General features: G+C 38.1%; 1 protein-coding gene and 2 pseudogenes across 1 annotated transcript; all 3 read left to right on the top strand.

Moving 5' to 3' along the window:
- The first annotated feature begins 37,663 nt into the window (after positions 1–37,663).
- LOC104658303 lies at positions 37,664–38,644 on the top strand (annotated as a pseudogene).
- A 25,112-nt stretch (positions 38,645–63,756) lies between these two features.
- On the top strand, positions 63,757–141,792 carry IBTK (inhibitor of Bruton tyrosine kinase). Its single transcript, XM_010358281.2, has 29 exons — positions 63,757–63,953; positions 70,842–71,519; positions 76,965–77,061; positions 79,312–79,436; positions 83,850–83,960; positions 85,515–85,685; positions 86,983–87,100; positions 87,543–87,723; positions 90,523–90,643; positions 93,086–93,263; positions 94,973–95,147; positions 96,367–96,969; positions 98,212–98,298; positions 99,431–99,513; positions 99,601–99,638; positions 100,101–100,197; positions 105,993–106,094; positions 108,295–108,412; positions 109,448–109,508; positions 110,213–110,334; positions 110,672–110,784; positions 114,491–114,639; positions 116,297–116,460; positions 119,068–119,160; positions 119,734–119,877; positions 130,263–130,412; positions 138,632–138,703; positions 139,554–139,686; positions 140,486–141,792. Exons 2-29 carry the CDS (start codon positions 71,199–71,201, stop codon positions 140,615–140,617), a joined length of 4,059 nt encoding a protein of 1,352 aa, XP_010356583.1. The 5' UTR covers positions 63,757–63,953; positions 70,842–71,198; the 3' UTR covers positions 140,618–141,792.
- LOC115897134 lies at positions 100,578–100,676 on the top strand (annotated as a pseudogene).
- Positions 141,793–144,179: the final 2,387 nt, after the last annotated feature.

Raw genomic sequence — 144,179 nt, 5'->3', positions numbered from 1 at the left:
GTTTCAGTTGGATTGTCTAATTAACACTGATACCCACTGTGATGAACTTTCACAGTTAACTTAGAATGTAAAATAGGGTCATGCGAACCTTACATGAATCAGTCAGAACAAACAAGAACAATAACATTAAGATTATATTCATGAAAATGTGTCTATTAGTCCATTTCACACTGTTATAAAGATACTACCTGAGACTAGATAATTTATAAAGAAAAGAGGTTTAATTGACTCACAGTTCTGCATGGCTGGGGAGACCTCAGGAAACTCACAATCATGGCAGAAGGCAAAGGAGAAGCAAATACCTTCTTTACAAGGCAGCAGGAGAGAGAGAAGGGGGAAGCACCATAAACTTACCAAACCACTAGATCTCGTGGGAACTCATGCACTATCATGAGAACAGCAAGGGGGAAACCTGCCTCCATGATCGAATAACCTCTCACCAGGTCTCTCCTTCCACACGTGGGGATTATTACAATTCAAGGTAAGATTTGTGTGGGGACACAGAACCAAACCATATCGGAGTTGAATACTAATTTGAGAGGATGTCTTTATTTTTTGGTTTGTTTTTTTTTTTTTTTTTTTTTTGCACAAAACGGGTGCTGCAATATAAACCCTTCAGTATTTCCAGCCAGTTTGGTTGCTGCTTGGGGCTCCTTCCCCTTGTTGGGTCTGCAGTTGCCAAGGGAATGATGGAAGAATTTCTCGAAGAAGTTTCTATTTAACTTAACTCCCCAGATGAGTCAGTGACTACCTTAACTCCTGGGAGCAGTTGGAGCATAGGATATGGCTCTGACCTGCATGTTCTTGATTGAGGTATACTGAGATGTCAAAGACAGAATGTCATGAAGTTTCTAAAGGGAGAATCCTGTCCTCTGTAAAGTTAACTCTGATATAATTTGAGGAATTAAATATAAAATTATCCTTGGACATACATGTTGGCCAAGTCCTTCTTTTACATTCTTTGTGCCCAGGATAGCCTGTAGAAGAGGTGGTAAAATTACTAACATTCAATTAGATCCTAAAATCCATTAGGGATTGAGCTGAACACTTTACACAAATCACTTAAAAATATAGAAGATGCACAGTATAGCGCCTGGCACAGTGACTCACACCTGTAATCCCAGCATGTTGGGTGGCCTGGATGGGCAGATCACCTGAGGCCAGGAATTCGAGACCAACCTGGCCAACATGGCAAAACCCCATCTCTACTAAAAATAAAAAAATTAGCCGGGCGTAGTGGCAGGTGCCTGTAATCCCAGCTACTCAGGAGGCTGAGGCTGGAGAATTGCTTGAACCCAGAAGGTGGAGGTTGCAGTGAGCCAAGATCGCTCTATTGCACTCCAGCCTGGGCAACAAGAGTGAAACTCTGTCCCAGAAAAAAGCAAAACAAAACAAAAAAACAGGCTTCAAGAAGTCATGGGTTTGCTCAAAATCATACAACTTGCACATGGCTGAGCTGATAGTAGAACCCAGTTCAGTCTGACTTTCAAGCCTTTGCTCCTAGCAACCATACCACATTGAATGAATATGTCAGGGAGTTTGGAAGGAGCGTAGTGAGGTGATATATGGATGGTGAAAGTTGTTTCTAAAATGATAAATTCATATACAACAATTAATTTAGTTAGCCAGGACTCTTGGTTGGAAGTGACAGAATCCTAATTTAAACTAGCTTAGGCCAGAAAGAAGAAAGAAAGTATAAATGTATTGGCTCATTTAAAAAGTCTAAAAGCTGGTAGCATAGAACCAGGTGTTTACATGAAATCATTGCCTACATATATCCATCTGTTAATTATGGTGGGTGTTTGGCATTGGTTTTGTTTTGTAGGCTGGCTGTGTCTACATCATGGAGAAGGTGACTCCTGACAACACTAGGCTTACATAATCTTTGTAGTTCAGGAACTCATATGAGTAGATTACTGTCTCTCCACAATCATCCCTATCAATCCTTGAAAAATTCTGGCACCACCTGGATCACATACCCATCCTTGGACTAATTACTGTTATTTGAAGGGAAATACAATACTCTTATTGGCCAACCTGAATTGTAAGTTCTCCTTTAGCAGAACTGATGAGACCATGTGATTGACAGCCCTAACTGTTCCCAAAAATACAGTTTCCAAAACAAAAGAAGACTGGGCAGAGCAAAACAAAACACAACAAACAAATAAAAAAGTTAAGAAAATAAAAGGGGGTGCAAAATTACCAACTCACTGACTAAATAAACACACAGGGCTGTCTCTTGGGGGGTTGAATGAAGGATGTGAGCAAGGGACAAGCATTGTGAGAAAACATTGCTTGCTACCTAATCAAACAAGAAATACAATATGTTAAAAAATAGTTCCCTTGAGTAGGCCACACTGCTTGAATAAAGATAGATGTATTCTTTATTCTTAAACTGTACACCAATACTGCCGGAATAATGATAACTTCTATCCCTGTAGCATTGCTTTTTTTAGCAAGGAAATCAGGGATCTTTCTAGACATTACCTCACTCATTACTCTGAAAACAGAAATTTGTTTAGTAATAAGAATGATTATATATATATATATATATATATGTATATATATATATATATATGTGTATGTGTGTATATATATATATATGTATATATATATATTGAGATGTAGTCTCACTCTCACACAGGCTGGAGTGCAGTGGTGCAATCTTGGCTCACTGCAACCTCCGCCTCCTGGGTTCAAGTGATTCTCCTGCCTCAGACTCCCGAGTAGGTGGGGTTACAGGCACCCGCCACCATGCCTGGCTAACTTTTGTATTTTTTTTTTTTTTTTTTTAGTAGAGACGGGGTTTCACCATCTTGGCAGGGCTGCTCTTGGACTCCTGACCTCATGATCCACCCACCCCAGCCTCCCAAAGTGCTGGGATTATAGACATGAGCCACCGGTCCCAGCCGATTATCATTATTTTATACGGGGAAAAAGGAGAGAAAATGTCTTTATCTGAAGTCAATGTCTGGTAGATTGAATTTAGGCATTCTTTAACTTAGAAACTCTCCTGGCAGAATAACACCTGAGTGCCTACCTCTGGATTCTCTTAAACCCAAAATTCTACCAGAGCTGTTTTTTCCAGAAGGTCTATCTTAGCTTTTGTCCTTTGGATTCTTCTCTCCACCCTTTTCCTTCTTGATGGTTCTAGACTGAGAAATTGAGGTTAGTACTATAGGGTAACCAGCCCAGGGAGTCTTTTTATTCTCCATTCTCCTCTCCTCCTTCCTGCAGTTACCTGAGAAATTAAACTTTTCTTTCTTTCCTTTTTTTTTTTTTTTTATACTTTAAGTTCTAGGGTACATGTGTATAACGTGCAGGTTTGTTACATATGTATACTTGTGCCATGTTGGTGTGCTGCACCCATCAATTCGTCAGCACCCATCAACTCGTCATTTACATCAGGTATAACTTCCAGTGCAATCCCTACCCCCTTCCCCCTCCCCGTGATAGGCCCCTGTGTGTGATGTTCCCCCTTCCCGAGTCCAAGTGATCTCATTGCTCAGTTCCCACCTATGAGTGAGAACATGCGGTGTTTGGTTTTCTGTTCTTGTGATAGTTTGATGAGAATGATGGTTTCCAGCTGCATCCATGTCCCTACAAAGGACACAAACTCATCCTTTTTTATGGCTGCATAGTATTCCACAGTGTATATGTGCCACATTTTCTTAATCCAGTCTGTCACAGATGGACATTTGGGTTGATTCCAAGTCTTTGCTATTGTGAATAGTGCTGCAATAAACATACGTGTGCATGTGTCTTTATAGCAGCATGATTTATAATACTTTGGGTATATACCGAGTAATGGGATGGCTGGGTCATATGGTACTTCTAGTTCTAGATCCTTGAGGATTCGCCATACTGTTTTCCATAATGGTTGAACTAGTTTACAATCCCACAAACAGTGTAAAAGTGTTCCTATTTCTCCACATCCTCTCCAGCACCTGTTGTTTCCTGACTTTTTAATGATCGCCATTCTAACTGGTGTGAGATGGTATCTCATTGTGGTTTTGATTTGCATTTCTCTGATGGCCAGTGATGATGAGCATTTTTTCATGTGTCTATTGGCTGTATGAATGTCTTCTTTTGAGAAATGTCTGTTCATATCCTTTGCCCACTTTCTGATGGGATTGTTCGTTTTTTTTCTTGTAAATTTGTTTGAGTTCTTTGTAGGTTCTGCATATTAGCCCTTTGTCTGATGAGTAGATTGCAAAAATTTTCTCCCATTCTGTAGGTTGCCTGTTCACTCTGATAGTAGTTTCTTTTGCTGTGCAGAAACTGTTTAGTTTAATTAGATCCCATTTGTCAATTTTGGCTTTTGTTGCCATCGCTTTCAGTGTTTTAGACATGAAGTCTTTGCCCATGCCTATGTCCTGAATGGTATTACCTAGATTTTGTTCTAGGGTTTTTATGGTATTAGGTCTAACATTTAAGTCTCTAATCCATCTTGAATTAATTTTCGTATAAGGAGTAAGGAAAGGATCCAGTTTCAGCTTTCTACTTATGGCTAGCCAATTTTCCCAGCACCATTTATTAAATAGGGAATCCTTTCCCCATTTCTTGTTTCTCTCAGGTTTATCAAAGATCAGACAGCTGTAGATGTCTGGTATTATTTCTGAGGACTCTGTTCTGTTCCATTGGTCTATATCTCTGTTTTGGTACCAGTACCATGCTGTTTTGGTTACTGTAGCCTTGTAGTATAGTTTGAAGTCAGGTAGCATGATGCCTCCAGCTTTGTTCATTTGACTTAGGATTGTCTTGGCAATGAGGGCTCCTTTTTGGTTCCATATGAACTTTAAAGTAGTTTTTTCCAACTCTGTGGAGAAACTCATTGGTAACTTGATGGGGATGGCATTGAATCTATAAATTACCTTGGGCGGTATGGCCATTTTCACGATATTAATTCTTCCTATCCATGAGCATGGTATGTTCTTCCATTTGTTTGTGTCCTCTTTTATTTCACTGAGCAGTGGTTTGTAGTTCTCCTTGAAGAGGTCCTTTACATCCCTTGTAAGTTGGATTTCTAGGTATTTTATTCTCTTTGAAGCAATTGTGAATGGAAGTTCATTCCTGATTTGGCTCTCTGTTTGTCTGTTAGTGGTGTATAAGAATGCTTGTGATTTTTGCACATTAATTTTGTATCCTGAGACTTGGCTGAAGTTGCTTATCACCTTAAGGAGATTTTGGGCTGAGACAATGGGGTTTTCTAAATATACAATCATGTCATGTGCAAACAGGGACAATATGACTTCTTCTTTTCCTAACTGAATACCCTTGATTTCTTTCTCTTGCCTGATTGCCCTAGCCAGAATTTCCAACACTATGTTGAATAGGAGTGGTGAGAGAGGGCATCCCTGTTTTGTACCAGTTTTCAAAGGGAATGCTTCCAGTTTTTGCCCATTCAGTATGATATTGGCTGTGGGTTTGTCATAAATAGCTCTTATTATTTTGAGATACATTCCATCAATACTGAATTTATTGAGCGTTTTTAGCATGAAGGGCTGTTGAATTTTGTCAAAGGCCTTTTCTGCATCTATTGAGATAATATTGTGGTTTTTGTCTTTGGTTCTGTTTATATGCTGGATTACATTTATTGATTTGCGTATGTTGAACCAGCCTTGCATCCTAGGGATGAAGCCCACTTGATCATGATGGATAAACTTTTTGATGTGCTGCTGGATCCGGTTTGCCGGTATTTTATTGAGGATTTTTGCATCAATGTTCATCAGGGATATTGGTCTAAAATTCTCTTTTTTTGTTGTGTCTCTGCCAGGCTTTGGTATCAGGATGATGTTGGCCTCATAAAATGAATTAGGGAGGATTCCCTCTTTTTCTATTGATTGGAATAGTTTCAGAAGGAATGGTACCAGCTCCTCCTTGTACCTCTGGTAGATTTCAGCTGTGAATCCATCTGGTCCTGGACTTTTTTTGGTTGGTAGGTTATTAATTATTGCCTCAATTTCAGAGCCTACAATTGGTCTGTTCAGGGATTCAGCTTCTTCCTGGTTTAGTCTTGGGAAAGTGTAAGTGTCCAGGAAGTTATCCATTTCTTCTACATTTTCTAGTTTATTTGCATAGAGGTGTTTACAGTATTCTCTGATGATAGTTTGTATTTCTGTGGGGTCGGTGGTGATATCCCCTTTATCATTTTTTATTGCGTCTATTTGATTCTTCTCTCTTTTCTTCTTTATTAGTCTTGCTAGCGGTCTATCAATTTTGTTGATCTTTTCAAAAAACCAACTCCTGGATTCATTGATTTTTTGGAGGGTTTTTTGTGTCTCTATCTCCTTCAGTTCTGCTCTGATCTTAGTTATTTCTTGCCTTCTGCTAGCTTTTGAATGTGTTTGTTCTTGCTTCTCTAGTTCTTTTAATTGTGATGTTAGAGTGTCCATTTTAGATCTTTCCAGCTTTCTCTTGTGGGCATTTAGTGCTATAAATTTCCCTCTACACACTGCTTTAAATGTGTCCCAGAGATTCTGGTATGTTGTGTCTTTGTTCTCACTGGTTTCAAAGAACTTCTTTATTTCTGCCTTCATTTCGTTATGTACCCAGTAGTCATTCAGGAGCAGGTTATTCAGTTTCCATGTAGTTGAGCGGTTTTGACTGAATTTCTTAGTCCTGAGTTCTAGTTTGATTGCACTGTGGTCTGAGAGACAGTTTGTTATAATTTCTGTTCTTGTACATTTGCTGAGGAGTGCTTTACTTCCAATTATGTGGTCAGTTTTGGAATAAGTGTGATGTGGTGCTGAGAAGAATGTATATTCTGTTGATTTGGGGTGGAGAGTTCTATAGATGTCTATTAGGTCTGCTTGCTGCAGAGATGAGTTCAATTCCTGGATATCCTTGTTAACTTTCTGTCTGGTTGATCTGTCTAATGTTGACAGTGGGGTGTTGAAGTCTCCCATTATTACTGTATGGGAGTCTAAGTCTCTTTGTAAGTCTCTAAGGACTTGCTTTATGAATCTGGGTGCTCCTGTATTGGGTGCATATATATTTAGGAGAGTTAGCTCTTCCTGTTGAATTGATCCCTTTACCATTATGTAATGGCCTTCTTTGTCTCTTTTGATCTTTGATGGTTTAAAGTCTGTTTTATCAGAGACTAGGATTGCAACCCCTGCTTTTTTTTGTTCTCCATTTGCTTGATAGATCTTCCTCCATCCTTTATTTTTAGCCTATGTCTGTCTCTGCATGTGAGATGGGTCTCCTGAATACAGCAGACTGATGGGTCTTGACTCTTGATCCAGTTTGCCAGTCTGTGTCTTTTAATTGGAGCATTTAGTCCATTTACATTTAAGGTTAATATTGTTATGTGTGAACTTGATCCTGCCATTATGATATTAACTGGTTATTTTGCTCGTTAGTTGATGCAGTTTCTTCCTAGCCTTGATGGTCTTTACATTTTGGCATGTTTTTGCAATGGCTGGTACCGGTTGTTCCTTTCCATGTTTAGGGCTTCCTTCAGGGTCTCTTGTAAGGCAGGCCTGGTGGTGACAAAATCTCTAAGCATTTGCTTATCTGTAAAGGATTTTATTTCTCCTTCACTTATGAAACTTAGTTTGGCTGGATATGAAATTCTGGGTTTAAAATTCTTTTCTTTAAGAACGTTGAATATTGGCCCCCACTCTCTTCTGGCTTGTAGAGTTTCTGCCAAGAGATCTGCTGTTAGTCTGATGGGCTTCCCTTTGTGGGTAACCCGACCTTTCTCTCTGGCTGCCCTTAAGATTTTTTCCTTCATTTCAACTTTGGTGAATCTGGCAATTATGTGTCTTAGAGTTGCTCTTCTGGAGGAGTATCTTTGTGGTGTTCTCTGTATTTCCTGAATTTGAATGTTGGCCGCCCTACTAGGTTGGGGAAGTTCTCCTGGCTGATATCCTGTAGAGTGTTTTCCAACTTGGTTCCATTTTCTCCCTCACTTTCAGGCACCCCAATCAAACATAGATTTGGTCTTTTTACATAATCCCATACTTCTTGCGGGCTTTGTTCATTTCTTTTTCTTCTTTTTTCTTTAGATTTCTCTTCTCGCTTCATTTCATTCATTTGATCCTCAATCACTGATACTCTTTCTTCCAGTTGATCGAGTCGGTTACTGAAGCTTGTCGATTTGTCACGTATTTCTCGTGTCATGGTTTTCATCTCTGTCAGTTCGTTTATGGCCTTCTCTGCATTAATTATTCTGGTTATCAATTCTTCCACTCTTTTTTCAAGATTTTTAGTTTCTTTGCACTAGGTACGTAATTCCTCCTTCAGCTCTGAGAAATTTGATGGTCTGAAGCCTTCTTCTCTCATCTCGTCAAAGTCATTCTCTGTCCAGCTTTGATCCGTTGCTGGCGATGAGCTGCGTTCCTTTGGAGGGGGAGATGCGCTCTTATTTTTTGAATTTCCAGCTTTTCTGCCCTGCTTTTTCCCCATCTTTGTGGTTTTATCTGCCTCTGGTCTTTGATGATGGTGATGTACTGATGAGGTTTTGGTGTGGGTGTCCTTCTTGTTTGTTAATTTTTACTTCTAACAGTCAGGACCCTCAGCTGTAGATCTGTTGGAGATTGCTTGAGGTCCACTTCAGACCCTGTTTGCCTGAGTGTCAGCAGCAGAGGCTGCAGAAGATAGAATACTGCTGAACAGCGAGTGTACCTGTCTGATTCTTGCTTTGGAAGCTTCCTCTAAGGGGTGTACTCCACCGTTTGAGGTGTGGGGTGTCGGTCTGCCCCAGTGGAGGATGTCTCCCAGTTAGGCTACTCAGGGGTCAGGGACCCACTTGAGCAAGCAGTCTGTCTGTTCTCAGATCTCAACCTCCATGTTGGGAGATCCACTACTCTCTTCAAAGCTGTCAGACAGAGTCATTTGCGTCTGCAGAGGTTTCTGCTGCTTTTTTGTTGTTGTTGTTGTTTAGCTGTGCCCTGTCCCCAGAGGTGGAGTCTACAGAGACTGGCAGGCCTCCTTGAGCTGCTGTGAGCTCCACACAGTTCGATCTTCCCAGGGCTTTGTTTACCTACTTAAGCCTCAGCAATGGCAGGCGCCCCTCCCCCAGCCTCGCTGCTGCCTTGCAGTTAGATCGCAGACTGCTGTGCTAGCAATGAGGAAGGCTCCGTGGGCGTGGGACCCTCCTGGCCAGGTGTGGGATATAATCTCCTGGTGCACCCATTTGCTTAAAGCGCAGTATTGGGGTGGGATTTACCCGATTTTCCAGGTGTTGTGTGTCTCAGTTCCCCTGGCTAGGAAAAGGGATTTTTTTTTTTTTTTTTTGAGGCAGAGTTTCACTCTTGTTGCCCAGGCTGGTGTGCAATGGTAAGATCTCAGCTCACTGCAGCCTCTGCCTCACGGGTTCAAACAATTCTGCTGCCTCAGCCTCCGAAGTAGCTGGGATTACAGGTGCCCGCCTCCATGCCTAGCTAATTTTTTGTACTTTTAGTAGATATGGGATTTCGCCATGTTGGTCAGGCTGGTCTCGAACTCCTGGTCTCAGGTGATCTGCCCACCTCAGCCTATCAAAGTGTTGGGATTACAGGCGTAAGCCACTGCGCCCAGCCAAAATTAAACTTTTCAATTTTGCTCAACCATCACCTCTTTGTATTCTCCTTTATTATAGAACTCTTCTTATTTTGTTGTCTCATTTGTTTATATGTGCATCTTTCCCCATTTTTTCTCAGCCTTTTATCATTGACAAGGTGATGAAGCTTATGTTTATTCATACTTGGGTCCATTGTTTTTACACTGCCTAACAGATCATAGATATTCAATGAATGTTAGCTGAATGAATGAGAACTTGACTGTTAATTGTAAAATAGTGATTCCCTAGTTTGTTAATAGGCAAAGAGAATAGAATTCAGGGAAAATTTTATACAACCCAAAGAACTGTGGATATGCTAAACTTAAATAGCAAAGTATATAATTGCATACTAAATTGAGTCTCATACTAGATTTTATTATTTAAAAAGTAATAACAGTATCAGAAGTTTAAAGAAGCAGTAAAATGTGTACCTTAAGATGAACTTTAGAGTCCAAAAGACCCAAGTTCTATTACTGGCTGTTCTGATGATTATTACTGCATAATTAATTGCCCCAATAATTAGTGATATGAAACAGCAAGGGCAGGGCATGGTGGCTCATGCCTGTAATCCAAGCACTTTGGGAGGCTGAGGCGAGAGGACCACTTGAGTCTAGGAGCTCAAGACAAGCCTGGGGAACATAGCAAAACCCCGCCTCTACCGAAAATAAAAATATTAGCCAGGCCTGGTGGTGTGCACCTGTAATTCCAGCTACTTGGGAGGCTGAGGCATGAGAATCCATTGAACCCAGGAGGCAGAGATCACGCCACTGCAATCCAGCCTGGGCAACAGCAAGATACCATCTCAAAAACAGCAACAACAACAAAACAACAAGGTTTTCTCACGTGGAGTGTCTCATGCAGTTTCAGTCAGACATGGAGCTGCAGGCATCTGAAGACTCAATTGTGCTGGACGTTTAAATGACTCACTCACATGGCTCATAGTTGATAGTGGACTGTAAACCAAAGTACCTACATGTGGCCTCTCTAGCATGAAGGTTTCAGGATGGTCAGATTTCTCACATGCCAGTTGGTTTCTACTAGAAAAGCATCACAAAAGAGCCAGTTGAAAGCTTTTTTTTTCTAACCTAGCCTCAGAAGTCATACAGTGTCATTTCCATTGGATTCTATTGGTTATAAGTCAGTCCCTAAGGCCAGCCCACATTTAAGGGAAAGGGACATAGACTGTCAATGGGAGAAATGTGAAAGTGTTTGTGGACATGTTTTTTTTGTTTGTTGTTGTTGTTTTTTTTTTTTTTGAGACAGAGTCTCGCTCTGTCGCCCAGGCTGGAGTGCAGGGGCGAGATCTTCACTCACTGCAAGCTCCGCCTCCCGGGTCCACGCCATTCTCCTGCCTCAGCCTCCTGAGTGTCTGGAACCACAGGCGCCCACCACCACACCTGGCTAATTTTTTTTTTTTTTTTTTTTTTTTTTTTTTTTTTTTTTTTTTTTAGTAGAGACGGGGTTTCACCGTTTTAGCCAGGATGATCTCAATCTCCTGACCTCGTGATCCGCCTGCCTCGGCCTCCCAAAGTGCTGGGATTACAGGTGTGAGCCACCGCGCCAGGCCTGTGGACATGTTTTAAATTTATCACACTGGCTCTACCACATAGCATTTGAGTAGCCAGTGGAAAATTAGATAGAGTTTTTCTATCTATAAAATGTGATCCTTGTGAAGATCAAATGGAATGATGTATGTAAAGCATTTAGCTCACAATAAGCTCTCAAATGTTGATATGGTTTGGCTGTGCCCCCACTCAAATCTCAACTTGAATTGTATCTCCCAGAATTCCCACGTGTTGTGGGAGGGACCCAGAGGGAGGTGATTGAATCATAGGGGTCTGTCTTTCCCATACTATTCTCGTAATAATGAGTAAGTCTCAAGAGATCTAATGGGTTCACCAGGGGTTTCCGCTTTTGCTTCTTCCTCATTTTCTCTTGCTGCCACCAGGTAAGAAGTGCCTTTCACCTCCCTCCATGATTCTGAGGCCTCCCTAGCCGTGTGGAACTGTAGTTCAATTAAACCTCTTTTTCTTTCCTGTCTTAGGTATGTCAATATCAGCAGCTTGGAAACAGACTAACACAAACGGTCTTTTCTTTCTTTCTTTCTTTTTTTTTTAAGATGCGGTTTCCCTCTGTCACCAGGGCTAGAGTGCAGTGGCTCCATCTCTGCTCCCTGCAACCTCTGCCTCTCGGGTTCAAGCAATTCTCCTGCCTCAGCCTCCTGAGTAGCTGGGATTACTACTACGTGGGTGGCGCATGCCACTACGTCTGGCTAATTTTTTTTGTTTTTAGTAGAGATGGGATTTCAGCAAGTTGGTTAGGCTGGTCTCGAACTCCTGACCTCGTGATCTGCCCACCTTGGCCTCCCAAAGTGCTGGGATTACAGGCATGAGCCACCGACAAAAGGTCTTTTATTATTGGAAGAAAATATGTGGGGAAAACTGTTAAAACCAAGAAAATGACATCCATGAATTACATTACCCTGAATATTAGAGAAACAGCATTACTCTCTATTTTTCTATAAGAATTCCCCTTGTGGGACACCAGTGTTCCATGGGAGCATATTTTAAAAACACCATATTCTAACAATATTTGTATACATACAATCATTCTAAGTTCCGATCAGCTGATCGAAATTTGAATTTTTGAAACCCAACTTGTTTGTTTATAACTGCAAAATAGTCTCCATATGTATGCATGTGTATCTATTTATTAGGCTAATAACATACCACATTGCCATTCTGTCAAAGGGATAAAAGAAAAAAAAGTTTACCGGGAAAAAAAAAAATCTGTTAGTCATTGAAAAATATGATTTTGTATTAGGTTAAACATTTCCAGGAGAGAGATTGATAGTTTATCTTCATTTAACACAAAAGCAAGAACTTTGAAGACTGTCAGACCCTATGCTGAAGTATCACATTGATTCAATAGCTAGAATCACAATTAATAAAGAATAGGAAAATCATTAACATGGGTGATGCAATCATCCTGTAATCAGTCTTTTATAAATTCCCTGTGGGTAGGCTGGCCATGGTGGTTCACACCTGTAATCCCAGGACTTTGGGAGGCTGAGGCAGGTGGATCACCCGAGGTCAGGAGGTTGAGACCAGCCTGGCCAACACGGTGAAACACCGTCTCTACTAAAAATACAAAAAATTAGTCAGGTGTGGTGCTGGGCACCTGTAATCCCAGCTACTCAGGAGGCTAAAGCAGGAGAATCGCTTGAACCTGGGAGGTGGAGGTTGCAGTGAGCTGAGATCATGCCATTGCACTTCAGCCTGAGCAACAAGAGCAAAACTTTGTCTCAAAAAAAAAAAAAAAAAAATTCCCTGTGGGTGATTAATTTCATGTAGTATTATTCACTGCCATAATTCCCTCCTTCTCCTTCCTCAGAACCAAGAAATATTTGAATTCAATACAAGGATTCTTGCTACAGACTTATATTAAAAGGTTTAATTAACAGAAAATCCTGCATAGCATATCTATCAAGTACAGAGATTGTTCTCCATAAAGATCTCAGGGATTCCTGAGCAACCTTGGTCTATAGAGTTCATTCACTTTAATCAGAATCACTGACACATTGTCTTCCTGAGAAGCTGTGAGAGACCTTGGTTTGCATTCACTTTTTTTTTTTATTATTTTACTTTGAGTTCTGGGATACAAGTGCAGAACATGTAGGTTTGTTACACACACATATATATGTGTGTGTGTGTGTACCATGGTTGTTTGCTGCACCTATCACCCCATCATCTAGATTTTAAGCCCCTCATGTATTAGTTATTTGTCCTAATGCTCTCCCTCCCCTCAACCCCCCACCCCCTGACTGACCCTGGTGTGTGATGTTCCCCTCCCTGTGTCCATGTGCTCTCATTGTTCAACTCCGACTTATGAGTGAGAACATGTGGTGTTTGATTTTCTGTTTCTGTGTTAGTTTTCTGAAGATGCTGGTTTCCAGCTTCATCCATGTCCCCACAAAGGACATGATCTCATTCCTTTTTATGGCTGCATAATATAGTATTCTATGGTGTGTATGCACCACATTTTCTTTTTCCAGTCTATCACTGATGGGCATTTGGTTGGTTCCATGTCTTTGCTATTGTAAATAGTGGTGCAATAAACATAGGTGTGCATATGTCTTTATAGTAGAATGATTTATATTCCTTTGGGTATATACCCAGTAATGGGATTGCTGGGTCAAATGGTATTTCTAGTTCTAGATCCTTGAGGAATCACCACAGTATCTTCCACAATAGTTGAACTAATTTACATTCTCACCAACAGTGTAAAAGTGTTCCTATTTCTCCACATCCTCTCCAGCACCTATTGTTTCCTGACTTTTTAATGATCGCCATTATGCGAGATGGTATCTCATTGTGGTTTTGATTTGCATTTCTCTAATGATCAGTGATGTTGAGCTTTTTTTGTATATTTGTTGGCCACATAAATATTGCAGTCACTTTTATATTCAACTTTCTAGGACTTTTTGGAACTCTCCTTCATGTTATGAATTTTGAAAGTAAACAAGACTTTTTTTTTAGCCCTTAGCCTATGGAATCATCTTCTCTACTCTCTAGAAGTCCTTGCTTAATTTCTCTGAGTGTTATCTATTATTTATTCACTTATCACCTTCTGAGAAGCCATTGAACAAGAAAAACCTGGAGAGTCATGAGAACTCTCTGCTGTTTCTAAGGGGAAGAGAACTTAAACTCTTTGCTAATGATCACCATCTTATTTCTATTATAATTTTGTTGGGCAGAATAATGTTTCCTCTCTACTGTATCTTTCCAGTGGACTTACTAGTACCACCTTTCTCATTCTTCCAATGCTTTTTTACAATATATCCCTGCATGACAGTCTCATTTTGGGAGATGTGTTAAACCATGCACAAATGGGAAGAAAAAACCTAGCCCCAATAGTAATAACCTGATGTTAGTGAAGAAAGAAAGTTATACAATCCAGTCAATGTTGAATATCAATGGGGCACAAATGAATTGACCAACAACCAATCTCTGTTCTCAGCTTTCCTGGGGAGATTTCTGTCTTTGCTGTTTTCATTGAATCCCCCTTTGTTTTCTTCCCTTTCGAGCAGCCATTTTGCTTCATTGGCCTAATCAGTTCTTAATATCTGTGGGTTCCATATCCCTGGATTCAATCAGCTGGAGACAGAAAACATATAAAAACAATTAAATACATACATAATGAAAATATGGACTGGGCGCGGTGGCTCACACCTATAATTCCAACATTTTGGGAGGCCAAGGTGAGTGGATCACCTGAGGTCAGGAGTTCAAGACCAGCCTGGCCAACATGGTGAAACCCCATCTCTACAAAAATACAAAAATTAGCTGGGTATGGTGGCAGGTGCCTGTAACCCCAGCTACTCTGGAGGTTGAGGCAGGAGAATCACTTGAACCTGGGAGGCAGAGGTTGAGTGAGCCAAGATTGTGCCTTTGCACTCCAGCCTAGGTGACAGAGCGAGACTCCGTCTCAAAAAAATAAAAATAAATAATAAATGAATAAATAAAGTAGGCCAGGTGCAGTGGCTCACCCCTGTAATCCCAGCACTTTGGAAGGCCGAGGCAGGCAGATCACAAAGTCAGGAGTTTGAGACCAGCCTGACCAACATAGTGAAACTCCATCTCTACTAAAAATACAAAAAAATTAGCCGGGCATGGCGGCGGGCACCTGTAATCCCAGCTACTGTGAGGCTGAGGCAAAGGGAATCTCTTGAACCTGGGAGGCGGAGGTTGCAGTTTGCTGAGATTGCACCACTGCACTCCAGTCCAGGTGACAGTGTGAGACTCCATCTCAAAAAAGTAAATAAAAATAAAATAAGAATGACAATATACAATAAAAAATATGAATAACAGCCATTTTCATAGGATTTACATTGTATTAGATATTATAAATAATGAAGAGATAACAAAGCATATGGGAAGATGTACACAGGCAATATGCAAATACTATGCCATTTTCTATAAGAGACTTGAGCATCCTTAGATGTTGGTCTCCAAAAGGGTCCTGGAACCAACTGCCTGTGCATACCAAGGGATAACTGTATTTTTTGTTGAAAGAGAAGCCATTTAATGATTGTAGGGACAAAAAACTCCTTCCTTCCTGTCCCACCTTCTAACAAGGCACTTCTTTCAAGAGTACTTTTTCTCCATCAGATTTAGTTTTATTATTTGCGAATATTCCTACATATATATGTGTGGTGTGTGGATGCACATGTGTGTGTACACATCTGCATATATAGGTATATGTGGATTATAGGTATAATAGGGGTATTAGTTCAGTATATATAAGTCCTACACCATTTACTACTTTTTGATTTTTAACAATTTACCGTGCTGTTCCTCATTTTTTTTAATCTGTAAAACAAGAATAATGATAGTACTTCCTTCAGTATGGGATTGCGAAAATTCAATAAAACTTGTTAGAAAGTGCCTGATACATGGAAATACTCAATGAATCTTAGCTTAGCTATTATCATTGCCTAAAATTTCTTCTTTTACAATGTTACGAGGGCACATACAACACAATCTTAGGTCTCAAAAGATCTCAATTCTAGATGCCAACACTATTTATGCTTACCTGTAATATGCACTCTCCATTCATGTTACAACACCCCGGTGGTTTATTTTTTATTTTATCCCAACCCCATAAGACCATTTATCTTGCTGCCTTCTTTCCATTCCACACCTTCCTTGAGTGTAGGAAATAAAGATCAATATTAGAAAAATATAAAAGAAGGTAAAGGCCTCTATAATTTCTCAAAGTTCGTGTTCAGTATATATTGATCCATAAGCCTAAAATAGATTTGAAAAGGATGAGGGACTTTGCCCCCTTTTCTGTGGTCCTGTTGTAAAGTGACTAAGGTCAGGCAGAGAATGTGAGGAAGTAGAGGAACACTAAAGCTCTTTGATACAGATTAATTTGAAATTGACAGGCAACTACCATAAAAATTCATCTAGTCCTTAGAAAGTTGCACTGCCCATTTCCTTACCTGATTGGTACTCTACTTGAATAAGGATAAAACAAACAAGTTAAATAAAAATGATGTATTAACCATACCAGCAGCAAAATAAATCAGAGCAATCAGGAGAAAATGCATAAGGTTAAGACAATGTTCCAGTTAACATTTGTTCCATTCAATTTGGTTTGGTGTAGCTGGGGTTAGCTCTGTCTTTGTATTTTCAGTTCTTTTCAGATGAATTCTTTCTGTTAGAACTCATGTTCTTTCTATCATCTTTTGATTTTTTTCTTCTCCATATTAAAAGACTTCTGGAAAACCGAAAATATAAATGTCGTTTGTACAAATTGTTCTTGTCTTGGTATTAATGAAAATTAAACAGCTATGCCTGAGATATCAATGTCCAACTAATCTCAATACTAAAAACTCAGTCATTGTGCAGTTTTAATTAAATTGATAGCTATCTTTAGTTAACACAATTTCATTCCAGAAAAGACAAAAATGTCAAAAGTGGATATTAGACATTAAGAGAGCTTTTATTCTTAATATACTTAATACAGTATATATCAGTATGTAATTATCAAATATAGAAGGCTAATAATTTTTAAAAACCTTAGAACATAATGAATTCATTGTCAACGAAAACTCTCATGGAAATTTCTAAAGGCAAAGACTCAAAATATAATTGAATATTCTTTTTGAAATGAACAAAACTTCCATAATTATTCTATAGACTAGCGAGGTAAAATGTTTCCCTTGCCTTTCAAAAGTTTTTCTTACAGAAGTAAAGAACATGTAATCTATGGTTCTGAATCAAAACCTACAGACTTACTTACAGCCTTCCATTGCTTCTCTGGTTAAAACAAAGTCAAAAGTAGGAGCATCGCATGTTATTTAAAGTCAAATTTTGTGTCCCCGATTTCCTAAATCTATTTCTTGGATGTATAGCCAACAAGCTGCATGGCAAGCACATAGAAGAAACCCATTAAATATTTACATAAATGAATTGTTTTGCTTCAGTTCATTTTCTTTTTTTTTCTTTTTCTTTTTTTTTTTTTTTTTGAGACAGAGTCTTGCTCTGTCGCCCAGGCTGGAGTGCAGTGGCCGGATCTCAGCTCACTGCAAGCTCCGCCTCCTGGGTTCCCGCCATTCTCCTGCCTCAGCCTCCCGAGTAGCTGGGACTACAGGTGCCCGCCACCTCGCCCAGCTAGTTTTTTGTATTTTTAGTAGAGACGGGGTTTCACCGTGTTAACCAGGATGGTCTCGATCTCCTGACCTCGTGATCCACCCGTCTCGGCCTCCTAAAGTGCTGGGATTACAGGCTTGAGCCACCGCGCCCGGCCTCATTTTCTGAAAAAAAAAAAAAAAAAAAAAAAAAAAAAAAAAAAGAATGGATTCCTACTCTTTTTTCTTTTAAGATTGAATTTAGTGGGGGTTTGGCCAAGATGGCTGAATGGGAACAGCTCCGGTCTGCAGCTCCCAGTGAGATCATGCAGAAAGCAGGTGATTTCTGTATTTCCAACTGAGGTACCCAGTTCATCTCATTGGGACTGGTTTGACAGTGGGTGCAGCCAGCCCACGGAGGGCGAGCTGAACTAGGGTGGGGTATCACCTCACCCAGGAAGCACAAGGGGTCAGGGGTTTCTTTCCCCTAGCCAAGGGAAGCCATGAGAAACTATACCCAGAGGAATGGTGAACTCTGGCCCAGATACTGCACTTTTCTCAGGGCCTTCACATTCGGCAGACCAGGCAATACCCTCCGGTGCCTGGCTCGGCCGGTCCCACCTCCATGGAGCCCAGCAAGATAGGATCCACTGGCTTGAAATTCTCGCTGACAGCACAGCAGCAGTGTGAGATCCACCTGGGACGCTGGAGCTTGGTGGGGTGAAGGGCATCCGCCATTACTGAGGCTTGAGTCCGTGGTTTTATCCTCACAGTGTAAGCAAAGCCGCTGGGAACTTCAAACTGGGCAGAGCCCAGGGCAGCGCAGCAAGGCTGCTGTGACCAGACTGCCAGATTTCTCCTCTCTGGGCAGGGCATCTCTGAAAAACAGGTAGCAGCCCAATTCAGGAACTTATAGATAGAACCCCCATCTCGCTGGGACAGAGCACCTGGGGAAAGGGGCAGTTGTGGGCAGCTTCAGCAGACTAAACGTCCCTCCCTGACAGCTCTGAAGAGAGCAGCAGACTTCCCAGCACAGTGTTCGAGCTCTGCTAAGGGTCAGACTGCCTCCTCAAGTGGGTCCCTGGCCCCGATGTATCCTGACTGGGAGATACTTCCCAGTAGGGGCCAACAGACACCTCATACAGGAGAGCTCTGGCTGGCATCTGACAGGTGCCCCTCTGGGAGGAAGCTTCCAGAGGAAAGAACAGGCAGCAATCTTTGCTGTTCTGCAGCCTTTGCTGGTGATACCCAGGCAAACGGTCTTGAGTGGACCTCCAGCAAACTCCAGCAGACCTGCGGCAGATGGGCCTATTAGAAGGAAAACTAACAAATAGAAAAAAAAAAGTAGCTTGTCCATTCAGAGATCCCATCCAAAGGTTACCAACATCAAATACTAAAGGTAGATAAAACCATAAAGATGAGGAGAAACCGGCACAAAAAGGCTGAAAATTCCAAAAAGCACTACGCCTCTTCTCCTCCAAAGGATCACAACTCCTGGCAGCAAGGGAACAAAACTGGATGAAGAATGAGTTTGACAAATTGACAGAAGTAGATTTCAGAAGGTGGGTAATAACCAACTCCTCCAAGCTAAAGGAGCATGTTCTAACACAATGCAAGGAAGCTAAGAACCTTGAAAAAAGGTTAAACAAATTGCTAACTAAAATAACCAATTTAAAGAAGAACATAAATGACCTGATGGAGCTGAAAAACACAGCACGTGAACTTCGTGAAGCATACACAAGTAGCAATAGCCGAATCGATCAAGTGGAAGAAAGGATATCAGAGATTGAAGATCAACTTAATGAAATAAAAAGAGAAGAAAACATAAGAGAAAAAAAGAATAAAAAGGAACGAACAAAGTCTCCAAGAAATATGGGACTATGTGAAAGACCAAATCTACGTCTGATTGGTGTACTTGAAAGTGACGGGGAGAATGGAACCAAGTTGGAAAACACTCCTCAGGTGATTGTCCAGGAGAACTCCCCCAACCTAGCAAGACAGGCCAACATTCAAATTCAGGAAATACAGAGAACACCACAAAGATACTCCTCGAGAAGAGCAACCCCAAGACAAATAATGGTCAGATTCACCAAGGTTAAAATTAAGGAAAAAACGTTAAGGGCAGTCAGAGAGAAAGGTCGGGTTACCTACAAAGGGAAGCCCATCAGACTAACAGCAGACCACTCTGCAGAAACCCTACAAGCCAGAAGAGAATGGGGGCCAATGTTCAACATTCTTAAAGAAAAGAAGTTTCAACCGAGACTGAGCTTCATAAGTGAGGGAGAAATAAAATCCTCTACAGACAAGCAAATACTAAGAGATTTTGTCACCACCAGACCTGCCTTACAAGAACTCCTGAAGGGAGCACTAATAATGGAAAGGAACATCTGGTACCAGCCACTGCAAAAACATACCAAATTGTAAAGACCATCGACACTATGAAGAAACTGCATCAAGTAACAGGCAAAATAACCAGCTAGCAACATAATGACAGGATCAAATTCACACATAACAATATTAACCTTAAATGTAAATGAGCTAAATGCCACAATTAAAAAACACAGACTGGCAAATTGGATAAAGAGCCAAGACCCATCAGTGGGCTAAATTCAGGAGACCCATCTCTCACGCAAAGACACACATAGGTTCAAAATAAAGGGATGGAGGAATATTTACCAAGCAATGGAAAGCAAAATAAAGCAGGAGTTGCAATCCTAATCTCTGATAAAATAGACTTTAAATGAGCAAAGATCAAAAGAGACAAAGAAGGGTATTACGTAATGGTAAGGGATCAACGCATCAAGAAGAGCTAACTATCCTAAATATATATGCACCTAATACAGGAGCACCCAGATTTATAAAGCAAGTCCTTAGATACCTACAAAGAGACTTAGACTCCCACACAATAACATTGGGAGACTTTAACACCCCACTGTCAACATTAAAGAGATCAACAAGACAGAAAATTAACAAGGATATTCGGGACTTGAGCTCAGCTCTGGACCAAGCAGACCCAAAAGACATCTACAGAACTCTCCACCCTAAATCAATAGAATATACATTCTTCTCAGCACCTCGTTGCACTTATTCTAAAATTGAAAGTAAAATTGGAGGTAAAATACTCCTCAGCAAATGCGTAAGAACGGAAATCATAACAAACAGTCTGTCAGACCACAGTGCAATCAAATTAGAACTCAAGATTAAGAAACTCCCTCAAAACCGCACAATTACATGAAAACTGGACAACCTGCTCCTGAATGACTACTGCGTACATAATGAAATTAAAGCAGAAATAAAGATATTCTTTGAAACCAATGAGAACAAAGACACAATATACCAGAATCTCTGGGACACATTTAAAGCAGTGTGTAGAGGGAAATTTATAGCACTAAATGCCCACAAGAGAAAGCAGGAAAGATCTAAAATGGACGCCCTAACATCACAATTAAAAGAACTAGAGAAGCAAGAGCAAACAAATCCAAAAGCTAGCAGAAGACAAGAAATAGCTAAGATCAGAGCAGAACTGAAGAAGATAGAGACACAAAAAACCCTCCAAAAAATCAATGAATCCAGGAGTTGGTTTTTGGAAAGATCAACAAAATTGACAGACCGCTAGCAAGACTAGTAAAGAAGAAAAGAGAGAGGAATCAAATAGATGCAATAAAAAATGATAAAGGGGATATCACCACCGACCCCACAGAAATACAAACTACCATCAGAGAATACTATAAACACCTCTACGCAAATCAACTAGAAAATCTAGAAGAAATGGATGAATTCCTGGATGCATATACCCACCCAAGTCTAAAGCAGGAAGAAATTGAACCCCTGAATGGACCAATAACAAGATCTGAAATTGAGGCAGTAATTAATAGCCTACCAACCAAAAAAATTACAGGATTAGACAGATTTACAGCCAAATTCTACCAGAGGTACAAAGAGGAGCTAGTACCATTCCTGCTGAAACTATTCCAAACAATAGAAAAAGACGGAATCCTCCCTAACTCATTTTATGAGGCCAGCATCATCTTAATACCAAAACCTGACAGAGACACAACAAAAAAAGAAAATTTCATGCCAATATCCCTGATGAACATTGATGTAAAAATCCTCAATAAAATACTGGCAAACCAAATCCACAGCACATCAAAAAGCTTATCCACCACGATGAAGTCAGCTTCATCCCTGGGATGCAAGGCTGGTTCAACATACACAATTCAATAAAAATAATCCATCACATAAACAGAACCAATGACAAAAACCACATGATTATCTCAATAGATGTAGAAAAGGTCTTTAACAAAATTCAACACCACTTCATGCTAAAAACGTTCAATAAACTAGGTATTGATGGGATGTATCTCAAAATAATAAGAGCTATTTATGACAAACCCACAGCCAATATTATACTGAATGGGCAAAAACTGGAAGCATTCCCTTTGAAAACTGGCACAACACAGGGATGCCCTCTCTCACCACTCCTATTTAACATGATATTGGAAGTTCTGGTCAGGACAATCAGGCAAGAGAAAGAAATAAAGGGTATTCAAATAGGAAAATAGGAAGTCAAATTGTCTCTGTTTGCAGATGACATGATCGTATATTTAGAAAACCCCATCGTCTCAGCCCTAAATCTCCTTAAGCTGATAAGCAACTTCAGCAAAGTCTTACGATACAAAATCAATGTGCAAAAGTCACAGGCATTCCTATACACCAGTAATGAACAGAGAGCCAAATCATGAGTGAACTCCCATTCACAATTGCTACAAAGAGAATAAAATACCTAGCAATACAATTTACAAGGGATTTGAAGGACCTCTTCAAGGAGAAGTACAAACCACTGCTCAAGGAAATAAGAGAGGACACAAACAAATGGAAAAATACTCCATGTTCTTGATAGGAAGAATCAATATCATGAAAATGGCCATACTGCCCAAAGTAATTTATAGATTCAATGTTATCCCCATCAAGCTACCACTGACTTTCTTTACAGAAATTGAAAAAACTACTTTAAACTTCATTTGCAACCAGAAAAGAGCCTGCATAGCCAAAACAATCCTATGCAAAAAGAATAAAGCTGGAGGCATCACACTACCTGACTTCAAACTATACTGCAAGGCTACAGTAACCAAAACAGCATGGTACTGGTACCAAAACAGATATACAGACCAAGGAACAGAACAGAGCCCTCATAAATAACACCACACATCTACAACCATCTGATCTTTGACAAACCTGACAAAAACAAGCAATGGGAAAAGGATTCCCTATTTAATAAATGGTGTTTGGAAAACTGGCTAGCCGTATGCAGAAAACTGAAATGGGATCTTTTCCTTACAACTTATACAAAAATTAACTCAAGATGGATTAAAGACTTAAATGTAAGACCTAAAACCATAAAAATTCTAGAAGGAAACCTAGGCAATACCATTCAGGACATAGGCATGGGCAAAGACTTCATGTCTAAAACACCAAAAGCAATGGCAACAAAAGTCAAAATAGACAAATGGGATCTGATTATACTAAAGAGCTTCTGCACCATAAAAGAAACTCATCAAAGTGAACAGGCAACCTATAGAATGGGAGAAAATTTTTGCTATCTATCTATCTGACAAATGGCTAATATCCAGAATCTACATGGAACTTAAACAAATTTACAAGAAAAAAAAGAAAACAAAAAGTGGGCAAAGCATATGAACAGACACTTCTCAGAAGAAGACATTTATGCAGCCAACAAACATGAAAAAATGCTCATCATCACTGGTCATTAGAGAAATGCAGATCAAAACCACAATGAGATACTATTTTACACCAGTTAGAATGGTGACCATTAAAAAGTCAGGAAACAACAGATGCTGGAGAGGATGTGGAGAAATAGGAACACTTTTACACTGTTGGTGGGACTGTAAATTAGTTCAACCATTGTGGAAGACAGTGTGGCAATTCCTCAAGTATCTAGAACTAGAAATACCACTTGACCCAGCAATCCCATTACTGGGTATATACCCAAAGGATTAAAAATTATTCTACTATAAAGACACATGTGCACATATGTTTACTGCGGCACTATTAACAATAGCAAAGACTTGGAACCAACCCAAATGTCCATCACTGATAGACTGGATAAAGAAAATGTGGCACATATACACCATGTAATACTATGAAACCATAAAAAAGGATGAATTCATGTCCTTTGCAGGGACATGGATGAAGCTTGAAACCATCATTCTCAGCAAACTAACACAAGAACAGAAAACCAAACACCGCATGTTCTCACTCATAAGTGGGAGTTGAACAATGAGACCACATGGACACAGGGAGGGGAACATTGCACACCGGGGCCTGTTTGGGGGTAGGGGCCACAGGAGAGACAGTAGGTGATGTGTTGATGGGTGCAGCCAACCACTATGGCACGTGTATAACTATGTAACAAAATGGCACATTCTGCACATGTGTCCCAGAACTTAAAGTATAATAATATAAAAACAAAAAGATTGAATTTAGATAAAATCTAGTGAAGATGTTTAACAATCACTGATCTAAGGTTTTTAATTTCAAAGTTTTATTTATACATGTGACAAGAGTAATATTTTGTTTGGTCCACAGTAATTCCTCTTTTTAAGTTATGACAAGGCGCCCTTATCAAGAGCAATACTTGGCAAACGCAAATCAGTTTCTTTCAACATGTGGAGAAGATAACTCATCTACCATTAAGACTGAGCCATTCTGCTTAGTGCTACCAGGAAAAAGAAGGATATGCTATAAAGGAAGTATTTTCCAGAGAGAAAAAAAACAACGTCTCTCCCCTTCCAGAAAAATATAGCCAGAAGTTGGATGTGCCACTCTTAGGGTGGAGCACTGAGGAAGGATGCTGGTAGAAACAGCCAGAGAGGCAAAATGGACTTTCCAGTTACACTTCAGTGGATACTAATCTAGAAACCCCTTCTAACTATCCACTAGGTCACAAAGACCAATAGAAAATCATTTATGGGCCGGGCGCGGTGGCTCAAGCCTGTAATCCCAGCACTTTGGGAGGCCGAGACGGGCGGATCACGAGGTCAGGAGATCGAGACCATCCCGGCTAACACGGTGAAACCCCGTCTCTACTAAAAAATACAAAAAAAACTAGCCGGGCGAGGTGGCGGGCGCCTGTAGTCCCAGCTACTTGGGAGGCTGAGGCAGGAGAATGGCATGAACCCGGGAGGCGGAGCTTGCAGTGAGCTGAGATCCAGCCACTGCACTCCAGGCTGGGCGACAGAGCGAGACTCCGTCTGAAAAAAAAAAAGAAAGAAAGAAAATCATTTATGAATGCTCAGTGCCTGCACTGCTGAGAGAACTTCCCCTACAAATGCTATCTTGAGTAGATAAACAAAGAGGGGACGAACATCCCCAGTACGGAGCTTATATGATTTGGTTCTGTGTCCCCACAGAAATCCCATCTCAAATTGTAATCCCCAAGTGTGGAGGGAGGGACCTGGTGGGAGGCAATTGAATCACGGAGGCAATTTCCCCATTTGGTTCTTCTGATAGTGAAGGAGTTCTCACAAGATCTGATGGTTTAAAAGTGGCAGATTCCACTGCACTCATGCTCTCTCTCTCCTGCCACCTTGTAAAGAAGGTACTTGCTTCTCCTTCGCCTTCTGCCATGATTGTGAGTTTCCTGAGGCCTCACCAGCCATGTGGAACTGTGAGTCAATTAAACCTCTTTTGTTTATAAATTGCCCAGTCTCAGGTAGTATCTTCATAGCAGTGTGAAAATGGACTAATACAAGAGATGACCCTAGAATTGATGAAATATTTATCAGAACACAATTGTTTAATCCAGAAGTTACTTTAATTGGCAAGTTAAAGTCTTTGTTGTTCTGTCATTGAAATGTATACACTTAAAGATGGTTAAGGTGTTACATGTATATTAGCAAAATTTAAAAAAATAAGTGTCTCTTGTTTCTTCACTTTCCTCTAACACCACTGCAGGTATAGGAAGTAAAGAAGGTTTTGAAGGTTTTTTTTTTTTTTGCACATCTAATATATCTAAATCTAATCTTGAACACCTTCCCACCTACACACATACACACACACACACGCACACTTTCTGTGAAAATTTATGACTTTCAGCCCTAGGATCCTTTTCAAACTTTCCTTTCTTTTAAGGATTCTCCTTTTCATAAGTGGAATTCCTCCAGGGTTTTCGGTTTTGGATTTCAGATGTGATCTAAGATTGAATTTTGCTTCCCCTAAAGATCACATAATCATATTCAGTCATATCTCACTCATAAATATAAAATTACAAGCCCTGCACATTAACTTGTCCTCCTCCAAATCTCAAAATCTATAGTACTTGAAGAAGTGAGAGCTTTGAGGAAGTCATGTGTTCTTATCATATTCCAAAGGGAATTTTGGGAGTGAGTCGTTCCACCACTCTTTTAAAATAATATTAGTAATATCCTCCTCAGTATTTCCTGCCCATCCCCTCTCTATCTCTAATTTGGCTTGGAGCTGCTTTCCCAAACTCCTTAAAACAAGTCAAATGAAATGGAATATGAAACTAGCTTGGTCTGTGCCACTTATGAAGTATGTGACCCATGACCGTTATTTAAGCTTTCTGACCTTTAGTGTCCTCCTTTATAAAATAAGGATAACTTAAACGTTCAGAGGTTTGTTGTTAGGATTAAATGAAATAATGAATGCAAACTGCTTACTCAATCTAAGTTGCTGTGATGAAAGTATTCTTAAATTTAGCCCTTTCATTTATTTATTTATTTATTTTTAATTTTTGTTTTTTGTTTTCTTTGTTTTGTTTTGTTTTGTTTTTTGTTGAGACAGGGTTTCACTCCATCCATTCAGGCTGGAGTGCAGTGGCTGATCTTGGCTCACTGCAACTTCCACCTCCCGGGATCAAGAGATTCTCCTATCTCAGCTTCCCCAGTAGCTGGGGCCACAGGTGCATGTGCCACCATGTCTGGCTCATTTTTAGTATTTTTGGTAGAGACAGGATTTCACCATGTTGCCCAAGCTGGTCTCAAATTCCTGAGCTCAAACGATCCACTGGCCTCTGCCTCCCAGAGTGCTGGAATTACAGATGTGAGCCACAGGTGCCTGGCCTCTTGTTTTATTTTTTCCCCAACTCAGTTCAGTGAATCTCCTCTCATTTCTACCTCTGTCTTATGGAACACTTGTGAATAAATTTCCCTGTGCTTTCAACATTTTCTTTTATTCATTTAACAAGCACCTACTATAGACCAGATATAATGCCAGCTTCTGGTGATCCAAAAATGAATAAGGGACAGATGGTTCAAGATGCCCTCAGAGTAGCAGAGAAGACAGATGCTATAGAAGCCCAGAGTGGGAAGCAACTGACTCTGTCCAGAGTGGGAGGAGGGTGAAAGAAGCCTTCTCAAAAGAGAAAACATTTGAGTTGCACAAGAGAGGAAGGAGCAGGCTGCTCGTGGTATGTCTCTTGGGCCTCTTCCTTATGAAGAGGATGCCAAGGTTTTCCATGAACCTTTAGTTTGAAACTCTGCTTTCTTCACATTGCCCTATTTTTCTGAAAACCCTCTACAATAGGATTGAGACACAGAAAGGATACATTTCTTATGGGGAAATAAAGAGGTAAGATTGTTGTTGCTTTTTTTTTTTTTTTTTTTTTTTCTTTGAGATAGGGCCTCATTCTGTCACCCAGTCTGGAGTGTGGAGTGTAGTGGTGCAATCATGGCTCACTGCAACCTTTCTACTTCTTCTTCATGCATGTATTCTTTCATTCTTTATCCACTCCACAACCATTTATAGGGTACCAGTTTAGTACTAGGCACTGTGCTAGATGCTAGAGATACAGAGATAAAAGAAACTTAGTCTAGTGAGAGACACAAACAAGAAAATCAAAGATTACATTTATGAGAACTCTAACAGAAGAATATTAGAATATTCAGGGAGCTGGGGAGCAATGTTAGGGTGACCAACCATCCCAGTTTACCTGGTACTGTCTCCAATTTAGCACTGAAAATCCCACATCCTGGAAAACTCCTTAGTTCTGCACAAATTGGGACAATTGGTCATCACAGCTCTGGGACACAGAGCAGGCTCTCCTAATGCAGCCTGGCATGGGGGCAAGAGGATAATCATGTTAGAAATGATTCCCAGCATAAATTTAATAAAAGACTGATGGATGAAGACATTAGAAACATTCATCAAGGGAATGCATTTAGCACATGTGAACTAGATTGCATTGGTTGATGGGGAAAATCCTAGTAATGTGCCCACAGTTCACGTGGAACGTTACTCCTAGAACTGTATGAAGATTAAGTGATTGAAATATATTTGGGTGTCTGTTACCTGAAAAGATATTTCTGACAAAGTCACTGCCTGCAAGGAGCTTATATTTCAATGAAGAATGAAGCTATATATATAAATTATTATAAAGTAAGTTATAGAACAACCTGAAAGCAATTCAGATAAAGGACAATGGGATTCAGAGGATGTTATTATTCTGGCCTGGGAGCAGGGGTGTCTTAGAGGGTCCAGGGATGACTTCATGGAATAACAGTGTGGGAGAACAAAGGAGAATTACAGGAAGGATGAGAAAGAAGGTGCTCAGGTGGAGAAGGAAGAGCTCCTGCACAGAACCAAAGCCAAAAAAATACCTGGCACCTCGGGCTCTGGACAGAACTGTTGAAGTTGTGGGATGGAGTGACTCATTCCAAGCTTTCTTGACTTTTTCTCCCTGAATTTTTTTTTTTTTTTAGACAGAGTCTTGCACTGTCACCCAGGCCAGAGTGCAGTGGTGCAATCTCGGCTCACTGCAACCTCTACCTCCCAGATTCAAGTGATTCTCCTAATTCAGCCTCCCAAGTAGCTGGGATTACAGGCGCTGGCCTCACACCTGGCTAATTTTTTGTATTTTTAGTAGAGACAGAGTTTCACTATGTTGGCCAGTCTGGTCTTGAATGCCTGACCTCATGATCTGCCTGCCTCAGCCTCCCAAAGTGCTGAGATTACAGGCGTGAGCCACCTCACCAGACCTCTCCCTCAAAACCCTACTTCCACAAAATATTTCCCAGGGACTCTGCAATAATGTGCTCATTTGGAGTTAGTTGGACTGTGGCTATACATTTTTTGTAATTAGAGTCAATATATCAATATTTTGTTTTCCAAAAGCTTTCTTCACAATGCTAACAGTTTAGTTGAGCAGGATGTAGACACTTCGGTGACTACTCCAGTGTGCTTATTCACCACAGAGTTCATTTTTCAAGCTGAAACTGAATGATAATTGATAGTGTTGGGGCTCAGAACACAATACTCCAAAGTATGGTGCTTTGGCATGCTGAGCACATAAAACTAAAGGAGATTGCAAGGCTTCAGAAACAGCCTCAGAAGCAAAGCCTCTCTCTGACTGTCTCCTACCCGACTTTCTCTTGTCCTTTCCTCTCCCCTGAAGCGAGTCATAGAAACCAGAATTATTCTTCTTCAAAGTGAGTCATAAAAACTAGAACCCTTCTCCCTCAAAGCAAGCCATAACACCTAGAAAGGTTACTGTCTCCCTTCTCTGATCTTCCTTGAAGATCCTCATTTCAGAAGGGGTCCTGCCCTGTTGGCAGGGAGGAAATTTTACTACACAGTGAGGCCAAGATGAAGCTGGACAGGCCTTGCCGAGCTTTCCATCTTCGTCTGTTACCATTGGGTTATACCCCTTTGTCCAGTTACCTATATATGTAGCTGTTCATTCTTCATAGAACCTAAGCATAAAAACAGACAGTTTCCCCTATGTCTTTGGGTCTTCATTTCTGAAGGCTCTTGTGTCATGTAAAACTTTGATTTTAAAAATGTGTTATGCTTTTCTCTTGTTAACCTGCCTTTTTGTTAGGAGTATCAAGGGTTGGCTGTGACCTTTATGATGAGCGAGGAAAGTATCACACCTTTCCACTCCTACAATAGCAAAATTCAAATTTCATGATTTTGTTTTTCCATTGCTGGTGCCTCCCAGTCTCTCATTCTGAACTCCCATAAATTCACTCACACTGTTCATCATTGTTTCTCTCTCTGCTCCCCTCCTCCAGCTCTTGGGACCATAACATGCAGTGTTCATGTCTCATTTCTCAGCAAAATTATGAAGTGTGTTGAATGAATTCACATTAATAATCTTTTAGCTAACAACACTTGGAAGAGTCTACAGATCATTTACCAAGGAAACTAAACTATTTCAAATACTTGTGTCAAAATAAATGAACCAAGCCTTCTCTGATGTAGTAGCTTAACATTTTATTGTGGGTGTAAACACAACTCCCTAATCTCCAAAATTCAGCAATCCTTATTGGGTTCTTTCTTCATTAGTGAGAGTAAAAAGTGTTCTGCTATAGATTTCCCCATAACTTGTAGTGGTAGAATAAGGCATTTCTTTTCTAAGTAATTCAAACTAATATGAAACTCTTTTCTAATACAAAAGTGTCTTTAGAACACCTTGGAATTATTGCAAACGATAAGTAGAATTTATTAACATTATGAATCAAAGAGAAATGTTGTGTGTTTTTATTGTCATTAAAATTTAGAGGTGAATCTTTTCTCCTTTTTTTTTTTTTTTTTTTTTTGGCTTAATAATGACTCTGTTTTTTCTCTCTCCTAGTAGGTTATCTTCAGTTCCAAAGTATTCCCAGCTGCTGAGAGTCACCAATTCTGTCTGAAAAGCAGGGTGACCTTTTCAGACAGGAGCCAATGTTTGTAAGCTAAAATACAGAGGAAGGGAGAAAGTTTACTGAATGACTGTGTGCTGGAAGAGGAAAGCTCATTTAACCAGCCCTCTTCCACTTCACTCATCCCCAACCCCACCCCTACCCACATATTCCAACTCCTGCATCTCTCCATTCCTCCCTAACCTTACGGGACAAGCAGGACCGCCAGCTATAGGACTGCCAGCTACAGGGATGTGGTAGTCCACTCGGGCTCTTTGAAGTCTTTAAAATTCTCCCTCAGTGTCTGCTTCTTTCCTGGGGGCAGGAAGCAGCGTATGGCATCTCAGATCCATGGAACACGGCCCACCACTCCTGGGAAGCAGAGTCAAGGAGCAGCTGACCTGAATTGGAAGGCAGGCTAGCTGAGTTACCCCTGTCCACTGCCAGTCACACAGATTAAACATTTTGTCTGGATATGACCAGATGTCCTCAATTCCCCAGGCTTGAACACACTTACCCTTGCTTTTCCAAATTGCTTTGCATGCCTTACCCACCCCCTCATCCCCTCCATTCTTAGCTGAAAAAAAAAAAAAAAAAAAAAATGCTGCAGTTATCATCCATCTTCTGACTTTTTATCATAGCTTTGCATACTCTTTTCAAATATTCTTTCGTTTTCTCCCTCTTCTTTCTAACCTCACAATTTTGCTTTTTGGAGACCAATCAAAGATTTCTATGTGTGACTTCAAAGAAATATTACAAGACAAACCCTCTCTTGGTACAAGAGCTACGGAATTATTTGCATATATAATCTCTTCTTGTGCCTCCTGCTAGCATGGGCCTTTTTGTCTTCAATCCTCATGGTGTAACAAAAGAATAAATTATGGTACTACTGATAGAACATTAAACTGACAGTCTTCTGAGGCGCCGGCAGTTTAATGGAAACCAAAGAAAATTTAAGATGATACATTCTATTGTAAATGTATCTCTTTTTCCTGTCTTCTCTTTCACATATTATCAGTTTTCTTGCCTTCTTGTTATTCAGTTTCCTATCTGTCAAATAGCAAACCCAAAGCTGCCTTTGAGCCAATCTCCTGTCAATGGAACTGTACTTGCTGATAGAGGATTAAGGTATTGGCAAATCTGTTACAAGGTGTTTAGGTTTATAATTAAAGATTTAGTTAAATTAATAAACAGCAGCAATTTCATGAAGACTAAAAGGATTGCCTTACCTGATATTTTGCCTCCTTCCTAACTACTTTGGGAAGATGTGAAAAGTGAAAATGAAGGTGTTTATACAGTGCCATCTAGCGGCAGATACCTAAAAAAGCTCTGCATCATTTAGTGATTGCACTTAACCACAGAAAACAAAATCCTGCTACTGGGGTCTGCTTTGGAATCTCTAGGTTTAATTCTAGTTTTGTTTTTTGGGGGGTTTTTTTGTTTCACCTTCTATGGGGATAATTCAATCCTGGGGTCTCTTTGTTTTTGTTGAAAGTTTTAAGCTTGAATCTGCTTTGTGGAGAGCCAAAAACGATGAAAACTCAGTATCCAGAGGAATTGCTGCATTGGTATTTTAACTTTGAACTTTTTCTTGCTATCCCAGTTCTGTCTGTCACACTAAAATAAAACATTGATTCCGCTAGGTATAGGAAAATGTTAATAATCTAAGAAAATGGAAATGATCGCGTCAGCTAAACCATAATACTGCTCCCATCTTCCAAGTCTTCTCACTTAAATTTATCTTTCTCAAATTTTAAATATATGGACATGAAAAAACGAAGATGTCTTCAATTATGCATATTAAAAATATACATCTATGAGAACAATAACCATAGTTTTAGAAGTTGGCCCACTGTTAGCAAAGTTCAGAATGAATAAACAACCCCTACATATATGGAAATAAACAAAAATTTTAAAAACCATCACTAAATCAGAAACTGCTGTCTAACTTAAATGAGTCATGTTTCCCAGAATCAGCTTGTCCTTTTAAAGGCTGATCTCTAAGTTGAGACTGGCTTTGCTCTGACTGTGAGATACTTCCAAGATCAGGTCTCCATTCTGATCCTACTCACTGGCCGCTCATTTCCAAAGCACTTCTGTCTTCCCTGGGGGCTCTCCTCCTGTACAGGCACTGACAAGCTGATCAAACCTGCATGTGTCAATCATTGCCTGCTTCCCAGCTGGTGACAGAGGTAGATTCCTACCAAATTTACTCAGAGGACTTGACTTTCTCAGGACCTCTTCCTGTTGTGCATTGTCATGATCTTGCAGCTAAACTAATAGATGTGAAAGTGAATTGAAATGTAAAACATTCTGGGTAAGTCTAAAGTGCTTTGAATGATAGGAGGTAATTAAATGAATGACTTTCAAACCTCACCTGATGTCTGCTGAGATATCATATATCTGCTGATTCAAGGGTCAAATCTCTTATTTCCCAATACCACCCATCACTTGGAAGTTTCCCTTCAGCACATTGATCTTCTCATGGTTGCCTGATGCTTAGTTATGCAAGGGTTTCTTTTGTCTTGATCTTTTCACCATTAAGATAGGAAAGGCTGGGCATGGTGGCTCACGCCTGTAATCCCAGCACTTTGGGAGGCCGAGGCAGGTAAATCACTTGAGGTCAGGAGTTTGAGGCCAGCCTGGCCAACATGGTGAAACCCCCGTCTCTACTAAAAGTACAAAAAGTTAGCGGGATGTGGTGGTAGGCACCTGTAGTCCCAGCTACTCCAGAGGCTGAGGCCCAAGAATGGAATTCAGGAGGTGGAGGTTGCAGTGAGCTGAGATTGCGCCACCGCACTCCAGCCTGGGTGACAGAGCAAGATTTGGCCTCAAAAAAAAAAAAAAAAAGAAAAAAGAAAAGAAAAAACAAAAATAAACAGTTTTTCAGGATGGTAGATTTTAGGACACTATACTTTCACCATGTTAATTAGAATAAGAGTAACTGAGTGAGATGTACCTGCCTAAAGCAGTTTTAGTTAAAAAGGACTCAACATCTTTTTTTTTTTTTTTTTGAGATAAAGTCTTGTTCTGTTGCCTAGGCTGGAGTTTAGTGGCACGATCTTGGCTCACTGCAATTGCCACCCCCCGATTTCAAGTGATTCTCCTGCCTCACCCTCCTGAGTAGCTGGGATTACAGGTGCCCACCACTACGCCTGGCTAATTTTTGTATGTTTAGTAGAGATGGAGTTTCACCATGTTGGTCAGGCTGGTCTTGAACTCCTGACCTTGTGATCCACCCTATTCGGCCTCCCAAAGTGTTGAGATTACAGGTGTGAGCCACTGCGCCTGGCCAATACCTCTGATCTTAATTTCAGCTAAATTACTACAGAATTTTTCTTTAAGAAACGAGATAGTGATCTCCTAATCTGTATGTTTCAGTGCTCTCCCCTCATCCCCAATTCAAAGGTTCCTATTTTATTGACGGCATTAGCAGTGATTTCATACTTGGTAGTTACAATTGGCATGCAGTGAAGTTTAAGCAGTTGTTGGGATCTCTGTTGATTAAAGAGTTTTAAATTAAATACTAGTTTAGTACTTGATGTTATCTGAAAGGGCCAATCTTCCACAGCAGGAATTTTTGTGGAAGAATGCCAAGCAATGCTCACTTTATGTCTCACTTCCAATGCTCTCTAGGGGTGCCAAGTTTATTGTGGGTTAGAAACCGAACAGGATTAAGTGGCTCATTTCTAAAATGTAATCATTGAATTTTCATATAATTTTATGAAGACAATTTAATTATTTTATAATTACCTAACTAGAACATAATATGATATAAAGTCGTGATGAATACACTGTCTTGTAACCTTAAGTATGGCAAAAAAAAAAAAAAAAAAAAAAAAAAAAAACCTTAATCAAATCAAATACAGAGATTCAATTAGAGTAATACATATTCTATTTTGGCATCTCTCTTTTTTCTTCCTTTCTGAGTGGGTATTAACCCAGAGTTTTCCTGGGAATATGATTTTTTTTAATAAAGCCTTCCTTTTATTTATTCTGGCTTTCTAGTAGCCTGTAAGACACTATTATGCGTTGCTCTTAAGTAGCATAATGAGACCCAACAGTAAGACAGGAGAGTAGCTGTACATGAGAGGGCCCTCCTCTTGGAATCTGTCCACTGATGTCTGGCCTCTGCTCTTGTCAATGTCATGCAGATAGAGCAGGCATTGATGTTGGAGGTTGGGCTTTATTCTCTGCCCCACTTAGAAACAAACAAGCAAATATGTCTGTGATGTCCAAAACCTATTTATGGAATCTAGATTGCTTATTAAAGTTTCATTCGTTTTATGGACATAATTAAGAGATCAAAGGACATTCCATCTTATAAGATAAACTCAAATGCTGCCGAGAGCTCTAAGAGACTAATGACCTCTCATATTAGAGTTCTCCTTATTTTTAAAGAAATTTTTTATGCTTCAGGTACTAAAGAGAAGGTAACTAATAGGGATGAACATAAACAGATATTTGTATCTTTATTGTCTAGAATTCAGGTCTATAGAAGCAATATAACTATGTGTTCAAACATAGGGGCAGAATAATTCCTGTGTGTTAGGGACAGGGGTGAGAGGTACATTGATAGGAACTGAGAAGGACAGATATTATGGGTTCCACCAGGAAAGAGATCTGAGCCTGCTTGGACATCACACCTCTACAAGGAGAAAACTCATTGTGGAAATGTTAGTGCTGCTGACAAACTGGGCACCAGGGCTGTGGTATGGGGAATCCGATTGAACTGTCTGAGCTGAACATAAGTAGTGGGGAGAAACTAGACTGCTAGCAGACAGTGGTCTGAGGGAAGATGTATGTAAAGGCTTGAATAGGAGCTGGACCAGAAGACTACATAAACTTATGTAGTGTCAATGGCAGAACAGCAGAGGACTAGCAGTGACAAATGGGTCACATGACATCAAAGAAAAATGCAACAGCTGCAACTGTAGACTAAAACATCAAAGATGTTCTCTACTCAGAATGTGACCACCCTCAGCAGTGAGGGTCCTGGTACAGTGGAATAGGTATTTGAATGATAATTAAGACTTCTACCCTAATGGGATATACAAAAATAAACAGAGAAGTATACAGATAGATCTATACATATGTATATTTATCTTTTTATATTTACATATAAAGATATTTATACATATAAAATACTTAGTTATAGAAAATTTAAAATATAGCCAGGCATAGTGGCTCACATCTGTAATCCCAGCACTTTGGGAGGCCGAGGCGGGTGGATCACCTGAGGTCAGAAGTTCAAGATCAGCCTGGTCAATGTGATGAAACTCCATCTCTACTAAAAATACTAAAATTAGCCAAGTATGGTGGCACATGCCTATAATCCCAGCTAATAGGGAGGCTGAGGAAGGAGAATCACTTGAACCCAGGAGGTGGAAGTTACAGTGAGCTGAGATTGTGCCACTGCACTCCAGCTTATGCAACAGAGCAAGACTCTGTCTCAACAAAAAAAAAAAAAAAAGAAAAAGAAAAAGAAAAAAGGAGTTCCAGACCAGCCTGGCCAACATGGTGAAACCCTATCTCTACAAAAAATACAAAAATTAGCCAAGCGTAGTGGCATGCGCCTGTGATCCCATCTATTCAGGAGGCTGAAGGAAGAGAATCCCTTGAACTCAGGAGGCAGAGGTTGCAGTGAGCCAAGATTGCGCCATTGCACTCCAGCCTGGGCAACAGAGTGAGACTCCATCTCAAAAAGAAAAGAAAAGAATAAGAAAATATGAAATATTTATACATTCTACATTTAATATGTATTTTTCAAGTAAAGGGTTTATTTTCATTTAGAACCAAGGACTACAGAACAGCCTCCAGATTCAAAACTTCGGTTTCAGTAATCCTTGGTTTGCATATGAGGTAGGAAAAATTCTAGGAGTGCTAGATTTTTACAAGAAAAATTCTTAATATCATCCTTTACTTCTACCTTCATAATCCCATACATACAACATACAGTTTTAGGTCTGTATTAAGCTGTTCAAAGAGGACGGGCTCAGTGGTTCATGTCTGTAATTCCAGCACTTCGGGAGGCTGAGGCAGGTGGATCACCTAAGGTCAGGAGTTCAAGATCAGCCTGACCAACATGGTGAAACCCCTTCTCTAATAAAAATATAAAAATTAGCCAGGCTTGGTGGCGTGTGCCTATAATCCCAGCTACTCAGGAGGCTGAGGCAGGAGAATTGCTTAAATCCAGGAGGCAGAGGTTGCAGTGAGCCGCGATCATGCTGCTGCACTCCAGCCTGGCCCACAGAGCCAGACTGCATCTCAAAAAATAATTTAAAAAATAAAAAATAAATAAGGCTGGGCACAGTGGCTTATGCCTGTAGTCCCAGTACTTTGGGAGGCCAAGGCGGGGGGATCACCTGAGGTCAGGGGTTCAAGACCAGCCTGGCCAACATGGTGAAACCTTGTCTCTACTAAAAATACAAATATTAGCCAGGCATTGTGGCAGGCGCCTGTAATCCCAGCTACTCGGGAGGTTCAGGCAGGAGAATCACTTGAACCCGGGAGGTGGAGGTTGCGGTGAGCCAAGATCATGCCACTACATTCCAGCCTGGGTGACAGAGTAAGACTCCATCTCAAAAAATAAAATAAAACAAAATAATTAAAATGGTCAAAGAAAGGGAAAAATGAAAAAGGTATATTAATAAAGAGTTACTCAAAATTATATGAGGATGAAATGTGTTAGTCTTAAAAAATAATTTTTGGCTAGGCACGGTGGCTCACGCCTGTAATTCCAACACTTTGGGAGGCCTAGGTGGGTAGCTCACAAGGTCAGGAGTTCTAGACCATCTTGGCCAAGATGGTGAAACCCCGTCTCTACTAAAAATACAAAAATTAGCCAGGTGCGGTGATGGGCGCCTGTAATCCTAGCTACTCAGGAGGCTGAGGCAAGAGAATCACTCGAACCCGGGAGGTGGAGGTTGCAGTGAGCCAAGATCATGCCACTGCACTCTAGCCTAGGTGACAGAGCAAGACTCTGTCTCAAAAAAAAGAAAGAAAAAAGAATAATTTTAAAAGGATACAATCATAACTTTTATACATGTATAAAATTCACACATGTCAAAGATTTTATATAGTTTTTTAATTAATGAGGGAAGCAGTAACATGCTACAATTGATTTATAGGAGAATTAAAAATATCTCATATATAATAAGCAATGAGGAAACAAATGTATAAACAAATGCAAAAGGCGTTGGTGTGAGGCAGCCAATAGTGAAGGTGGCTACATGGGTCACCATGGGGACAGGGCTGTTTCTGGGGAGGCTATGATGGGGTAACAGGTGCATGACAGTGGGAGTTACTCTCAGCACAAGAATGTACAGCAAAGGCAAGAGTAACAGCAGCATTAACCCATGTGACAGCCACACCTTGGTGAAGTTAGCACTTTACATATATGAATATCTGCTCCATGTAGGAGTTCAGAAATCACCCAGAACATTTTTATCAGAGATAAGATGTGGGAAAAAATCACATTGGGAGAACCACCAGGATTTTTACATTACTGGTGTTGTGTATTTTGGGATCTCTACTCTGCAGCTCCAGAGACAAGGGAAACATGTGAACGCTCAAATGAAACAAAAAACATCCATGATTATACTTTTATGTCACCTCGGTACCCTGGAGGTCCAAGGTTCCCATTGAGGATACCTAAATAGGCACTTAGAAGTAGCCTAGGAAGTCAGCCATTACTCCCCAGTGGAATCCAACTTGACAACAAGGACATTTAAGTATGGGTGGGCCAATTCCTCCAAGAGGAATGGTGTCCGGAGGGCCACAGTCTGACCCTTGGTTGTCAGTACAGAATGATGAAGGAGAAATGAGATGCCCAGTGAATGCTTTAGGTGGCTCTGGAATGCCTAGAATGAACATGGGTCTGGAGGGTGGCAGATCTTGGCCAAACCCAACAAATGCCAATTCAGTACCATACTCCTCAACATCTCCTGGGAATTACATGGGCTCTCCAGGAGGTGAGGTCCACAGGAACACCTGTCATGTCTAGTCTAGCAGATTTAACCAACTCTGGAAATATGAATGAATGCAGTATGTCCTAGACCTAACAGACCTAATTTTCCACTGGGACCAGGGTCAGATGGTCCCATGGATGGATTGGGAAGAATGGAGTCACATCACATGAATGGCTTTTAAGCTCAGGAAATATGGACAGTGTTTCTAAAAATTCTTCTGATAAAATGAGCCTGAGTAATCAACTGGGCTCAGGGATGATGGCAAAATTTGGAAAAATTTTTTAAATCCTTTTCAGAGAGTTACTCCCCTTTCATAACAGTGAGTGTGTGATTCATTACCAAGTCCACTCATGTAAACCACAGTGAGCCAGCCCATCACAGAATTACCACAAAGGAAAATGATTCACCACAGCATATATTTAAACAAAGGAATCAGTCTGGGTGCGGTGGCTCACACCTGTAATCCCAGCACTTTGGGAGGCCAAGGTGGGTGAATCACTTGAGGTCAGGAGTTTGATACCAGCCTGGCAAACATGGCAAAATCCCGTCTCTACTAAAAATATAAAAGTTAGCCAGGCATTGTGGCACATGCCTGTAATGCCAGCTACTCGGGAGGCTGAGGCAGGAGAATTGCTTGAACCCAGGAGGCAGAGGTTGCAATGAACACAGATCACACCACTGCATTCCAGCCTGGGCAAAAGAGCGAGAATCCATCTCACAAAAATAAAATAAAATTAAAATTAAAAAAAAAAACCACAAGGACTCTCAATCATACCAAACCAACCTTTTGATTTCTCACCCTCTCCCCTGTTATGTGAAGAAAGCAGGTCCAAACATAATACTCTGTCATCCCAGCAGTTTGAAAGGCTGAGGTGGGAGGATTACTTGAGCCCAGGAGTTCAGGACCAGCCTGGGCAAAAAAGTGAGATCCTGTCTAGTACCAGCTAGTCAGGAGGCTGAAGCATGAAAATCGCTTGAACTGGAAGGCAGAGATTGCAGTGAGCCAAGATCGCACCACTTGCACTCCAGCCTTGGTGACAGAGTGAGAGACTCTGTCCCCGACCCCAAAAGAAAAGAAAAGAAAAAATACAAAGTGGCATATTCAAGTTGCCCTAAACTGAACTGCAAATAATTATGTTTGTATGTATATGTGTGGGAAGAAGAATGTACTGTATCTATGTGTATTACATGGACCTATGCACAAACATGCATTGACCCTCAGGACATTGTAAAATATTATTACCTAACATCTTAGGTAGAAATAAATAGGGATATTTATTCCATCCTTGTATTCATGTTAACATTTTAATTACTAAAAGTTGCTTCTGCATCCTCCCTGAACTATTTTGTGCTATCTATATCCCTGTTTTATGCAAGTTCGTTGTCTGTCTGTTCTTTTCTTCTTTCTTCTTTATTCTTGTTTTCTTTATTCTTATTCTTTTGGATGTATTTTCCTCTCGAGTTCTTTCTTTGTTTTTAGTTCTCTGAGCTAGAGCGGCGCTTTTGTTTTTTTCTCGTTCTTAGCGCGCTCTCTCTTTCTTTCGTAGTTTTCTTTCGTTCTGTCTCTCTTCTCTTTCTGTATTCTTTCTTGCTTTCTTTCTTTCTTTCTCTCTCTTTCTTTCGCTCTCTCTCTTTCTTTCTCTCTCTTCTTCTTTCTCTCTTTGCTTTTCTTTCTTTCTTTCTCTCTTTTCTTTCTTTCTTTCTTTCTTTCTTTCTTTCTTTCTCTTCTTCTTTCTTTCTTTCTTCTTTCTTCTTTCTTTCTTTTTTTGACAGAGTCTTGCTGTCACCCAGGCTGAAGTGCAGTGGGACAATCTGGGCACACTGCAATCTGTGCCTCCTGGGTTCAAGTGATTCTCCTGCCTCAACCTCCTGAGTAGCTGGGACTACAGGCATGAACCACCATGCCCAGCTGAGCTCTTAAGGTGAACTCAGCTGTTATGTTTTGTAAGGGTCTGCAATCACGGACAAGAATAAAATCACTTATTTGAGAGTTTATATTAAATAAATAAATAAATACAAAACTTGCTTATTACAGGAATAGAAGTAAAGAAATCAGTTGTATTTCCACCTGACAAAATTAATTTGCATGTTTGTGAATAAAAGCTATTTGCACTGCTATTCGTTTTCTACAATTTGCAGAGTTGTAAAATATCTCAGAGACAATGAAAGGTATAATGACCCCAGCTAAACCACCTAACTTTCTATCGAAGTCATCAGCAATCTTTTTGATGCATTTCGAAGTCTTTTATAATTTTTCTCTACATTAGCAATCATGGAAAAAATAGATTCCCTTCAGATGTTCCTATTTATCCCTCAGTTCTTTCACAGATAACTCCACTAGAAGCTTTCAATTAGCCGGGTGTGGTGGCAGGCGCCTTAATCCCAGCTACTCGGGAGTTTGAGGCAGGAGAATCCCTGAACCAGGGAGGTAGATGTTGCAGTGAGCCGAGGTCGCACCATTGCACTCCAGCCTGGGCAACAAGAGGGAAACTCCGTCTCAAAAAAAAAAAAAAAAAAAAAAAAAAAAAAACAAGAAGCTTTCCCTGATCCTTTCAACGGATTGTAATCTCTCTCTCTTTTTGTAGCTCCACAATCCCGTTGTCTCTTTTATAACAGTGTCTCACTTTACCATCAGTTATAGTTATGTATCTACCTTATTCTCCATACTAGATTTTAAATTGCTTTTCTTGAATCCTCTGCATTAACTAACAGTGTCTACATATATAATATGCTCAATAGATATGTTTAATTGGATTTAATGTAATTCTTATATGTATTCAACTAGTCTTAATCAGCTTCGCTTATTACAGGTAGAGATAGCATCTTCCTGGAAAGTAAGATCTGAGGCGCGATCCTTATCTGAAACAGGTCTCAGTCAACTTAGGAAGCTTATTTTACAAAAGTTAAGAACATATGCCCATGACACAGCTTCAGGAAGTCCTGAGGACATGTGCCCAAGGTGGTGGGGGCACAGCTTGGTTTTATACATTTTAGAGAGACACAAGACATCAATGAATATATATAAGATGTACATTGGTTTTGTGTGGAAAGGCGGGACAACTCAACGTGGGAAGGGGGCTTCCGGGTCATAAGCAGGAAAGAGACAAAGGGTTGCATTCTTTTGAGTTTCTGATTAGCCTTTCCAATGGAGGCAATTAGATATGCACTTATCTCAGTGAGCAGAGAGATGACCCAGTTCTCTCCGTCCTTTCTCTACGAGGAAATTTCTTGTGAGAGAGGTATGTACCTTTTTATCTTAGTAGCTATCTTTTTTAGGAATAGAATGGAAGGCAGGTTTGCCCTAAGCAGTTCCCAGCTTGACTTTTGCCTTTGGCTTAGTGATTTGGAGGGAAGAGGGTGGGGTCCCAAAATTTATTTTCCTTTCACAGAATCGTATTCCACAGCATTAATATAAATTGAAGAACTCCAGGCAATACTTGCTTTAGATCTGGTCTGTTCCCAAATCTCTCTCTCTTGAACTACTATGAGTGCCTGAAAACATTTCGAGTACTAGATTTAATAATGAATTTAGTGAATTAAGGCATCATCACTAAAAGGTAATTACAGTGCCTCACTAGCCATTAGCTGCTATTAATAGATCAGTATGGAGTAGTTTACCTGTTTGATAGGTCTCAAAAGAATGGTAAAGAAAAGGAAGTGAGTTGTTTTCCTTTCCTTTAAATAGGAAATGAGGAAGTAGAACACTTGTAGTTGGGGATGTGTTGGGTCTACTTTTAATAAAGATGAACAGAAGTCCTTCATGAAGGTCATTCTTACAAGAAGATTTTACTGGTATTTTCTCTAGTGCAATTAGAAGTTTAGAAAAAGATTTCCATGAAAAGTGTCAGTAAAATATTTTGAAACCCTTTTAATGGATGCCTCTTATTTTTTGAAATACAGTTTAGATCATGATCTTCAGCTAATATTTATGGGTTGGCATTACATTGAAATATTTATGTTGCTGGATGTGGAAACAGATTGAAGAAGTTTAAATCACTGTCTTTAAAACTGGCAATGATTGCTGTGGGACCCAGAGACGGTTGGCATCCTTGCATAAAAGACACTCTATGTCAATTGTTTATGCACTAAATGGGTCTAGAATTCCAGATTAAATTGTCCACAGTTTTGATTCAATTAGCTTTTGATTCAGTGCCTGTGTCTTTAATAACAAAGCTATTCCAGGAAAAGTCGTGCCCTGGAAAAGTTTTATCTAGCTAAGATCCCCCTGAAGGGAGGATGTGAGTCACACGGCACTTACATTGGCAAATAAAATCATAGTGCATGTCTGCTCCCTGTGGATTTTAATTTGCAGCAACAATAAACTTCAAGTAATGGGCCTTAGGTTAAGTGGCTGAATATCAAATTCAAGTCACAACTGGAAGGTCTTGTCTTAAAAAAGGTGAGGTAGATGTCATAGGCCAAATGGTCTCAGAGGCCTTGTAGAAATGCCTACCCCTCACAGTGAGATAGCCTGATTTTCCTCCACCCCAAATATTGTCATGTGAGTCTTTTCACTTTAATTAGTTCTGTTGTTTGTTTGTTTTCAGACAGAGCCTTGCTCTGTTGCCCAGGCTGGAGTACAGTGGTACAATCTCAGTTCACTGCAACCTCCATCCACTGGGTTCAAGTGATTCTCATGCCTCAGCCTCCCGAGCAGCTCGGATTACAGGTGTCCACAACCATGCCTAGCTAATTTTTGTATTTTTAGTACAGACAGAGTTGCACCATGTTGGCCAGGCTGGTCTCGAACTCCTGACCTCAAGTGATTCGCCCACCTTGGTCTCCCCAAATGCTGGGATTACAGGCGTGAGCCACCACACCCAGCCTCACTTTAATTAGTTCTTTCAATTCAGATTGCACCTCGCACTCACAGCTCTAGGGGGAAAGGCTAAGAATATAACCAAGACAAAATTTTAAGTTGTCAAGGGATGAATTTCCCATCGGTGTCTCTCCTTAGGGTACACTTTCATCTGTAAATGGTCAGGCTGCTTTTCCCCTTTTGGTTATTCATTAATGTATTCTTTCATTTTTACTTTATTTTACTTATTCATTTACATTCATTTATTCATTCTTAAGCAAACACTTATTGAAAACCTATGGTGTTTCTTAATGGATGTACTATTGGCATTTTGGGTGAGATAATTCTTTGTGCAGAGCTGTCCTGTATATTACAAAACATTTATTATTTCTGGGCTTCACCCACAGAGCAGTCCTCAATCTCTAAGCATCCTAACTCCCAACCCCCACTTCCATTTCCAGGAATAGCAGAAGAATGTCTCACATCACAATTTATGTTCTCAAACATTGCAGGAGAAGAACTTTGAGTAGAGTCCGCTGCCAGAGAACATCGGGATGAATAACAAAATTCTAGACCTCAAGAAGTAGATAACCTCATAAGAAAAACAAATAAGTAAATACAGCGCAATGTGAGTATCACACACAAACTAGTGACTTCTGGGAATATTCTAGAAGGCTTCTCAATGCTTGAGTGAGAAATGCTTGAGGTTAAGTCTTTAAGAACAAGTAAAAGTTAGCTAGATGAAAATTTCTAGGCATCAGGAGAGGTCCAAAGGACACTCTAGAGATCAGACAAATGTTTTGGAAGGGCTGCAAGCAAGTTCATCAAGGCTGGTGCATGGAACTGGAGTTAGGGAGGTGGTGGTGATTGTTAAGACTGGTGTGGCTGAGAAACTAGATCAAGGAGAATGTCACAGGCCAGGTTATTGTATCTGGACCTTATTCTTAGGAATATGGGGGTGATGAGTGACATAATCAGATCTGAGTTTTGAAATGATCACTTTAGCAAGGAGTCTGGGAATCAATTGGAGAAAATAAGACTGGTGACAGGGAAAACCATTTGGAGGATGCTGGAATAATTCAAAGAGAAATGAAGGATACTTCAATGGATTTAAATGGATACTGCAACAAATATAGTGAGGACTGCAAACGCCCTCTAGCCAAAAACCACCGGGAATACACCTTTAGTTGAACAAGTTGGTTTTATTACTGTTGTAAATGGGAAAAACTCTCATCATGGGGAACTGAGAGGCATTTCAGTTAGAAGATGTTAGAACCTATTTAAAGGGTTTGACCTTCCATTGGATAATTTTGGGTAGAGTCTGAGGAAACAGAGTTACTCACTATCAAAAAGTGAAGGCAATTCTATGATTGAGTATTTCAATAAATCTTATCTATAGAAAGGGGAGACTAGAGGAAGGATTAGTAAAGAAGTACCAGTCACTTACATTAGCTAGGAGAGAAGGTTGTTCAATGTTTTGTGGGTTGCACAGTGATCTTATTTTTGTCTCACTTTAACATGGTTTACATTGTATATAGAATGCAAGGTCTTGGCTGTGAGGTGAGGTAAACAGGATAGCAGTTAAATGGCATTGGTGACCAGGCACAGTGGCTCATGCCTGTAATCCCAGCATTTTGGGAGGCCGAGGCAGATGGATCAGCTGAGGTCAAAAGTTGGAGACCATCCTGGCCAACATTGTGAAACCCCATCTCTACTAAAAATACAAAAATCAGCTGGGCATGGGGGCACACATCTGTAATCCTAGCTACTGGGGAGGCTGAGGTAGGAGAATCACTTAAACCTGGGAAGCAGAGGTTGCAGAGAGCTGAGATCACGTCACTGCACTCTAGCCTGGACAACAGAGCAAGACTCCATCTCAAAAAAAAAAAGAAAGGCATTGGTTTTAGTGACCTTTATTTTTCATTTTTATGAAGAGAAATGCTTGATCGAGTTAATAAACTCAGGAAAAATACCTTGCAGAGAGTGAAAAGTGAGTGAGGGAAGAGTAATTAGTGTAATAATGCTGCGGACAATGGAGATCATAAAGTTTCGTTGGTGAATTCTACGGAGTTGTTTGATTTCTTCTATTAACACCTACCAGCCAAGCTAAATAAAAATGGAGTGCATGTGTTAATTATATCTATTTCCTCCTTACCAGTAGCTACCAGTAGCTAATTTCTATTTGAAGATCCATGTGATTCTAGGGAAATTGATTCAATTTCCAGCTTTAATGTGAGAGACAGAACCGAGTTTAAGCTTATCAGTTTATCCCGTTTAGCTGGCCTAAGGAATCAGGAAAATGGTGGGCACATGACTTAGGGTTTTTACTCTGAATACTGGGTCACATTTTTGCTTTTCCTTGCTGGAAATGAAAGCAAAAGGATTGGGTAGCAGGCCTCTTAGGATAGTCAGGGCTTGGCCTGAGAATGAAGCCAAGCCTGAAAAAAGCAGAGTGAAAAGACAAAAAGAAACTTTCTTTTACATCATTTGAGCTGCAAGAGCAAGCTTCATTTGAAGCCAGTTTTACCTTTGGACTTTTCAGTTCAAATATGCTTTATTATTTAAGCAAGTGTAAGTTCCATTGCTTGTAACCTTGTTCCTTCCTTCCTTCCTTCCTTCCTTCCTTCCTTCCTTCCTTCCTTCCTTCCTTCCTTCCTTCCTTCCTTTCCTTGTGTGCTTGCTTGCTTGCTTGTAACCTTGTCCCTCCTTCCCTCCCTCCCTCCCTCTCTCCCTTCTTTCTTTCTTTCCCTTCCTCTCTCTCTCTTCCCTTCTTTCTCTTTCTTTCTCTCTCTCTCTTTCCCTTCCTTCCTTTCCTTCCTTTCCTTCCTTCCTTCCTTCAACTTTCACTCTTGTTGCCCAGGCTGGAGTACAGTGGCATGATCGCAGCTCACTGCAACCTCCACCTCCTGGGTTAAAGCAATTTTCCCGCCTCAGCCTCCCAAGTAGCTGGGATTACAGGTGCCTACCACCATCCCCAGCTAATTTGTTGTATTTTTGATAGAGATGGGGTTTCGCCATGTTGGTCAGGATGGTCATGAACTCCTGATCTCAAGTGATCCACTTGTCTTGGCCTCCCAAAGTGCTGGGATTACAGGTGTGAGCCGCCGCACCCAGTCTTGCTTCTAACCTTGTCTCTAGACTAACAAATGTAAGGAGAGAAGAAGGCTGACTTTAAGGTTGATCCAGGGTTATGGTTGAGGTGGGCATGTGCAACAAGAAAAACAAGGTGTGCCAAGTGTGTTGGCAAAAGAGTGGTTAAAATAATAGTGATCTACTCAATAGGCAAGAAAGTACCTGGCCTACTTCTACTAAAATTGTCCTTTTCTCTATACCTTCTTAGGGTCTACGTCTGTATTTTCCATGCTATTCTCTAATCTAATTAAATTAATATACAAATTAATTTTTTCATAAGCATGATACTGTGCTAAATTTTGTGAGAATACAAGTCTAATTTGTGTTTCTAATACTTGTACTATATAATTAGGGGGTTATGAGAGTGCACACACACGCACACGCACATGCGCACGCACACGCGCACACACACACACCATTTACCTATTAACTTACTAAGCACTTAAAAGCAAGACAAGGCAAAATATGAGGAAGAACTCAAGTGAATTTTGCAGATGGCAAGTGCAATGGGATTTGAGAAGCAGAAAGCAATCTGTGCTATACAGCTAATGTGGGGTGATTAGAGAAAATTCCCCAGGGCTCTCTTTTCTCTCAGTTGATGTGTTAGTATTAGAAAGGACAGCAGGCTTACTCTGTTTCTGATGTGGGAGATGATATTTTTTTACTGCTCTGTGACCTTGAGCGAGTCACATAACCTCTTTGAGCTTCATCTTTTTCATTAAAACATTTTTGATAATAATTTAAGTCTCTACCTCTTTCTCAGGGTTGTAACAAACCAAAATCATAATGAGAAACAAGGGATGTTATAGTAGATTCCAAACTGAAAAGTATGAAAGAAAAGTAGGGAATGATGATTAATGGTGGCCTTTGGCAGACCCAGAACTACTCCAACTTCCCTGGGAGTTTTGTTTTTGTTTTTTGTTTTTCTCAAAAGTCTTAATTTCTGATGGTGAAAATTTTAGAAGATAGACCAGAAACAATGACAAAACTATGAAGGAGAAACCATTATGCAAGTCATAGCATGTGTGTAACCGCCCAGGGAGTTCACCTTGCTGACTGCCTACACAGAGCCAATTCAAGATAGGGGATTTGCAATAGAGAAAGAGTAATTCATGCCGAGCTGGCTGTGCGGGAGACAGGAGTTTTATTGTTACTCAAATCAGTCTTCCTGGGCATTCGGGAGCAGAGTTTTTAAGGATAACTTGGTGGGTGGGGGAAGCCAGTGAGCCAGCAGTGCTGATTGGTCAGAGATGAAATCATAGGAAGTTGAAGCTGTCTTCTTGTGCTGAGTCAGTTCCTGGGTAGGGGCCACATGACCAGATGAGCCAGTTTGTTAATCCGGGTGGTGACAGCTGATCCATTAAGTGCAGAGTCTGCAAAATAGTCAAGCACTGATCTTAGGAGCAGTCTAGGGAGGATCAGAAACTTGTAGCCTCCAACTGCATGACTCCTAAACCGTAATTTCTAATCTTGTGGTTAATGTTGGTCCTACAAAGGCAATCTAGTCCCCAGGCAAGAAGGAGATCTGCTTTGGGAACGGGCTGCTACCATCTTTGTTTAAATGGTAAACTATAAACTAAATTTCTCCCAAAGTTAGTTCAGCCTACACCCCGGAATGAACAAGGATAGCTTGGAGGTTAAAAGTGAGATGGAGTCAGTTAAGTTAAATCTCTTTCACTGTCTCAGTCATAATTTTGCAAAGGCAGTTTCATGTGTATCTCTAACAGTTCCCTCTATCATCTTAATTATTTTAAAGTGCTTTTGTAGATACATTTTAATCCCAAATATAAAACTGGGATCAAGAGAAAGATGTATAATAAAACTGGCCATTTCTATTTTGGACCAAGGTAAAATTTCATTCAATTGAAGTTGTTCATGTAGTTCTGCTTCTGTAACCTTTGTAAATTAATTTCTTCGTAGTATAACTTGAATAAACTAAGTATAAAGTCCTAATACCAGCAAGGATCCCCACCCACATACACATTTAATACAAAGTCATAATAAGGGTAATAGGGGAAATATTGACTGTGAGATCCTTAAAGATCCTGTCCTGGATCTCTTTCTCCTTCTTTTTACTTAGGCCAAAATAATTTCTGTAAATCTTATTTCTGTTATCTGAACTATATGTTTTGTTATTTTCTCTTGCTTTCTTCCCAGTCCCTTGCCTGTCCTCTTGTCTACCCCTAATCTTCCTATAACATAGGGTAGTTATAAAGCTCTCTTCACAGCCCTCTTTCAGGTCCCTTATATAAACCACACTTAACATCAGGAGGGATTTACACGCAGTAGTCCTTTCATCTGAGAACCAGTATGGGCTGTGATTAGGGATTTTGAGGGAGGGTGATGCATCATCATTACGTTAATGAGGTATAGAAGCAGAATTTGTGTTCTAGACACAGAAGAATACAGTGAGCTGCAAGCATGTCACTGCACTCCAGCCTGAGCAACAAGAGCAAAACTCCATCTCAATAAAAAAAGAGAAAGAAAGAAAGTGAGGAGCATTAATAATCATAAAGCAGCATAGACCCATCTCTCTGCTTCTAGAAGTGCCCAAGAGGCTATAGTCAGTGGCATAACAAAGACATTCTTGAAGTAGATTGAATATCCATTTATTAATTTCTATCTTTATACCAATTTCTTCAGTGGCTTTAGTGTGTAGAGATACATTTTAGCTTCACTTATCACTCTCCCATATCTCTCAGGAGACAAAGACAGGTGATTGAAACTATTACAATAAAAGTGGCCAGTATTGAAAGGTGCAGACAACAGAACACACAGTGTCTAGTTTAACTTGAAAAGGAATTTATTAAGATGTTGAGCAGCTTCTCAAATCTCCAAGAGAGCCTTATAATCAGGTTTAGAGGGCACGTAGCCTGTAATAATTAGGCTACTGGGCTTCAAGCGAAGACTGTACTGCTCCTGCTCCTGGATAGAGAAAAGGAAGCTTGCACTTTTGTACTGTCAACAATGGATATAGGACTTAACTAAATTTGGATGCCTTTTTTAAAAACTTTATTTTCACTATTTCATAAGATGGCACCAAAGGCGAAAAGGAAGCTCCTGCCGCTCCTAAAGCTGAAGCCAAAGCGAAGGCTTTGAAGGCTCAGAGGTAGAGCTAAAAGGTGTCCACAGCCACACACAAAAAAGGAAGATCCACACGTCACCCACCTTCTGGCGGCTCAAGACACTGCCACTCGGGAAGCTGACCAAATATCCCTGGAAAAGCACCCCCAGAAGAAACAAGCTTGACCACTAGGCTATCATCAAGTTTCCTCTGACCACTGAGTCCTCCATGAAGAAGATAGAAGACAACAGTGAAACCACTATTACAAAATTATAACTGAGATAGTGAAAGAGATCTGACCTAACCAACTCCATTTGACTTCTAACCTCCAAGCTGTCCTTGTTCATTCCTGGGCATAGGCTGAACTAACTTTGGGAGGAACTTAGTTTATGGTTTAAAACAAAGATGAAGCCAGGTGCGGTGGCTCACGCTTGCAATTCCAGCACTCTGGGAGGCCGAGGTAGGCATATCACCTGAGGTCAAGAGTTCAAGACCAGCCTGACCAACATGGAGAAGCCCTGTCTCTACTAAAATACAAAATTAGCCGGGTGTGATGGCACATGCCTATAATCTCAGCTACTCAGGAGGCTGAGACAAGAAAATCTCTTGAACCTGGGAGGCAGAGGTTGTGGTAAGCCAAGATCGCAACATTGCACTCCAGCCTGGGCAACAAGAGCGAAACTCCATCTCAAAAAAAAAAAAAAAAGAAAGAAAGAAAAGAAAAAAGAAAAAACAAAGTGATAACACGCCTCTCCCAAGGCAAACCCCTTCTTGCCTGGGGACTAGACTGCCTTCATGGGACTAATAAATAAGCCAAAAGATTAGAAATTATAGTTTAGGAGTCATGCAGCTGGAAGCTACAAGATTCTGATCCTTCCTAAATTGTTCCTGGGTATAATATCACTGTTGTAAAGCCTAAGATCAGTGCTTGAGATATTTGTAGACCCTGCACTTGATGAATCAGCTAGTACTATCCAGATAAATGGGCTCATCTGATCTTGTGACCCCCACCCAGGAACTGACTCAGCCCAAGAGGACAGCTTCAACTTCCCATGATTTCATCTCCGACCTGACCAATCAGCACTCCTGACTCACTGGTTGCCCTCCACCCACCAAGTAATCCTTAAAAACTCTGATTCCCAAATGCTCAGGGAGACTGAGTTGAGCAATAGTAAACTCTGGTCTTCCGCACAGCCAGCTCTGCATGAATTACTATTTCTCTATTGCAATTCCCCAGTATCTATAAATTGGCTTTGTCTAGACAGCAGGCAAGATGAACCCATTGGGCGGTTACAGCAACACACTTGTGTTCATTGAAGATGTTAAAGACAACAAGCACCAGATCAAACAGGCTGTGAAGAAGCTCTATAACACTGAGGTGGTCAAGGTCAACACCCTGATTAGGCCTGATGGAGAGAAGAAGGCATATGATTGACTGGTTCCTGATTACCATGCTTTGGGTGTTGCCAACAAAATTGGGATTATCTAAAGTGAGTCTAGAGGATGAATCTTAAATATATATGTATATCTTAATCCTAAATATATATATATATATATCTTTTCATCAGAAAAAAAAATTTATTTCCGTTTCTTTACTTTTAAAAGATGTTTAATTTTGGAATAAATGTCGATTCTTAGAAAGTTGCAAAAAAATGGCTTATAGTGGTCCCTTGTACCCTGCACCCACATTCCCTCAAAGGTTACATCTTACATATAGTACAAATTAAAAATACTTTTTTTTTTTTTTTTTTTGAGACAGGGTCTCACTGTCGCCCAGGCTGGAATGCAGTGGCACAATCACTGCTCACCACAGCCTAGAACTCACCAGGCTCAGGTGATCTTCCCACCACCTCAGTCTGTCCAGTAGCTGGGACTATAGGTGCATGCCACCACACCTGACTAATTTTTGTATTTTTAGTAGCAATGGGGTCTCTTTATGTTGCCCAGACTGTTCTTGTACTCTGGGGCTCAAGGGATCCAGCCATCTCAGTCTCCCAAAGTGTTGGGATTACAGTCATGAGTCACTGGGCCCAGCCTAAACACAGAAATTTATATTGGTACAATCCATTGATTTCATTCAGATTTTCCTCTATAGGCACTCATTGTGTGTGTGTGTGTGTGTGTGTGTGTACAGTTCTATGCAGTTGTGTAGAATCATATAACCACCACTATAATCAAGAAAATGCATAAGCAATAGTCCTTGGCCAGGTGCAGTGGCTCATGCCTATAATCTCAGCACTTTGGGAGGCCAAGGCAGGTGAATCACTTGAGCAGGAGTTCACGACCAGCCGGCCAACATGGTGAAACCCTGTCTCTACTAAAAATACAAAAATTAGCTAGGTATGGTGACTCATGCCTGCAATTCCAGCTACTTGGGAGGCTGAGGCCAGAGGACTGCTTGAACCCAGGAAGCAGAGGTTGCAGTGAGCCAAGATCCTGCCACTGCACTCCAGCCTAGGTGACAGAGTGAGACTCCATCTCAAAAAAAAAAAAAAAAAAAAAAACTACACAAGATCCTTATCACAGATATCTCCTTCATGCTACCCGTATATAGTCATATCTACTTCTTGCTTCCCAAGCCCCTGGCAACCATGAATCTATCTTCATCTCTATACTTTGTATTGTCATTTCAAGAATATATAAATGGGCCGAGTGTTGTGGCTCATGCCTTTAATCCCAGAACTTTGGAAGGCCAAGGTGGGCGGATCACCTGTGATCAGAAGTTCAAAACCAGCCTTGACCAACATGGTGAAACCCTGTCTCTGCAACAATTAGCTGGGTGTCGCAGCATCTGCCTATAATCCCAGCTACTAGGGAGACTGAAGCAGGAGAATCTCTTGAACCCAGGAGGCGGAGGTTGCAGTGAGCCAAGACCGCACCATTGCACTCCTGCCTGGGCAACAAGAGCAAAACTCCATCTAAAAAAAAAAAAATAATATATATATATGGAATCACATGATCCATACCAGTGGGGAAGTGGAGGGAGTAAGACAGAAAAGGGAAGGTTCTAAGTAAGACTTTTGCAGACGGCTGAGTCTGAGTCAGGCAAGCATTACCTTCTCAGCACTTGCAGAAAGCCACAGGGTCAGGCAAACAAGACTTTAGGAGGCAAAGTCTTCAGGCAAAGAAATGCAGTTGTTGGCTGCTAAATTCAGGGTAGCATGCCCTGAAGTGGTAGGGTAAGGGACTGTGGAGCTCAGGACCAACAGCTTCTCTTACACAGGCTTAAAAACAATAAACAGGCTGGGTGCAGTGGCTCACACCTGTAATCCCAGTACTTTGGGAGGCAAAGGTGGGTGGATCACATGAGGTCAGGAGTTCGAGACCACCTTGGCAAACATGGTAAAAACCCATGTCTACTAAAAATACAAAAAATTAGCCGGGTATGGTGGTGTGTGCCTGTAATCCCAGCTACTTGGGAGGCTGAGACAGGAGAATTGCTTGAACCCGGAGGCAGAGGTTGCAGTGAGCTGTAATGGCACTATTCCACTCCAATCTGGGCAACAGAGCAAGACTCTGTCTAAAAAAATAAAATAAAATAAAAACAATAAACAAGTAACAAGCCAGTGTTCAAATTTTCCCTAGTATGTCATACTATTTGGTTTTACAGCTTATGTGTCCAAATCATGATTTAAATAAGGTCCATCTATTGTAACTGATTTACCATCACATACTGTAAAACAACATTTTGGTCAAAGACAGCACATAATACAACAGTGGTCCCAAAATATTATAATTCATATTTTTACTGTACTTTTTCTATGTTTAGATATGTTTCCTCACACAAATACTTACCAATGGGTTACAACTGCTGACACTATCCAGTACAGTAACATACTGTACAAGTTTGTAGTCAAGGAACAATAGGCCATCCCACATGGCCTAAGTGTGTAGTAGGCTATACCATCTAGGTTTGTATAAGGATACTCTATTATGTGGGCACAATGACAAAATTGCCTAACAACACATTTCTCAGAATGTGTCTCCGTTGTTAAGTGATGCATGGCGTACATGTTTTTTAAGTCTCTTAAGTCTCTTTTTCTTTCCATTTTTTATGTAGAAATTTTGAAGCATAGAACAAACTTAGAAGGGTATTATTGTGAACACCTATATGTCCCCCGAGATTAAACCATTACCTTTTTAAATATATTTGCCTTATTACATATCTACCCATTTGTTCATCCCTTTATGCATTTTAGATTTCTTGATGCATTTCAGAGTAAATTGCAGATATTATTTATCCCTAAATACCTTTACCCTGAAACACTTCAGTATAAAAATCATTACTAAGGTTTATATTGTTTTTCTTTTTTCTTTTTTTCTTTTTTTTGAGAGGGAGTCTCACTCTCTCACCCAGGCAGGAGTGCAGTGGCGTGATCTCGGCTCACTGCAACCTCCGCCTCCTGGGTTCAAGTGATTCTCCTGCCTCAGCTTCCCAAGTAGCTGGGACTATAGGCATGTGCCACCACACCTGGCTAATTTTTTGTCTTTTTTTTTTTTTTAAATTTTTTGTATTTTTAGTAGAGACAGGGTTTTACCGTGTTAGCCAGGATGGTCTCCATCTTCTGACCTCGTGATCTGCCTGCCTCGGTCTTCCAAAGTGTTGGGATTACAGGCATGAGCCACTGAGCCTGGTCCCTTTTTTTCTTTTAAGGTAAAATTTGCAACAATGAAATGCACAAATTTTAAGTGTATATTTGTGGAGTTACGATAAATGCATGTACCCTATGTAACCTACCCCTCCATCAAGATATGAAATATTTCTACAACCTCAGAAAGTTTCCTCATTCTCCTTTTCAGTCAATCCCTATCCTCAACTTCTCAAAGGCAACTTTTTTTAACCTAATGTTGTTCACAATGTTCTCTTACTTTATTTTATTTTTTTGTTCTAATGTCTGTGGTATCTGTGGTGATAACTACTTTTTTATTCCTGATATTGGTAATTGGTGCTCTTCCTGGGAACAAATTTCCTGTGGGTTCCTTCATGTTTCTGCACATTCTGTGAGTACAAGCATTGACAGCCATTGTTCTGGGTTATCTTTTAAAGATATTTGTATTGTAAATAGCTTGGTAAATGGCCACAGTGGAGCCCTCTAATGCAGGTGACAGGTTTTGTTTTGTTTTGTTTTGTTTTTTTGGGAGCTTTTTTGTTTTTTTACTTTCCGGTACAATAAAGATAATTTCTGCCTCAGGGGTAAAAGTCAGGCAGGTTGCCTGCAGTCTACTATAAAGGAATAAGTTCCTAAGCCTGGGTTTCCTTAACTGAGATGTCAACCCACTACATTTGTAACACCTACCTGGGCCACTCTGTGTCTTTCTCATAGGACTTGAGGATCTGAAAGAACTAATGCAAATGTGAAGCTCATGTTGCTTGCTGGCTGTGAGTGGTAAAGTGCTAGTCTCTAACCTAGGAATCTCATTTAGCAGGCCAGATTCCATGAAACTCTAGGCAGATTAACTCCTTAGCTTTAACAGGAGGGTACAATCGCAGACTCCTCTTGAAATTCTTGATGGTTGTCAATCTTTCTTTCTTTCTTTCTTTTTCTTTTCTTTTCTTTCTTTTTCTTTTCTTTTTTTTTTTTTTGAGATGAAGTTTCACTCTTGTTGCCTAGTGCAATGGTGCGGTCTCGGCTCACTGCAATCTTCGCCTCCCAGGTATGAGCGATTCTCCTGCCTTAGCCTCCCAAGTAGCTGGGATTACAGGCACTTCCCACCACGCCCCGCTAATTTTTTTGTATTTTTAGTAGAGATGGGGTTTCACCATGTTGGCCAGGCTAGTCTCGAACTCCTGACCTCAGGTGATCTGCCCACCTCGGCCTCTTTGTAATCCCCTGCTGGGATTACAGCCACTGCGCTTGGCCTCTCTCTTTTTTTTTTTAAGTAACTAATTCTAGCAAGGAGTTTATCAATTTTGCTGATCTTTTCAAGGAACAATTTTCAGCTTTGCTAATTTTTTCTGTTACTTTGCTATATTTTAGTTAATTGATTTCTGTTAGTTATCTTTATTTCCTCCCACTTACTTTGGGATTTACTTTGCTCTTTTTTCCTTAGCTTATTTATGTGGAACTTTTGGTCATTGATTTTTAGACATCTCTTCTTCACTAACATAAGCATTTAAAGCTATGTATTTCTGAATAGGCATTGCTTTGGATGCATCATACAAATTTTGATATGTTGTATTTTTATTCATTCAGTGTGAAATACTGTCTAACTTCCTATGTGATTTCTTCTTTAACAAATGGATTATTTTAAATATCTTGTTTATTTATACATATTTGAAGTTTTCCCAGATCTTACTTTTATTGATTTCTAATGCAGTTCCATTGTGATCAGAGAACATGCTCTGTATGATTCCAATTTTTAAAAATTTATTAAGACATTTTAAGATCCACTATATGGTCTATCTTGCTGAACATACCACATGTACTTGAAAATAAAATGTATTCTGGAGTTGTTGGATGTGGTGCTCTATAAACATCAATGAGGTTGTATTAGTCAGAGATCACCAGAGAAAAAGAACCAGTAGGATGTGTAGATGAGAGATGAGAGAGAGGGAGGGAGAGAGAGAGAAAGAGAAAGAGAAAGGGAGAGAGGTTTATTATAAATAATTGGCTCATGTCATTGTGGAGGATGATAAGTCTGAGATCTGCAGTCAGCAGGCTGGAGATCTAGGAGAGCAAATGGCATAGTTCCAGTCCTAGTCCAAAGGCCCAAGAAGTAGAGAGCTGATGTTGTAGTACCAGAATGAAAGCTAGCAGGCTCAAGACCCAGGAAGAGCCCATGTTTAAGTCTGAGCCTGAAAGCAGGAAAAACCCTGATGTCCCAGCTCTAAAGTAGTCAAGTAGGAGGAGTTCCCTTTTGTTCTATTCAGGCCTTTCACTGATTGAATGGGGCTCAGTCACATTAAAGAAGGCAGTCTATTTTACTCAGCCTACCAATGCATATGTTACTTGAACCCGGAAATACCCTCACAGACACACACAGAATAATGTTTGAACAAATGTCCAGACACCTTGTGGCCTAGTCAAGTTGACAAGTTGATACATAACATTAACCATCACAGAAGTCAAGGTGGTTTATAGTATCGTTCAAATCACCTATAAATTTCTTGATTTTTTTGTTTGTTTAACTATTCTATCTATTGCTGAGAGCAGAATGTTAAAATCTCCTGCTGTGATCATGAAATTGTCTGTTCCTCCTTTTAGTACAGTTGATTTTCACTTCACGTATTGATCTTAAAGATGTTTTTTCACTATTCCCCTGCACCCCTCATCCCAGCCTCTCTTTGCTTTTACCTGGACTGACCCTGACACCCATCAGTCCCAGCAGCTTACCTGGGCTGTGCTGCTGCAAGGCTTCAGGGACAGCCCTTATTACTTCAGCCAAGCTCTTTCTCATTATTTACTTTCTTTCCACCCCTCCACTTCTCACCTGATTCAATATATTGATGACCTTCTACTTTGTATCCCCTCCTTTGAATCTTCTCAACTAGACACCCTCCTCTCCTTCAACATTTATTCTCCAAGGGATATTGGGTATCCCCCTCCAAACCTCGAATTTCTTCTCCATCCGTTACCTACCTTGGCATAATTCTTTATAAAAACACACATGCTCTCCCTGCTGATTGTGTCCGACTGATCTTTAAAACCCCAACCCCTTCTACAAAACAACAACTCCTTTCCTTCCTCGGCATGGTTGGATACTTTTGCCTTTGGATACCTGGTTTTGCCATCCTCACAAAACCATTATATAAACTCACAAAAGGAAACCTAGCTGACCCCATAGATCCTAAATTCTTTCCCCACTCCTCTTTCCGTTCCTTGAAGACAGCTTTAGAGACTACTCCCACACTAGCTCTCCCTGACTCATCCCAACCCTTTTCATTACACACAGCTGAAGTGCAGGGCTGTGCAGTCAGAATTCTTATACAAGGAACGGGACCACACCCTATAGCCTTTTTGTCCAAACAACTTGACCTTACTGTTTTAGGCTGGGCATCATGTCTGTGCAGCGGCAGCTGCCACCCTAATAATTTTAGAGACCCTCGAAATCACAAACTATGCTCAAACTCACTCTCTACAGTTCTCATAACTTCCAAAATCTATTTTCTTCCTCACACTTGACACATATACTTTCTGCTCCCAGGCTCCTTCAGCTGTACTCACTCTTTGTTGAGTCTCACAGTTATCATTGTTCTTGGCCCGGACTTCAATCTGGCCTCCGACATTATTCCTGATACCACACCTGACCCCCATGACTGTATCTCTCTGATACACCTGACATTCTCTCCATTTTGCCATATTTCCTTCTTTCCTGTTCCTCACCCTGATCACACTTGGTTTATTGATGGCAGTTCCACCAGGCTTAATCGCCACACACCAGCAAAGGCAGGCTATGCTATAGTATCTTTCATGTCTGTCATTGAGGCTACCGCTCTGCCATTCCTCCACTACCTCTCAGCAAGCCAAACTCATTGCCTTAACTCGAGCCCTCACTCTTGCAAAGGAATTTTGTGTCAATATTTACACTGACTCTAAATATGCCTTCCATATCCTGTACCACCATGCTGTGATATGGGCTGAAAGAGGTTTCCTTACTATGCAAGGGTTCTCCATCATTAATGCCTCTTTAATAAAAACTCTTCTCAAGGCTGCTTTACTTCCAAATGAAGCTGGACTCATATACCTCAAGGGCCACCAAAAGGCATCAGATTCCATCGTTTAGGGCAATGCTTATGCTGATAAGGTAGCTAAAGAAGCAGCTAGCATTTGTCCCTCACGGCCAGTTTTTCTCCTTCTCATCGGTCACTCCTGCCTACTCTCCCACTGAAACTTCCACCTATCAATCTCTTCCCACACAAGGCAAATGGTTCTTGGACCAAGGAAAATATTTCCTTCCAGCCTCACAGGCCAATTCTATTCTATTGTAATTTCATAACCTCTTCTGTGTAGGTTACAAGCTGCCAGCTCGCCTCTTAGAACCTCTCATTTCCTTTCCATCGTGGAAATCTATTCTTAAGGGAATCAGTTCTCAGTGTTCCATCTGCTATTCTACTACTCCTCAGGGATTGTTCAGGCCCCCTCCCTTCCCTACACATCAAGCTGCAGGATTTGCCCCTGCCCAGGACTGACAAATTGACTTTACTCACATGCCCTGAGTCAGGAAACTAAATACCTCTTGATCTGGGTAGACACTTTCACTGGGTGGGTAGAGGCCTTTCCCACAGGGTCTGAGAAGGCCACCTTTTGTCAGACATAATTCCTCGGTTGGGCCTTCCCACCTCTATACAGTCTGATAACGGACCGGCCTTTATTAGTCAAATCACCCAAGCAGTTTCCCAGGCTCTTGGTATTCAGTGGAACCTTCATACCTCTTACCGTCCTCAATCTTCAGGAAAGGTAGAATGGATTAATGGTCTTTTAAAGACATACCTCACTAAGCTCAGGCTCCAACTTAAAAAGGACTGGACAGTACTTTTACCTCTTGCCCTTCTCAGAATTAGAGCCTGTCCTCAAGATGCTACAGGGTACAGTCCATTTGAACTTTTATATGGATGCACTTTCTTACTCGGCCACAACCTCATCCCAGACACCAGCCCTCCAGGCGACTATCTTCCAGTCCTCCAGCAGGCTAGACAGGAAGTTTGCCAGGCTGCTAATCTTCTCTTACCTACTCCAGATTCCCAGCCATATGAAGACACCCTAGCTGGACGATCAGTTCTTGTTAAGAATCTGACAAATGCTCCTTCTAACAATCCCACAATATCACCCCTTACCCCAAAATCTTTCTTCAGTTGAATCTCTCCCACTGTAGGTTCCCATGCTGCCCCTAATCCCGCTCGAAGCAGCCCTGAGAAACATCGCCCATTATCTCTCCATACCATCCCCAAAATTTTTCACCGCTCCAACACTTCACTATTTTGTTTTGCTTTTTTTATTAATATAAGAAGACAGGAATGTCAGGCCTCTGAGCCCATGCTAAGCCATCATATCCCCTGTGACCTGCACGTATACATCCAGACAGCCTGAAGCAAGTGAAGATCCACAAAAGAAGTGAAAATAGCCTTAACTGATGACATTCCACCATTGTGATTTGTTTCTGCCCCACCCTAACTGATCAACAGTACTTTGTAATCTCCCCCACCCTTAAGAAGACTCTGTAATCTCCCCCACCCTTAAAAAGGTTGTGATTCTCCCAACCCTTGAGAATGCACTTTGTGAGATCCACACCCTGCCCCAAAAACATTGCTCCTAACTCCACCGCCTATCCCTAAACCTATAAGAACTAATGATACTCCTACCACGCTTGCTGACTCTCTTTTCGGACTCAGCCTGCTTGCACCCAGGTGAAATAAACAGCCTTGTTGCTCACACAAAGCCTGTTTGGTTTTGTGTGACAACACAGATTTAATTATTATTTAGCTAAGTAGAGAAGGAACAGGAGCAACTCTCAGTAAGATGGGCTGAGAAAGGAAAATGATACATTTTTCAGTCATAGTAAAGGAAAGAGTTTTGGGAGTTCAGTGTTCTGATTATAATAGAATGCTAAGCCTGCTAAGTTTATAAGTTTGATTTATCTCAAAGTTCTGCTTATTTCATGTAGGCTTTGAATTTGCCTTGAATTTCTCCAGTATTTGCCTTGAATTTCAGAGATTTTTTTGGTGGACTATGCTTTTAAACATAAGATTCTAAAGTTATATTCAAATACTGCCACCTTGTGGGTTATTCTTTGTTTCCCCATTCCACCCTTCATTTTGGTGGAAACAGATTCATCCAGGAGTTCATTTCAGGTTATGTCAATTAAGTTGCTAAGAGTTGTACTACAAGCTTCATATCTATAATACATATATTGTATCTATATAATCTCATTTAAACTTCTTAGGAACTTTATGAAAGCAATACTATTAACTCTATTTCAGAGATGAGGAAACTAGGCTTAAAGGGTTTATGTAACTTGTCTGACATCTCACAGCTAGTAAGCACAGCAGTATAATTTCATATCCGGGCAGCTTGCCTCTAGAATCCTTGTCTCCATTAGTAAAACTAACAAATCTAAAAAGAAAACAGTATGATACATTATATGACTAAGTGATAGAAGCAGTATAAAGGGAATAATTGTTAGGAAAGGCCATCTGGAAAGGCTTCATAGATATGTGGGGAGGTGGCCCTCTGTAAGTAAGGATTGGAAAGATAATGATTCTATAGGAAGAATGCAGCTGGGATCATACACCTGAATCCAGAAGAACACAAACACCCTATGTGGCCTATTGTTTTGTCTGCCTCACCCTGCTTTCTTTTGGAGAACTACTCTTCACTCTGCTTTAACCGTGACTCTAATAGAGGCTGTCAGTCATGGTATCCTTGATTCCTCACCTAATCCAAGCTGACGTGAGTCCATCAGTTGCCTAGAACTTTTGTGCTTGAGATAATAGGCTCAGTGCTATCTTCCCTAGTGGCAAACCTGAGGTGAGATATGTGATTTATGTAAGGTGCTTAATTTATGTGCCAGAAAGCTGTAGACAACCAGTGATGTCCTGCAGAAGATGGTGTGGAGTAGAAGTGAATGAGGCCAAACAATAAGGTTCCAGTCATCCCTAGGCCAGCTGCATTACTGATCTTCCTCTAATAATCATTCTTGCAGACCGTAATCAGGTTTGAGTTTCTAATCAAATTGTAATATTTTCTCTCCTGCCACCAGTACTGTCATTTCCTACTCCTATACAACTTGAAAGACAGAGAAATACACATAATGATATTAGTACTTTTAATTATAAAGGATAGTACTACCAATTTATTTTGGAAAAATGGTATATGGGGAGTTTACTATAGATGCCATGTGGCTTAGAAACATTTCTGCAGTGCTCCACTCTTGATGCCTGTGCTATTCTTTTTCTACTCCCTCCCCCCATCACTGCAATCTTTTAAAGCCATCTCTGGTTTTTTATTTTTTACTTTAAAAAATAAAACTACTTTAGAAACTCTAGTCAATTATTTTTCCAAACTTTGATTTTTTAAATCATTCAAGTAATATTTAAATTATTGCAATAAAAATTACAAAAGTCAAAATGATAGAAATTAAGAATCACCCATAATTCCACCACAGAAAAATCAATGTAGATATATTTTGACCTATTCTTTAAAGTGTAAACACAAAATTTAAAAAAAGTCAAACAAAATGGCTCATTTTCATTTCTTCCTCCCTTAACCACATCTACAAAATATTTTTCATTTAATTGTATTTCATTTTTAATATTTCCTACTTATTTTAATATTTTGTCTTGCAAATAACCAGTAAGTACTTTTGAAAGCATCTAACTTTCCTGGGAAAAGGGGAGCAATTCTACATCCCTTCGCTTGGAAGGTTATTTCTTTCCTGCTTCATCTACTTATCTCCTCGTTATCTAGTTATCTGAGTTATCTTCTACTCATTCTTTACTTCATGTGTCACATCTCTCGGAAGTCAGATTAAATCTATCACAGTATTCTTTGTAATACTTATAAATGTTGCAATTTATTATGCTTGGGAATATCTGGGTCTACATGTATTTTTGTCCACTGTCGGATCCCCAATGCTTACCACAAATTGCCCAAGATCTGGTAAGTTTTACTTTTATTTATTATTATTTTTTGAGACAGGGTCTCACCCCGGTTGCCTAGGCTTGTGCAGTGGCCTGATCTCGACTCATTGCAGCCTTGATCTCTCAGGGGTCAGGGTATTCTTCCACTTCAGCTTCCTGAGTAGCTGGGATCACAGGCATGCGCCACCATGCCTGGCTAATTTTTTTTTATTTTTAGTAAAGGCGGGGTTTCGCCATGTTGTCCAGGCTGGTCTTGAACTCCTGGGCTCAAGTGATCCACCTGCCTCTGCCTCCCAAAGTGCTGGTATTACAGGTGTGACTCACTTTGCCTGGCTGTCATTTTTAAATTAATGAATGCCTGCTTGGAATAATTCAGCCACTAAGGTAATACTTCATTTATTAGCACTATTGATGAAGTATTATTGTGCGCTACTAAGGCCCTCTGCTAAGTGCTATATATTATCATTACATTTTCACAACCCCAAAATAGATTATTTCTCCCATTTTGCAAATGAGGAAACTGAGGCTTCAGAAAAGTGAATTAACTTGCCCAGATACAAGAAAGAAAGAGAAAAGTTATGAACTCAGGTCAATGAGTTTATTTACACTAGCAGCTTTATTTGCCATTATTGGCTTCTTTGTTCATGAACATGAAAGTCATATGTAGCTTCTTTTTTTTTTTTTTTAATATCTGGAGATACAACTTAAGATACAACTTATTTTCAAAATCACTCAATTTTTACATTACTAACTGGTTTTTGTTTTATAGGAAGTAGGGCATTCAGAATAAAGAGCAAAGAAACAATTATGTGCTGGGAAGGGCAGCAGGAGGGCTGGGTCGTAGTCTCCCTTTCTCTTTCGCTAAGCAGCTGTGTGGCTTTGGGCTAGTAATCTACCCTTCCGCAAAAAAGGCTTTAAAAGAGAGCAAGCAGAGCTCAGTGGGCATTAAGACATGCGCAACTCCTTTCTTTTAGAGATGAGATGAGGCCAACTCAATGGCTTGTAAAATTCACAACGTGGCAGAGCTGTACAGCCAACTTATGATTCCTAGTGTCGTTTGTTCTGAGTCACACTACCCCTCCTTGAACAATCATTTACTGAGTGCTTACCATATTAGGCATTCAGCAGCAGTATGTTTCCCATTCAGTACCCTAGTATTGATTATTGGCTACTGTCCCTCCTAGTTTTTTCACTCGACCACTTTCTAAATGGCCGTTAGATTCAGAGTTCAAATGGAAAAAGCCTAGTGTAAGCCTGGTGTCAGGCACTGAGTGGCGTGACCTGGGTCGGCAGCTAGTTACACTGTGGTGATCTAAGAGGGCAGTGACGCCTTCTGACCAAAGGAGTGACTGCCAGATAATCCGGGTGTATAGTGATCCAGAGAGGGGTGAGGCTGGGTTTACGGAGACTACACCTTTGGCTTTGCAGTAACCCCACTGCTAAGGCCATGGGAGGAAACTCTTTTGTTCAAGACGCCAATGCACCTGGCTTCTGCTGCGTAGTGAGCGGGTGTCCAAGGCATCCGGCCAGGTCTCCTTCTCCACTCGGGTTTAGCCTCCCCTCCGAGTCTCCAGCTGCCTGGAGAGACGTTTCTAACTAGAGATGGCTGGCCTGGAAAGCGACACTCCCATCACCGCTGTTGGCCTAGTGTCCCCCGCTGCGGCCTTTCTCTTTTCCCCGCCCCTGGCCTGAGTCAGCCGCCCCAAGGCCGGCGAGGTCAAGCTCCTTTGGGGCGCCAGCGAAAAGACCATGGCAGAGGTGCTGCCACGCGAAACCTTCTGGGCAGGCACCAGCCAATCATCAAGAGACATACAGGAGCCCCAGCCAACCAGCGCCCGCCTTATTACTGAGTAACCCCCCCCCCCTCGCTGGGGCCCTTCCTCCACATCACCCTTCCCGATTCTTGTAGTCGCGGCTGTGTTGCAGCCGCCTGCGGAACTGACCCGGGTCTGGGGACCGGCCCCTCTGGCGCGGTTCGGTTTCTCTTACTGCCTTCACTGAGGATGAGTCCCTGTGTGGCTCTGTGTGGACCCTGCGGAATCCACCGGCGCAATTTCATCTAGCGGCTGGTGAGGGAGGGCTTGGCGCTGCCCGACTGTGCGGAGCGGCTTCCCTTCAGTCCGGGGGCAGGGGGAGAGTATTCGCCTTCCGGAGGGTGCGGGTGGCTGCGGACGGCTGCGCTGGGGGTCTGTAGGGAGAGGACTCTGCGGCCCTGAGGCTGCCGGGCTTCTCGCGAGGCGGCGCGGAGGGGGCCGAGTGGCCAGGGTCCCTACCGCCCCCCTCAGCTAATGAATGGCCTGTCCCGGCGATGCGCTAAGCGCCCGTCCTGCGGGACACGCCCTCCAGCGACATTGCATTCCTAGTCGTGATAGTTGTGTGGTGTCACTTTCCTTCGAGTCTTGGATTTGAAGCCATTCCTAGGGGCGCTCATGTTCTTTATCCCCTTCCTGGAGTCACAAGTTTGAGTCCACTCTGCGGATACCGACTCTATCGGGAAGCAGGTGGTGAACTCTGATAAGTGGACATTGACTGTTACGTAAAAAGGAACTGATTCTTTTTGGAGGGTGGTGGGGGGTGGTGAGAGAGACAGAGAAGACATGCCTTTTGTTTTTGTAACAGGCAGAGCTGTCTGGCTCAAAGAGTTTTAGTTCAGCTGCGAATTAGGTAACACAGGCCGTCCTTGACTCCTATTTTCCAACGTAGTTCATAAAACTTGGCTGTGTTAGCCAGAGATTCATGTAGCACCTTTTAACTTATGCTCGAAGTAGGCCATTTGAAATTTATCAGAAATACTGAAAGGATGTGACTTTTATGAGTAGTAGTGTTTCAATGCCCATAAAGTGGTGTAAATTCACAGACTTGCCAGCCCCCTCTTGATCATTTCTGTTTTTGTATTTTGAATTCCTTAACTTTTATTTGTTTTAGAAATTGAAGCAAGGTAGATGAGGACGGAACTGATTTCTAAAAATAATTACATTTGGAAATATTTGCAGAAACTTTTAGTCAAACCAGAGTTTACTTCAATAAATTTTTTAGGCCGGGTGCGGTGGTTCATGCCTGTAATCCCAGCTACTCGGGACGCTGAAGCGAGAATTGCTTGAACCCAGGAGGTGGAGGTTGCAGTGAGTGGAGATCGTGCCACTGCACTCCATCCTGGGCGACAGAGTGTGGCTCCGGCCCCCCCCCCCCCCCAAAAAAGAAAAGATGCCTGTAATACCAGCAGTCTGGGAGGCCAAGGCGGGCGGATCACTTGAGGTCAGGAGTTCGAGGCCAACATGGTGAAACCCCGTCTCCACCAGAAATACAAAAAAATTAGCCAGGCATGGTGGTGTGTGCCTGTAATCCCAGCTACTTGGGAGGCTGAGGCAGAATCCCTTGAATCTTAAGCTTCCGAGTCTCCAGCTGCCCTACCAAACTGCTTTTGAATTCAATTATTTTGAATTGAATTCCATGGTACTTTTTTCTACTACATTATACTACTTTCATTAAAAGTTTTCTAACTGCCTTTTGGAAGAACAGTTTGGTGGTGTAGAATAGGTAGGATCAAGAGCACTTTTCTGTTGCTATTATTTTAGGTAGGCTTTTAAAATTTTCACATGAATTTCCTCATCAGAAAATGAAAGTGATCACATTTACAGGGGGCAATGATAAGGCTGAAATAAGGATTATATTTACGTAGAGCACTATGTATAATGTATAAAACAAAATTTCACCTATAATTTTTGTGTTTGTTCTGTTGTTTAGTTTTGTTTTGCTTTACTCACTTCCAAAGTATTGACCCCTTACTCTTCTTTCTAGTTTCCCTATCTGTTATCCAAGCAAGAAACCTGGGAATTACTACCACATCTTGTCTTTGGATTGCCTGCCTTTTTTTTTTTTTTTTTTTTTTTAATCTCTAAGGAAAGGCACATAAGGCTGTCCAAAATCTGGTCTATCCTTGTGTGTATGTTAGGCCTCACTTCTGTCTTGTGAATTATTTAGAAATTTTGGAATGGACCAAGATGATTCTAGTTCTTTTATATTTACTATCCCTCTGCTTCAAATATGCTCTCACCCACAATTTATCAGGCCATCGCATATGGTACTCTTTTTTTTTTTTTTCCCAGAGAGAGTCTCGCTCAGTTGCTCAGGCTGGAGTGCAGTTGCATGATCTTGGTTCTCTGCAGGCTTGACTGACCAATTTTAAGTGATCCTCCCACCTCAGCCTCCAGAGTAGCAGGGATTACAGGGTCGTACCACTATGCCTAATTTTTGTATTTTTTTTGTAGAGACGGGTTTCACCATGTTGCCCAAGCTGATTTCAAAGTACTGGGCTCAAGTAATTTGCCTGCCTCAGCCTCCCAAAGTGTTGGGACTACAGGCATGAGCCACTGTGCCTGGCTGGTACTCATCTTTTAAGTCTTAGTTTATACATAGTTTATATATCTCCTGTAGAAAGTCTTCCCTGGACCCCTCTTCTGCACTCCTCATTCCAGTGTGTCACTTGTTTTATCTTGACCATAGGTTTATAATCATGATATGTTTTAGTTACTTGCCTAAATAAAAGTACTCTCTTGAGAGCTTGTTTGGAGGTTCTAGCAGGGGAGTGCAGCTACTCATATACCCTTGACCGAAGACTGGCCCTCCTCTAACGGGGATGGTCGTCCTTTTGGACCGTATAAAATTACTCTCTTATACCAAACTGTGACCCTTTGATGATAGGAACTGTGTAATAGATCATAAGTTTTGTTCAGTTAGTACATATGTTAAACTAGCTATGCAACCACCTGAGTATTATCCATGAACCTGTATTTTATTTTATCTAAAATATTTAGGTCCTAATTATTTTTGTATTCCCAATGCCTTGTGACCTACTGTGGATGTGCCGAAGAAGACAGTGTAGCGTAGCAGAAATAGCATGGACCTCATCATTAAACAGATCTGTATTTGAAGTCTGACTCCCTCTTTTCCTGGTGATATGATGTGGGTAGTTTACTTGACTGGTCTGATGTAAAGCATTCTGTATGTATTAGGTGTTTAAATGCTTATTTCCTTTGCTTTCTTCCCCCTTCAATAAGCAGTTTTTGAATGCGTAGATAAGAAGTACAATAGACGTTGGAAATATGGGCCTGGAATTTAGGACAAATACGTGAGCAAGAGGCAGATTTGGGGATTTATAATCATGTGTATGGTAGAGTTAAAAGCATGAAAAGGATTGAAACTATCAGGGAGAATATGAAGTAGAGGACTGAGGATCATTTGAGAGAGGCCAGTATTTGAAGGCCAGGGAAAGGGATAATGCCCTGGGAAGAAGTGGTTAAGAGAGAGAGAGAGAGACCATGCTTAAATGCTTCTGTGACTTCCTGCCCTTCCAGTATCTCTTTTAGACTCCTTAAGGGAAGGAGGTGTTAAAGACATAAAAGCAGGGAAAGCAAGTAAGATAAGAATTGAAAATATCCAAAAGTGTTTGGTAATTTGGAGGTCATTAGTAACTTTAGCAATAATGGTTTCTTTGGAGAAGCGGTAACTGATAATGAAGCTCAAACATGAATTTTGGAATTAAAATTTATTACCTTTTTGTGACTGAAGAAACAATAGTAATGAAAACTATCATTTGTTGAATGCATATTTAGTGCCAGGTACCACGTTAGGTAGTTTCATTTATCATTATAGTAACCCTGTGAAATCAGTGAATTGTCTCTATTTTCAGATGAAGCAACAACTTGGAGAGATTATGTAATTTTTTAGTTATATAACTGATAACAGCTGACATTGCTATATTTGAATCTATATATGTAAAACTCTAAGAAATCCTAGCTCTTAATTGTTTCCATGTTTATGTTCATAGTATTCTGTAGTTGCTGCTTTCTCTGTATGATAGTTTGGAATAACTTTTTAACATTCTTGTTTTCCCTTTTAAATGTTTAAATTATATATACTAGTGAATTAGGCAATTCTTTTCTGTTGCATCTTAATTCTTTAATGTAAGGTTTGAGGGATTCACCAATAAGTAGTTCCTTCCAGGTATTATGCATACACTGAAAATACAAAGATGGTGGGATTTTAGAGCTTTAAAAGAGTGAAATTAACTGGATGAACTGTTTTGCCACATGAATAAATAGTACCTACTTATCCAAGGACACATTCTAAAACCCCCAGTGGATAACTGAAACTGCAGAGAGTACTGAACCCTCTATATGCTATGTTTTTACAATTTGATAACCAAGAAAGCTACTCAGTGACTATCGAGTTGGTAGCATGTACAGTATGGCAATACTGGAAAAATGGATGATTCGTGTCTCAGGTGAGGTGGACTTCATCATACTGCTCAGAATGTTATGCAATTTAAATCATAAATTGTTTATTTCCAAAGTTTTCATTTAATATTTTTGGACTGTGGTTGATTGTGGGTAATAGAAATTGTAGAGAGCAAATAGATAATGGGGAACTACTGTATCATGCTTTCCATTTTTAACCTTTTAAACTACTTGAGGATTAGTATCTTTTTTTCCTCTTTGCTACCAAATACTTTTTTGTTTGTTTGTGTTTTTTTTGAGATAGAAGTCTTGCTCTGTCACCCAGGCTGGAGTGCAGTGGTGTGATCTTGGCTCACTGCAAGCTCCGCCTCCTGGGTTCACATCATCCTCCTGCCTCAGCCTCCCCAGTAGCTGGGACTACAGGTGCCCGCCACCATGCAGGGCTAATTTTGTTTTTTTTTGTATTTTTAGGAGAGATGAGGTTTCACCGTGTTAGCCAGGATGGTCTCGATCTCCTGATCTCGTGATCCACCCACCTCGGCCTCCCAAAGTGCTAGGATTACAGGCGTAAGCCACTGCGCCCGGCTCACTTTCTTTTTTTTTTTTTTTTTTTTTTTTGAGACAGAGGCTTGCTTTGTCCCCAGGCTGGAGTGCAGTGGCAGGATCTTGGCTCACTGCAGTCTCCACCTCCTGGGTTCAAGCGTTTCTCCTGCCTCAGCCTCCCAAGTAGCTGGGATTACAGGCATGCGCCACCATTCCCAGATAATTTTTGTATTTTTGGTAGAGATGAGGTTTCACCATGCTGGCCAGTATTGTCTTGATCTCTTGACCTCATGGTCCGCCCACCCCGGCCTCCCAAAGTGCTGGGATTACAGGCGTAAGCCACCATGTCTGACCTCAAAACACATTTTTATTTGGTTCCTGTTTTTTTGTTGTTGTTCAAATCAACATTTTAAGGGGGGGATGATTTTTATGAGTACTATATCAAATTACAGAATGTATAGATTAGTAGACACAGATCTGGAGCTACTAAGTTGATGCAAAAGTAATTGCAGGTTTTGCCATTAAAAATAATTCCCATTACTTTTAGAGGGTTGGTTGTTGTGTTGGTGGTGGTGATATAGTTTTAGGGGGTATAGGTTTGGGATCGGACTTGTAAATGTAATTGCCATTAATTTTTTTTTTTGATACAGAGTTTTGCTCTTGTTGCCCAGGTTGGAGTGCAGTGGTGCGATCTTGGTTCACCACAAACTCTGCCTCCCGGGTTCAAGTGATTCTCCTGCCTCAGCCTCCTGAGTAGCTGGGATTACAGGCATGTGCCGTCACGCCTGGCTAATTTTGTATTTTTAGTAGAGACAGGGTTTCTCCATGTTGGTCAGGCTGGTCTCAAACTCCCGACCTCAGGTGATCTGCCTGCCTCGGCCTCCCAAAGTGCTGGGATTACAAGCGTGAGCCACTGCGCTTGGCCATTGCCATTATTTTTAATAGCAAAACCAGCACCTACTTTTCACCAACCTAATAGACAGGATTATAATCATCTAGTTCAATGTTTTCGTTTCCAGGTGGAGAAATCAAAGTAGTTAAGATCAGAAAACTAGTTAGATCTCAGATTTCTGACTCCTGGTGTGGTATGAAGTGGGAGTGGGAAAATACGGATTTAGAATATTTCATACTTCTCTCTAATACATAGAAGCTTTCCCTATACATATAGTAAACTCATGTATGTCCTTCTGAATAGTCTTCTTATAGCCGATTTTCTCTGCTCCCAAAGACTATACATTAAGGAAGATCTAAAAAGACCATATATATCGAGGGAAAATTTTCTCCTTTTGTCTTTAAAATTTTTTATGTAATTTTTAAACTTGAATTAATCTTCTATGACTTTTGGATTTCAGATCCTACTTAAAAAGGTGTTTTGTACTCTGTGATTATAAAAAAAGAACCTTCTGTGTTTTCATCCAGTGCTTTCGTAGTTTCGTTTTTTTGTTTGCCTTTGAACCATCTAAAATTTATATTGGTATAAGATATAAAGTAAGTACAGTATCTAAAGTTGTTTTTTAAAGATAGCTGTCCAGTTGTTTGAATACCTTTAATTATCATCTCTTCTTATGATGAAGGACCTTTTGGGCAGAAGTAACAATGTTAACACTGTGCCTGTGTACTTAGTAAAAATGGAATAACTGATGAGAGTGTTGGTTATTGTTGTGTTGGTGGTGGTGATATAGTTTTAGGGGGTATAGGTTTGGGATGGGATTCTTAGAAAGATGGTAGATTTAAGCGTATTCAAAGCTTGTTGGGGCATAACTAGTAGAGTGTAAAAATACAGCACAGAAGGAATGAAGGACTGGAAGGAAAGAGAGAAACTCTAGAGTACAACCAATATAGGTTAACTTTAAACATGAGAGTGGAAAAATGGAGTAAGGATGACTGATATAAATATAGGTACCATAAATATGAAAGGTCGATAGATTTAAGAAAAAAATGAATTAACCCGTTTATGCCAGAGGTTGCAAATTTTTTTTGTGAAAAATGAGACCTTGGTGATGACCTTGAGCATTAGGGTATAAATAACTCCCGCAACCTTAGTGTTCCAGTAATGGAACACTAAGCATAAATGGGTTAAGGGTATCTAAATATGGAGGTAGTTGTGTTCTAAAGTACTCAAGGAGAGCGAGAGACAGATTTTGAATTTTTATTTTCTCTTTTCTCCTTCTCTCATAGGTCACCCTTGCAATTATGGATATTTAAAAGGATCAGACAGTGTGGAGGGGGAGTTCCCCTCCTCACTCCCCCTTGGTGCTTGACTCCAGGAATAATTTATAAACTGGATTTTTTTTAAATGAAGAACTTGTATTTGATATGAACTTTATAGAGCTATTTATAATTTTTTTGATTTAAGTGCCAAAAACTTGTATAAAGATATATAGTTTTATACTATTGTCATGAGGATTTAAATTATCCCAAAAAAGTCATTTATTCTCGGTAACTCTTCCTCAATAGCACCTTTGTGTCCTCGCTTTTTCATTTTTTAAAATTAGTTTTCACGATTCTGAAGTAAGCAGTATAAAAACAATTAGGATGAATTCACCCATGCCTGACTGCACATCAAAGTGTCGATCCCTGAAGCATGCTTTGGACGTCCTTTCTGTGGTAACAAAGGGGAGCGAAAACCAGATTAAGGCCTTTCTCTCCTGTCATTGTTACAATGCTGCAACTATCAAGGATGTTTTTGGCCGGAATGCTCTCCACCTTGTTTCCTCCTGTGGAAAGAAAGGAGTGTTAGATTGGCTTATTCAGAAAGGAGTGGATCTGTTGGTGAAAGACAAAGAGTCTGGATGGACAGCATTGCACAGAAGCATTTTTTATGGACATATTGATTGTGTTTGGTCTCTCTTGAAGGTAAGTCTCATTTGTTTATTTTAAACATATTTAGTCTGGAAAATGTTTTTCTTAATCATTTTCATGCCTCCTACATGCTTTTTGGAAAAGATTTGCATTTTTTCTTACTTGTTTGCTATCTCTTACTACTGTAACTGATCTTTGGAATTAAAACTCCATATATCCTTTTACTTAACTTTTTTATGATGTAAAAATTTTAAACATTTATCAAAGCTTACTATATATAATGAACTGTTGGCCAGTTTTATGTTATTTGTACATCTCATATCATTTTGAACTAAATTCTATGCGTCATTTGATGAGTATTATACATTATTAAAGGAAGTGCTTTACATTAAATAAGCAAAATTTATTTGAGCAAAGAATGATTTATGAATCAGGCAGCGTTCAGAACGAGAAGAGGCTCAGGGAGCTGTGCTGCAGCCTGAGCAATGAGCTTTTATAGGCCGATGAAGAAGAAAGACAAAGAAAATGTATTTAATTGGTTAGATTGGAAAGACCCTAGTTAGAGAGGTTAGTTGGTGGTTTCTGTTTAGTAAAGACTCTAGTTTCATTTTACTGTTTACTGGTTTTCTATTTACTTACAGATGGACTTAAAGTGCTAGAGCTGCCCCAGTCTAATGGCATCCCATTTTATATTTTCGTAACAATATCTTTTAGTATTTTAAAATGGTTTATTCTTAAATAACTATATTATTAACTTTAAAAGGGCACTAGTTGTTGAACATTATTTAGGAATTGTGTTTTTGAGTAGTATGTTTCATTTCTTGTTTAGTTAGCATAGGGTGTTTGTAAGTACTGAAGAAACTGATGAGGCCAGGTGTGGTGGCTCATGCTGTAATCCTAGCACTTTGGGAGGCTGAGGTGGGCCAATCACTTGAGGTTATGAGTTCGAGACAAGCCTGGCCAACATAGTAAAACCCTATCTCTACTAAAATTACAAAAATTAGCCAGTTGTAGTGGCGTGTGCTTATAGTCTTAGCTACTTGGGAGGCTGAGGCATGAGAATCAGTTGAGCCCAGCAGGCAGAGGTTACTATTTGCCAAGATTGTGTCACTGCACTCCAGCCTAGGCGACAGAGTGAGACTGTCTCAAAAAGAGAAATTGATAGCCAGGCAAGGTGACTCACACCTGTAATCCCAGCACTCTGGGAGGCCAAGGCGGGTGGATCACCTGAGGTCAAAAGTTCAAGACCATCCTGGCCAACATGGTGAAGCCCTGTCTCTTCTAAAAATACAAACATTATTAGCTGGGTGTGGTGGCACATCCTGTAATCCTAGCTACTTGGGAGGCTGAGGCAGGAGAATCACTTAAACCTGGGAGGTGGCGGTTGCTTTGAGCTGAGATCGCACCACTACACTTCAGCCTGGGCGTCTGAGCAAGACTCCATCTCAAAACTAAAAAACAAAGAAAAAACACTAATCTTTAAAATTGCTTAATTTATTTAAAATTTTCTTTATAGTAGATTAGGTGTGTTGTACTGACTAGGCAAATAATGAAGTATTTTGAGATACACTCCAATGTCATTTCACTAATGAATGCAAATTAGAAACTCACTGTCAGAAGTCATGAGTTTTAAATTTAACAATTTTTTTTTTTTTTTTTTTTTTGAGACGGAGTCCTGCTTTGTCACCCAGGCTGGAGTGCAGTGGTGTGATCTCAGCTCACTGCAACCTCCACCTCCCAGGTTCAAGTGATTCTCTTGCCTGAGCCTTCCCAGGACCTGGGATTACAGGCACGTGCCACCATGTCCACCTTATTTTTGTATTTTTAGTAGAGACAGGGTTTCCCCATGTTGGCCAGGCTGGTCTTGAATTCCTGATCTCAAGTGATTCACCTGCCTCGGCCTCCCAAAGTGCAGGATTACAGGCGTGAGCTACCGTGTCCAGCCTTAAATATTAACAATTTTTTTGTATAGGGATTTTGTCATGTTTGCGGAGGACCTGGAAAAGAAAAAAACAGTTCTGGTCCTTAAGGAATTTCTGGTCAAATTCAGAAGCTTATCTTCAGTGTCTTCATTTAATTTTGACTTAAAAAATATTTCTATAGTGGCTTTTATGTAGTAACATTTACTGATCAGAATAATTTTTAATTATATACTAATAGTAAAATATTCTTTTTTGGAGTTAAACTCCCTACTGATCTACTACTACTACTGCTACTACTGCTACTGCTACTTCTTACTGAATCATTGTGGGCACATTATTAAATCTTGAACTTCAGTTTTATCTATAAAAAGAGAATAAGAATAGCACTTTCCTTATTTTTTTTACCCCCAGGGACTATCCATGAAGAAAAGCATTTTTAAGTTTGTTAATGGTAGAGCTGATTCCTCTTATATCTGAAACCTTGGGGTATCTGTTTAATTTCTGTATTGTCATTATAGGGAAACCTAGGTTAGTAAGAGTTAAAGCATCTGTCAGCTCCATTCTTACCCTTTTCCAGCTGTAAAACCTTGGGTTTTTTTCTCAGTTTCTGCTGGAAAGTTGGATGACTGCCTACTCTGTTGAGCTTGAGAAGGTCCCTGGGTTTGGTTTCCTGCCATCCTAGGGGTTGCCAGTTAGGTGTTAGCATTTACGGCTACGGTTTGAAGTAGTTATGGTATGTACTGAATTTTGGTCCTTTCCTCCTTGTGGGATTTTATTGCCCCATTGAAATCCTCAATCACTCTAACCACCTTGGCTAATAGAAGCCAGGAAATTGTGCCTTTGCCACCTTGCCCTTAGCTTGACTGTCTTATTGGCATCAGAGCCCTGCTGATCAGTGATAGATATGTAATAGTGGATGTATTCTACTGATGGTTTTCCCCTAAATCCTGTATTGACCCTTCAGCATTCTCATGTTGGTAGGCTGTCTGCTTTTGTTCAGCATATTTTTTTCCTTTGACCTTTCAACACTTCTTTAATTGGAAGGGGTGCAGTGATAGGTGTCTTCGTGTCAGTTCCATCTCTGATGCCAGCTGTAGCACTTCAGGTATTATGGATTATCAGGAAGAAACCACACACATTTTAAGTGAATTTGCATTTGATAAAACTTTACAGCTATAACATTTCTAAATTGCACAGTAAATTGTCAGTTTCTTATTGCCAAAGATATAAAACCTTAGCAGAAACTTGTTGCCTACAAAAAGCTGGAATGGAGACAGATGATCTCATGCAGGTTTTTTGGGGCTTCTTGATTCCATGACAGGATGCATGACTGGTAAAGACTGTTTATGCTTGTGGAGTTCTGCTGTATCTGTTGTTGCTAAACCATTGCTCTTTTATACTGGTGGTTTACTTACTATGCTGGAAGAACTTGCTTTAATGTTTCCCTATTGGTAAATAGAAGACTTAACAGAATCATAGGTTATATGCATTAAATAATATACCGTCTGTGAGGTATTTGCAAGAAATATTTTTTGAGTGCCTGATATGTGCCAGACAGTAATCTAGGTGCTAGGGATATTGCAGTGAACAAAACAGAATCCCTTCTTTAAGTTTTTATTCTCCTAGGGGGAGATAAACCAAAACCAAGTAATTAAATTAATGAACAATGGCCAAGCACAGTGGCTCACACCCATAATTCCAGCACTTTTAGAGGCCGAGGCGGGCAGATCACCTGAGGTCAGGAGTTTGAGACCAGCCTGGGCAACATGGCAAAACCTAATCTCTACTAAAGATAATAAAAGTAGCTGGGCGTGGTGGCACATACCTGTAATCCCAGCTACTGGGAAGGCTGAGGCAGGAGAATTGCTTGAACCCAGGAGATGGAGGTTGCAGTGAGCCGAGATCACACCACTGCACTTCAGCCTGGGCAACAGAACTAGACTCCGTCTCAAAAACAAAAAACAAAAAAAAATTAATGAACAAATAGGAAAATGCTTGATAAATATTGATGTATTAGAGTTATTTTTGCATGCAATTGGAACCAACTATGGTAACATAAACAAAAGATATTGAAGGGATATCAGATACCTCACAGAATAAACAGGTCATAAAGAATTAACTGTCAAATTATAAATAACAAAAAATTCCTCAAACTAAAATAGAATAAGTATAAGCTAAATATAATAAACTGATTTGAAATTTTATGTCTCTCCTTTCCCAGATAGTTTTTTTTTTTTTGTTTTTTTGAGATCAAGTTTTGCTCTTGTTGCCCACGCTGGAGTGCAATGGTGCGATCTTGGCTCACTGCAACCTCTGTGTCCTGGGTTCAAGTGATTCTCATGCCTCAGCCTCCCAAGTAGCTGGGATTATAGGCATGCACCACCGCACTTGGCTAATTTTTGTATTTTTACTAGAGATGGGGTTTCACCATGTTGGCCAGGCTAATGTTGAACTCCTGACCTCAGACAATCTGCCCACCTCCCAAAGTGCTAGGGTTATAGTCATGAGCCACCGCACCCGGGAGAGTATGGCTCCTCAAACGCGAAAAGAGTTAAATGTTTATGTTCACATGTATTCCCACACAGACACAAACCCAGAGCTAGGGACTTGTAGGGACAGTGCTTTTATGGGGTATTAAAGGATATCAGACCTGCTTTACCATCAAAAATGTTCACATGGCTGGGAGCGGTGGCTCACACCTGTAATCCCAGCACTTTAGGAGGCTGAGGCGGGCTGATCACGAGGTCAGGAGTTTGAGGCCAGCCTGGCCAACATGGTAAAACCCCATCTCTACTAAAAATACAAAATTTAGCTGGGTGTGGTGGCGGGCACCTGTAATCCCAGCTACTTGGGAGGCTGAGTCAGGAGAATCGTTTGAACCCGGGAGGCGGAGGTTGCAGTGAGCTGAGATCGTGCCATTACAATCCAGCCTGGGTGACAAGGTGGGACTCTGTCGCAAAAAAAAAAAAAGTTCACTTGTAGTTAATTTTTATTTAAAGTGTTAATTTTGTATTTCTTCACATGTTCTGGTCCTTCCTTATTCTAGCAAGAGTTGGATATGTGATTTTTCTTAATTATTCTCTGCAGTATGTGAGAGAAAAATGTGTGTGAATATGAGAGATAATTGTTATTAAATTTTTTTTTTCAGTGTATTTATGAGATTGATTATCTGACTTTTTGGTATATAAGAATAGGAAGACGGCCAGGTGTGGTGGCTCACACCTGTAATCCCAGCACTCTGGGAGGCCAAGGCAGGTGGATCACCTGAGGTCAGAAGGTTGAGACCATCCTGACCAACATGGAGAAACCCCATCTCTACTAAAAATACAAAATTAGACGGGCATGGTGGCGGATACCTGTAATCCCAGCTACTTGGGAGGCTGAGGCAGGAGAATCGCTTGAACCTGGGAGGTGGAGGTTGCGGTGAGCCAAGATCGTGCCATTGCACCACTCCAGCCTGGGCAACAAGAGCGAAACTCTTTCTCAAAAAAAAAAAAAAAAAAAAAAAAAAGGTTACTGATTATAGGTAATTGATTACATGTATATATTTATGTATTTTTTTGTTTGTTTGTTTTAGCATGGTGTTAGTCTGTATATTCAAGATAAAGAAGGCTTGTCAGCTTTGGATCTTGTAATGAAGGATAGACCAAGTCATGTAGTATTCAAGAATACTGGTAAGAAAATTTCACAAATGGGTTGGGCGCTGTGGCTCACACCTGTAATCCTGGCAATTTGGTAGGCTGAGGTAGGTGGATCACTTGAGGTCAGGAGTTCGAGAATACTGGTAAGAAAATTTCACAAATGGGCTGGGCGCTGTGGCTCACACCTGTAATCCCAGTAGTTTGGTAGGCCGAGGCAGGCGGATCACTTGAGGTCAGGAGTTCGAGCCTGACCAACATGGTACAACCCCGTCTCTACTAAAACTACAAAAATTAGCCGGGCGTGGTGGCAGGTAATCCAAGCTACTTGAGAGGCTGAGAGGCAGGAAGAATCGCTTGAACCAGCGAGTTGAGATCTCGCCACTGCACTCCAGCCTGGATGATAGAGCTAGACTTCGTCTCAAAAAAAAAAAAAAAAAAAAAATTCACAAATGTATTCCATTAAGGTGCAGCTTAGCTTAGAAAATTTTAATGAAATTTTATTCTTCTTAAAGTAGTTGGGAAATTTATTTGTGTGTGAATATCTGCAAAGAAATTTTACTTTGATATATGCTGGATGTTTTTTGTTTGATATTCAGAACACTTATTTTGCATTTTAAAATTTCAATCCATATTTATGTCTATAAAAGTATAATCTAAAATGGGAGGACTGTTATAATTGTAACTACTGTAAAGTAATTGATATATATCCAGAAAGTAACATCAGCATTGAGGTAGAAGGAAAAAGGAATGGAAATTGTTCTTTTTGTTGTTGTTAAGGTAGGGTCTCTGGAAATTATCATTATTTTTGTGGTTGTTGTTGAGATAGGGTCTCGCTTTGTCAGTCAGGCTGGAGTGCAGTGGCATGAACACGGCTTATTGCAGCTTCAGCCTTCTGAGCTTAAGCGATCCTCTCGCTTCAGCCCTCCAAGTAGCTGGGAATACAGACCCATGCCACCATGCTCAGTTAATTTTTTTTTTTTTTTTGGAGATAGAGTTTCACTCTTGTTGCACAGGCTGGAGTGCAATGGTGCGATCTTGGCTCGCTACAACCTCTACCTCCCAGGTTCAAGCTGAGAGATTCTCCTCTCTCAGCCTCCCGAGTAGCTGGGATTACAGGCATGCGCCACCACAGCCGGCTAATTTTGTATTTTTAGTAGAGATGCAGTTTCTTCATGTTGGTCAAGTTGGTCTCGAACTACTGACCTCAGGTGATCTGTCTGCCTTGGCCTCCCAAAGTGCTGGGATTACAGGCATGAGCCACTGCATGCGGCCAATTTTTATATTTTTTTTATAGAGATGAGGTTTTGCCATGTTGACCAGGGTGATCTGTAACTCCTGGACTCAAGTGATCCTCCTGCCTCGGCCTCTCAAAGTGCTGGGATTACAGGCGTAAACCACCGTGCCCAGCCCCAATTATTCTTTTATTCACACATTCTCAGATTCACTTATCCCTCCAGTTTATTTGCACTTTGAGATTTGGAAGTGGGAATTGGCAGAAAAGAAAAGATTTAACTGGGGCAGTGTATAGTTTGCATTTAACTAGTGAGGAAGCTGAGTAAGGACACATTCTGTATTTTCATTTCTACCCTGGATACTGTGTTGCAGGTAACAGTGATAATTCCATTCTAGGACTTTATTCATCTTCTAAAATAAAAATGAAGATATATATCATGAACTTAGCTGTGATTTCTATTCCAGTTTAATGGGCTTTACCCTAATCACTAATTTGATTTTGTGTCTATGAAAAACAAAGTATTGAAAATTAGTGTTGCTGTACAAACAGTAAAACCACATTTGCTACATTTAGAACCTTTGTATGGATTTATAATATTTTACATTTGATATAGTTCTATATATTATTTTCATGGAAACTAAGCAGATGTGACCGGTAGTATTTTACTCATTTGGCAGTTAAACTTTAGCTGCTAAAGAAACAAGGAACAGCCTGGGCAGAGTGGCTCATGCCTATAATTCTAGCACTTTGAGGGGCTGAGGTGGGAGGATCACTTGAGCCCGGGAAGTGAAGACCAGCCTGGGCAACATAGTGAGACCTTGTCTCAATTGTTTAAAAAAAAAGAAAAGAAGCAAGGAACAAATGTTTGATTGCTTGCATTGAGACAGGTCTGTACTATGATTTGGATTTTCTATTTCTAGAATTACCTAATATCATATTAATAGATTCCTTCACAAAAGAGTGTTGGCATCTTTCAAATATTGTAGTTAAATTAGTTCTTAAATTTGTTTTAAAATATAAAAAAGTATAAAAACTAATTTTTATTTTAGATCCTACAGATGTTTATACTTGGGGCGATAATACAAATTTTACCCTGGGTCATGGAAGCCAGAATAGCAAACATCATCCAGAGTTGGTGGAGCTGTTCTCCAGGAGTGGGATTTATATCAAGCAGGTATTTTGAAGTACAATCTGCGTACTTTTAGAGATGAGAAAGAACTTTTGTATTTGATTGTTCAGCTTTTCATGTGAATTACGTAACTTTGTTTAAGGTACAGTAACATTTTAATGATGAAATCAATAAATAGAACTTTACTAATTTTATTTTAGATATTGTTAGCCTTAACTATATTTAGACTTTGTAAAATACCCTAAAATATATTTGTGCAATTAGTGTAAGAAATTAGAAAATGTTATACAGATAGTAGTTTAAGAGGGTAGAGCTTCTCTTGATTTTCTAGCTTTTCTATTTAACGAACATTAGAATTCTGTAAACTGTTTCTCAAGTGAATTTGTTGTTGAAGCTCAGTGTTATTTTTGATACGTGAACAACAGTTTTTTTTTTTTTTGGTGTCATTAAAACATAAAATAATTTCAATTTAGAAAACAACACACTTCTTGCATTTTTTTTGTAATAAAATAATGTTTTTAGGTTCCAAGCTATTTATCATGAAGAGAATATGTTTAATCTGATGTGAAGTTGGATGACAGCAGTCTGGAAAGGCTATAGAGTTTTTTAACTGACGGTCTGGTAAACTGCCAGTCATTCTGTTTATTTATATTCACACTGACAAGCAATAAATAATTAAATGTCTAAGTCTCAGTTCTCAGATTGGATAGTAGATAGTAGAACTAAAATTTCATCACTTACGGAGACAGATAAGCAATGTTTTGGAAGTGTGGAGTTCAAAAATTTGCCCTCAGGTGCTGTAGGCACGAGTGATGCTTTTTGTGAACCTGAGTTCTTAAATGTAAGTAATTGTAAAATTTTAATAGATACAATTGTAAAGATTTGGTCTGTGGTCTTACATCCTTATAATGCATGATATCTTCTGCTTCCCTAGATACAGCTACTGTTGACAAATCTTTCTGTATAACATTGTGTATACTTGTGTATGTATGTGTATCTCTAGCCCTAGTCTTTCTCTTGAACTTTATTTCAGTCGTACTGTGGGTATTCTTTCAAGATATTTAAATTTAGAATGTCTGAAGTGTTATTTTTGCCACTCCTGAACTACCCTATTCAATTTTTAATGCTATAAATCTCAATTTATAAATCCTGAAGATGATACCTCAGAGCATGTCTATTTAGTTCTTCTCTGTCTCATGAACCTAAGTGCCATGTCCTTTTCAAGCTCTTTTTTTGGACAGTGACAACAGTGTCCTAATTTGACTCTTTGACTCCATTCATTTCCAACACCGATAATATTCTTCTCCAGAATTATTTGTCTTAAAAAAGAGGTAATTATGTCTTTATAGCTAAATCACCTTTAGATAAAGTCCAAACTCTGTGACTTGGAATGTAAGAACTTTTTCAGTCTTCCTAAATTACCATTTCAGCTTATATTTCCTACAACTTCCTAGTTATATTCTTTCTGTATTTTGAAGTTCATAAAACTTCTTTGATCCAGAATATGAACTTGGAGTGTTTTTATCACTATAGTACTGGCTCTTTCTAACTTTCAGCCTATTATTCATATATGACATATATAACAACACTTAGCTTATATCCTGAGATTGAATTCTTAGACAGTTTTTAGAGCTACTTTGACAACATATCCCTAGTTTGCCCAGGACAATTCTGATTTATGATTATTTTCCTAGTGTAATTGTTAGTATCCTCTTTCATTCTCAAAAATGTTTGCATGATAAACTATATGACCACTATATTTAGGGCTCCATAGAGCACTGTTTTTTAAACTAAAAGTCGCAACCTAATGCATCACAACCACCAATTGAACAAAAAAAGCAATAGAATCCTTAAACTCTAGAGAATATTAAATTTTGAGAGAACAGGAATGAAAGCCAATATAGGAATGAAAAGTGGCTAGAGAAGTAGGAAGTAGAATGGTATCATGAAAGCTAATATTCTGGTGGGTCATCTACATAGACCTGGAAGGAACTTAGGATAATGAAAGGACTTGTGTTGGGCAAGAATCAAGCTTGGTGTCCAAGTCTTTAGTGAATGTGAGGGGGTGAGCAAGATGGTGAGAAATCAGCACAGGGGTAGCAAGTATACAAGCTGCTCACACCTAGTCTAGAGCTTTTTGCAGACATGCTAACCAAAAAATTTTTTTTAATGCTGAGCTTGAGCAGGTCCTGAGACTCCTTAAAATGGTAATCCAACCATTAGCAGCCACTAATGATTGATTGGAATTGTGGCACAAGAAAGACACCTGTTTTTCCTTTTCTGAGGCAGTACATGATATACCTTTATTTCATGAACTGTTACGGAGCAGGGATTTTAAAGACAAGAGTGAAGGAATCATGATGGCATTAGGAAACCAGAGGGTGATTGAAATGTCTGATTCTAAGAAATATGTAGTTTGGAATATTTGAGCATGTTCCATTTGCGAGGGTTGTGAGTGAACTAGTGTACTCAAAGAGAGAGCCACATTTCAGGTAAGGCAAGGCAATGGGTGTATTTTGTGAAGGTATTAAGGATCTAAGGGATTTTATTTACCACAGAATGAGGGTGAAGCAAGCATAGTGGATAGGTTTGAGAGGAAAGAAATCAGTATAAATGTCAGTCAGGGAAGAGAAAGCAAGTATGGGAGTATTAACTGAGTACCAGTTATATAGAGAGCCCCATTAGTTATTGAAAAGGGGCTGATTCTGTATTATACAGTACCAAATGAATTAACTACTGTGAGATAGAGATTATTAATGTTAGTATTATATATTCCAGATAATTAAAGTGAAAATCCATGCTCAGTTCTCATTTAAAAATTCAGGGGTTTTAGACTGGGCGCGTTAGCTCACATCTGTAATCCCAGCACTTTGGGAGGCTGAGGCATGCAGATCACAAGGTCAGGAGATCGAGACCATCCTGGCTAATACAGTGAAACCCCATCTCTACCAAAAATACAGAAAATTAGCTGGGTGTGGTGGCGGGCGCCTGTAGTCCCAGCTACTCGGGAGGCTGAGGCAGGAGAATGGCGTGAACCCGGGAGGCAGAGATCGCAGTGAGCCGAGATTGCGCCACTGCACTCCAGCCTGGGTGACAGAGTGAGACTGTCTCAAAAAAAAAAAAAAAAAAAAAAAAAAAAAAAAAATTCTGGGATTTTAAAGTTAGATGACTTAAAACTGTCTAGTATTGTAACTGTTGTTTAGTAGTAGAAGCCAGCAATTGTAGGATGGCATTCTAATATTGAATATAAAATTGAATGAAATGTATTCTTTCTCATTTCATAAAATGAATTTCACTGACAAATTGTAAATTTAAAATACAAATTTGGATTTTATTTTTAAACTTTTTAGGTATTTGTGGTACAGCTAAATCAGATAATAATCTTCTCATTACTTTTTTTTTGCTAGGTATATTGTGCTTACAAAATTCTGAGTGGTCTAGGATATGTGTCAATATTTAGAGCTTGTTTAGCTTATAATTTTTTTGTTTTCCAAATCACCTTGACTTTCTGGAAATGATTTTAGGATTTCTTTATTTCTTACTCATCTTTTTATATCTAAGTTAGAAATATTTGCAGATGTTGTAAGAAATATGAATGCAAACAATTTTCAAAAATGAGAAGATTTAAAAAATATTATTAAGGTAAAGTGAGTATAATGAATATCAGAGCTTGGAAAATAGCAAAATGTGGCCCGGGGTTAGATATGTAAATATATATATATTTAAAACTGCTGATCATTTCCTGTTATTGTGTTCTGCTGAAGCAGTTCAACTGTTTCAGTATCTTCGTCTTCTGTAGTATGTGAATGGTAAGTCTGTATATCAGGGGCAAGGGAGGGTACTGAGATTGAGGCAGATAAGGAAAAAGAAGTGGGAAAGGAAAGCGAAAAACCTGAAAATAAATATAAAATTATTTATTAAAATAATTATAAATGTATAATATTAAAGATATGTTGATAAAACTAGAGATAAGGAAAGGACATACTGCCCCCCACACCATGTATAAATGGCATTATTGTTTTTTAAAAACACTCTGAAGATGTTTCTGTTATTTTTATTAATACCATATATCACTATTTGGTAATCTTTATGCTTCCTGTTGCACTCTGCTCATTTCTTTCTATTTGATATTTCATGAAATTGGAAAACAACTGGCTACTAATTTTTGGCATTGAAGATTTAAAATTATATTTTCCTTTGGGTAATCTCTTCTGTGGGTAACATGCTTAATTCTTTCTTTGTTCTTTTTTTTATGTCATTGTTTTCAGACATAATTTTAAAACAAAGCATATATATCTTTTATTTTTATTACAGAAAACTTAAAATGTGGAAATTTAAGTCTTATGAATTCCCCTTGTATCCATTATCCTGTTTAAATAATTAACAATATTCTATTTCTTTTTCATAAAATATATTTTATTCAGAGAAGTTTACTAATATTCTCTTGTTTTCCCTTAGGTGGTGCTTTGTAAATTTCACTCCGTGTTTCTCTCTCAGAAAGGGCAGGTTTATACCTGTGGTCATGGTCCTGGAGGGCGATTAGGACATGGAGATGAACAGACATGCTTGGTAATTGAAATGTCATTACACAGTTTAGGTAACTTTAGAAAAGTGCTGATAAGCTGAAAGATACAGTTAACTAAGTTTTTTTTTTCAACTGTAAGGACGAAATAATACACCAATTGATAATAGATTTAAAAAAGTCTGTTTCCTGGTACATCACGTTCAAATTAAGGGTTTACATACAATGCAAAAGGATTAAAAAAATAATACTTTGGTTATAGCAAATACTGAGTCAGGAGTGTATGTATATAAGCTTTAAAATGTTTCTAGAGTTGAAATAAAAGAAGGCAGACTAGGCCGGGCGCAGTGGCTCATGCCTGTAATCCCAATACTTTAGGAGGCCGAGGCAGGTGGATCACCTGAGGTCGGGAGTTTGAGGCCAGCCTGACCAACATGGAGAACCCCTGTCTCTATTAAAAATACAAAATTAACTGGACATGGTGGCACATGCCTGTAATCCCAGCTACTCGGGAGGCTGAGGCAGGAGAATAGCTTGAACCTGGGAGGCAGAGGTTGTGGTGAGCCGAGATCCCACCATTGCACTCCAGCCTGGGCAACAAGAGCTAAACTCCATCTCAAAACAAACAAACAACAACAATGACAAAAAGAAGGCATACTAATTGTAAAACACTTTTCCTGCAGTAGTTCTGGTTTTTGTTTTTAACTTCTCATTAAGATTTCTGTGGTGTAAAAACTGAGCCAGTATTTTCATTATATAGTCACAAAATTGATATTTATGCTACTGAAACTTAGTGCTAATTAGAAGAGACCTAGTACATTACGTATCAGAAAATTGGTTCACTAGGTTATTTGAATATTTTTTTTATGTGGGGACTTCTGGTATACTTATCTATTAAATGGTGCTTTAAAAAAGGGGAAAGCTATAATGATAATAGCTTCGATTTTTGAGGGTTTATTTTGTTCTAAGTATTGTTTGTGCTTTTCATATGTAATTATTACCTAAGCCTCACAACAGCCCTGTGAGGCACAAGTATTGTCTTCATTTTATGCATGATGATGATACTAGTAATAGAAATCATTTATTGACTGAATACTGTTTTCAGATGAAGAAAATGAGGAACAGAGAGGTTAAGACAGTTGGTTGAGATCAAATAGGTAGTGACAGAAGTAAGATTTGAACCCAGGACATTTAAATGACTCCAAAGGAATATGATACTATATGATTGGTTACTCCCTGAAGGGAAGCATTGATTCTGTATTTTTGTTTTTTTCAATGTACCAGTGTATACTTTGATGAGTTCTCTTTATTCATACCAAACAAATATGCACTTGGTGTATGGTAAAGGCTCAAAAATCATTTGTTGAATTGAATTATTTCACTGAAATGTCTTACTGGGCTTTTGTATTTTGCTGATAAACTTACAACCATATCCTTTTAACTCATCTACTCTTTGCTAAATGTAGAATTTACCTGTGATAGGTACAGCCATGTATCAGTCGTGTCATTTCATGTCATTTTAGATGTAGCATCATCCAATTCTACTTGCATATCTGTATAAATGGTTACTGTAGTGTACTAAAGTTCATTTTATTTTGTAGGTCCCTCGGCTTGTGGAAGGATTGAATGGTCATAGTTGTTCCCAAGTGGCAGCTGCTGAGGATCATACTGTTGTGTTAACTGAAGATGGATGTGTTTATACATTTGGTCTAAACATTTTTCATCAATTGGGAATTATTCCTCCACCTTCCAGTTGTAATGTACCCAGACAGGTAAGCTTTACTCGTTTAAATAATAAGCTTTTACATTTGCAATAAAACCTGTATGGACAAAAAAATGTAGGTTATTGACAGAGCAACTTATTTTATTTCTGTTATTTAACTTTATCTTCAGTGGTATATATTGTCTTTATTATTTGTTATTGTTATTATTATTATTTTGTTTGAGACAGAGTCTTGCTCTGTTGCCCAGGCTGGAGTACAGTGGCACAATCTTGGCTGACTGCAACCTCTGCCCCTCGGGTTCAAGCGATTGTCTTGCCTCAGCCTTCTGAGTAGCTGAGATTACAGGCACACACCACCGTGCCTGGCTAATTTTTATTTTATTTTTTTGTGTTTTTAGTAGAGACAGGGTTTTGTCATGTTGACCAGGCTGGTCTCAAACTCCTGACCTCAGGTGATCTGTCCACCTCAGCCTCCCAAAGTGCTGGGATTACAGGCGTGAGCCACCGCACCCAGCCTGTTGTCTTTATTTTTAACAGGAGAAATTAAGCATAATACGTATTAGCATTTGTTTGGAGGAAGAAAGAAAGCACTTGGGAAATTCTGCACTTGGGAGATTAGCCACCAAACTGCATCTTTTAAGTATTCATAAGCAAAGGGAGGTCCAGATATTTTGGGTTTGAAACTTAAACACTTTTAGGCCCTCCTTAAGAAAAAATATGAAATTTATCAATACCAAATGGGTTCATGCAAGTGAGGAACCCAGAGACTTAAGTTTTATTTGCTTCATTAAATCTGCCTCTGCACAGATATCACATGTGACAAGTTGATGTTAGGGGACATGGGTTCAAAAACCAGTATTCTTTATTCTACTGTTTTACTCCCATGTGCACAGCCATCTCCAGAAGGTGCCCAGTAGTGCACAGGACAATCTCACGACAAAAAAATCGTCTAGCCCCAAATGTCAATAATGCCACTGTTGAGAGACTGTGGAAATATCTAATTTAAAAGTACTGTTTTCTATTAAGAATGAAACTGGCTGTTTTGCATATTGCTTGTTAGAAAAAGAAAAATAGCTAAAAGTTTAATAGTTTGATTCTTATACCATGCCAATTTTCTGTATGTTAAAACTGCTGACTGAAAGTGGCTGCGTCACAATGTTTTGTGTTCCAAGAAGGATTCAGGTCTTAGTACGAGTGCTGAGATCTATTAGTGACAGCTGCCATTTGCACGTGAGGGGGCCACTAACAGCAAGTATACCATATATTTGCTGGTCTGCTGGATCTTTAAAAAATTGTAGTAGGTCATAGATACATAGTAAATTGCAGTTTTATTTGTCTTTGAATAGATACAGGCAAAATATCTGAAAGGAAGGACAATCATTGGCGTTGCAGCAGGCAGGTTTCATACAGTCCTATGGACTAAAGAAGCTGTTTACACTATGGGACTAAATGGTGGACAACTGGGTAAGAAATCCTTGATGACAATATCTGGAAATTAAATTGGACTCTTTAAAAAATTATCTTTTCTTTTTAATTTTTATTGATTAGAATGGGATTTTGAGTGACTTTTTTTGTTTGTTTGAGACAAAGTCTCACTCTGTCATTCCAGCTGGAGTTCAGGGTGCCATCACGGCTCACTGAAGCCTTGGCCTCCTGGGCTCAAACTATCCTCCCATCTCAGCCTCTCAAGTAGCTGGGACCACAGGCCCTTACCACCATGCTGGACTATTTTTTTGTAGAGATGGGGTTTCACCATGTTGCACAGGCTGGTCTCAAGCCCCAGGGCTCAAGCGATCTGCCTACCTTGGCCTCCCAAAGTGCTGAGAGTATAGTCATGAGACGCTGCGCTTGGCCAAATAGCTTAAAAGAGCTACTTTGTGATTTGCTTATTTGTATCATTTTTTAGGTTGTTTGCTAGATCCCAATGGAGAAAAGTGTGTAACTACTCCTCGTCAGGTCTCTGCCCTTCACCATAAAGACATCGCTCTGTCTTTGGTTGCTGCAAGTGATGGAGCTACAGTCTGTGTTACCACAAGGGGAGATATTTACTTACTTGCAGACTATCAGTGTAAGAAGATGGCTTCTAAGTATGTGTATTTCTGTGAAAGAAACATAACTTTAATAGTAATTCAACTCTTCCAGCAAATATCTGAGTGTCAGCTTTAGGCTATGTTCTGTAAATGTCAAATGGAAAATATTGAATGAGGAGAAACATCAGGAATTTTTGTCTTTGATTTTTGTCTTTTGGCATGGATCTAGTGAATATATATAAAATTTCTATGTAAGTTGTAAAGTAGTATTTCTGAATTATGTTTAATATGTAGTTAAATATGGGATATATGTTTTTTCTTTTTTTATGCTTTCAGTGCACAGAAGTATATTAATCTTAATTCTTGATTTGTGACATTCTATCATTGGTTTCTCTATAGCCTTTTTTACATTATACATGTATTTGTCTTTAAAATATAATCATATGTCATGAGCCCTCTAACCAGACTCAGTGTTTATAACTGATAAGTATATATGTATTTAAAAAATGTTATAATAGAATGCAGTGAAGTAGCAGTTGGTTGACAAGTCAAAGCAGAGAATCATAAAGTGTTTTTTTTTCTTTTTAATTGAGACAAGTTCTCGCTGTGTGGCCCAGGCTAGTCTTGAACTCCTGGGTTCAAGCATCCCTCCTGCCTCAGCCTCCCAAAGTGCTGGGATTATAGGTGTGAGCCACTGCTTCCGGCCTTATAAAGTTTTAAGTATGGGTGGGTGCACCAACTGGAATTCCCTGTCTTTTCATATAAACCATACTCATAATGTGTCACCTGTCATTTCATTTTGAATGATTTAAGGAGCCAGTGCTTAAAAACAATTGTGAAGTAATGTAAGTGCAGAATTCTACATTTTTAATACATTTTGAATCTTTTATAATTGATGATTTATTGACAGTTTTTTGCTGTGCATATTTATTGTGTCATTCCAAAGTATTCAAATTTTATAGACAGGTTTCAGACTAATATTTTACCATTTATATAGTGTTTTACTATGAGAAATTCATTATAAATATATACATTATTAGTTTAAATACAAGTACTGAAATAGGTCTTCGTGCAAATATAGATGATTCTTGGAAGTGGACAGCTCAACTAGTGGAAGCAGTTGTGTACAGGAATTCTAGAGAATAGCTGTCTAACTTTTAAAACAATTAGGGATTTAAATTTAAATGCAACAAAATGCTTTTGATAATGTAAAACAGATACCATCCATGAAGGTACTCATGAACAGAACAGAAAATGTCTATCAGTTTGTAAAAACTTACCTTCTTTGTATAACAGTTTATTTTTTTTGAGACATTGTCTTGCTCTGTTGCCCAGGCTGGAGTATAGTGATGCGATCTCCGCTCACTGTAACCTCCACCTTGCAGGTTCAAGCGATTCTCCTGCCTCAGCCTCCCAATTAGCTGGGATTACAGGCACCTGCCGCCATGCCCAGCAAATTTTTTTGTATTTTTAGTAGAGATGGAGTTTCGCCATTTTGGCCAGGTTGGTCTCAAACTCCTGACCTTACATGATTCGTCCACCTTGGCCTCCCAAAATGCTGAGATTACAGGTGTGAGCCACTGTAAACTCCTGACCTTACATGATTCGTCCACCTTGGCCTCCCAAAATGCTGAGATTACAGGTGTGAGCCACTGTACCTGGCAGAAAGTTACTTTTGACTTCAATTTTAGGTTATATTTCAGTTATAGAAACATGAAAATGTGAATATGTTTCTTAAAACTGTCTAAATAGATTTTTTCCTGAGTTTGAGGTGATATGTAAGATATTAAGTTGTATTTTTAGTTAACATTTATAAAACTTGCCTATATAACATTAAATCACATAAATATGTTATATCCAAGTTTACATTAAGGAGATTATTTTGTTACAGATTAAGTTATACAATATAGTAATTTTGAAAAGCTTTTTTTCCTTTAAAAGGGAGAACAGTCATTGGAGTAGCAACAGGCAGAGTTCATATATTGCTATGCACATCAAATGTGCAGATATAATGAAATGTGTAGCTAATGAATGAGTTATTGAATAGCAGTACAGATGACTTTCATGGTAGCTATATCTGTTTAGGATTAGCCATTTTTGAAATTAAGCATTTCTATTTTGAGGTTTAAAATTTGACTTTTAAAATACTTATAAAATGACTTTTATAAATGACTTATAAAATGACTTATAATGACTTTATAAATGACTTATAAAATAAGCACTTAGGAGCTTATAGCTATACCAGTTATTTGTTTATTATTTATTTATTTTTTAAGGCAGAGTCTCTCTCTTGTCACCCAGGCTGGAGTGCACTGGTGTGATCTCTGCTCACTGCAACCTCTGCCTCCCTGGTTCAAGTGATTCTTCTGCCTCAGCCTCCCGAGTAGCTGGGACTACAGGCGCGCATCACCATGCCTGGCTGATTTTTGTGTCTTAGTAGAGCTCGAGTTTCACCATGTTGGCCAGACTGGTCTCGAACTTCTGGCCTCAAATGATCCACTGGCCTTGGCCTCCCAAAGTGCTGGGATTATAGGCGTGAGTCACTGCACCCAGCCCATACCACTTGTTTAAACTCCAGAGTGAATGTTTGAATTAGCAAGTGGAACTTCAGGCGTTTAATGTGTGTGTTTGTGTGGGTAAAGGCATTTGAGGGAAAAAGACTTGCCATAGAAAGGAACAGCCACCTTGTAGGATAAATTTACAGAATGGAAGACTAGAGATACCAAAGACCAAATCATTTTACTTCACCTTTCACAATAATTGCCTGTAGATTGTTTGAATAGTAACTTCTTTGAAGTTTAGGCATGTGTGTTTTAGAGAACATATTAATCTAGAATTTTTTTTTTTTTAATCTAGACAATTAAACTTGAAGAAAGTTCTTGTGTCTGGGGGTCATATGGAATACAAGGTTGATCCTGAACATTTGAAAGAAAATGGGGGTCAAATTTGCATTCTTGCAATGGATGGAGCTGGAAGGGTAAGTATATATTGTGTAAAAGTATAATCTTACTCTCAGTTGATAGCTATAGCAGACCTAGTAACATGAAAATGTATTGCTATGTTAGTGACGATTCCTGTTGACTTTGATGATTACTGCTGGGTGCCAAAATAAGTATATTTGAGGCATCCATTACTAATTAGTATGGAGCTGGGATTTAGAGATAGTATGACAGACAACATTTAATCTAATGTTGCACAATACTGATTTGTTAAACTGTAATCAAAAAATTTATTTATTGTGCTTAAAATGAAAGATTTTGATGTTATTTACACTGAATACTGATAAATGATACTGAATTGCATAAATATGAGATATGTAATGTAACTATAAATTTTTTTTTTTTTTTTTTTTTTTTTTTTTTTTGAGACAGTCTTGCTCTATTGGCCAGGCTAGAGTGCAGTGTCATGATCTCGGCTCATTGCAACCTCCACCTCCTGGGTTCAGGCGATCCTCATATCTCAGCCTCCTGAGTAGCAGGGATTACAAGCATGTGCCACCACACCTTTCTAGTTTTTGTATTTTTAGTAGAGACGGGGTTTTGCCATGTTGGCCAGGCTGGTCTCAAACTCCTGACCTCAAGTGGTCTGCCCTCCCCGGCCCCACAGATTACTGGGATTACAGGTGTGAGCCACTGCGCCTGGCCTCACATAACTATTCTTAAAAAAGTAAAGATCAGGCAATATGATACATTTGTTGCATAGTTGGAAATTTTTTTCTCGATTTAATTTTATACAAATGTATGCATTATAATATGTGTATACATTATAACTATCCACATTATATATGAAAGATTTTTGGATCACTAGTGTGTAAGGAATTTCTTATCTCTTAAATGAAAAGTTCTAATTTTAGTTCCTTATGCAAACATATCAGTACATTTCTCTAATATATTTATTAATTTGAAATATTAAAAAATTATTCTCTGAAATATATGCTTTAATTAATGTTTTATATATTATATAAAATACATCTCTAAATTTTTTTTGAAGGGTGGGAGAGTGGGAGCCATCTCTAAATAATACAGATTTTAAAAATTATATTTAAAAGTATATATTATACACTAATGATACTGAAAAACACACAGTGTGGGTAGAAAAACACAGATAACTTTCTGGTTTTACTTATAAAATTAAAATAATGTTTTCCGAGGTCTATAATGTGCTGTAAAGTTTTACATTTTAGAAATTGAGGAATTTATCATAAAACTCCACCTACTGGGTCGTTATAGGCATACATTGTAGGGATGGAGAATGAAGATGATTTTAATAGTAGTAACTGGGTTTAAATATTAGAGCTCTACATCAGGAAGAATAGCTGTTGGATGGTGGGCGTAATACTTGGGTGATGTGATGCTCTGTGCAGCAAACCACCATGGCACACGTTTACCTATGTAACAAACCTGCACATCCTGCTCATGTTCCCCTGAACTTAAAAGTTGAAGAAAAAAAGGAATTGGAGCTCCAATTTGTACTAGTGGAAGGAAACAAATGGGGTTACATAAAATAGTTGAGTATAAAAACTTATATTTGATTTTGGGATGTGTATCACTTACATTAAAATGGATATAGCTTATACTTCTGGATGTTTACTTCCTGCAAACTAGAGTCTCACTAAGAAAACCAAGCTCTAAAAGCATCAGTCTCAATCAGTATAGTCTTTTTGTGTGAATAACTTTTTAGTGACCTTGTCAGATAACCATTTTGTGTTCTAGTTTTCTTAACTTGATTATGAGGGAATTTAACTTTTAAAAATTAGCACTTCTAATTTTTCAAATGAAATTGTGCTGGGAGTACCAGTATATGAAACAGATAAAACAATTGCTGCTGTGGATTGGGAAGCCTGATACCCCATCTCTCATCATTCTCCATCCCTTAGCAAGTTCCCTGGAGCTACTTTTCAGGGACTCTGAGGTTTGCAGAACCATTTACAACCACTGAATTCTGTAATGATTTTTCTAAGATTTTGTTTTAGTTATATAATTGAGTTACGCATACATTTACTTTTTCCTTGAGAGTAAAGTTTGGATTTTCATAGGGGGATCATTCTTCTTGTAAAGAGATAGTACTACAGGAAGTCTGACTTGTAAGTTGTAGCTTTAAGATTTTGTTTTTCTTTAGCATTGTAGCAGATCAGTTTGCCCCAAACAAGTAATACTGGAAATTGCTACTTCTTAAGAGGAGTGCCTTTGAAATAATTTCTAATGCTTCAGGCTTGCTTAATATACTTTTCTGAAAGATATTTCTTTAAAATATTTGATTTTTATTATAGTATTTGTCTTTTCTGTGGAAGAATGAACATTGAAACATACTAATGAGAGCTTTTATTTTAACAGCATTGTCTCTTGATATCTTGATTTAAGGTTTTGGTTGTTCAAATGCTACTTGCTTTATATTTCAATGTGATTTGGTTTTGTTTTAGGTGTTTTGCTGGAGATCAGTCAACAGTTCTATGAAGCAGTGTCGATGGGCCTATCCACGTCAGGTCTTCATTTCTGATATTGCTTTAAATAAAAATGAAATTCTGTTTGTTACGCAAGATGGAGAAGGATTTAGAGGGAGATGGTTTGAAGAAAAAAGAAAGAGTTCTGAAAAGAAAGGTCAGTTCATATATGTGAACGATACGTGAAAGTACCTTTCAATTATCCTTTAATTTGACAAGTATTAGGTTCAACTGACAAGTATTATTAGGTTTTACCTTTATGTATTTATCTTTGTGATTAGTTTTTTTAATGCCTGTTTCCAATTATAGTGTAAGGTTAGTGATGGCAAGGGCCATGAATATTCTTCTATATCCTCAGCCTTTGGCATATTTCCTGGCACATTGTAGTCACTCATTAAATCACCTGTTGTATGAATAACTCAGTTATCGTGTGCCAAAACCAAATCAAGAATGTTTATAATTACTCAGAAAATTATAAACATGTTCTTCAAAATCATAAAGCCACAGAGAAATGACCTTCGTAAAATTTAATGATTTAGTTGTATTTCTTTTGTTTCTTTATAGATTATTCAAGTCTGTAAACATTTAATATATATTTACTATGTGCCAGATATAGGGGAAAATTTTAAAGATGCAAAAATATATAAAATGGGCCTCTATTCTGAGGCACTCATAGGCTTGTAGGGGCAATAGACATGTATATAAATACTTGCAGTTCACTGAGACTAATGTTAATATCCACATAGTAAGTTTCTTGCGAGCATAGAAATTGGAATGACTGAGTGTCAGAGGAAGATTAGTAAAGCCCCATATGACTAAAATGAATTAATTTGTGAGAGTAACTAGAACATATGTTCAACTTATGGAAGTCTTTAGAAGTGTGTCAGTCATATTTAGTGATCTGAAACTGAATTCATGATCTCATGCTCCAACTTCTGCTTCTCAGTGTTTTCTATTTCAGTAAATTATTATCTTTGACACTCAGATTTCCCTTACGCTAGAATTAATCAGTCATCAAGTTTTGTTCTCTTTCTCAAATGTTTCTTTTATCTTTCCTCTTTTTTACAGATTCATTGCTACAACCTAGTCTATATCATCTTTTAATTCTTTTCCTGGATTTACAGTAATTCCTTAAATGGCCTCTTTATATCTATTCTTTGTTTACCTTAAACATTCTTCACACTACAGCCAGAATCATTTCATTCATGTAAATTTCATATCTTTGTGGAAACACTGTATCCTTTGCCTTCATAACCTTGATTTTACTTGCAATGATATAATCATTTGTGTAATGTCTATCTTCCCTGCTAGATTGTGTACTCTATGAGAGCAGGAACATGTCTGTCTTCTTCACTACTATATCACCAGACTGATGATACCACAGTAGCATTGTTTGGTCACTCACATATTTTCTGAATACATGCAAGAAAGGGGGAAGAGAAAGGGAGGAAGCAAATAAACAAGCAGATTATGAATACACTAGATTTTTATATTTTTAATCCAAGTTGAAGAATTTTTTTCCCTTTGGGCAACAGGAAGTATAAGTTGAAGGATTTTAAAAGCTAGTATGACACTAGATTTGCTTTTTAGAAAGGTAACTTCGGTTGCAGTATGGAGGATGTGTTTGTTGAAAGAGATGGAATCATGGATAATTTAGAATCGATCCACCAAAAATTTCCTGTATAATACAACCAATATATTCAGTGCAAAATGTGTTGAAGAGAGGATGTAGTTCTTCAAAAACACTGAATAGATATGAAAAAGATTTCCATAGTTTTCTAACTGCTTTTCTATTCCATTTACTTCTCAATCATTTTAGTGGTTTCGGTAAAGCCTTGATTAATGGTAGTTTATTTTTTTTAACAGAGATTTTATCAAACCTTCACAATTCCTCATCAGATGTGTCTTATGTCTCTGATATAAATAGTGTGTATGAAAGAATTCGACTTGAGAAACTTACCTTTGCACATAGAGCTGTTAGTGTCAGCACAGATCCAAGTGGATGCAACTTTGCAATCCTGCAGTCAGATCCTAAAACAAGGTATACTTGTATATATTAAATTTCACTTTTTAGAAGGAACAATCACTGAATTTTCTTGTTTTCAGTAGCTCCTGGTACAAATTTAATTGCCAAGACCTATAGAGACCTTAGACATAATCATGTTTACAGGGTAATCCAGAGGTAGAATTTGTTATCCTCAGAGTGATGAATGTTTCCTTTAGTTTGTAAACTGACATTTATTGAAAATGTCTATACATGCACTCGCAAAGTTTATTTTTTTATTTTTTATTTTTTTTAAGACGGACTCTTGCTCTGTTGCCCAGGATAGAGTGCAGTGGCACAATCTTGGCTCACTCTAACCTCTACCTCTCAGATTGAAGCGATTCTCCTGCCTCAGTCTCCCAAGTAGTTGGGATTACAGGTGCCTGCCACCAAACCCAGCTAATTTTTATATTTTTAGTAGAGATGGGGTTTCGCCATGTTGGCCAGGCTAGTCTTGACCACCTGACCTCAGGTGATCCGCCAGCCTCGGCCTCTCATAGTGCTAGGATTACAGGTATGAGCCAGCGCACCCCTCCTGACTTGTCTTTCATACTCTATGATGTACCCTAGGTTCTCAGATTCTGAAAAATGTATTATAAATATTTCTTAGGCAGTTTGCAAAAATTTCTGACCCTTGAATAGGATGAGAATTGGCAAAAGAAGTGTTGTGGCGCCGTCTGTAAATCCCAGTGCAAATCTACTAAGTCACATTAGTAGAGAGGTATCAGATTAAGATAAACATCAAGGGTACTGTTGAAGAGGGAGGAAATTCTGCAAGTAGGGTGATCATCCATCCTGGTTTGCCCAGGCCTGCCCCAGTTTTAGCATTGAAAGTCTCATCTCCTGAGAAACTTGTCAATCCAAAGCAAACACAGGAGGGTTGGTCTTCCTACTGAGAAGGGCGAAATGTTGGTTGGGACGGTATAATTGCATTCCCATAGTACTGTAAGAACCAGGGATACGGACAACTTAGTTCTTATCATTTTAATTTGAGAGAAGAATAGAATATAAATATAAAAAGGAATAGAAAACATATTAAAGGATGATACAGTATCTAGGGCTTTGTGCAATATTCCTGTATTTTAGGAAATGCCAAATTTAAAATTTTCTAAATACTGTTTAAAAAATTGCATTTTAAAGGAAAATTGGCTAGGTATGGAAAAGGATTTCCTTCATTTTTTTTTTTAAGCATAATTTGTTTTTATCTTGTTTCTAGCCTTTATGAAATTCCAGCTGTGTCCTCATCATCCTTTTTTGAAGAGTTTGGCAAACTGTTGAGGGAAACAGATGAAATGGACAGCATTCATGATGTGACATTTCAAGTTGGCAATAGACTCTTCCCTGCACACAAATATGTTTTGGCAGTGTGTTCTGATTTTTTTCAGAAATTGTTTCTTTCAGATGGTAATACTTCAGAATTTACAGATATTTACCGGAAAGATGAAGATTCTGCAGGGTGCCATCTCTTTGTGGTAGAGAAGGTTCATCCTGACATGTTTGAATACCTTTTACAATTTATATACACAGATACTTGTGACTTTTTAACTCATGGCTTCAAACCAAGAATACACTTAAACAAAAACCCAGAAGAATATCAGGGAACTCTGTATTCTCATTTGAATGAAGTGAATTTCCATGAAGATGATAACCAGAAGTCTGCATTTGAAGTTTACAAAAGTAATGAAGCTCAAACAGTTAGTGAAAGGCAGAAGAGCAAACCTAAATCTTGTAAAAAAGGAAAAAATATTAGGGGAGATGATCCTGTAAGAATGTTGCAAACTGTTGCAAAGAAATTTGGCTTCAGTAATTTGAGTAGTAGGTATGATTTCTCCTTTATATCTGTTCCTGTACGTCATTCAGTCCTCCTTTAAAAAATTTCCCACCCTTTTTTCCTTGCTTTTCTTTTCTTTCCCCCCCCGCAGTCACCTCTCACTTGTTCCATCCCCTTCTCCTCTCTTTCCCTTCCCTTCCTCTCTCTCCCTTTCTCCTTACCCCTCCTTTTTTGAGGGAGGTACGTGGATGTGTCTTTCCTGCATTTGCTGGCAGAGCTATCTCTGGGACTTCTTGGATTACATTAATGGATGGGAAAGCTGTTGTTGGGTTTGAACTCTGGTTTGGTTGGATTACATTAATGGATGGGAAAGCTGTTGGTGAGTTTGAACTCTGGTTTGTGTATGTAACAGGGATCTGGAGTGGCAGGCAGTGTGGTATGCTGGAAAGGTCTTTCAAGTTAGACATACATGTCTCTTAGCTTTATTATTCCTGGCTGGGACAATTTTCTTTCTTTTACCTCAGTTTCTCAATATAAGAAATGGGAAAGATAATATTTACCTCATATTGTTGGTATGGTTTTGTCATATTTAAATTGCCTAACACCATAGTATCATATTATGAATCAGATTATTTGAAATTCTCTCTTTTTTTAAGGTATTTATGTTGCTTGTGGCAGTTAAACCTTAGTTGTAGGGTGGAAACAGAGGAGGGGGGGTGTATCATGTTTTCTGTTTAGAAGTAATGAAGGGGCCAGGTGCGGTGGCTCACGCCTGTAATCCCAGCACTTTGGGAGGCTGAGGTGGGCAGATCACCTGAGGTCAGGAGTTTGAGACCAGCCTGGCTGACATGGCAAAACCCTGTCTCTACAAAAAATTACAAAAATTAGCCCCGCATGGTGGTGAATGCCTGTGGTCCCAGTTACTGGGGAGGCTGAGGGAGGAGATTCACGTGAACCTGGGAGGTGGAGGTTGCAGTGAGCTGAGATCATACCACCGCACTCCAGCCTGGGTGACACAGTGAGACTTCATTTCAAAAAAAAAAAAAAAGAAAAACTTTGTGCTATGGCTTTGATTGTCTTTTGTCAGTAATATTTAATCTATTTTGAATTCTAACTAAAATGGAAGGAAAAGTATGATACTTCTTTATCTCAGAGTAGGGGTTCGTTGAGATACTTTAGGATATAGTATTATATTTAGGTGTTAGCTAATTTGTTGGATTTTTTGTTGTATGTTTATTTTTGTAAGGGAATTATATATATCAGTTGTTAATTTTTATCTTTCCTTGATAGGTTAGATGGAGTCAGATTTGAAAATGAAAAAATTAATGTTATTGCCAAGAAAACTGGTGATAAACTGAAGCTAAGTCAGAAAAAATGGTAAGGAAAGGAAGATTAACATTTCATCTCTAGATTTTGGCACTTAAGTGTGGAAGTAGATCTCTGCTTACCCACATATGAAGCAAAATGTATAGGTAGATACCCTCTTACCTTTTCTAATATTCTGCATTTCTGGAAATGTTGGGGAGCTGTTGAAGAAAATTGATAAAATATTAACTGCTGAAGACATCAAAGGAGCTTTTTCTTTCCGATGACTCTCCTCTAACAGAGAGAGGAACTTTTAATTTTTATTTTTTCTTGCCTGAATTTTGTGCCTTGTTATAGTTAGGAAATGTTGTGAGCCCCGAAACCAAATTAATTATATCTCTTCATCATTATGATTATTTCCTTTAGTATAAAAATGTTTAATAATAAATATACTATTCTAAATATATTGTTAAAAAGTTTTATTTTTAGGGCCTGGTGTGGTGGCTCACGCCTGTAATCTCAGCCCTTTGATGGGGCCGAGGCGGGAGGATCACCTGAGGTCAAGAGTTTGAGACTAGCCTGATTAACATGGTGAAACCCTGTCTCTACTAAGAAAGTACAAAAATTAGCCAGGCATAGTGGCGAGTGCCTGTGATCCCTGCTACTCGGGAGGCTGAGGCAGGAGAGTCGCTTGGACTTGGGAGGCGGAGGTTGCAGTGAGCTAAGATTGCGCCATTGCACTCCAGCCTGGGTGGCAGAACAAGACTCCGTCTCAAAGAAAAAAAGTTTTGCTTTTAGCTATTCATACTTTTTGTGTAAGTGGAAAGGTTTTGGAGAAGGATAAACTGTGGAGTTGTTTCAACTGTGGTTGGCCCAGATTAGCTACTACAAATAAGTGAATTACAGATACTTAAATATGATATCACTTAGTATTATTAACAGTTTGTCTGAAATTAGAAAAAAAGGAAAATCAGAAAAATACTTTTTGAATATTTGTATTTGACTCCCTTTTCAAATACTGTCTTTAAGGCCCTTATTTTCCCTAAGGTGGAAGAATAAGAAGTATTTTATTGTATGTATTCCTGCAAGTTATTTATTCTCTGCCACCTTTAAGAGAAAATCGAAAGTTAAGCCAAATCCTATAATCTTTTTCATTAAATATGTAAAGAAATTGCACTTGCTTCAATTAAACATTTTCTTCCAGTTCATTTCTGTGTGACGTGACCATGAAATCAGTGGATGGAAAGGAATTTCCTTGTCATAAATGTGTTCTTTGTGCTAGACTTGGTAGGTGTACTTTTTAAAGCTGCTAATTTATTTGCTCTATTATTGTTTCACTATTCTTATTGCATTGAACTTTTTTTTTCCTCTTAGAATATTTTCATAGTATGCTGAGTAGCTCATGGATTGAGGTAAGATTTAAGTAAAATGCACCTAGGTTGGTAACTATGTTTCTTTATATTTTGTGGAAATTATGTAGTAAAGAAATTCAAAATCAGAACTCGATATTTTAGTTCAGTTTTTCATTTATATTAAACTTTATTTATGCTTGAGGCTGCTGGAAAATAGCAACTCTTAGAATTCAAAATTATTGCCAAGAAGCTAATTAAATAAAAATTTCCCCATTATTATTTAGAAATGTACTAGGAACACCACTGTGTTTCTTTTTTTCTGAATTTTTTGTTCCTTTTTCATGTTGTGTTTTAAAATTAAATTTAATATTATTTTAGCCATGTGTTTTGTAAATTTTATGTTCTTTCGCATTTGATGTGATTTCCTGTTCAGAGTGTTTTGTACCAATAACCCAAATTAGAATGTAATATTTTATTGTTTACAATGAATTATTTTACTTTATTTTGTCTTATTTTATTTAGGCTTCCAGTTGTGCAGCTCTGGAAATGCCAATACATTCTGATATATTAAAAGTTATTTTGGACTACCTCTATACTGATGAAGCTGTGGTGATAAAAGGTATTAATAAGAGTTAGGACATTGTAGATACTTCAGATATAATGCAATAATGGTAAAATCAACATGAATCTTAATTTCTAATGAACAAAAGCCATCAATAAAGGCATAATTTATTTTATTTTTAAAATATTTAATTTATTTTTTATTATTTGTGGAGACCAGGGTCTTGTTATGTTGCCCAGGCTGGTCTCAAACTCCTAGGCTCAAGGGATTATTCCACCTCAGTCTTCCAAAGTGCTAGGATTATAGCGTGAGCCACTATGCCTGGCCAATAAAGGCTTAATTTAGAATAAGCAATAGGAATGATTGCTAATAGTAAAGGAGCAGAAAAAGAAGGTTTTCAATACCCATGTGAAAATGAACTCTTTGAGAATTAGTGATCACTTCGGCAGCAAGTATACTAAAACTGGAATGATACAGAGATTACATGGCCCCTGTACAAGGATGACATGCAAATTTGTGAAGCGTTTCATTAAAAAAAAAAAAGGGAATTGTATGTAATGGTTGAAATTAGATTTAGCAGTTCAGTTTCCAACTACTTCTATGATGGAGATGAATGAATTGACAACAGGGATAGTTTTGACAAATACTTACGTAAGTTCTTTCTTACTTGTTTTTCCCCTTTGTGGTTACACATCTTGAAAGAAACAGATTAAAAATTGTACCAAAATTTATGAAGAGAGGTCATTTATATACTTTGTTAGGCAAAACACTAACTTTCAGTTACAAGGTATGTTTAGTCATTGGAGTGGTACTGGATGTTCTGTCATATTCCATTAGTTTGTTTAACTCCAGCTGTATATTGGGGATTATAAAAAAGTGAATAGACCTTTTTCCTATATTCAAGAAACTCAATCTAGTGGAGAAGACAAGCATATAGAAAACAAATGTAATCCAACAGAGTAATTCTCTAAAAAGCTGATACATTTTTAAGAAGCTGGCCTCTGAGTCTGCCTAGGAAATCTGGGTAGTCTTGTAAAGGAGATAGAGTTTAACTGAGGACAAGATTTCTGAAGATTTGTATACTTAAGAATAAGATAACTGAGACATGGTATGTTTTTCTCTACTTCTTTCATTTCTTTTTAAAAATCGAGAAATTATTTGCATGGTAAAACTTATACTTTTAAAGAATACAATAAATAGTTTTTAGTATGTTTACAGATTTGTGCAACTATCATCACTGTATAATTCTAGAACATTTTCATCACCCCAGAAAGATACCTTGTACCCATTAGCAGACACTTTCCACTCTCCCTCATCCCCAGTCCCTAGAAAACGCCTATTATGTTTTCTGTCTCTATGGATTTGCCTATTCTGGACATTTCATATAAATATAATCAAACAACATGCGGCCTTTCGTATTTAACTCATTTTACTTAAGTACGGTGTTTTAAATTTTTTTCTGTGTTGTAGCAGGTACCAACACTTCGTTCTTTTTTATTGCCAAGTAATATTGATTATGTGGATATAACACATTTATTCTTCAGTTGATGGATGTTGTGGTTGTTTTTACCTCTTGTCTATTAGGAATCATGCTGCTGTGAGCACTCATGCCTAAGTTTTTGTGTGGGCCTATGTTTTCATTTCTCTTGGGCATATACCTAGAAGCGGAAATGCTGGGTCATATGTTTAATTTTTTAGGAACTGCCAAACTGCACAGTGGCTAGCTGTACCATTTAACTTTACCACTGACATTGTGAGGGTTCCAGTTTCTCCACATCCTTGCCAACACTTACTAATATCAACCTTTTTTATTATAGCCATCCTAATGGGTGTGAAGTTATACAACATTGTGGTTTTTTTAATTTATATTTCAGTAATGACTGGTGATGTTGAACATCTTTTCATATGCTTTTTGGTCATTCGCATGTCTTCTTTGGATACATACTCACATCCTTTGAACACTTTTTTTCTCAATTATTTGTTTTTTTAAGACGTTGCAAGAGTTCTTTGTATATTCTGGATATTAGTCCCTTATGGGATATATGATTTGCGAATGTTTTTTCTCCTCTGAATTGTTTTCATTTCCTTGATAAAGTATCCTTTAAAACACAAAAACTTTAATTTTTATTTTATTTTTGAGACAGGGTCTTACTCTGTTGGCCAAGCTGGAGTGCAGTGGCATGGTCATGGCTCACTGCAGCATTGGCCTCCTGAGCTCAAGTGATCCTTCCCACCTCAGCCTCCCAAGTAACTGGGACTACAGCTGTGCACCACCATGCTGGTTAATTTGTAAACAGTTTTTGTAGAGACAGAGCCTCCCTATATTGCCCAGGCTGATCTGGAACTCCTGGCTCAAGTGATCCTCCTGCCTCAGCCTCCCAAAGTGCTGGGATTACAGGCAGTTGATGATACCCAAATTATCTATGTTGACTTGTTACTCATGTTTTTGGTGTCATATCTAGAAATTCATTGTCAAATCCAAGGTCATGATGATTACCCTATATGTTTTCTTCTAAGAGTTTTATAGTTCTCTCTCTCACATATAGGTCTTTGGTCCATTTTGAGTTAATTTCCCCCCCCCCGTCTTATTAAGGTATAATTAACAAGTAAAAATTATGTATAGTCACAGTGTATAACATGATGCTTTGAGATATATATATAATATCTATGTTTATATAGAGAGAGATAATTACCACAATCAAGCTAATTAGCATATCCATCACCTCACATAGTTACTTTTTTTTTTTGTGGCAAGAGTACTTGAGATCTAGTCTTTCAGCAAATCTCAAGTATGCAGTACATTAGTATCAGTGTAGTCACCATGCTGTATATGAGGTCTCTACATCCTATTCATTCATCTTATAACTGTAATTTTGTACTCTTTGACCAGTATCTCCCCATTACCCTAATCCCCTGACCTCTAGTAACCACCATTCTTATTAAGTTAATTTTTGCATTTGTTGTGAGGTATGGGTCCAAGTTTATTCTTTTACATCTGTATGTCCTATTTTTCAGTACCATTTGTTGAAAATACATTTGTTTTCCCATTGAATTGTTTTAGCATCTTTGTCAAAAATCAGCTGACAATAAATTTAAAGTTTTATTTCTGTACTCTTCAATTCTATTTCAGTGAACTTTGTTTATGCCAGTATAGCACTATCTTGATTACCATTGCTCTGTTGTAAGTTGTGAAATTGGGTAATGTATGTTTTCTTACTATGTTCTGCTATTTCAAGATTGTATTGGCTATTTTGGGTTTCTTGAATTTTCATGTGAATTTTAGGATTAGTTTGCCAATTTCTGCAATAAAGGCAGCTGGGATTTTAATACGAATCACATTCAATTTGTAGATCAGCTTGGGGATTATTGCCATTTTAATATTTAAGTCTTATAATCCATTAACACTAGCTGTCTTTCCATTTATTTAAGTCTATTTATTTAAGTCTTTAATTTCTTTTAATGATTTATGTAGTTTTCAGTGTACAAATCTTGCTCTTTCTTAGTTAAAAATTATTAAGAATTTTTAATGCTATTTTAAATGGAACTTTTTTTAAATTTTATTTTTGGGTTGTCCTTTGCTGGTATTTAGAATTACAATCGATTTTTGTATGTTGATCTTATATCCTGCAACCTTGCTGAACTTGTTCACTAATTCTAGTAGTTTTTTTAGTGGATTCCTTAGGATTTTCTATATGCAAGATCATGTCATCTGCAAATGGAGATGGTTTTACGTATGCCTTTCCAATTTGGGTGTGCTTTATTTCTTTTTCTTGCTTAATTGCCCTGATTAGATGAATCTCTAGTACTCTGTTGAATAGAAGTGGCAACAGTGGTCATCCTTTTCTTGTTTCTGATCTTAGGAAAAAGCATCCAGCCTTTTTACTTATGGGTTTTTTGTAGTTGCCATTTATCAGGTTGAGGAAGATTATTTCTATTCCTGGTTTATTGAGTGTTTTTATCATGAAAGGATGTGGGATTTTTGTCAAATGTTTTTCTGTTTCTTAAGATGGTCATGTGTTTATTATACTTTATTTTTGTGTATTATATTGATTGATTTTTCATATGTTGAATCATCCTTTCATTTTGGATTTATTCTGCTAGGTCATATTATATAATTCCTTTTTATATGTTACTGGATTTAGTTTCATAGCATTTTTTGAGGATTTTCACATCTTTAATTGTAAGGGATATTGGTTTAGTTTTCCTGTGATGTCCCTGTCTGTTTTTAGTATCAGCATAATATTGGCCTCCTTGTCTAAGTTGGAAAGTGTTCTTCATCTTCTACTTTTTGAAGAGTTTGTGGAGAATTGTATTAATTTATCTTGTAATAATGCATCAATTGTATTATTCATCTTTAAATATTCAGTCAGATTAACCAATTAAGCCATCTGGTCTTGGAGTCTTCTTTGTAGAAGGTTTTTGATCACTAATTCTATATCTTTACTTACTGCTAATTGTTTGCCCCCAGATAAAAGGCTGTTGTCACTGGGCAAGCTTTGAGTCAGGTCAAATAAAGATAAGCATTCTAGTGGGATTTTCCGGGAACTAGCAGACAGGTCAAATAAGGATACTATTGCTCTACAACTGTTCTGTCTTCTTCTGTGGCTACTAGGCTGTCAATGTGATTCGCTATGATAATGGAGCTGTTGGTTTTCAGTACTGCTGTGGAGGAGGGGAGAGGAAGATCTGAAGAGGAAAGGCTGTAGTGTCCCAGATCCCACTGTTCTTAACAAGATTCAATTGCTTTTCTTAAGTAAACACTTCCTAGATTATTATAAGCTTTTGGCTGATTTCAGAATTCTGAAAAAGTTGATTATGACAATTTTCCACAGTTGTCTTACTGTTTTTTATTTTTAGAGGAAAGAATTAGAAGTTCTTAGTCTGTCATTCCTAGTGACTTCATCTTTGCCTCGTATTTTAAAGCTCTTTTCTATTTCAGATTTTTTTCTTCTTAGTCTTTTTTTCCCCTTCTTCTCTTTCTCTGTTGTTGTTATTTTTTTCTTTCAATTTATGTTGTTATTTTGGCAGTGGCTCAGGGGTAAAAAGCCATTAGTAGTACTTAGGACCAAGAAAGTTGTTTTTTTTTTTATTTTTTTGAGATTGAGTCTCACTGTGTTGCCCAGGCTGGAGTGCAGTGGTGTGATCTTGGCTCATTGCAACCTCTGCCTCCCATATTCAAGCAATTCTCATGCCTCAGCCTCCCCAGTAACTGGGACTACAGGCATGTGCCACCACACCTAGCTAATATTTGTATTGTTAGTAGAGATGTGTTCACCGTGTTGGCCAGGCTGGTCTCAAACTCCTGGTCTTAAGTGGTCCGTCTGCCTCCACCTCCCGTAGTGCTGAGTTTACAGGCATGAGCCACTGCATCTGGCCCAACAAAGTTGTTTTAAATTAAGGAACTCCTATAGTTACCAAAAAGCACTCTTAGATGATAAATTTTATTTTAAAAAAGCATAAGAGCATTATTTCCCCACCCTATATATATTAAGTGTGATGCTGAGATTTGACTTTTCCCTCTTTGTATTAGTTTGAGAAGTGTTTTTCTAACAACATGTGAGATTATAAACAAGTCAGGCATTCTAGTAGCCTTCTAGACTGAAATGATCAACTTAAGTTGGCCATTTTGTGGTCCTAGTGTGAGACCAAGACATTTTGGTGTAATTTTATCAGCTTTCTACCTAAAAAGTAGAAATATATTTTGATGTATTTACTTTTTATTATAGTTGCCCTTTCAACATTTAGGAAATAATCTTAAATTTCTTTTCTAGTGTCCTCATTACTTCAAATTTTTTTTTCTAGATATAATGTATGCAAAGAAAGAGTGATGCTTGTTTTCTTTCTTTTTTTAGAATCTCAAAATGTAGATTTTATTTGTAGTGTTCTTGTGGTGGCTGATCAACTTCTCATAACCCGGTTGAAAGAGATTTGTGAAGTAGCGTTAACTGAAAAACGTGAGTAATTTTGAATTTGAGTATTAGTATGTTTTCAGGTTCATCAAGGATTACTGTACTTTATTGACTTTATGATTCCATGTATGGTAAAATAGACCATTTTTTTGGTACCATGAAAACTTGCCAAAATATGTAAATTACTACATGCCATCATTTGTAAGTGAACTTTTATTGTAGAAATATGTGAAAGTATATACAACTTAGAATTGAAATGTAATATTTTTACTGAAATGTCATAAAACCTTGAAGAATAAAGATGGTGTCAAATTTATTTGCTGATTTCCAGGGTGAGAGTTCGAAAGTGAAATTTTCCTGCTCTTGCCCTGATCTTGGCTTTAGGTGTTTTTAGCTACCCATTTTCTACTATTTGCAACGATTTTTTAAAATTTAACTTTCCCATTATATATCTGAACAAAGCACATCTCTTTTTTTCTCGAACTCTTCTTTCTTACTCTCTTCATTATTTTAGTTAATTTCATGGCTGTCCTCCTGAACATGCTACTTTGAAATCCAAAATTAGTTTTTCTTTGTATTTTGGTCCTGACACTCAAATTCATTCAGCTGTCAAAACTTATTCCTCTTAACTGTGTTGGTCACATTTCGCCTACCTTTGGGTTCTTACTGTCACTATGCAGTTGAGGTCACTGTTATCTGTTCCTTCTGTGTAGTGTCACAGTAGTGTTTTAAGTGCTCTTTCTCCTGTCTACTTCTGTTTCTTTAAGGAAGCAGTTATGTCTTCCCCCATTTACATATTTATAATTGCTTACTCTAGAGTAAAGATTAACTTTCCTTAGCTTCCACATGACAGCCTTTCTGGCTTTCTAATCTTATATCTGTTCTGCTTCATTGCTACTTCAGGAAGTGTGAAGGGAATTCCTGGCAATTTTTTTCTAGTTCATACTTGCTAGGAGTTTGTCTTGGCTTTGGCATTTTAGTTCTCACTTTTCTTGAGCTCTATGGACTATCTACTCCTTTGTTATTAAATAGAGAGCAACAGCCCTGATCTTTTAAGCAACAAAAGAAAAATATTTTAAAATGAAGGACACGGCATACAACAGGTATAAGACATACATATAAGTGATATTTTACACTTGTACAGTTGCCTTTCATGGTCTTCCTCAGGGTTCTTTCATGGTTCTGGCTGCACAGTTGCCTTTATTAATTCCTTGATGGTTCTAGATCCTAGGAAAAGGAGGCTACCACTTCCTTTGGTCTCTGATGATTAGGAATATGTGGATACTTGTTCCCAAGTGAACAACTCTAAAGAAGTTTTTATATGATCTGACTTTATCATTTCTTCCATTTCTGTGTTCATCATTAGTTGAAAATGTAGGTTAGTCAGGAGTGAGACAGAGACCGTTATTGACTGCAGCAGTTGCAACTTTTGATAGAATTACAGGGGAGAAAGAAAAAGAAATGCAAGAAACCAGATGTAGAAAACAGCTGTGTTCCCCCATTGGCTGGTACTGATAGAGTCATTAAGAAAAATAGTGGAGGGAACAGGAAGCTGAAAGTTACCTGTTATGTAGGTAGAATATTCTGGGAGAGTCTCTAGGAAAATGGGTACTTTATATATAATGTTACTAGGATTGTAACTAAATCCAGAATCTTTTGCACAGTATATCAGATTTTTCACTGGCATGAAAAATATGGTATGATTGTGATGTACATATTTTCAAAATACATATATATTTATATACTTCATATATATATAAATATACCCACATAAATTCTGATAGATAACTCAATGTTAATATATTTTATAGAATTATTTCATTAGTTTTTCTTAGTTTTATATCGTTTTTAGTTTTATGGAAGAGGGAATAACTGCTATGTAAGTGAAAAGGAAAGTTGTTCATTAATGAAAACTTTTTAAAAATACTCAGAAAATGTTAGGTGGAAGATTGTCAGTTCTTATGTGTTTGCTTTTGGGTGGCACTATGCCCCTTCTGTATTTTGTTTTGCTTAGAATATTCTTGTGTGTGAGCTTATTTTTCCTCATAGCCAATCTTTTGAAATTATTTTGGCATATTGGGATGGAAGAATTACATATTTGCCCCAGAATTGACTTATTTTTGGCAATAATTTTTTTTCTTTATTCTAAATGTTCAAATCTTAGAGCTTTAGACATAAATGTATTTTATTTTGCTGTGGTAATGTGCCTTTTATCTAATTTTGCAAATCTTTTCTTTCTTTGTAGTTACCCTGAAGAATGCTGCTATGCTACTGGAATTTGCAGCAATGTATAATGCAAAACAGTTGAAACTGTCTTGTTTGCAGTTTATAGGATTGAATATGGCAGCTTTACTTGAAGCAAGGTAAGTAAGGTACATGTGTTGTATGATTGTTGCAAAAGGAGATATTTATATATGATAGCAGATATTATTAGTGATTTAAATGTGAACAGTGATGTTTACCTGGATGGAAAGAATTTGATAAATGCTGATGATTTAGAAGTTATGTACATTTTAGAATTAGAGAGCTCTTGAAAACTTTTGAAAGTTTTTAACAGTGACCTTTTTAAAATGAAATAAATTTATACTTTTTAAAAAATATAAAGTCAGAGTATTTTACTTGCTATAAAATCATTGGCGAGAACAGGAGAACATAGAAATTTGAGATTAGAGTTCCTGATGTCAGTTTTTATTTTAAAGCTTCATTGTGTAGTTTGTTTTTATATTTTACTTTAATAGTAATGACTGTTAACTGTATGCTAGACAGTGTTCTAAAAGCATTACATAGAGTCATTTATTTGATTTTTATGAAAACCTTCTGAAGTAGAGAAGATTCTCTGTACATTTATTTATAATAGTTGCTTGAGGCTGCGTGTGGTGGCTTATGCTTGTAATCCCAGCACTTTGGGAGGCTGAGGCAGGTGGATCACCTGAGGTCAGGAGTTCAAGACTGGCGTGGCCAAGATGGTGAAAACCCTATCTCTAATAAAAATACAAACATTAGCCAGGCATGGTGGTGTGTGCCTGGTAGTCTCAGCCACTTGGGAGGCTGAGGCAGGAGAATCACTTGAACCCAGGAGGCAGCAGTTGCAGTGAGCTGAGATTGCACCACTGCACTCCAGCCTGGATGACAGAGTGAGACTCTGTCCCCCCCCGCAAAAAAAAAAATTGCTTGAGTTTTATTCAAGATATTTGTGTAATATGTTTGCTTTTCTGTTTATTTGAAATACGTAATATATAATCACATCTATTTCCAAGTTTGTAGCAACTGCTATATATGATGCTTAAAAAGTAGCTTTGTTACTTATCTGGCAATATGAAATATCTACATATGTGAACATCTTGACAGTTATCAAGTAACTTGAATCTTAAGATAGAATTTTGTATCCTGTATCTTAGGTCTCTTGATGTTTTAAGTGATGGTGTTTTGAAGGATCTTTCTGAGTTTTACCGGAAAATGGTAAGGTTTATGTTTTAAGATTTTCGTGGCTATAATATTACCAGCTTAAGCAGTATATTAGATCAGACTTATCAGTGGAATAGTTTCCTAATGACTTCAAGTACATTAAGATCTTTTAAAACTGAGGCTATAGGATTCCTTTACAGCTCTCACAGATAAATATGATAATCAAAATTCAAGATATTTAATAATAAAGTTAATATTAATTTATTTATAAATGAAAGTTACTGAAAGCTTCAGAGTGAGTCTTTTGTTATTTACCAAAGGTCAAGACAGTGCAAAAAGATGAATTCATATGATCCTTAAGAAGTGGATTACTCTATGTTTAATAATAAAGTGGAGCTTTTTCTAAAGTTTCTTTCTTTGGCAGGTTTATGGAATAAAGTTTTTATTCAGTTGAATCAAAATTTAACCCACTCTTGTAAATTTCAGAAGTTATTGAGCATTTAAGGCTGTTCTAGTCAATGTCACCAAATATAAAAAATGGAATATCTTACATAATTTAAAAAACATCTTTAGGCTGGGTGTGGTGGCTTATGCCTGTAATCTCAGCATTTTGGAAGGCCAAGACGGGAGGTTCGCTTGGGCCCAGGTGTTCCAAACCAGCCTGGCCAACATGACAAGAGCCCCGTCTGCACAGAAAACAAAAACAAAAACAACTTCACAGATTTTGTATTTGAAAAGTGATATCTTCAATTCTGCAGATTCCAGCAATGGATAGAAGAGTCATTACACCATATCAAGATGGACCAGATATTAGCTATTTGGAAGTAGAAGACGGAGATATCTTCTTGAAAGAAGAAATAAATATGGAACAAAATCATTCGTAAGCTCTGTTTCCTTGTTTTTTTTTTTCTTTTCCTCCTTTTCTTCTTTCTTTTCTCTATTGTGTCCCTTCACTCTCATCTTGGACATGTAATACTTTTGTGTTGGTATTGGAAGACGAAATTGAGAAATTCTGACATAAGAAATACGCATTTATGTTCATTCTTAACTTTGGTATAATACAAAGTAAATACATACTTAATATCTGTAGGTCTAACAAATTTAAAATATAAATATTTTAAAAAGTAACCTTCAGGTTAAACATGTTGGGTTAAATAAGTGCATTTATCTTAGTTACATCCCTAAACTCTGCTGAAAGTATGTTTGCTTTTTCCTAGGGAAACTATGTTCAAGAAGGCAAAAACTAAAGCTAAAAAGAAGCCACGTAAACGTTCAGATAGTTCTGGAGGTTATAACCTTTCAGATATTATTCAGAGTCCATCATCTACAGGTTCGTGGAAAGTGAGCATGTATTTCCAGTTCTAATCTTGTATGTCTCTATTCATATATGTCATCTGCTGAGGCTACTGAAATAAACAGTCCTTATGGAGGTACCAAAAGTGATAGTTTATTATAAGTACTCCAGTTGAAGTTTGCTCTGGGAGCACAAAAAGAGGTACCCAAACTAATCTGAGATCAGGGAAGTCCTCTTAGAGGAAAGCAGTGCTAAGCTGGGTCTTGAAGAATGAAGTTATCTAAGAAAAGGAGGCAGATAGATATGTTAAGCAAAGGGGGCAATGTGTTCCCAAGCTTAGTAGCGAGAGAAAGAGTTGCACATTTCTTGTGCATATAGTTCAGTATAGGAGATAGGTTGGATAGGATCAGATTTTGGAGACTCTTATATGCCAAACTAAGGAGTTTGTGTTTTAGTCTAAAAGCTATGGGTGGCCGTTGATGATTTAAAACAGGATGTGACTGGATGAGATTTGTCTTTAGAAAGACCACTCTTTCCAGTAGCATAGGGGTTTAGAGGTTGGCAAAACATGACAGAGATAACTATTATCATGTTGATTCAATTTAAATGTGTCAGTACTCCAAGTAAGATGCCATTCGTATGCTTAAGGAGGTTATAATCTGGTAGCAGAATATAAAATATATTTAGGCATTATGTGAGCCTGTTTGAAAGTAAAGGTCAGGTTATGTAGTTTTTCTAAAATATTTTTCCCCAGTTTTTTATTTTGAGAATATTTAACTTACTGAAAAGATGAAAGAAAAATACCACAAACACCTATGTACATTTTATTCAGATTTATTGTTAACTTCCCATCACATTTGCATTTTCTTGCAGACTCTTTGTCGCTTACTGTCTGCTCTTTCCTCCATATGTTATATATATACACACACACACACACACAATACAGAGACTTAAAAAAAATTATTCCACTTGGAATAAGTTGTAGACATGATCCTTTTCCTGTAAATACTTGAATATGAATCTTTTAAGATGGTAATACTCTTATACACAACCACGATACCATTATCATACCTAAGACAATTGACATTAATTAGTCAATTAGTGTAATTAGTATTACACTCCATATCCACATTTTCCTAATTGTTGACAAATGTTTTTATAGTCTTTTTTTTTTTTTTTTTTAACATTAACAACAAAAAAAATAGTATTCTATCAAGGTTCATATTGTCTTTGCTTATTAGTGTCTCTTTAGTCTCTTTAGTATAGTACCCCTGTACTTTTTTGTTTTTTGTTTTCTGTTTTCCAAAAGGTCAGTCCAGTTGTGTTATAGATTGTCTCACATTTCAGATTCATCTGATCTAGATTAAACTATATACATTTTAGTAGTTTCTTCAGATAAAACATGAAGTGTGACTATAAAATAATGAGACTACAGTATGGCTTTCAGAAATGGTAGGTTACTCTTGTCTATAGCACTAAGACATAACCTAGTACAGTTTCTATTAACAGTACTTCATAGTCAATCAGCTGTATATAAACAACTTTGAAAAATAGAAGAGTACATTGTTTTGTGTTCCTTTGGGAAAAAAAGCTGTTAGGCAGGGCAAAGAAGAAGGATTTTTTTTTTATGCTTACTGAGATGCTTTAGATTAAGTGCTTGATATGTTCACTAAAGCTCAAAGGAATGTCAAGAATAGTTTTAGATAACATAAATATATAAAAAGGATAGTTAGTATGCCTAAAATTTATTTATGAAGCACTGAAAATAGGAATCAGGAGACCTAGTAAATGGGAAAGCTATATCTTAGGACGTTTCTAAATTTAAAATTCTGTGATTTTGTGTTCTCTGTGTTGTATGAATTATCGTTAGTGTTTAGAAGGAGGCAGGGGTGGATTGATGGAAGGATGAATAATGGATAGACAGTCTTGAAAGTAATGATTTGCCAGTCACCTAAATGACTTAGGGAAAAGCAGATATTTACTTTGTTTTAAATAATGTTATTGTTACCATTTGTGTTAGAATCTTAGAATTTCAGAGCTAGAAGTGACATTATGAATAATGTCAAATGAAATAATTTATGTCCCTTACTTTAAACCTAAGGAAACAAGCTCAAAAAACATAAGTGATGTGAAGTAGTAACCAAAAGAAATAAAATTTGTTCTCTTGATTCCAGGTCCATATTTTCCTGGTGTACTGTTCTTTCTGTGACCAGGATATCTGTAGTCAAAGATAACTAAAAGGTCAAATTTGATTGGAGGCCAAAAAAATCTGTTAAGGAAGAAAATTTGAGTATGATGCCAATTTCATCAAAGACGGTTGCGTAATAGCTTAATGTTTGTGTCGATCTTAAAGTTAGAAAAACGACATTCGGCGAAACTGTTTTTGACCAGAAGTAATTGTTGGCCACATTAATTGTCCTCTTTTTTCTGGATTTATTTCTAACTGACTTTTGAAAGTGTTCTAATATTAGATGTATTCTCTTAGATGAAAATTTGCCAGCCTTAAAAATATTCAAAAAGAGGCAAGACGTGGTGGCTCCCACCTGTAATCCCAGCACTTTGGGAGGCCAAGGCAGGCGGACCACAAAGTCAGGAGTTCCAGACCAGCCTGGCCAATATGGTGAAACCCCATCTCTAGTAAAAATACAAAAAAAATTAGCCAGGTCTGGTGGTGCGTGCCTGTAATCCTAGCTACTTGGGAGGCTGAGGCAGGAGAATTACTTAAACCTGGAGGCAGAGATTGCAGTGAGCCGAGATCACACCACTGCACTCCAGCCTGGGCAATAGAGTGAGACTCTGTCTCAAAAAAAAAAAAAAAAAAAAATTCAAAAAGATTATGTGGAAAAAAATGTTTAAATATTCTTTCCAAATTGCAGTGATAACAATGAAAGGAACACTTAGCTTGTTAAGGTGATTTACTTTAAAGAGAACAATGTATAAGAGACAGTAGGTTTTAAATCAGTTATACAACTTTTAGTTACAACTTAGATAACATCTTTATTTTATAGCTTATTTTGCTGCTTCATTTAGATTCTAATAAATTTGAAATGTGTGGAAATGAACATGTGAATCTAAGCAAAAGTTTGAACCTGGATACCAGGTGTGGCATGAGGCCAGGCATTTAGCTTGCCTAAGAGAAGAAATGATACATACATTTCATAACAACCCTCTTGCTTCAAGTGAGCTCAATCACCAGAGATTTCAGGGAAGAACACACTTCAAACAGGCCACAGTCGTCTTCTGTGGGAGCCTCTGCTATTGGGTCAGTCAGCTGGCTAAGTGAGAGGCAAAAAGGCCACAGGTTTCCTCCCATATAGAATGAAGCTACCCTCCTCGCTTAGGTGCAGAGACCACTGTACCAAGAGACAGATGAGAAAAGGAAAAGAGGTCTGGACTTTAATTATTTTCCCTTTCTCCTTTGTCTCTTAGGCGGACAAAAATATTTTCAATCACTTTTTAAAGCAGATCCAAAGAACTGTCTTCTTCAGGTTCATTACACAGTTGGTGTGTGATTGTAATGAATAAAACTATTGTTTTATAATCTCTTCCATTTCAGTTTTCCACTTAGACTGATTTCTTTCTCCAGTTAACTTAAATTATTAAGATTTTTATACCATAAATATAATTTGAATGTTATTAAGTCTGGATAAATGAAAGTTTTTAGCTGTCTGATTCACTGAATGTAATGCATATATGTTTAATGCATATGTGTTTAAATTTTTTTTTTAATTTCATGTTTTAGGATTGTTAAAGTCTGGTAAGACCAATTCTGTGGAATCTCTTCCAGAACTATTGACATCAGACTCTGAAGGAAGCTATGCAGGAGTGGGTAGTCCTAGAGATTTACAGTCCCCTGATTTCACCACAGGATTTCATTCAGATAAGATTGAGGTTTGTTTTTTGAAGCACTGACTCCTTACCTTCAGATTTTAGGTTTATAGATAGTTTGTCTTTAATATTTCCTTATTTTTGCCCTAATTTTAAAACAGTCTCCAGGTTGGTATATAAGAATCACACAATATAGTGTTAGTTTTCTTAAATTTGCATAAGATTTCTAGTTTTAGAGATTTTAATGGCAGTTTTAAGCCCTTTATGGTGTTATTTCTAATCTTTATGCAATGAAAATATAATGTTGATGTAAAATGTAATACTGTATAGACATATTGAAAAAATATATTCATAGCTAAATTATTGAAATTATCTTGTGAAATGTCAGTTAACATCAGTTAAAAATTGTCAAGGCAAATGATTTCGAAAATAAGCCTGCTTTCAAATTTTGCAGTCTCTTTCCTCCAAGGTATTAACTGGAGCAAAACAATTTGGAAATGATTGAGTTCTTATCCTAATCTAGCACATTAAGCTGCAGGATTCCTAGCGTGATCAACTCTGGGGAGGGCATTTCTTAGACACTCCTTAAAATTTGATTCCATAGTTGTTAACCTATTAGAGAAAAATGTGTAACTGAATAGAGATAGAGTCACTTTTCCGTAACCCTTACACATCCACAAAACAGATCGGAATTCCTAGGAATTCATGAGACAACAGAAGTTAACCCTTTCTTCTTAGAGTGTTTTAGGCCTCAAGGATTGATTTGATTTTTTTTTTTTTTTTTTTTGGGACAGGGTCTCTCACTCTGGTTGCCCAGGCTGTAGTGCAGTGGTATAGTATCAGCTCACTGCAGCTTTGATTTCCTGGGCCTAGGTGATTCTCCCACCTAAGCCTCCAGAGTAGCTGGGATTATAGGTGCGCGCCATCACGTCCAGCTAATTTTTTTGTATTTTTGATAGAGATGGAGTTTTGCCATGTTGCTCAGGCTCGTCTCGAACTCTTGGACTCAAGCAATCCACCCACCTCAGCCTCCTAGAGTGCTGGCATTACAGGTGTGAGGAACCGCGTCCCGGCAGGATTGATTTTTTTTAAATGTAGAATAGAAGTTTGGGGGCAATTTATATTCACACTAAGGTTGTTCTGTAAGACAACTGAGGTTTAAAGGAAGGCTCAGGGCATATTGTGAGTGATCTGCAGTAACAGAAGAATCTATCCTGGAAGTAGACATACCATTTTAATAACTTCCTTGACGTATTACAGTAACAGTAGTTTTAGGGTTCCTTTCAAGGTGTCAGTATTATTTGACTTTAATTTTATTCACAGTACTTTACATCAGAGTGAGTTATATGACATTTATACAAAACTTTCATTTTGTTTCATACTCAAGCCATGGATATTAATTTTAAAATTACTGCTTCATGTCTTATTTGTACAACTATTACATGTTTACTATTTGTGTAGAGATTTAATATGCAAACTAGTTCTCCTAAAAATTATTCTCAAAGCTCATAATAATTCGGTTATAGTCAATAATGTGATTTGAGAGTTGGCTAAGGCACAAAACTGTAGAAGAACATGATTTGAAAATACTAGATGGCTTATTGTCATAAGATTTTACTCTTCATTATAATGTAACTAATATTTATTAAGTACCAGCTATGTGTTAGTTACTGTTCTAGGTGCTCATTAACTTCTTTTATTTTTTTTTTTCTCTCCCCAGGCGAAAGTCAAACCGTATGTTAATGGTGCATCTCCTGTGTATTCTAGGGAAGATTTAAAACCATGGGAAAAGTCACCAATACTTAAAATATCTGCTCCACAGCCCATTCCCAGTAACAGAATTGATACTACCAACTCTGCCAGTTGGGTTGCTGGTTCCTTCAGGTAGGATTTTTATTTTATTCTGTAACTATTAGTTTGAGAAATATCATTCATCTTTAATGCAATTTAAATTTTTAGTGATGAACATTTAAGAAATATTAATATAAATTTCTAATGTACAGAAAATTGCCTAAATGCCTACAAATTGCTAACCAACTATAATAGGCTTCCCCCCCACCACCAACCCCAGGCAAAATTTAGTTGCCTTTGTATTATCATCAGTGAATAGTAGCAAATACTATGTTTTACATATATAGAGAGAAACTTAATATCAGCAGTTATTTCTTAGATAATATATATATTGGTTAAAAATGCCACACAGGAAGACCATTTTGTCAATCATAGACTTTATCTCTTAGAGTATGTGAAGGGGTATTTAAAATTTCACAAAATGTGTAACTATTCAGTTAATTTTCAGAGGATATTAATTTAATGTTATACTATCCTTTTAACTTGCCTATATTGTATATATATTTTTCTTTTATTTAGAAAAATCAAATGAAGGCTGGGCACGGTGGCTCATGCCTGTAATCCTAGCACTTTGGGAGGCCGAGGTGGGCAGATTCCCTGAGCTCAGGAGTTTGACACCAGCCTGGGCAACATGGTGAAACCCCATCTCTACTAAAATACAAAAAAAATTGGCCAGATGTGGTGATACACACTTGTAATCTGAGCTACTTGGGAGGCTAAGGTGGGAGAATTGTTTGAACCTGAGAGGCAGAGTTTACAGTGAATCCAGATCGTGCCACTGCACTCCAACCTGGGTAACAGAGCAGACTCCATCTCAAAAAAAAAAAAAAAAAAAGTCAAATGAAGGTGCAGGTGTAATTAGAATGTAGTATTCTTTCAAAATGTTAATTGAGCTTGTGCTTCATGTTTATATGCCTACAATGGTTGATAAAGTCTAAAACTGTTAATTGACTTATGGATTATCTTATCATCTGGACTATTTAATTATTTTGAAATAGGCTATATTTTGCAGAGTTGGAACAAAGATTATGATGTTCCATTTTATATGCTTCATGGTTTAAAGTTTAGTTCAGAAATTAGTTTCTTTTTTTTTTGCTTAAGTACACAAATTTGTGCATATTTAATATGTGGGAACATCTGGCAGCATCTTCTGATTGCTAATGTTAGGATATTTTGTTAAACATGTTTTAAAAATAGCTTGGTCCACAAGATAGATTAGGCTGTTTCAGTACTATGCTCATTGACAAAATGCTTAACAATAGGCAATAAACGTTCTCAATATTAACATATACACAAACATTTCTACATTCATTCTGAAGTATTGCCTAGTGTAAATAATAAGTAGAATTTGTTTTTGATGAAAGAAAAAAAGTACAGGAAACAGGTTCCCCTTTAATATGAAATAATATGACTTTTTTTTTTTGAGACAGAGTCTTGCTCTGTTGCCCAGGCTAGAGTGCGGTGGCATGATCTCAGCTCACTGCAACCTCCACCTCCTGGGTTCAAATGATTCTCCTACCTCAACCTCCCGAGTAGCTGGGACTACAGGCGTGTGCCACCGTGCCCGGCCAATTTTTGTATTTTTAGTAGAGATGGGGGTTCACCATGTTGGCCAGACTGGTCTCGAACTCCTGATCTCGTGATCTGCCCACCTCGGCCTCCCAAAGTGCTGGGAATTCAGGCATGAGCCACTGCACCTGGCTGACTTATTTTTATCTGTAGTGTAGATTTCATTTAGGTCAAAAATCACCTTTTTTTCTTTTGAGGCAGAGTTTCGCCCTCATTGCCTAGGCTGTAGTGCAGTGGTATGATCTCAGCTCACTGCAACCTCTGCCTCCCAAGTTCAAGCGATTCCCCTGCCTCAGCCTCCCAAGTAGCTAGGATTACATGCACCTGCCACCACCCCTGACTAATGTTTATATTTTTAGTAGTGATGGGGTTCTACCATGTTGGCCAGGCTGGTCTCGAACTCCTGACCTCAGGTGATCCACCCGCCTTGGCCTCCCAAAGTACTGGGATTACAGGTGTGAGCCACCACACCTGGCCAGAAATCATCTATTTCTAATGATTATAGAATTTTTTCCTTATTATGGTATAACTCCCCCTGGTGGGTCTCCAGTATTGTTTAGTATCCCCAAGTTTTTCTATTAAATGTTTGTTTTTGTTAATATTAAACAGTAGAATGAGTTTTGTTTGTTAAAAATAGAAAGGAAAGAGTATAATTTTCAAGCTTCATTCAACCTAAAGGTAAGAATTTAATTAGAACTTTGGTGAGTTTTTCTGCCTAATTTAGTTAAGAATCTTTCTATTGCTTGGCTTTTTTAGAAAATGTTTTTTTTTAATATAGGAATTTCAGTTATATCACAACATTAGGACTTTGGATACATAGTAGTTGTTATTTGTATATGTACTATATCACTTAACATTATGACTTTGGATATATATTAGTTAATATTTATATGTGTGTATATAAAAGTAGCTTTTACTCAAAATATCCTTTTTGAAGCTGGCTCACAGCTGATAATTCTAAATTATACTCTGACTATTAATCTCACATTTCACTTATGGTTTCAGTGAAGTTAGGCGTTGGGCTTTATAGGTAAATGAATGCCTTGCAAAGTAACCTTTTATGTCTTTTAGTCCAGTCAGCCCTCCTGTTGTGGATCTCAGAACCATCATGGAAATAGAAGAAAGTAGACAAAAATGTGGAGCTACACCAAAGTCACATTTAGGGTTGGTTAAAAAAATTATAAAAGATCATTTCATGTTATATTTCTGCCCTAAGAATTGGATAGACTTATTGCATCTTTCCTATTATTTTTCTGCATTTGATGTTATAGTTAATTATACATCCTTTTCTGGGCAATTTAGCCTCCATAATATTATTTCTTAAATATGTGCTGAAGATAAGAGTTGAGTTAATAGTCCAGCTCTTGTAGAATACAATATTGCATCCCAGAAACTTGACTCTAAAATGATCATTGTGGACTATTGGCTACAAAAGCCAAAGAGTTAAGGCTTGTGATGCAAGTTCTTGAAGTTTGTAATATGTTGGAGGGCTCATATGTAGCTATTACTTGATCATTGTTAGTATAAACTGATATTTTCATTGTTGAAACTTGTGAGCATTTTGATCCAATAATGGCAAAATAACATCAAATAAATAGAAAACATTATTATTACCAGTAACCTTTATTAAGCAGAAATTAATGTTAACTGATTTAATTTCTAGCAAAATCATTTCTCATGGAATTAAACTTTGTCAGAAGAAACCACTGAAACTAATTGTTTTAATTTAATTTCTAGCAAAACAGTTTCTCATGGAGTTAAACTTTCTCAGAAGCAACGAAAAATGATTGCATTGACTACCAAGGAAAACAATTCAGGAATGAATAGCATGGAAACAGTTTTATCTACTCCTTCAAAGGCCCCCAAACCAGTGAATGCATGGTATGCTCTTATTTTTATTAGAATTAATATAGATCTGTGCATTTGCTTTTAAGGTAGTACTTGACTTTTGAGTTCCTTCCTACTTCTAATGTTTCTAAAGTCTTTTCAAATATTTCATCTCCCCTTCTGTTTTCAAATTAAAAATTGAAACTTGGGAAGCAAACACTTTTTTTGTTGTGTTTATTTTCTTTTAATTTGGGGTATTTTGACGTACATGTCATGATGACGTACATCATCATACACTTCAAAATGTGGATATATTTTCATATATAATTTCTTCTTGATATTCTAATTAAATTTTCTTGCTAAAGTGATTTAAAATTTAATTTTTAAATTTTTATAAGAAATTAAATATATCAGACACATATAAAAAGAAAACTTTATACTATGCTAATTTTTTTGTCCTTCTGCATGCTGCATAAATATCTTTACATGATTATAATCATAGCTTGTTATTTTTCACTTTTTAAAACAACTTAAATGTTGTGTTTTCATTTTCTCCATTGGAATTTACATAGTGGCAGTATTGGAATAATCTCCAAAGAGGTCAGATATAATTTTGAGGTGTGTAAAATAGGTTGTACTCCAGCTTCCCTTCCATCCTTCCTTTTCTTTGTAACTTAAAATATCTGGAAACCAGTACTGGAGAAGTACATGGAGAATGTGAAGCCTTATGAAGAAATAAGTAGAACTCTCTTTCTCTCACAAGAATTGTCCAAAGCATGGTTACTGAAAAAGTAAAATAAGAGGTAAGAACACCCAAGGAGAAGATAAAAGAGTGCAAAACTGGAGAGGATGAGCTTAGCAGAATTTTAAAATTTATCAGTATTTTTTAAGCCTCTTCTAAATGTAAGGAACTGTGCTAGTTTCTGATGATAAGGCAATGAACAAGACAGATTTGACCATTACCCATGTAGGGTTTATGATATGACTGCTGCAACACTGAGTTGTGCTTTCTTTGAACAAAAATATGGAAAATCCAAAAAGGGGGAAAAGTTATTGGAACCACTATCATGTACTAAATTGCAGTTTGAGATAATTAACTAAGCTCATGATGAAGCTTTGGACTTGGTAATATAGCTATAACCATGCCATCAATCACTTTCCTTAAGCAAAAAGTGAATGAGTGAAAGTTGTTTCACTTATTTTTTTGAAGGCATATTTTTTAGAGTCCTGTGTCCTTTTGAGATCTGAACTGGATCTTTTCCAGGCTTGCTAAATATCTGTCATCTTGAGATTTTCTTTAACTGTTGTCTTACAGATCTTCTCTTCTCTCCAGTGTTTGATCCCCAGTTTTCTTGATCCTGTGGCTTTCTATTTCTTGATACACTCCTTGTTTTGATGAATCACAACCCAGTAGGTTTCTGATAAAGGATGGATAGGACATATATTTTTGGAGCTCGTATATTCATGAAAATGTTTTTATTCTAGCCTTCATTCTTCTTGACTGATAGATGGGAACGAGATTCTAAATTGGAAATCATTTGGAGAATTTATTCAATGCCATTTAACTCCTAAATCTTATGTTACCTCCTGTTTTCTTTTCCACTTTTTTTTTTTCTCTGAAAGTTTATAGGGTCTTTTCTTTATCTCTGATGTTCTGATATTTTACAGTAATATAATGTAGGTCTTTTTTGATACGTGCTGGATACTTGGGCTTTTTAAATTGGCAACAGCATGTCTTTAAGTTCTAGGGAAATCTTATGTAATGTTATATTACTTTGATACTTTTCCTCCTCACTGTTTTCTCTACAAATCACATTAGTCAGATATTAGTCCTCCTAGGCCTCTCTAAATTTCTTACTTTTTCTTTTTTTTTTTGAGATGGAGTCTCACTCTGTTGTTAGGTTTGAGTGCAGTGGTGGGATCTCAGTTCACTGCAACCTCTGCCTCCCAGGTTCAAGTGATTCTTCTGCCTCAGCCTCCTGAATAGCTGGGATTACAGGTGCCTACCACCATACCCGACTAATTTTTGTATTTTCAATAGAAACATGGTTTCACCATGTTGGCCAGGCTGGTCTCGACCTCAAGTGATCTGCCTGCCTCAGCCTTCCAAAGTGCTGGAATTACAGGTGTGAGCCTCCACACTTTTTCTTTTCTATTGTCCACATATATGCCTTCCAATTCTACTTTCTGGAACATTTGCCTGACTTTTTTCAACCATTAAAATCTTTATCAAGACGTTTTTTCGGTTTGTTTGTTGATGATACCTTTTTCTATAGTATTCTGTTTAATATTCTAATGTTGAAGATCTCTGTACTCTGTAGACATTTTCAGTCTTCAGTATATACCCAACAGAAACATACACACATATGTACCACACAACATGTATAAGAATGTTCATAATTTATTATTTGTAATAGCCCAAAATGAAAACAACCTAGATGTCTATCAGCAGTCAATGGATAAATTATTTTTATAGTAGAATACTACAGAGTAATGAAAAAGAATAAATCATGACTAAATACAACAGTGTGAATGAATCTTACCAATATGATATTGAACAAAAGAAACCACTCAACTGAAAAAAAAAAAGAAAGCTAAGATTAATTTACACCCATGTTTTATTCATTCTACCTTATATATATTTTATTTTATTTCATTTTGTCAATTTATTGATTAATTGTTTTCTCTTAAGTTCTGATTGGAAGCTCTGTGTACCTGTGTGGTACAAGTAGACTGATAGGTGTGATTATAGGGTAACGTATCAGTTCCCTTAGGGACCCCCGAATCTCCCCATATGTAGGTTATCTCCCCATATCTTTTCTCCTTGGTCTCTTTAGTCTGTCAGTTTTTCTAAAGAGCAGCCTTTTAATTTTTTTTTTGCTGGTAAGGTATACATTTGGTTGCTAGCATTCTGGAAGCATATCTCAGTGTAGGGAGGTTAGAGCTGGGACTGAGCTTGTCACTATTTGTAATAGGTTTTCACATTTAGTGTATAGACTTTGTACACAACAGTTCACTCCTGCCGTCTTCTATTACTAGTGACTTTGAATCAAATTTTCCTTCCGCCAGAGTAGAGGAGATGTAGTCATGTGACCATACAGAGATAGGGAGTACATCTGGCACTCTGAGCCCCTCCTTAAATAAACTGAAACAATTTTCACATTTTCATCCTCATGTCGACTTCAGGATTCGATACATACTCTGTCTCCAGTATATGCCCCTTTCCAGAGTTCTCAGTTTCCCTCCTTACCATCACCCACCTGATGACTGTTAGTTTTTCTTTTTGTCCACTAGGTGACATCAGTTTTATCATTCCATCTCTTTTGCTATCCTTCAAAAATGTGTTGCTATTTTTAGACTGCCATTGTCCTAATAGCTTATTATTTTTGCCCTTGTGGGTTAATACCTTTCTGATTACTTTGCTGTACACTTTAGGATTTCAGAGGAAGGTATTCAAGTGGTCATTTATCTGAAACTTCTGACTAATTTTCAAACACAGGAAAAATTTTTCCTTGGTAATTATTAGCAACATGAGCTTAGAGTGCCACATTGAAGGGACTATCTATCCAAATTTTAAAAGGAGTCTATTATGGCATATTAAGGAGAATTCTAGGAAGATGGGAGGAAAGATGCCATAAATTTTGACCCAAAACATAGGGTATTTTTCTTTGAAAAGAATTTGATAATTATCTCGGTGGGCATGATGGCTCACGCCTGTAATCCGAGCACTTTGGGAGGCCGAGGCAGGCAGATCACCTGAGGTCAGGAGGTTGAGACCAGCCTGGCCAACATGGAAAAACCTCATCTCTACTAAAAACACAAAAATTAGCTGGGCATGGTGGTGCATGCCTGTAATCCCAGCTACTTGGGAGGCTGACACAGGAGAATCACTTGAACCCAGGAGGTGGAGGTTGCAGTGAGTTGAGATCATGCCACTGCACTCCAGCCTGGGCGACAGAGCAAGACTCCATCTCAAAAAAAAAAAAAAAAAAAAGAATTTGATAATTATCAAATAAAAGTGATATTTGTTATACATTTATTTTATGAAAATGTAATTGGAAAACTGAAGTACAAACATGAGTAATGAGTTTTATGTATCTTAGGACACCAAGAAAATTTATCTAACTGACCAATTATAGATAATTTAGATAATTATAGATGTTATAGGTATTCTGAATTATTATCAACAAGGTGAGAGGTGTCTGAATTGTCTAAAATTAGTAGTTTATGCTCTTTTTATGGCTTCTTAAGACTATACAGGCATACTTTGGAGATACTGCAAGTTCGGTTCCAGACTACCTCAATAAAGCAAACATCACAATAAAGCAAGTCACAAGAAATTTTTGGTTTCCTGGTGCCTATAAAAGTAATGTTTATACTATACTGTAGTTTGCTAAGTGTGCAATAGCATAATATCTACCAAAAAAACCTTAATGTAAAAATATTTTATTGCTAAAAAATGCTAATGGTCATCTGAGCCTTCAGTGAATCATCTTTTTATAGTGGAAGATCTTGCCTTGATGTTGATGACTGCTGAGTGATCAGGGTGGTGCTTTCGTCACTAAGCTAAATTGTTTCTAGCTTTTGATTTAAAGTGAGAGACGTGTGACTTTTTCTTTCTCTTGAACACACAGAGGCCACTGTAGGGTTATTAGTTGGTCTAATGTCAATATTGTTGTTTCTTAGGAAATAGGGAGGCCTAAGGAGGAGAGAGAGAGAGATGGGAGAACTGCCAATTGGTGTAACAGTCAGAAAACAAACATTTATCAATGAAGCTTGCCACCTTGTGTGGATGTGGTTCATGGTGCTCCAAAACAATTATAATAGTAACATCAAAGATCACCATAGATACGATAATAATAAAAAAGTTTGAAATACCAGGAGAATTACCAAAATGTGACACAGAGACACAAAGTGAGCATGTATTGTTAGAAAAATGGCAGGATGTAGTTGTTCCATGCAAGGTAGCCGCAAACCTTCAGCCTGTTTAAAAACACAGTTAACTATGAAGCACAGCAAAGCACAGCAAAGCAAAACACTTCAGTATAAATTGAAATTACTATTATTAAATTGTTGAATAATTTTCTTTCTTGAACTCTTATGAGACTACAAAGTATTTATTTATTTATTTATTTATTTATTTATTTATTTTTTATTGCATTTTAAGTTCTAGGGTACATGTACACAACGTGCAGGTTTGTTACATATGTATACATGTGCCGTGTTGGTGTGCTGTACCCATTAACTTGTCATTTACATTAGGTATATCTCCTAATGCTATCCCTCCCCCCACCCCACAACAGGCCCCGGTGTGTGATGTTCACCTTCCTGTGTACAAGTGATCTCATTGTTCAATTCGCACCTATGAGTGAGAACACCTATGAGTGTTTAGTTTTCTGTTCTTGCAATAGTTTGCTGAGAATGATGGTTTCCAGCCTTATCTATGTCCCTACAAAGGACATGAACTCATCCTTTTTTATGGCTGCATAGTATTCCATGGTGTATATGTGCCACATTTTCTTAATCCAGTCTGTCATTGATGGACATTTGGGTTGGTTCCAAGTCTTTGCTATTGTGAATAGTGCTGCAATAAACATACATGTGCATGCGTCTTCATAGCAGCATAATTTATACTTCTTTGGGCATATACCCAGTAATGGCATGGCTGGATCAAATGGGATTTCTATTTCTAGATCCTTGAGGAATCACCAAACTGTCTTGCACAATGGTTGAACTAGTTTACAGTCCCACCAACAGTGTTAAAGTGTTCCTATTTGTCCACATCCTCTCCAGCACCTGTTGTTTCTGGACTTTTTAATGATCACCATTCTAACTGGTGTGAGATGGTATCTCATTGTGGTTTGACTGGTTCAGCATACACAAATCAATAAACATAATCCAGCATATAAACAGAACCAAAGACAAAAACCACGTGATTATCTCAATAGATGCAGAAAAGGTTTTTGACAAAATTCAACAGTCCTTCATGCTAAAAACTCTCAATGAATTCGATATAGATTGCAATGTATCCCAAAATAATTAGAGCTATTTATGACAAACCCACAGCCAATATCATACTGAATGGGCAAAAACTGGAAGCATTCCCTTTGAAAACTGGCACAAGACAGGGATGCCCTCTCTCACCACTCCTATTCAACATAGTGTTGTAAGTTCTGGCCAGGGCAATCAGGCAGGAGAAAGAAATAAAGGGTATTCAATTAGGAAAAGAAGAAGTCAGATTGTCCCTGTTTGTAGATGACATGATTGTATATTTAGAAAACCCCATTGTCTCAGCCCAAAGTCTCCCTAAGCTGATAAGCAACTTCAGCAAAGTCACAGGATACAAAATTAATGTGCAAAAATCACAAGCATTCTTATACACTAGTAACAGACAAGCAGAGAGCCAAATCATGAATGAACTCCCATTCACAATTGCTTCAAATAGAATAAAATACCTAGGAATCCAGCTTACAAGGGATGTGAAGGACCTCTTCAAGGAGAACTACAAACCACTGCTCAGTGAAATAAAAGAGGACACAAACAAATGGAAGAACATTCCATGCTCATGGATAGGAAGAATCAATATTGTGAAAATGGCCATACTGCCCAAGGTAATTTATAGATTCAGTGCCATCCCCATTAAGCTACCAATGACTTTCTCCACAGAATTGGAAAAGACTACAAAGTATTTTAACCTGAACTCTAGGTAAAACATTAATCATTGAGTGAATATAATGTGATATAATTTTTCATGTCATTATAAAATTATGAGGTAACCACATAATTCAGCATATCACTTGATTTTTAATCAGATACACATAGAATGTAAATACTTGTAACATATGCTTGAAGTAAAAATGGAATAGATTGTTTGCGTGAGGACATATCTCGTATGCATTGGTTTTAAAAAAAAATTGGAACTTTTTTTTGTTTTTGAGACAGGATCTCATTCTGTTGCCCAAGCTGGAGTGCAGTGGTGCAATCTTAGCTCACTGCATCCTTGACTTTCTAGGCTGAAGCAATCCTTCCACCTCAGCCTCCTGAGTAGCTGGGATCACAGGTGTGCATCACCATGCTCAGCTAATTTTTTATTTGTTGTAGAGATGGGTCTTCCTGTGTGTCCCCGGCTGGTCTTGAACTCCTGGGCTCAGCAGTCCTCTTGTTTCCACCTCCGAAAGTGTTGAGAATACAGGCGTGAGCCACTGTTCCTGGCTGAAGTTAACTTTTAATCAGATTTATAGATTGTTATTTATAGAATATATTCATGACTATGGTGATTTATCTGTTTGTTTGTTTTTTTCCTGAGACGGAGTTTTGCTCTGTTGTCCAGGCTGCAGTGCTGTGGCACGATCTTGGCTCACTGCAGCCTCCGCCTCCTGGATTCAAGCACTTCTCCTGCCTCAGCCTCCCGAGTAGCTGGGATTACAGGTGCACACCACCGTGCTGAGCTAATTTTGTATTTTTAGTAGAGATGGGGTTTCACCATGTTGGACAGGCTGGTCTCGAACTCCTGACGTCGTGATCCATCCACTTGGGCCTCCCAAAGTGCTAGGATTACAGGTGTGAGCCACCATGCCCAGCCAATTTAACTGTTTTTAAAAATCCTTCTTAAAGGTACATCATTACCTGAAGTATCATCTAATGAGATTTTACTTCTTCAAAAGATTTTTAAAAATATGTTTATGTTAATATTAAGGTTAATGTGCAATTCATTAGCAAATCACAAATTAGCACTCTAAATATACTTGTGGTTGTGGTAGGATTTTCACTAGTTTGTTCACGCATTCATTCGCCTAGTCTGTACAAATTCCCAGTGTATATAATTGTACTCCTGCTGCTGGCAGGTAGGTGTGGCAATGGAAAGTATTAGAGATAACTGGGTTTTTGCATTAGATTGAAGTTCCAACCAGGCAAATTTTAAGTTTAATGTGAAAACGCTAAGTATGTATGGGATTTGGCTACTTCTCAAAATTAAATGTTTTATTTGGAGAAATAATAGAACATTTCTCATCAGTCATCTTCAGTGGAAGAATACATGGTCTTTGTGGCCTGGCTTGATGTTTGAAAGTAAATTCTTTCAAATTCCATTTAGAGCTAATGCATGCAATATAAAACAATTTCAATTATTTAACATTTTAAAGCTAAAAATATTATTTAGAGTAAAATTACAGGACTTTAGCTGAGGAACAAAATTCTGGTTAATTTTTATTTAGGTTCAAATGTCTAAAATGCTTCTCCATAAATTTTCTGTGGCTGTAAAGGTGGAAAATAGCTGGAGCTTGTGAGTTAGGAAAGTAAAATTGTGGGAAATCAGACACTCTTTCAAATTATGGCATAGTTGGTGGAAAGAACAATAGAACATATTTGAAGAAATCTGTTTGTCGATCCTTTTGCCAGTATCACACAGTCTTAGTTCATTTTGTGCTGCTGTAACAGAGTGGGTAATTTATAATGAACAGATATTTATTGGCTCACAGTTCTAGAGGCTGCGATGTCCAATATCAAGGTGCCGGCATCTGGCAGAAGCCTTGTTGCTACTTCATAGCATAGTGGAAGGCATATGCCAGCAGGGTGAGAGAGCACAAAAAGAGTTAACTACTCTCAGTGATAATGGCATTAGTCGGTTTGTGAGGCACCTCCATAACTTAAACACCTCTTAAAGGTGTCATCTCACAATACAAGCACAGTGACATTTACACTTCAACATGAGTTTTTGGAGGAAATACATTCAGGCCTAGCATATACTATCCTGATTACCGTAATTGGTTTTGTCTTCTTCCAGCTTTGTATTTTTTTTTAAAGAATGCTTTGGCTAATCTGGGATTTTTTATTCTCATATAAATTTTGGAATCAGTTTGTCAATTTTTGCAGTTAAAAAACCTGGTGAGATTAATTCAATTTTTAAAATAGCTACAGTCTATATAGATTTTCTGTTATTTTCAGTAATTTGGTTTTTTAAAAATGATATTTGTCTATTCCATGTAAATTGTCAAATTTATTTGTGTTAAGTTGTTTATAACATTTCTATCTTTTTTTTTTTTCTGTTTTGTTTTTCATTTTTTGAGACAGAGTCTTGCTCTGTCACCCAGCCTGGAATGCAGTGGCTCAGTCTCAGCTCACTGCAACCTCTGCCTCCCAGGTTCAAACGATTCTCATGCCTCAGCCTCCTGAGTAGCTGGGATTACAGGTGTGCGCCACCATGCCCAGCTAATTTTTGTGTTTTTAGTAGAGACGGAGTTTCACCATATTGGCCAGGCTGGTCTCAAACTCCTGGGCTCGAGCAATCCACCTGCCTTGGCCTCCCAAAGTGCTGGGGATTACAGGCGTGAGCCACTGTACCTGACTTTATAAGATTTCTTTATTACCCTTTTAATTTCTGTAATTATTTATTGCTTCCTAACAGATTATGCTTGAACAACATCTTAAAACAACCAACATTTATTATCATAATTCCTTTGGGTCAGGAATCTCAGCTGAGTGCCTCTGACTCAGGATCTTCCACAGTGCTGCAGTCAAGGTTTGCCCAGGGCTATAGTCATTTCAAGGCATGACTTGAAGAGGACCTACTTTCAAGATTGCTCACATAGATATAGAATTCTGGATTGACATTCTTTACCTCTTTCATCATATTAAAGATTCCCTTCCATCGTCTTTTGGGCTTCATTGTTTCAAATAACAAGCTACTCATTTTCATTCTGTGTTGCGTTTCTCTGGCTGCTTTCAAGATTTTCTGTTTAGCTTTGGATTTCAGCTGTTTATTTATTATGTGTCTAAGTATGGTTTTCTTTGTTTTATCTTTTTTGGGGTTTGCCAAAATTCTGGAGTCTTTAAATTTATACCTTCTACCACATTTGGGAAAATTTTGGCCATTGTTTCTTTTTCTAAAAACTGCCATATCTCTCTTCTTTATTTCTGGGACTTCAGTTATACCTATGACAGACCTTTTGATTTTATCTTATAACTCACTATGGGATAATTTTCTTCAACTTCTCTTTTTTGTTTTTCAGATTCAAAAATTTCTTTTGGTTTATCTTCAAGTTTACCAACTCTTCAATCTATACAGTGAATTTTAAAAAATATATTAAAAATTATTGAATTTTCGTTTTGTTCTTTTTTTAATAGCTTCTTTTGCCAAGCTTACCTATTTTTAATGAACTTTTGTTGTCATTATCTGATGCATAATTATAATATCTATTTTAATATTATTGCTGATTTTAACATCTAAGTTATCTCTAGACTTGGTCTTCATTGATTACTTTTTCTTATGGAATAGTTTTGGATATTTCACAATTGGCATCAAGAATCCAACATCACACTGAAAACTGTAATTGTATATTGTAAAATTTTTGGTGTACATTCTCTTATTGTTCTCTTATAACTTCCAGCAATGCCCTTTTACAAAATGGATGTTTTAACATGATCTTTGCTTTCTTTTGCAGGGCATCTTCTCTACATTCAGTTTCATCCAAGTCATTCCGGGATTTCTTACTAGAAGAAAAAAAGTCTGTTACTAGCCATAGTTCAGGCGATCATGTCAAAAAAGTTTCTTTTAAAGGAATTGAAAATTCTCAGGCAGCAAAAATTGTCAGGTAATAAAACAAACGTAAAACTAATACAGTTTCTACCTTAAAATAGTCTGTGGTGGTTTTATGTTCTGAAATAATCTTTAAAACTTTATGAGGCAGATTTTTTTGTACACTCTTTTACATTCAGAATTAAAATTAGCATGTGTAAATTCCTTCCCCACTTAAAAAATTTGAAACAGTTATTGAGATATAATTGACTTAAAATCAAGTGCATCTATTTAAAGTACACATTCTGTAGTTTCAGCACATATATACACCTGTGACACCACCACAACATTCAAAATAGTGAACATAAGCATCATTTTCAGATGTTTTGTCATGACCCTTTGTAATCCCTTCCTCTCTTCCTTCTGTTTCCCCCTCCCAAGCAGCTACTAATCTGCCAATACAGACTAGCTTGTGCATTTTAGAGTTTTATATCAGCAGGGTCGTGCAGTAGGTACCCGTAGTAAAAAGTAGTCTTTTACTCAGCATAATTATTTCGAGATTTATTCATGCTGTTATGGGTATCCATTGATTCTGTTTCATTGCCGAATAGTATTTCATTGTATGGGCATACCACATACAATGTGTTTATCTGTGCATCTGTTGATGAACCTTTGGGTATTTGCAATTTTTTCTCTAGCTATTTTTTAATTTTAATTATCATGAAAGTAGAGATGGGGGTTTCATTATGTTGCCCAGGCTGGTCTCGAACTCCTGGCCTCAAGCAGTTCTCCCACCTCAGCCTTCCAAAGTGCTAGGATTACAGGCATGAGCCGCCACACCTGGCCTAGCTATTTTTGATACTGCTTTAGAAAGTCCAATGTATTTTTTTTTTTTTGAGGTGGAGTCTCGCTCTGTCACCGGGGCTGGAGTGCAGTGGTCCGATCTCAGCTCACTGCAAGCTCCGCCTCCCGGGTTTACGCCATTCTCCTGCCTCAGCCTCCCGAGTAGCTGGGACTACAGATGCCCGCCACCTCGCCCGGCTAGTTTTTTGTATTTTTTTTTGGAGAGACGGGGTTTCACCGTGTTGGCCAGGGGTCCAATGTATTTTAAAGAAAAACGTTTCATATTTTAAATGCCTACATGAAGCATCAAAATCTATCTATAATTTAAAAGCAGTATTTTCAGTGAGCTGTGATCGAACCACTGCACTCCAGCATGGATGACAGAGTGAGACCTGGTCTCAAACAAACAAAACAAAATAAGTAAGATATGTTATGTCCAATTCAAGTGCATCAAACAGATAATATAAACTTCTCTGAGTGAAGCACGGAACAGAGACTGGGGAGTTATACTAGTTTAATGTCACTTTACCTGCCCTGAGGAACTATCAAAGTCTTCTGACGACAATGTTTGGAAACTCCTGATTTAGATGAAATGTTTAGGCATATTTTCACTGTTAGTATTGTGACTGTCTTCTTTCTTACAGATATTTACTTTTAGGAGGAAAGTTCTTGAGCCTTAAAAGATCTGAAGTCATCTCCCTAACTTGTCTAATACTTCTAGCATTAAAATACTGTTTTAAAATAAAAATCCTAGGCTGAGTTTGGTGGCTTAATGCCTGTAATCCTAGCACTTTGGGAGGCCGAGGTGGGCAGATCACTTGAGTCTAGAGGTTTGAGACCAGCCTGGCAACATGATGAAACCCTGTCTCTACAAAAAATAGCAAGAAAAATAAATTAGCTCAGGTTGGTGGCATGTGCCTGTAGTGCCATCTATTCAGGAGGCTGGGTTGGGAGGATTGCTTGAGCCTGGGAGGTAAAGGCTGCAGTTAGCCATGATTGTGCCACTGCACTCCAGCCTGAGCAACAGAGGGAGACCCCGTCTCAAAAACAAACAAACAAAACAAAACAAAAAAAACCTTAAATGGAATACTAACACATGAAGCAGATTAAGTATTTTTGCATATTAATTTATACAATTATAATTATGATAGGCTTATAAATATAAAACTAGGTACATAGTCTTAAAATTGGCTATCAAACATTTATTGATGATGAACTTTGTATCAGACATTATGCTAAGTATTAAAGTTACAGTGGTGAACAGATTAGCCCCTGCCTATTTAGAACTATCCTCCTTTCTTGTTTTGCCATAGAAAAGTTCTCTCTCTTATCTTAGGCCAATACCTGTGCTTTTATCTTAATGCTTCCCACTTCAGAAGCCTGAAAACTATTAATTATCCCTTTCCTTTCTTGTGTAAGATTCAACCTTTTCCTTTTAACTAGATTTTTCCTCTCTGATTTTGAATGTGCTCAGGTCTCTCCTGTGGTCTGGGCACACTTTCTTCTATCAGTTGTCCTGTCATTACCAATTCTCCATCTCCTTCACAGCCAGATTTCTCAAAAGAGTTGTCACCTCCCACTCAGTCCGTAATTCATTCTGTCTCCCAGCCCCATTACTAGTATCTCTTGCCCATATCTATCATCTGGGCTTTAGACTTAATTATCTCTTATTGACCCTACCATTCTATCTGGATGTTCAGAAACACTGCAAACTTCATGTCCAAAACGAAACTTAGTGTTTTCCTCATACCCCTCTCATAAAACCAAAATCAAACAAAAATATAGAAAAACATAGCATAGCCTATTCTTTCGGAATTTTCTTCCTCAGTAAATAGGAAGAAATTTGTGTCTTTGGCACTTCCATTTTCTTCACGAGTATTCAGTCTACTGTTAGAGCATTCCAGTTTTATCTCTTAAATATTTCTCAAATCCATATACTAAATTTTATCTCCAGTGCTATCACCTCTGATTCAGTTTACTGTGATACTTCACCTAGGCCACCTGAGTTGCCCTACTGACTGATCTTGCCTTTCTTTCCTCCAATATATTAAGCCAGTGTGTTCTTTTTTAAAATTTGGAGTTACTGCTTTTAAGAAAAAAGCTATAGCATTCTTAATATGGCCTTCAAGGCCTACATAGTCTGGCTCCTGCCTACTGTCTTTAACTTGATTTTGTAACCTGATCTCTGTGTTCTAGTCCTCTTGGCCTTCTCTGAGTTCTCAAATGCACTTTCCGTCTTTCCACCTCCTAACCCTTTGACAGACTGATTCTAACTCTTCTTTCAATATCTATTCAGTTATATTCTTTGGAGAAGTCTGACTTACTGGGGCAGTTTACTGTTGTATGTTCTCATAGTACTTTTTATTGTACGTCCCACATTTATTAGTGTAATTCTTTAACATTTGTCTACTCTAAGTATTTTCATGTCTGTATGTTTAATTATATGTTCAATGAGAGCAAGGAGGTTTGTCATTGCTCATCATTTTACTACCAGTATTCAGACTGGCTCCTGGCATGTAGTAGGTGCTTCGTGTGTCTGGTGAATGACTGAATGAGTAAATTAATTAAAATTGTTACCCTGTTTGAAGTAACATTTGTTTCTAATGTAGTGAGTTGTATTGCATGTCTTAGATATATCAATTTAAAGGTATGAAAATTAAGATAATTTTTGTATTTTTATATTTTAAATATTAATATTCATTGAAACTTTAAAAAATGTCTTTAGATATATAATGATTTGTCATGGAACTTAAAATATGGATCTGTGGTTTCATAGTTGATCACTAGAGTGTGCTATAACATCAGGGCTCTTAATTATAAGTGTGCCCTGTTACATACTGCTTTGGAAGTTTGACTTAATGGAGTTTATGACAGTATGACATATCCATAGCTTCAGTATTTTTGGTATGGGAGTTAATGTTTTAAATAGCTGTGGCTATCACTGATAGTGATTCTGAGAAAGAAAGCATATAGCTTTGAGTTTCAGAGTTTTTTTCTATCATAGAAAACATAATAAGTATGCTTTTTTAAAAAGGAAATATAAAACATTACAGACAAACTAAAATATTCATTAATTTGCAAATTATGGGCTACATGGTACTGGCCTCTGTTGGGTATATATAAAAGTAGAATGTATAGGCGCAGCCTTTCATGTGTCTGAAATCTAGTTGATAAATATTAACGTACGTACAGGGATGTTAAATGATAGAATAAGAATGAAATTACGATACAAGGTCCAGGCGCTGTGGCTCACGCCTGTAATCTCAGCACTTTGGGAGGCCGAGGCAGGCGGATCACCTGCGGTCGGGAGTTCAAGACCAGCCTGACCAACATGGAGAAACCCCATCTCTACTAAAAATACAAAATTAGCCAGGCCTGGGGTGGCACATGCCTGTAATCCCAGCTACTTGGGAGGCTGAGGCAGGAAAGTTGCTTGAACCCAGGAGTCAGAGGCGGAGGTTGCAGTGACCCGAGATTGCGCCATTGCACTCCAGCCTGGGCAACAAGAGCGAAACTCTATCTCAAAAAAAAAAAAAAAAAGCCAGGCATAGTGGTGCATGTCTGTAATTCCAGCTACTAGGGAGGCAGAGGCAGGAGAATTGCTTGAACTGGGAGGTGGAAGTTGCAGTGAGCCAGGATCATGCCACCACACTCCAGCCTGAGTAACAGAGTGAGACTCTGTCTCCAAAACAACAGCAGGAACAACAAAAAAAACAAAAAGAAAGAAATTACTGATACCATATAGAAGTATTAAAGAGATTACAAAATGATGAAGTACCAAATGAGTGGTTCTGAGAAGGAAAACTGAGCATGGGCTGGTGTTGTCAGGAAGACTTCATTGCAGAAGGGTTTGAGCTGTGTTAGTTCATAAGCACTTTTTATATTCATTTCTAAATATTACTATATTTATAAGCATGTGAATAATATTAGAAAAAAGAGATCACTTAATTCTTGATTCCTTTCATTGTCATAAGCTTTTGAATACAGGATGGGATTTTTAAAAGAAGAAGTAAGAGAAGATGGGGCAGTATAAACAGAGGAAATTGTAGGAGTTAAGAAGATAGGAATGCTTATGGTCCTTTGGGGAGTTAGGGTGCTAGGGGTTGGGGACTCATCTCAGGAAATTCCACAAATTATACATTCTTGTTTAAGTTGTAGAAAATGTAGTTTTTTCCAAGATTAGGGCAAGAATGACAATGTAATTTAAGGGTGTTAACATCTAAAAGTGAGCAATTTGTACAATTTTTATTGTTTATTGTTGCTTAGGTATTCTTTTTCATTTCATCTGCTTTTATTTCCTATTTTCCTTTCACTGAAATGTCCCCTTATGTAATTCTGGAAAGAAAATGTAAGCTGTGTTTCTTTTTTTTTTTTTTTCGAGACAGAGTCTTGCTCTTGTCGCCCAGGCTGGAGTACAAGGGTGTGATCTCCACTCACTGCAACCTCTGCCTCCAGGTTCAAGTGATTCTCCTGCCTCAGCCACCCCAGTAGCTGCGACTACAGGCGCCTGCCACCGCGCCCGGCTGATGTTTGTATTTTTAATAGAGACGGGGTTTTGCCATGTTGGTCAGACTAGTCTCAAACTCCTGACCTCAGGTGATCTGCCCACCTCAGCCTCCCAAAGTGCTGGGATTACAGGTGTGAGCCACTGCACCCAGCTGAGCTTATGTTTCTAATTAGTGAGAAAAACTACTTCTGAGACAAAAATTATTCTATGATTATATCAGCTCTAATCTTATATAAAAATCTTTCTAATTAAGCTAGTACAATTTTTTTTAAGGCCAACTGAGCAAAGAATAATTTAGTTCCTTTAAAGTGTAAATGTGACAATATTAATGTGTTTTGGTCAAACAAAAATCTTTTTTTTTTTTGAGACGGAGTTTTGTTCTTGTTGCCCAGGCTGGAGTGCAATGGCGTGATCTTGGCTCACCGCAACCTCTGCCTTCTGGGTTCAAGCGATTCTCCTGCCTCCGCACCTTGAGTAGCTGGGATGACAGGCATACGCCACCAAGCCCAGATAATTTTGTATTTTTAGTAGAGATGGGGTTTCTCCATGTTAGTCAGGGTGGTCTCAAACTCCCTACCTTAGGTGATCCGCCTGACTTGGCCTCCCAAAGTGCTGGGATTACAGGCGTGAGCCACTACGCCCGGCCTGAACAAAAATCTTTTAAGGAAAATGTCAGTTAACCTTTTTATGTTGCTGTTTATTTTCAGAAGGCTAAATTTTATACAGATTGTCTCTTGTGATATCTACTTTTATGTTGCTAATGTCGAAAACTCAATAATGCTATATTTATTATTTGGAAGTTTAGAATGTTTTTGATATTTATTTAATCATAGCTCTATTTTATTTGACAAATTTGGTTCATTTTAAGATGAAATTTTGACAGACTACACGTTGTTTGGATAAATTTGTAGTTAATGAGATTATCCACTGAAAAATCATGAGTGGAAAAAGTTATGGAATTGTAGTCTTAGGAAACATATTTGAGATTCAGTATAACATGTTACAGCTCTTTCTGAATCTTTCTGTATCTCAGTTTCATCATATGGAAATGAGAGTAGTAATACCATGCAGGTTTACTACAAAGCTTGTATCAGTTTGTAATTCAGTAGCTATATCGCTAAGAAAAGTTATCAGTAATTTAAAGCAATAAAGAACCTAAAAACCTCTGCTTTTCATTATCATATACTAAAAAAACGCTTTGAATTTCTGTTGCAGTCATTAGTTTTCTAATTATTTTTTCATAAACAAGTATTTCCAAGTATTCTGCTGGACATTGAGGTACAAAGATGAATGAAGCAGTCCTGTTCCTCAAGAGACTAGTCTAGCAATTAAGATTGACATGTAAACGATAGTAACAGTGTGTGATGCTTTATCATAATGATTGAAGTTTTGTAGGAGGAGAGAGAAAATGACATTTGAACCAACAGTATAAGAATGAGAAGACATTTGAAGTGGAATGTATTCCAGAATAAGGGGAATAGTAGAAATAAAGGCAGCTGTGTGATCATGGAAAAAACACCGTACTCTAAATCAAAAAGACCAGATTTTTGTTATCTCTCTGCTACTTATCTAATTTGTGAATCAGACAAATTATATAATATTCTTTGAGTTTGTTTTTTCATCTCTATAATGGGTTAATATATGCTTTCTTCACAGGGTATTGCAAAGATTAAATGGGATAATACACATGAAGTACTTAAGCTCTTAGTAAATTTGTTTGCCCACACATCAGGGCTAAACATTTTAGCTTTCAGTGCATTTTGTACTCTGGCCCTACTGTTTCTTTTAAACTTTATTTCTCTTTAAGTTTCTTCCTTGCCCTGAATTCAGACATTCTTTGCTTATTAAAGAGAACAGCCTGCCTTTACTTAAAGCACTGAAATCTTTTATAGGTCTGTGTATTTGTACAACCAAAATTCTTTTTAATTGTCCCTCTCCTCAGCTTTAATGTCATTTCCTCAGTGAAGCCATCAGTGTATACCATCTTCCATATTTTAGTTTTTCTCCTGTGCATCCATAGTACTGTATACATTGTTTTATCATTGCTTAAGTATATTTTTAAATCTTCCCCATCAGAATTTTTTGAGGGGAGAAGATTGGGTTTTAATCAGCCTGATTTTCAGCACCTATGATAATCCTGACATGCTCAATAAATGTGTGTAAATGAATCATGAAGTCAATATTTTAGGTCCTGTTAATTTACTCTCTGACTTTGTGTTGTTAAACCTGTCTAGTCCTCAGTTTGCTCATTGCTGAAAGAGAGCATTGGAGTGATCTAGATAATTTCTAGGGACCTTTCTAACTGTAAAATTCCACAATTACCTCATCTGCATTGTACCTTTTTAAGTTTTTCTCCTTACTGGAATGCTTCTTACTGCTTTCATCATATACCTCTTTTTTATTATCTTCTCAAGTTCATTCTTCTCCATGAGGCCCTCTCAAATGATTAAATATTGTGATTTGTATAGTTCTTATAGCCAGTATAACTCAATTTGTTATACTGTCTTAAATTCTGTTCTATTATTTTATATGTCATTTTGTATGTTGTTTCCTTAACTGGCTTGTGAATTCTTAGAAGGTAAAGATCATATTTTGTATTTCTGTCCTATCTGTAATTCTTTGCTCATAAAGTATATTAGCGCCTCACAAAATTTGGCTGTTAATTATCTGATTTAGAGATTATTGGTTTATCTGGTATATATATAATATTATTAGAAATAGGCTATTTCTTGCAATATCTTTCTCTATGATATTTTATACAGAAGGTTTTATAAATATATATAGATTATTTTGTTTACTTATAATTTTAAAGGTAAGCTTGACTGCACTTATTTAATTTGCCTCTGGAGTCAGGAGTTTACAATTCTTCCTCTGTATATATTAATAAGCAGTTTGACTAATATTACTAGAAGCTTTAATCTTTAATTTTGGCATTTGTTTTGCAGATGCTCTACCCATGGTACCCCAGGACCAGAAGGCAACCATATTTCAGATTTACCACTTCCAGACAGTCCCAAGTAAGATTAATTGATAAGTTATGGGCCTCTAAAGCTAAGTTGCTGCTTAGCATTGAAAACATTAAGGCCGAGTGCAGTGGCTCACACCTGTAATCCCAGCACTTTAGGAGACAGAGGTGGGTGGATCATCTGAGGTCAGGAGTTCAAGACCAGCCTGGCCAACATGGTGAAACCCTGTCTCTACTAAAAATACAAAACTTAGCTGGGCATGGTGGCACACGCCTGTGATCCCAGCTACTCATGAGGCTAGGGCAGGAGAATCGCTTGAACCTGGGAGGCAGAGGTTGCAGTGAGCCAAGATCATGCCACTGCACTCCAGCCTGGGTGACACAGCGAGACTCCATCTCAAAAAAAAAAAAAAAAAGAGAAAAGGAGAATGTTAAGAAATTGGGAATAGTATGGTGTTGAGTAGAATGTATTACTTGAATCCTCTCTGTACTGTAGTTGGAGTTACCTTTCTGTTCAGATATGTTGTTTCTGCTCCCTCCCCATTTCCTGGTACTTTCCAAAACCTTCTCTCTAACACTGGTCCAAATAAAACATTAGTTCTCCTGTTTTTCTGTTTCTCACCTCATCATTCTGTAATCTCTGTGAAAGCTTCCAGGTTTGCTCATTGTAGGTCACTGGAAAAAATTGTAGCATTGCTAAAGAGCATTTCAGAGAAAATTTTGTAGGCAAAAATTTAGGAAGATGAGTGAAACTCATCATTCTGTAAGCTGCGAAAGCTTCCAGGTTTGCTCATTGTAGATCACTGGAAAAAATTGTAGCATTGCTAAAGAGTATTTCAGAGAAAATTTTGTGTGCAAAAATTTAGGAAGATGAGGGAAACTCGTTATTATTATTCTTTCAGTCCCTGGCTATCTTCTTCAGTGACTGCTCCATCCATGGTAGCCCCAGTCACTTTTGCATCTATTGTAGAAGAAGAACTACAACAGGAAGCAGCTCTTATTAGAAGTCGAGAAAAACCCTTGGCTCTGATTCAGGTAAATAACACACTTAGTAGGGTTTAATTCAGAGAAGAACTATATTTCCTACTTAGGTTTTAAGAAAATCATGTTTGTTTGCTTTGAACAGGTGCCTGTATCTATGAAATTAAAATGTAAATGCCAGGTAAAATTGAACTGAGGCATCTAGCAGTGTATTTATTAGTTGTAGATATTCAGGACAATTCATTTATGACTAATAAATTATGATAAAGCTTATATTTTTGCTTTGGTGATACTTTGGATTATTTGTTTTTTAAAATGACCAGTAGAGAATTTGGCAGTATTCTCTAGTGCTACACTTGGCTTCTGTATCAGTAAGAATTCTAAGATTGTAAGCAACAGAAGCCTACTCTGGCTAACCTAAGGAAAACATAATTTATTTGAGGGCTATTAAGATTCCATAGACTTAGCTGAAAGACCAGACAGCCAGGCTTGGAAACAGAAAAGACCCATAGTAGCACTGGAAAGTTCAGAAGCAAGATTTAGAGGACTTGTGCAATAGCAGAAAGTATCTCACAGAATAAAGCTATTGGAATGAATGAATTTCAGCAATCATTTTCAGTTTCTTTTTCCTTCTGCTCAAGATTCAAATTCAAGAGCCCATGGGCATCTCATGATTCTACCTCAGGTCTCAAGCTTTTTCCTTGCCACAGAGATAGTAGGATACTTGATTTAATTTCACTGTATTGTATCCATGGAAAGTGGTAGTACCTCAAAAGGAAATTGGAAGGCAAATACATCCTGCTTAATTTATAATCAAAAGAATAAAAAGTCTTCTTTCCCTTCCTCCTTTCAGATTGAGGAGCATGCCATACAAGATTTATTGGTTTTCTATGAGGCATTTGGCAACCCTGAAGAGTTTGTCATTGTTGAAAGGACACCGCAGGGACCACTGGCAGTACCTATGTGGAATAAGCATGGATGCTAGTTCACTGTGGAGTTGAGATGCATTTTTCATAATTATGAGTTTGTTTGTATAAAGAAAAGCTGTGGAAAAGAGTCTTAGAGATTTTATAATATCATTCTAAATAGATTAAGAAAGGATATAATTTCTTTACTGCAGTCAAATCATATAATGTTTGTATGATTAAAAATAAATTTCTGAGAATTGTGATTTTAGTAACTTTATATAAAATGTGTGAGACAAAAACTTATTAAGGTTAAATAGAATTGTTTCTTCTGAATAATCTAACAAAGGAAAATATAAGTGATTGAATCATAAGATATAAGGGGAGTGAAGTATTAAAAATAACTTTTTTGTTTGAGAACTTGAGAATTTAGAAGATTTTGCCAAGTATGTGTTGTTGCTTGACTTTTTAAGTATAGCATTGATTAATTTGAAAATCAATGAATCATGAAAAGTAGAGCATCAGTTATTACTTCTGATTCATTAATGGCCAGAATTTTGTGTTTGGTCTAATAGTTGTGTCACCATTCTTGTTGCTTTTTAAAAATCAGGCTATGCCTGTGGTCCATGTCTGTTGAAAGCTTGACCTGCACAAATGCTGTATTTCTGTTTGGACCACATTTTCTCCATTTTGCATTAAGCAGTAGAGTACAGTGGAAAGGGAATAAGAATACTGATTATGAAAAAAAAAAAAAAGATTTGGAGTCATCGTGGGTTGTTTATTTTTAATGGGATGGAGGATCTTAAAAACACCTAGTTGTGAGAGAATCAATTTCTGAAAGTATTAAAATTTCTGAAAATAAATGCTTAATTACACATACAGGAATTAAACAGTTTGGAAGAGGGTTGGATTATCATTACCTTTGTAATACTGTATAATCAGAAGTTTTCTGAACCTCAGTTGTACATCTAGACATAAAAGTTGTTTTCTTTATAGGATGTTGTTTGGTTTGTTTCTGAGTGTTTAAATTTTTGAAAAACAAATGTTAAATTTGTGCTTCCGTACCTAGATAAATTGGAAAGGTTAATGTTCTAGTTTCTGGAAGATAAGTCTGGAAGACACATAAGCAATTCACTGCTATAATTTAGTTGATGTAAAATGGCGGAAACTGACTCAATATTTCAGGTTTAGCTCTACCCAAAAGCAGCAGACATGTAAGCAGATGTGCAATAAAAAATGATCTTGATCCATTTCACTAATGTGTGCTTCACATTTTTTACAATAATGACATTTATTATGGAAAGAGTTAATATTTTTTCTGATGTGCTACACTAATAGCCAGTACATGGTTAAGTTGATCCTGCATTTATTCTAAGACGGATTTAAAAAGGCAGTTTTCTAAATATGAAGTTGTGAATTTTTATGTGTGTTTGAGTAAATTGAGAAATGAATTTTATAAATGTTTTATCGTTGTTGCTGTAAAGCCTTTGAAGTAATTGATTTCATTTGAAACTTTGATTATGCTGTATATAATGACATCTTTAATATTTACAGATGCTGTAAAGTGATGATTTTCTTGCTGTCTTCCATGCTGCCTGGGAAGCAGTCTTGGGGGTCTTTGTTGGATGGGGTGTGAAAGAGGGGCATGAACTGAACCGAGTCTGTGAGGCTTTAGGCCGTTACAAACCACAACCAGAGCAGTTGCACTTTATGGTCTGTTTTATGTAGTGAGGTATTATATATAATTTTATTGGGAAAAAAGGAGTTCTTTTGCTAGTAAAGTTAAACACTGCCATAAACTGTATTTCTTCATAAATAATTCCGTGAAGATAGCTATCTGACACATTGCTGTCAAAACGCCCAGGAAAGTGATAGGGGTTTTCTTTCTCCCCTAACAAAATAACATTATTCTGCTACAGTATTCATCTCTAATTCCATAACCTCAAAAATTCCTGATAGAATTGAAGAAATACTGGAAATGACAAATTTAAAAGATCAGTGGGATAGAGAGATCTTTAAGATTTATGGAAACACTTACAGAAGTTTTTTTTTGTTTGTTTTTGTTTTTTTTTTCTTGAGGCACAATCTCACTCCATCACTCAGACTGGAGTGCAGTGGCACAATTTTGGCTGACTGCAACCTTCGCCTCCTGGCAGAACTATTCAGACTGAAAAAGTGATGGTTGGGTAGGACATTGGGATAAGGGCATGTCAGAGGCAGAATATGCTTAAAATTTGCAAAATCAAGAAGACTGCAAAGTCAAATTTGTTGACAAGATATTGAGATTCAGGACTCTTCTTCAAGTCCTAAAGAGATGGTTTTTAAAATAAATTTAAGAAAACTTAGCTTTATATAGGAGCAATATCCAGTCATTTGAGAAAGTTATTGCTAGTTAATGTCTGGGTTGATTCCCTATAACTGTTTTGGAGGCCAGGGTGTATATATTTGTTCATGATAAGGTGGAAGTAGCTCTTTCATGTAATTTTAGATCTGAAGCCTTATTGATTCATTTTATGTATATTCTCTTCATTTTATAAATTGAAGAAAGCTGACCAGGCGTGGTGCTCATGCCTATAATTATAGCACTTTGGGAGACCAACACTGGTGGATCACTTGAGACCAGGAGTTCAAGACCAGGCTGACCAACATGGTGAAACACCGTCTTTACTAAAAATACAAAAATTAGCTGAATGTGGTAGTGGGCACCTGTAATCCTAGCTACTTGGGAGGCTGAGGTGGGAGGATCACCTGAGTCTGAAAGACGGAGGTTGCAGTGAACGAACATCATGCCACTGTGCTCCAGCCTGGGTGACAGAGTGAGACACCATCTCAAAAAAAAAAAAAAAAAAAAAAAAATACTGTACCTGTAGTGGTGAAGCCAAACTAGACCTAATGTTTCTCCCAAATATGCTTCAAGCTTTGCTTATGCAGATCTCTACCTAAATTTTTCTTTCTCTTCAGATAAAATTCTACCTATCCATAATTAAGGCAATCAAAATTCTCTTTACTTTATAGTTTTTCTGGTTTCCCTCCATACACCCTCAAACATAAAGTAACATAAAAATAGTAGCATATATGGATCACCTATGTTCTCACTTCCTTGTAACCCTAGGGTACTTGTCATATTGTGGCATTACTTTTGTTTTTCTATTGATCTAGTCTTTATTACTAAATTACTTGTACTTTGAGGACATAGACTAGGCATTTTTTTCTTTCTTATATATGTGTATGTTTGAATCTTTTAAAATCTTGAACCATAACATAAAGAGATAAGTGCACAGGACAAAAATATTTAGCTAAGTAATTTACAGTAAGTCAAGAAGTGGACCATGACAGCACTTCGGAAAGAGGTCCTGGATTTGATTTGCTAACATTTCAACGAAGACTTTTGCATCTGTATTCATGAGGGATATTGGTCTGTGGTTTTCTTTCTCTTTTCCTTTTTTTCCCTATCTTTTACTCTGATACCACTTTAATACTAGCCTTATAGAGTGAATTGGGAAGGATTCACTTTTATAGAAGTGTTCATAAATGATTGGTATTATTTCTTATTTAAATTTTGATAGAATTAACTCATGGAATCATCCGGGTATGGGCTTTTCTTTGTGGGAAGACTTTAAATTATTATTATTATTTTCTATT

Source organism: Rhinopithecus roxellana, chromosome 4 (genome assembly GCF_007565055.1).
Source record: "Rhinopithecus roxellana isolate Shanxi Qingling chromosome 4, ASM756505v1, whole genome shotgun sequence".
Classification (NCBI taxonomy): domain Eukaryota; kingdom Metazoa; phylum Chordata; class Mammalia; order Primates; family Cercopithecidae; genus Rhinopithecus; species Rhinopithecus roxellana.
This window is presented reverse-complemented; position numbering and strand designations above follow the sequence as displayed.

What these genes read in the sequence shown, in the direction of transcription:
- IBTK (XM_010358281.2), top strand. Translation starts at nt 71,199, where the DNA reads ATGAATTCACCCATGCCTGACTGCACATCAAAGTGTCGATCCCTGAAG. An exon ending in AATATGGAACAAAATCATTC is followed by an intron (nt 110,335 to 110,671) that starts GTAAGCTCTGTT and finishes GCTTTTTCCTAG; the next exon opens with GGAAACTATGTTCAAGAAGG. An exon ending in AACCCTTGGCTCTGATTCAG is followed by an intron (nt 139,687 to 140,485) that starts GTAAATAACACA and finishes TCCTCCTTTCAG; the next exon opens with ATTGAGGAGCATGCCATACA.